The sequence below is a fragment of the Chinchilla lanigera genome, unplaced genomic scaffold (assembly GCF_000276665.1).
Source record: "Chinchilla lanigera isolate Chin_1 unplaced genomic scaffold, ChiLan1.0 scaffold00048, whole genome shotgun sequence".
Classification (NCBI taxonomy): Eukaryota; Metazoa; Chordata; class Mammalia; order Rodentia; family Chinchillidae; genus Chinchilla; species Chinchilla lanigera.
In genome coordinates this window covers 11,617,325-11,761,503 of record NW_004955449.1, presented here as the reverse complement: position 1 = coordinate 11,761,503, position 144,179 = coordinate 11,617,325, and the positions used below count along the sequence as shown (strand labels likewise).

The window sequence follows — 144,179 nt, the reverse complement described above, 5'->3', positions numbered from 1 at the left end:
CCATGTCATGAAAGATCTTGTGGATCACTTGCTCTGGGGAAAACAGCTGCCATGCCATAAAGCCATTCAAGAAGCCCTGTGGAGATATTCATGTAGAAACTTAGGCTTCCTGCTGAAAGCCAGCACCATCTTGGGCACTGTGTTAATTGTCCATTGCTTCTGTAATAAGTTACTGTACCACCAACTTGGTGGCTTAGAGTAATAAAAATGTATTCTCTTAGCATTTCGAAGCTCAGAAGTTCAATTTCACTCTTAGGCGCTCCAGTGGTGCCATGGGTGAGCACACAGTGCTTACACAAAATCATTCTTAATAGGCCATTAAATATGTTGACAGGACTGTTTCCTTTTTGCAGGCTCTGCAATTCTAAACTTTGCTACCATTTGCATTCTTTTGTTCATGAGCTCTTCCTTGCATTACTACAACTTCCTGCTTCTGTCTTTGAATCATCTGTCAATCATTCTATCCTCTTGCTTCCCTTTTGTATGAATTCTTATAATTCTTGTAATTACATTGGATCCTTGTGGATTATTCATGCATGACAACAGTCTCTCCTCTCAAAGCCATTATTCTCAAAAGTGGGCTTCAAGAACCATGAAGGACTTGAAATTGTATCCTGTAGGAACCTCACAACTTAGCCTGCTATGGAGTCATGAGTGCTGGTAGAAGGTATGAGACACTTAGGTCAGAAACAAAAAACCCCAGTCTATCCTCATAACTATAGTAGTAGCCAAACTGCCATCCATTCTGCATTAAATGCACCAAACCTTAATTCCCACATGGCAGCATGACTTGTATCAAGTGACATCTGCATATGCACTGGACTGTATTATAAGGAGAAAACCTAAGCTTAGGGAACCTGTATCTTTTATATCATTAAAGTCATTTATAATGAATTTTGCTCAAGAAAGAGACATTATTTTTACTTATATTTGAAAGTAATAGAAAAAACTTTCTTTTGTTCTGTCTTTTTGTCTTTTTTTCCAAGATTGTTCACTATACATACATCCTTGATAAGAGAGTCTTGATCAAAGGCATGCTTGCAAAGCATGCGGAAACTTGAACGAATCATGGAGAATTACCTTCCAGCAGTTGATGGGGACTCTGAAATTCCCAGCGAACTTTACATGGGGACACAATGAAGCCAAAACTCTATAATTATACTAAGACATTATTTGCTATTTACACTCTCATTCCCTCATAAATGTCAGTGGAGATTTCCAGAGTCTACATGAAATGAGATATTGTCATTTCTCTGATTGCTCAGAGTATGTGTCCTTTTGTGTTCTAAAAGCTTTGATATTTCCTTTCTACTTTTTATTTTTCTCAAGACAGACTCTCACTATGTAATCCTGGATGCCCTTGAACTAACTATATAACCCAGGTTGATATCAAACTCACGATTCTCCTGTCCCAGCTTCCCCAATATGAGATGGCAGGCCTGTGCCACCATGTTCAGATTCTATTCATTTTAATGCAGCAAATATCAGTAGCTATAGCCCAAATAAACAAAACTCTTTGGACGCCTCAGAAATTGTAAAGAGGAGGAACACTTCTATACTGTTGGTGGGAATGTAAATTATGATAACCTCTATGGATACCAGTATGGATGCTCCTCAAAAAACACAAAGGGGAACTACCATCTGACCCAGCTCTACCACTCCTTGGTATATGTGCAAAGGAATCAAAATCAATATACTATAAGGGTACCTACATATCCATGTTTATTGCAGCATAATTCACAATAGCCAACATATGGAACCAGCCTAAGTACCCATCAATAAATGAACAGATAAAGAAAATATGGTATATATACACAATGGAGTGTTATTCAGTGATTTAAAAAGGGCAAAATTTGTCACTTGTAGGAAAATAGATGGAAATGGAGATCACCACATTATGAGAAATAAAATAGACTCAAAAAGACAAGTATTGCTTGTTTTCTTTAATGTGTGGAATCTAAAAAATGGCATGAAAGAAGAAAGAAGACTACTATTAGACAAAAGGAAGGGAACAAAGGAGATTAGGGAAGGAGGTATAAGGTACAGCAATGGGAAATTAAAAAGTTATTCATTATATCATTAGGAGATCATGATGTTGATATGAATTTATTCAGGTGAAAAGTATTCTCTATACTCTGCTAATTGAAACAGTAGGCTATAAAACAGGACATATAACATTGCCAATTATTTTTTATTTTCCAAAAGGGACTAATATACAGATATCAAGAAACTGTCTAGAATGGTGTTCACTTACCTGTTATAGTCTGTCTCTGGGAGTGAGATGCTGAGCATATTTTTCTTTTTGTTTAAGAGTATTTTTTGATGTGTGAGATTATGAAATGTTTCTAAGTGTAGTAAATTAAGAATTGCAGTAAGTATGTGAGGTGATGTATATGTTATTTAGCTTAATTGTAGTAATCATTTCACAACATATATGTATCTCAAAAGATGGTGTTGTATACCTTAAATATACATGAGTATATCAATTATACTCAAAACACATACATACATATATATATGCCAAAAAGCACTTTACAAATAAAAATGTTCAGCTTTTAAAAAGTATTTTTAAAGAAGATAAAAGAATCCTGAAACCAAAATGTTTGAAAATTGATGCCCCAGGTTAATCATCAGAGAGACAAGATCTTGAGAGGGTTGCTTGTAGGGAAAGGACTCCAAGAGAACTGCTTCCAGAGATTGAAGGTGCCCTATGGGAAGAGAAGATCAGCATTTCTTTCCTGAGTTCTGAGGCAGTTGATTATTGGTTGTTTTTTTTTCCCTGTACCAGGAATGGAACTCAAGACATTGTGCTTGCCAGGCAGGCGCTGTATTGCTGAGCTAAATCCCCAGCCCCTGAGGCAGTTGATTATGGATCTACCACTCTCCTAATTTGAACAGAAAAATCAAAAATTTAGAGAAAGATAATAGGGGAGAGTGAAGAAGTAACAGTGCTCTTTTCCATACCGGCACTTTTGACGTGGGAAGGGTGCATGACTGTTCTCTAAGTCAAGTGAGCATTTTGTGCAATAGTCAGGCTTCACCATGTTGTCAGCACCCTACCTAAAATGGCTGGCCACTGGCTGATGAGAAAATGAAAGCTAGTACACTTGAACAAATACTAGTTTCTGTGTCATCCTAGTGTATCTCCCCACTGGAGAGGGCAGATGAAAACAATAACCTATGTTTGACAATTGACAACCTGAAAGGAAAAAAAAAATGATAAGAAGTGTAACTTTTGTGACAATTTCTATAATGTAAATCCTCCCAGTATGGCTGATTTCAAGATACCAATGGGTTAACAACCTCCTTATGAACTTTCTGAAAATTTTACCATAGGTTGGTATGAGTCAGCTTTATCATTCAATCAGATGAAGGAACTGGAGTAAATCAAGCTGAAGCAGATTTCCTACACCCAGAACTACATGGTGGATAGGTCTTTCCACAAGAACATTGTGCCCAAACTAAACAGACTGTGTTCCTCAAAAGAGCTAGCCTCTGGATTCCTGCCACCTCCAGGGAATAGGTAAAAATGACAGAACCATAACAGCACCCATTAAATAAGGCTCCTTAGTGCCTCTCTGGAATCCTTCTTCCTCCATCCACACTACTCACTTAAAAAGTCAAGATACTAAAAGAAATGTGAAGACCATATTTCTGTCCCACAGATTTCAGGCCATTGATCAAGTAGCCTGAACTGTGGACAACAGAAGGAACACTATGAGAATGATGTGGAAGCTTGAATCAAACCGACTGGACTAGAAATAATCTCAAAGTAACAAGAAAGAAAGGTTTATCCTGGTGCAACTAAGGGAAATAATTGGAGAAAGGAAAGAAAAAGTTTAGAGGTTTCAACTGCTACAGTTTGCATTGTTTGATAAATTAATTGGAATTTGAAACATTAAATTTATTTGAAGTTCATCTTTGAAATATACCTCAAAGCAAAATTCTCCTAGATAAGGTAGAAAAATATATGCTATGAATAGACTAAAATGAGTTAAGAAACTATAAAATGTCCAGAACTCAAAACAAAAATCCTGATATAAAGAAGTGACAGGTGGACTGGGGCCAGACTCGAGAAGCACATTCAAAGGCCAAGTTACCTGATTGGATGACCAGATTTATACAGTGGGCAAGCAACAAAGGATGTTAAAATTTAGTCTTATTTTCTGACTTGAAAGGCTTAATATAGTTTCATATTTTTGGAACTACGAATTTTTTAAATTGGTCTGAATTTAGAAGACATTATTTATATGTATGTTGAAGTTGGAAGAGTCCTATCTGCACAATAAAATAAGATAAAACCAATGAGTATGTTTCAGTGTGAAAAGTTGTTAAGCTTAACGCTAATAGCATTGTTTTGTTTAAAGCTTTATATAAATGATATCATATCTAGTTCATTTTATGGGACTTAATTATTGCACTGATTAAGTTTCTAAGTTTTATTCATGCTCAGTTGTGCATACCGTAGTTCACTCATTTCCACCAATGGATGCTGTAGTGGTAAATATATTTTAATTCAATTCTTTGGCTGATGGATATTTATATTGTCTTCAGTTTTGTTGTAATTATGTATATCACCATGAACATTCTACTGATACACATGGGAGGCATACTATGAAGAAGAATAAAGGTTTTAAAAATTTTTAAACTACAATTTTTCAGTACATAATCTCTACATTCTTTGTATGGAGTTGGTTTGTGTACATAAGCCACTTTAATTCTTTTTCTCATCTCCTATCCATTTCATCTCTCTCCCTTCCCCTATCTCCGGATCTCCTTCCATCTGAGAAATATCTAGCTCCCTACTCTTATTATCTATCTTTTATTTTGCTTTTGATTTATAATTTTTGGCTTCTCATTTAAGAAAAATGATGCAATATTTAAGTTTGTATGTCTGATTTACTTCACTTAATGTTATGCTCTCCCTAGGCATGGTGGCACATGCCTGTAATCCCAGCACTCGGGAGGCTGAGGCAGGAGGATTGTTGCAAGTTTGAGGCCAGCATGGGCTACAAAATGAGCTCAAGGCCAGCCTGAACTGCATAGAGGACCCTGTCTCAAAAAGACAAAAAAAAATAAAAATAAAAAAGAAGATGTTAATATTATGGTCTCAATGTACATCCATTTTCCTACAAATGATGCAAGTTTATCTCTCTTTATGGTGGAGTAGTGCTCCATTGTGTGTAAATACCACATTTTCTTCATCTGTTCCTCTGTTGATGGACATACAGGCTGCTTCTATGATTGAACTATTACCAGTTGTGCTGCTAGAAGCATGGGTGTGCATGTGTCACTGTAAGATGGTCTTTAACTCTTCTGGGAAGACATCTAGAAAGAGAATATCTGGGTCCGATGGAAGTTTTAGTCATAGTTTTTTGAAGAATCTCCATACTGAAAAGATATTTTAAAATATTTTAATTCTCAAGTTGGTAGTAGAATTCATAGATGATATTTTATTCATATGCTTTATAATTAATAGGATTTTGTACATTCTCTAGTAAGCGTCAGCTATTACATTTCTAAAGATAATAAAATAATTGTGAGAGGAAAATAAATGAAAAAAGAGGGTAGGAAATTCCAGTTTAGAAAAGCAATACGTATTGTTTTAGAAGAGTAAGATCGGGAAGAGCCCAATGGAAACATGACGTTTGGGCAAATGAGGAGGTGGCTAGGTAGAGATCTGGGGCAGAATGTTCAGATACAGGCAGCATGGGACAGTGTGAAAGGGAAGACTTCAACATCTCCTAAGAGAAATCTGCAGGAGGAAGGCGGGGGCAGGGCCAGTTAAAATGTCTGTTCCTGTCTTGTCTTCCTGAGCTTTGTTTCTGGCTGACCAGCCCACCATGAAACCAGCCCACTTGAAGCAGGCCTGCTGATCTTTCTTCAATAAAATAAAGGGCCCTTTTTTTTCTTTGCTTTTAAGAAACACCATACACACACACGTACATACACATGTGTTCTTGTGTATATGGATACATGGGACTTTAACAGAATAAAGAAATGTAGAAATGAAGTCACTTCAAGGAACATTTAATGTATTCTAAAGAGAGTAAGGCATAGCTCTGCCTGGCCTCCTTATCATCTCTGTTCAACAAGTCCAGCCTGTTTGGAAAACTGCAGCCTGATACTCTTCTTTGCATCTGAGAGTAGTCCTCTGTTCTAATCTCTCTTCCTCCCCATTTCCAGGATTCACTCCCCTCATGTAGTGATGGACTGGAGAGAAGCTGGAGACCCTGTGCTTATATAAAGAGGTGCTTTATGAGTTTACAGACATCCTATAAAATATCCTGGCTTTTCCTGCCTCTCCTCACACTAACTGCCTTCTGGTATAAACACCTTTCCCAGACTGTTCGCTCTTAAAATTTTGATTATAAGACATACAAAAAATATGATTTCAATGTGCTTTAAATAGGCTTATTAAAACAATAATGAAGCCAATAAAAAGCCAAAAGACAGGTAGTTTTCTTTAAAAACTAAATCACTGGAATTAGCACAGGTTTTCCTCCTTGTAGATGTTGAAAACTCCCCCATTACTCCTTTATAGCAACTACAGTTCTTGTACTGACACTGAGATATGGAGAAATTCAGTTGGTACAAAGTCATCATGAGTGACTTAGGCATTTGTTGGTGGGGGAAGATACTTGTGGCAAGAAACACCTGCTGTGACAAATACAATCAGTGCAGTGTGCAGATGCAGTGTAAGCTGTCAGGTCACATCTGCTTTTGGAGAAGGTGGCCAGTAGCATTTGTAAGTCATCCATGTCTCTGCCTCCAGTTTCTGCGATGAGCCTTACTCTTGCAGTAAAATCTGGGTTTTTCAGGCCCTCCTCATGTCATGGTGGCCACTGTTGTCCTGGTATAGCTTTGACATAGGCCTTGGCTTTCTTTGTGATGGCTCAGTCTTGCTTGGAGTTTGATAAGGTTTGTGTTGATATCCTATCTTTAACTCAGCTGAGGTTTGGGTGTTTTTGTCCTTGAGGACTGCCTAACAATTTCTGGCTTAGAACAACAATATACTTCATTCCAAACTAGGGCTGCCTTGCACAGGTGTCTTGGTTACTTTTCTCTCGCTGCTGGGACAAACTACTTGATGCCCAAAATTCAGGAAGGAAAGGTTTATTTCACTTACAGTTTGTGGAGGTTTCAGCCCATACTTGGCAGGTTACAAGGCAGAGTGGCACATGGCAGAGGGCTACAGCTCATGGCAGCAGAACACAGCAAAAGCAACAAGCACAAAAGGGAGTAATGGCGGCAAACATTCCTCTCCCTTACATATGCAAACTATCCACCCCAGGGCTGTGTAGTTCTCACACCTATAATCAATCAAACTCTAAAAGCCTGCCCCATGACCGCATGAGGCTTTGGGGGGGACACACAGACACAAAGCATAACAACAGGTGAGGAACTGGGTATGAGGAGAGAAGCAAAGCCTCCCGTGAAGCTCTTCTAGCCTTTGGTGGAGTCAGAAGTGCAGCTTTGGTGACACAGAGAGTGAGAGCACTGGCAGATGGAGTCACTTTGTCACACTAAGGCCTGCAGCACTGCGGGCAATCGCAGGCACTGGGCGCTGATCAAGAATGGAGCGGTGTGCTGAGCTGCAGCTGGAGTGACCCACCAACAGGCTCTCTGGAAAAACCTCAGCACCTGTGCTGGTCTGAAATGGCATGCTGCTGGGTCCAAGTAGATTCAAGAGCTTCCACCCCGGGAGGAGGCAAAGGTTGGAAGCCACAGGCACCAAAAACTCCTTCAGCTCTATGAGTCAACTGACGTACCAGAGGACTCAAGGAATGGTGCACTGAACAGGGTGAAATTTTAACCCTGTGCTTTCCACTCACACATATAATGCCTCAATCACCTTAATTTAAATTATATGATGGGACTAAATGTCCCGGAAGGAAACCCGGAGTTACTTCTTTCTCAGATTATGTGTCCTTCGTACATGGACTGTGACTCAATTTCCTGTATTTTTAAAAATGATTCAGCTTCTACCTACAACATGCAGATCTCATGGCAAGGAAAAAAGGTGGAAAAATATTCCTAAAGCTCATGCGAGTAATTGGTGGCCAGCCCTATACTCTCATTTCATTGGCCCAAGCAAGCCACATCATCTGGTGTCAGGGTGCACAACGTCTAATCTTCTCATGCTGCAGGGGATCCAGTGTTAGAGAACAATAATACAGCCCGGTGTACAGCGTGAACTTGAGCGAGGCACTTGACCTTGCCCAGCCTCAGCTTCCTCCTGGGTACGAGGAAGGCAGTAATGATGTACAGCTCTCATGGTTGTTTAGAAGATGAACTGAAGTCATGCCTTCAAATATCATTTACATTTAAGAGATAAGAGAATTAAAAAGCTGCCCCAGGATTGTTCCTTCTCAAATATTTTCATTTTCAAACACTGTGAAATTTTTCCACCTAATTCTTCATTCAATAAAGGAAGCAATCATAAGACAAAACCCAAGCATTTTCAGTAAAGCTATTTGCACATTTAAAAAGTCAAAACTGAAATTTTTCATTGTTTCACTTCCAAAAAATTCTGCGTGATAGAAATGTATGAATATTCCTGCTGTTTTTCTGCTCCTAAAGAGAAATTTAGCCATGATTGCTTGGTTTCTTCCCCAAAGAGGCCATGCCATAGCCCACCAGGCATGTGGAGCATGTGATGTTTGAATTTGGAAAATGACAAGTAGCTATAGCCTAAGGGTAGGGAGGAAAAAGACAGAAGAATGACGGGAAGCCTTTCCTGGGGAGAGAAGTTGTTTTTCTCTTGCAAACGGAAGAAAATCCTGTGTGGAGCAGCATTCCTGGAGGCTGCAAAGAAGGTAGATCTAGAGACAAGGAATGTGAAAGGTTTGGCTTTGCCACAGGTGTGATGATGTTTGGCTGCAAGCTAGAGAATAACTTCCAAGTAATAGTATCTGACAAAAGACAGGAGATTTTTCTGGATTACATCTCATCGTCAAGGAAGCGCCATGATCACCAAGGAAAGGGGATCTTTGTCTGTTCTTGTTCCATCACTGTTAGCTCTCTTTCCCATGGTCCAAACTCCGCATTTTAGTTCCAGCCAAACGATCGAAGTTGTTACTACACAGAAAAAAACAAAAATAAAAACAAAAAAAAGCAGACTGACCCCTTCATGAGATTGCCTTGCTCCATTACTACCACTTACACTCATTGCCCAGAATGTGGTCACACGGCCCCGCCTGGGAAGTGTTTTATTTTATTCCAGGTGTCCAGCTGAATCAGGGTGATACTTCTGAGAAAGAAAAAGGACATAGATATCAGATGAATGACTAACAGATATCCCAAAGAAGGGAAGGGATTTGGTACTGTGAACTATGTGCTTTAATACACATAACACTCTGAGAGGAAAATAACTGGAGTTGAACTCTCGTTTTCTGTATATGTTCAGAGGCCTCTGAGATAGAGTTGAGGCTAAGCCACATGAGCAGTGCCTCACTGTCTAGCTATGACGGTGGACAGCAAGATCTGCTTTTCTGTTTATCATCCATGGGCTGCTCCCACAGAAACACTTTCCTGTTCCTATCTGTATAGCCATGTGTGGGACAGGAAAGAACTCCCCCTGCGCTGTTCCAGTTTACTGGGTTTCCCAGCCTTGATCTCTTGTCCTCAGATACTGTGGAGATATACATATTTAATTATATTTGCTCTTTCACCATTTTACTTTTGTATCCTTTATTTTACGACTAGAACTAAATCAGAACTAATCATATAAGTATTGTGCAAAAAGCATTTCTGTTAAAACATCAGTATTCCAGCGTGATGCTCAGATACATTGGGTTCTCTTGTGTCTGTAGGTATGGTTTCTGCCCGTAGGATAATTTAGAAAATACCCTATTGTCTTAATAAGATTGCATGTTGAAGTTCTGAGAACTTCACTCTAGACATATGAAAGCATGCATTTTCATTCTTATAGAGTATCTTATTAGAATTCCATGCTTATTTATAACCTTTTTATGATGGTTTTAGCAAGCCTGCCAGGAAATAAGTATAAAGATTACATCTTCATTTCCCTTTCCTCTCAGGATGTTACTTATGTATGTTCCTTATTGCTTTTGTTATAAAAGCAATACATGTTCATTGTAAGAAATTTGGAAAAATACAAAGAAGGAAAAAAATCACCAGCTACTTTAACCATATTTTGTGGTTTTCTAGTCTTGTTTTCATGAGTTATATAACACATGTGTGTGTATATTCATGTGAATTTTAAGCAAAATTGAGAATATTGGGAATAGTTTAAAAACTGCTTATGTGTTCTGCTTTCCATTTGAGTATTTTCCATTTTCAAAATTATTTGAAAGTCTACTTAGCTGATACAGTTCAAGGGAAGTGAGGTTGTATGACTTCCAGAGCTAGGTCATCAAAGGCCTTGCAGCTTTGCTCTGTTCTCTTGTGTTCTATAGACATCCAGAAGACATCTGATTACCTAGGGTGGATCGGATATAAGGAATAACACCAAGTTGACTATGTCAGGGAGTGAGTAAGGAGGAGAGAGGAGAGGGGAGAGAAGAGATTGAACAGGCCCACTGATTCTAGCCATTCTGTTAAGAACAAGCAAGCCAGTTTGGACATCCAGACCAGTTAATTAGTCAAGCTTTCATGGGAGTCTAGGGCTGACCTTTATTTGACTGTAACTACATGAACAACTCCAAGTGAGTACTGCTCAGCTACGTGCAGGCAGCTCACTGATCTCTTAAGGATCACGGCAAACTGTAGTATTAAAGAATTAAGTTTTGGGGTGGTTTGTGATTCTATATTAAATAATTAAAACAGTTTTAATGCCAGTCAAGACACACTTGCAATCTCAGCACTCTAGAAGGCCAAGGCAGGAGGTAAAACCCCGTCTTAAAAAAAAATAAAAGAGTAAGGCTGGGCATGACACTCAGACTGAAAGATCTGGGTTCAGTTCTCACTCAGTACCATACACACACACACACACACACACATCAAAAAGAGAATAGAAACTACCACTGTTGTATTCACTCCTTGCTATATTCACTATCTTCATACCTAGAATCAGCCTGGGATTCTTCATATACTGGCGATGATTACCTGTATGCACAATTTTGAAACTGTGTATAATTGCAAAATTTCCTTAAAGTTAACATGCAGTAATGAGTCACTTTTTGTTTTTTCTTAGTTTTTTTCTTGTTTCTCATTGAAATGAGTGAAGGTTGTGTTGGTATTAGTAAAGATAGTATGATAGACAGCTAAAATATTTCCTTTCATTATTTGAGTTGTAAAATGTGTTTATCAAAATGAGTGTAATTTGGTTTTAATATGAAACTCCAGAATTAAAAAGAAAAGATTTGCATTGCGCATCTATAAAATGTGAGAAAGGTGTTGCTTCCCTGCTCGTGTCTCCTCTCAGCACAGGGAGGGCGGCGAGCTGTGACATGAGAGTCATGGAAGCAGAGTCTCCGTGGCAAATGCTCATGCAGTGAGTTGACTATGGAAAAAGTATGTTTTTATACGGTTTCTGGGGCTTGGAGAAAAGAAAAAAACCTGGAAATTTTTCCAAACATGTTTTGCCCAAGCCTATTCTTTACCCACCCTCTTGTGGAAAAAAAAGGCATGTTCCAGAAAAACATCCAGGAAAATAAAGGTGGAGACAAAGAGATGAAGGAACAGGGAAACAGAACACACTTCTGCAGGTTGTGTTTTTCCAAGGGAAAAACGTTACAGCCACCACAGGAGAACCGGGGCGCTATTTTCTCTGTTCCTTCTTTGCTACCCGCCTTCCCGTCCCTTCATAACCAAATACGGAGTGTGTCAAATGTGCAGTTTAGCACAGTAGAAGAAAGGATGCGCCCCCTTCCCGGGAGCTGTAGCTGAGACACAGCAGTGTGTTCCTCTGTCCTGAGTCAGGCGTTGTGGGGTCACATTTTCAGGCACAGCCATCGAGGCTTTGGCACTTGAGGACCAGCGTCCCACTGCTCCTCCGAGACAGCCAGTAAGTTACATGGAGAGGCCAGCATGGGGTGGAGCCTCAATAACTATTTATCTGTCTTGTTCAGACTCCCTGTTGCAGTGGCCTTGCTGTTAGTACAGTCAAGTTGCTCAGTGCTTCTAAAAGCAGAAGTGTTCTATACTCTCTAATATCTAAGTCCCTTTCGATGCTACAGCAGGCTCTGGCACAGGCCTGTCATGTGGGCGAGGGCCCCCTTCACTCTGAACGTGCGCTATCTTGCACCAAACATTTAAAACTGTGCCGAGTATAAACAACCCTGGAACTCCCACGAAGTGCTTCCACGGCCAGCAATTTTATCCTAAGGCAAAATTGTAGGAGAAATCACAAGCATCAGTTTGGGACTTCTATAAAAATGACATGAAACACATTGAAGAAGGTGGGTCCGTGTAGGTTGCTGCCAAGTTCCTAATTCTCTAAGAGGTGTGCTTTGCTTGAGGTTGCTCTCCAGGCTTAGCTCCGCCGTGCACCGTAGGCGGTACCTGAGGAGACTCCTTCTCGCTGCAGTGCTTTTTAAACTAATCTGATTCTGATTTTAGCTTTCAACACTTCTCTGCTGAGATTATCTGCTTTAAACAGACAACCCACTGACTCCTCTCTCTGTTCTTCCAGACTCTGTAGGAGCCCAGGGGCTTTCCATGAGTCTGCTACTTACCCTCACCCTTTGCAACTTCAAAAGGCCTTTGATAAGCTGGTTTTGGTTTCTAACTTTAATGTGGAACAGTCCATCTTAATATTTCTTCTAGTTTGTTGTTTAAATGAATTCTTTTTAAAATCACCTGTACTATACTCACCCAAAGAATGTTGCATTTCTACTAGAACAATTAAAAAAAGAAAAACATCTGAAGTATTTGCTGCAAGGGTGAGATTTGTGGTGTGACAGCCTGTCTGATGGTTCTTTCCTTGTCTCCAGAGTCGTACTCTTTAGTCCTATGGGCCGCATGTGCAGCTATCGAAACAACTATAAGGCCTTCCTGCAAACAGGAGCCAAATCAAGGCTAATTCAGAGTAGCCCAACTCAGCAGGCTCACTGGAGAAACAGGAGGCCAGCTTACATAACCAACAGTCAGTGATGCGCTAAGGCAAGCCCTAGAGCACGGCTGCCCTTTACAATACCCTTCCACCTAGAGAAATGTTTTTTGGTAGGAATACACACATATTAATGTTCCTCCAAAAGTATTTTGAAAAATACTAGACAAAATAGACTGAAACAATTTCACTAGGTAATCTCTAGATTAAGGATCCAAATAAGTACTGTATCAGTTGCACCAGAGAAACTTGTCTGATTCCATAGCAGATTCCTCCTGTTATACCACTTATCTTGCAGTGGAAAGAGCTCCCTGTCTCCTAAGGAACTGCTTTATTTTAATGCAGTTATAATAAATTTGGTTTTGAAGAACTTGTGAATGAATGAATGAATCAGTGAATAAATACCATATCAGATGTGCAATAGTGGAAGAATTTTGGACATGCTGGTAGTTGTAGAACTAGAGTTTCTCATGAGTAATTGCCCATCCTGAAGGCTGTTAAGGAGAAAAGAATGAGATGAATTATGTTCTTTCATTTAGCAAACACATAATTAGGTGACTACTTGGAGCTAAGTATTCTGAAAGCATTCCAAAGTGCTTTAAAAAATGTTTCCACTTGTTTCATAGTAGAATTTTGTTGGTCAGTATCTCTGTACACTACTAAGGAAGGCGGCTTTCTGTTGTTTTCTGACATCCCATATTTTGTAATTTCTAGCTAGGAATTCTCTTCTCCGTATAACTCATTGCTATTCCTACTTTGTAGTAGGACAGCAGTATGAATTGTCCCTTAGGGAAGCTGGACTCTATTTTGATGACCTTTCTTTATGATGATGCTTAGTTTAATTTGGATATGTTTCAGGCAAAACAAAAGAAAAATGCAAAGACCTTTCAAATTAAAAAAAAAATAATTCACCATGACCATTTGAAAATATAGTGTGATTTCATTGTAATTTTTAATTTTAATTTTATGTTTTGTGTATTTCAGTGTGGCTTGGATATGGAAAACAAGTTTGACAAAAGTCTGAAATTAACTTTGTTTGACAACTGGATACCAAAGAGAAATTAAGAGATATTTTCCAGATTTGAGGATGTTTAGGTTCTTTTAAGGTATTTGTTGCTGGGAGGGGGTTGGTACACGCCTGTCATTCCAGCCCTGGGACAGACTGAGACAGGAGGATTGCCACAATTTTGAGGCTGGCCTGGGCTATTAAGTGTGTGCATGGCCAGCCTTAACTACAGAATAACAGAGCAAGATCATGTCTTAAAAAGAAAAAAAGAAAAAAGTATGTAAGTTAATGTTTACATGGCTCTAAAATGGTACATGCACTAATACATGACTGAAAGGAGAAAGCAGGGGAAAAGCTGAATTCATTTAGGAACAGCTGACCTTAAGAACTCACAAGAGCCCAGCAGATAATTCAGGAGTTGCTACGTGGAATAAATTCACTATGGTAAGAGCACCGTTTCATCTGAGAACATTCCTGCATTTTTCAAAATAACTCATAACATCATTTTGTATAATGGATGAGTTTCTTTCAGTGGTCATGGTTTCATAATGTAAAACCTTAAAATAATGCCTAACCTTCTAGTTAGAGTTTTTATTTTTATACTTCTTTTCTAGAGTGCTATGGTATATTAAATTGCTTTGGGTTGAGTGTTTTAAATTCTAAGAGAATGGCTCCCAAAGGAGCTCAAATAAGCAAGATGGAAGGACGGAGTAAGAGACTTCCAAGGGCTATTTAATCCTATATGAATGGATTGGATGAGATCCCAAATTGGATTGTGCTTCTTAACTAATAAAAAGGTGTGGTTTTAAAATTTTTAGCTTTGGATCAGATTCTCATTTTCATAGATACCCTAATGTAGATGAGGCATAAACTGAATCTATTTCATTGGGATAATTTTAATGGATGTGGGTTTTGGAAGGGTCACCCAGATCTGAGTTTGAGGACCTGTTTCACTGGGAAGGGCCTCTGACGGATTTCCTGTGGTTTCAGGGCTGGATGGTCTCTGTGATCCTCATATCCTGATGCCCCAGCTCTGTAAAAGAAGCTGCAGAGCTTTATGTTGATGTCTGGTAACTTGAGTCAAAGGCATCAGCTGCTTTAGGAGAAGGGTGCGCAGGGGTAGTTTCCCGTTGGACTCTTGCTGCTAGTTACTGTGGTAGTTGGAGTCCCAAAACTTGGAACCTTCTCAGCAGCACCGTGGAGGACTCAGATGTCACTGGAGAATACACAGTGCTGGGGAGATGCTCTTGTAGCAGAGAGAGGGCGGGTGTGTCTGAAGAATGTTATTCTAGTTACTATGGCTGTCTTACAACCTCCAAAATACAGCAGGAAAAAACAGCTTTTTATTGTGTCCATGGATTCTGTGGACAGGGCACAGTGAAGGCAGTTTGTGAGGTTTGCAGGCTGGCGTCATCTGAACATTCACTCACTTGCATTTCTAGGGGTTGATGCTGGTGACTGGGTATCCCTGGAGCTGTTGCTGTGGACTGAATGTTCTTATTTCCCACACTGAAACTGAGTCCCCAGTGTGGTAACGTTGGGGTGGGACCTTTGGAGAGAGGTCATAAAAGTGGAAGACTCAAGAATGGGATTAATGTCCTTATGAGAAGTGATCCAAGAATTAGCTCACCCTTTATGTCTACAGGAACAAAGCAAGAAGATGGCTCTCTGTAAACACAAATGGTGTTTTTCTAGAACCTCCCCTTACTGGTACCTTGATTTTGTACTTTTGGCCTCCAGAACCGTGAGGAGGAAATGTTTGTTGTGTGAGCCACTCAGTTAATGATATTTTGCTCCTGGGCTTTTTCTCAGCCTGGTGGCTGGTTTTCAAGGGCTACATGTTATGCAGGGCAAGTTTCAGGACCTTGTGACTGGTGCAGGTTCACAGGCTCGCCTGCAGAAGGTATTGGCTTGTCACTGACTGGAAAGTCTCAATTTTGAGTGAAGGGATGCTCATCTCATTTTTATTTTGTACTGCATCCACAAAAGTATGGAGAGAGGGAGCAAGAGAAAGGGAGAGAAAGAAAGAGAAAGAGTGAGATTCAGGGGAAGGTATCTTGACATTTTTCATCTTTTTAAACCTCATCTATGAAGTCAGGCAGCATTACTTCTACTATGCTGCAGTTTGTTAGAAGTGAGTAACTGAGGTGTTCCATATTCAGGAGGAAGAGAATAGATTCCACCACTTGATGGAAGGATGTCAAGGTTCTGGGAGAGTATGTGGGAACATAAATATTGCTATGGCCATTTTTGGAAAATACAATCTGCCACACATGCTCTGCATATATTTCTGCAGGTGCCACCTACTGGGTTAGTTTTTATTTTGTTTCTTGTGTAATAGAGTGTTAAAATTAAAGTTAAAAACTGAGACATCGAGAAAGAATTGATATGCTACCCCATAACCAGATTATGGTATGCAAAATTTTCTTTCTGTGACTTAACCCCTTTGGCCACTTTCAGAATGGGGAAGATTGATGGAGAAGACAAGGTTTGTGGGGGATCAACTAATGGTCAACTTGGAACACACAGCCGAACTGAGTCAGCATGGGTCTAGGTGGGGAAGGCCCACCTGAGAATTGTTGCCAACAGCATTAAGGGAGAGCTGGAGGGGAAGATGGTGCTGTTGATTCTCCTGGAGAATTTTATCACACTGGCTCTCCTGATATGAACTTGGCTGTTCTCATCATTGGAGGAGCTCATGTCAGGTCCTCGCTGTCACTAGGATGGCTGAGGTTCTCTTTGGGGGAGCTCTGGTCCTTATCTTGAGCTTCACTTGCTGGCTCCAATGCAGATCCCTCAGCCTGCTGGCATAGACTTTCTAGCTTCCACCATTGATTGTTGGGCTTTCTCAGAGCAGATCCTTTATACAGACTTGTATGAGACATTGTCATGGGCCTTAGGCCTCCAGTTAGACACATGGAGTATATTACCATGTGCTGACTCATGCAGGACATTGCTATGGGATCCAGGCCCTAGGCTGAATTGTTTGGGTCTCTAGATGGACAGATGTCCTATGTTCTTCTGCACTTGACTTTTTAGGTGAATATTATAAAATAATCCTATAAATACAATAATGTTGAAATAATTTCTTTGGAAAGAGGAGTTGTTCCTTCCTACTTTGCCCTTAGTTTAGTAAAAGGAGATTCCATGGATCCACTTTGTGAGTCTTAAGTCATGTTTATAGCAGTTGGGGTTTTCATAGGACTAGGACCCAATTTATATGTTAACAATTCAATGAAGATAATAAAAGCAGGGTGCACTGCTATCTTTACTTTTTATTAAAATATTATTTTATTAAAATTTACTGTTTAGGGTTGGGGATATAGTTCAGAGGCACAGTGCCTGCCTGGCAAGTATAAGGCCAGGAGTTCAATTCTTGGTACCAAAATAAATAAATAAATAAATAAATAAATTTTACTGTTTGTAATTTTATTTAAATTAAGTTTTGTTTTATTGAAAGTATTTGTTTCTAAAAGGTCATTTCATCAGTAAGGTCTTTATTGTCAGGTAATGTAGAACAGACCAAGCAGGGTAAGTAACTTCATGACCACGGAAGTGTGCAGGTTCACCAGATAAATCATAAAGCTTTCAATAGACTTGAACAAATTCATGAGGAATGTGCATTTTCTCAAGAAGTTCAGTCGAGCATGGTGGTGTACACTTGTAATCCCAGCACTTGGAAGGCTGAAGGATTGCTGTGAGCTTGAGGCCAGCATGGACTATAGAGAAAGACCCTGTCTCAAAAAATTTCAGACTGGATACACTTCAAGGCCCTTTGGCCATTGCTGAACCTTCTCAGAGGTGAGGGAAAGAGTGTGTTCTAATGGGCCCAGAACAATCTGAGTCTGTTGAGGAGGAAGGAGAGAGGGAAGCCAGAGAGCTGCTTTTCTTGTGCACATGGAGATGATCACATTAAATGTTAGATGCAGGTAGGTAGAGATTTTCTGTGGACCAGATAGTGTATGTAGGACAACTGAGTGAGTGGATCAGTGTTTATCCTGAGTCTATCCAGTAGGGCCTTAAAGGGACAAAGGACTAGAAACCAGAAAGGGGACTTGATACCAAGTAATGAAGAGCTATGGAAGGATACACAGGTGGCCCCTGGCTAGGTTGACCTGGTATCTTAGTGTGTCAGAACTGAGATTTCCCAGGATGGGGATTTCTAATGCTTAGATGGGAATATTACTGGACACACTGGGAGGGTTGGTCCCTTACCCCTGATCATTCATGGCACAGCAAAGTGTCAGAGACTAGAGGACTCTGGGGAGAGGCTCAGCAGAGGGTGCACAGGATAGCTGTGGAGTGCCAGGAGACAGACTCATTCGTGAACCATTATCTAGGCCAGAAAGCTCAAAACCAGTCCAAGAAGTTCATCTCTTAGCTCCTCACCCTGTCTGCTACTCTGGATCCAACCCAGAAACTGGCTGGTGAGTAGAACAAGGTGGGGAGCACGCACGATGAGAGGGGAGGTGAACACACGGAGAAATACAGAATAAGTCATCCACAGGGAAGCAGCCTGAGCAAGGCAGCAGGAGAAGGTTTGGTGCTAAGTCAGCTCCAGTTCTGGTGACATAAGACATTCTAATTGCTGAGCTCAGCTCCATTGATTACTACATGAACTGACATTGGTTGCTAAAGAGGCTAAAACATCCTGGGACCTGACCAATGTTCAGTCAGAGCAAGGGAATATTATATCCACTGAATGCATGTGAAAGAAAGGTGGGTCCTAACAACAGCGATTGCGTTCTGGGCTATCTTGTTCAATGTACCTGCTACAAGTAGAACTGAGAATATACTTCAACAAGAAATCATGAATAATTGTTGATTTTTTACTTGCTTAAAAAAATTGCCCTCTTTCCATGAGCTGTTTAAAATCCTTTAAATGATGATCTAGGAAAATATAGGAAAGAATTTTATTTTTCCCATACTTCTCTCAGCCCCAGTGGCCATCCCATTCAATGTCAAATATTTGCCTCTTCCCCAACTGAGGCCAAAGCACGCTAGGAGGTAAATGTCAAGTCACAGAGAACTGTAAGTTCATTTATTCTCTGACATGGTTGTCAGCAGTCTTTAGCTTTCCCCACTCCGCAGTACCCCTCAGCTGCGGGAAGCCATCTGCTCCCTCCACCAGCAAGGAGCCCAGCTCCTGAAGTGCCTCCTCCTCTTCCTCCCATCCAGCCTACACCCACCCGTCCCCGGCCCACAGTCTCAAGATCCCACGTTGGTTCCTTAGTCTTTCTGGACCAAGCCATTTGCTGCTTTTGACTCTGTGGAGCGGAATTTCCATACCAGGGCCCTGATTGCTCCAGCCTAGACTCAGCTTCTTGGTTTTCTTAGATCTGGGATCAAGTTTCAACTCGCTAAAACCTTCCATATAGCCTTAGGTGGTTGTCTTAATCTCTGGGAGTCTCAGTTTCCTCATCTATGCCTTGGGATGAATATAGCTATGTTGTCCAGGGATACTATAAAAAGTAATTAATGGATGTGAAAGCACTTTATAAACATTGCGTAATAAATAGAGGTGTGGTATTACTATTAGCACACCATGGTTGCCACATTGAGGTTGAGATTTCTAATGTTTCTAACTACTTTTCTCCCTGACCTAATTTCCTAAGGACTCCAAAGACTTGTAAAATTCCAGTTCAACCAACACTCTCCTCCTTTGTTCCCCCAGAGCTATCACAGAGGAAAACCAGAACAGCAAGTGTTCTGCAAGCCAGGTGAAGTGTTTTAAGAACTGTGTCAAATGCTACCAATAATTTAAAGATGTGGCCTGAGAATTGATCATTGATCATGATCAACAATCATGTTGCGTTTAGCAACATGAAAATTACTGTTGAACTTGCTAAGAATAAATTTAGGGGAACAAAATTAGAACAAAAGTGTGATTAGAGTAGGTTCAATAGAGAGCAGGAAGAGCTAAATTAGAGACAGTCAAATATAGATAGCTCTTTCAAGGAGTTCTTTTGTTTTTTCTTTTAGGAAAGAAAAGAATGGCCAACAGCTGGAGAAAGAGATAGAATAAAGAGAGTTTTTATCAGAAAATAGAGAAATAGAAGAGAAGAATAAGTAGAGAGGGAGAATCTCTGAGGCATGGTTCGAATAGGTCAGAGCAGATGGGCTATAGTGTGTCACGGCAGGAGCTGGCCTTTAGACACACGGATCGATGGCTCTGCTGTGTGTACGAAGGGAAGAGGGACGCAAGCACACATGCAGGCAGTGGGTGCGTGTGCGGGATGCTTCTGATTGCTGTGATTTTCTTAGTTACATATGAAGCAAAACTGAGAATGAGGTGTTGGAATTTCAGGAAAAAAAAAGATAAGAAATATTACATAGGAGAGTGGAATAGTAAATGATCTGAGGAATGCAAAGTAATTGCTGGGCAGTGTCAGTCGCCCTTGTAGTGTTCATGATCATGCAGCTAAATTGATAGCTCCTATGGATTTTTCTTTAGATATGTTCCTCAGTGTGTGAAGAAGGCAGAATAAGCAGAATGTTGAATTACTTTCTGAGTCAGGATCCATGTTGCCCAGTTTGATCTCAGAAGAATTTAACCATTAAAGCATTAAGCTTTAATCCAAGAGAGGTCAGTAAGACAAGAGCCAGGCAAAGAATATAAGGGCATGTTTAAGCTGGGTAATAGGCAAAGTGGGTGCAGCTGCCCAGTGAACAGTGAAAACCGGCAGGATTAATAGGTTGAAGGTATTTGTGGGGCGGAGGGAATGTTGGGATTGAGGTACATAGAAAGTGGGCTGAAAAATGAGTTGTTACGGGTCAGAGAAGGAAATGCTAGCGTTGAGATTATGGAAGGCTTGCATTTATGGTGAAATCCCAAGGGTACATTCATTTGTGGATATAAGGGAGAAAGTAAAGGGAAGGATGAAATCATTGCAAAGATATTTTGCAAGGGTTGAAAAAGCAGACACTAGAAAGCATAATCTTTAGGGATACAGAAGTCAGCAGGAAGTAAGAAAGAGTAGAGTTGGAAAGAGCAGATCTTGGGTTAATTACCTTCAAAGGCAACAAGTGACCAAGTCATGCTGGTGGCAGGGGTGGGGTGGAAGGACAGATGCCTTTGACAAGCCCAGTCTTCTCCAGAATGAACACGGGAACAGCCTAACATGTCCCGGTTGTTCTGTGCTGGCCAGTGGATAATGAGGGGCCATGCTTCTGTACGTGTTCTTGTTCTCATCATCAGAAAGGAAAGAGAAGAAGAAGCATTTTGTGAGTTTAATCCAGGTAGGGAATTAATTTCAAAGGCTGGTCTAAGAACCCTAGCTTCCCCCAAGATATTTTTCTGGTCTTAACTATTTTCATAATAATAAGATACCATTTGTCATTTTGCTCCTTTTCTTCTGTGAATATATTGTGGAATTTTCCAGAAGCTACATAATCTATGATAGTACAAACGCAGAAGCTGTCTTCTATTAAGACAGAAACTGGAGATTGCAAAAACGGTAAAATGGTGCCATTTATCTTGCTATTTTTCTTTTTCCTGTTTTGGAAAAGATAGTCTTTTGCATAAAAAGTTGTTGTTTATGTTAACTTGTGGTGGAACTGGTCTTTTCACTTAAATTAATTAAATAAATATCTAGGAATTTCTGTTTTAATTTTGGATGTGCTAACAATTATTAGATATAACCTATACACACAAAATATTTAGGGAGGGAGTCAGTTCTTCGGAAAGCAAATGGGCTTTGACACCAGAAAGTTTAAGGATTTCTGGTTTCTGCTGCTTACTGAGAGGGAAGAATTTTCACAGGGAGTGACCAGAGGTTAGACCCCCTCAGGCAAAGGGGGGCGGAGATCCTTACGTGAGCACTTTTGACTACTGCGACCCACAACATAATTCATATCATCCCGCAGGGCAACAGCAGGCAGCATGGGTAGAAAAAGAATTAGGAAGGCTCTCTTTGAGCTATGAAAGATTTCCTGACTTTGAACATAATGAGGAATATTTATGTAATAAGTATTTGTTCTAAAAAGTCTTGAGAACAGGCTAACATGCTCTGGTTGTTCTGTTCAGGCTAATGGATAATGAGGTTTGTCCTTTCGATCTCTATTAAGCCAAGTAGATTTAAAAAATTGAGAAATGTGTTTTTCTTCCTCAATTATGAAAGCAAACTATATCCCTATAGAAGATGTATAAAATTGTGAAAAATATTAAGAACATATAAATTATATTCATACTTCCTAGAGAGACTAAATTAGTGTGTTTTTCTATGTCCTTCTGTCCCTATTTTTTAAAACAAAATTGTCATGCTGTTTAACCTCACATCTACTGTACTTAACCTTTTATTATGAGTATTTTCTCATTTGTTCACCATTTTAAATCATGCTTAATAGAGCATTTGGACTATACACTTAATCGGCAATCGCTAGACATGAAGAGGCAACAGCCATTTTCCTCTGCTACAAAGATGTTCCAGTATGCCTGTCCTTTTATTCTACACACACACACACACACCCCACACACACATACTCATGCACACCCCTCTCAAGAACTCTGCATGGATATATTACCAGTTCAAAAGTGTGCATTCTCCTGAAGGAAATAAATGTTATAAAATGTAACTTTATTCACAATTAACTTCCAAATTTATTATTCGTGTTAATGTTAAATTTATTGACAGTTCCAACAAAAGTGACAGTGTGCCAGTGTGTGATTTTCTTTTCCTTTTAACCTAATTAAATAAACTTGAATTTTACCTGGGTAAATTAATAGATAAGAAAGATTTTAAATAGAAAGATGTAATTGAGGGGAACAGTGATGGTAGAAGGTATTAAAATGCATTGTAAAACAAGAAAAATTAAAACAGCATGGTTTTTTAAAAACAAGGATTGATTGATAAAGGAATCATTTTTGGAAAATATAGTCTAACGTCAAATTTTAGTGCACGATTAAAGGCAGCATCACAAATAAGTAATGACATTAATAAATATTCATTAAATGGCACAAAAAGCCATGAATTCTTTGGAAAACAGTAAATAAAGAACAAAACTACATATCCTAGTTCTAAGAAGCTGCAGTAGTTTGAGATAAAATTGGAAGAAAAGATATATGGTGCCATCTAGTGGCTAAATGGATAAATGTATACATCTTGTTCACCGAAGCATCTACTGGCAAAAATAAAACCCATCGAAAGCTGAGAGAGGTAAATTATTCACTAATAAAAAGATTTATACCTCATATCTAAGTATTAATTTAAGGTAAGTTTTGTTAACGCTTAGAGAAGATTTCCTCTTTCAGAGTGTATTATAAATGGTAACCTATATAGTGATCCAAACTAAAGTACAAGAAATTACAATTCCAGACATTCTCAGGCACGCCAACCTGTCATACTTTTTTTAGTAACACAATGAAACAAAAGGACAATTTGAATAAAAGCTTACTGATTGAAAATTCATATATGAGCACGGAACCTGCCAGCAGCTATAGTTTTGAATAAAGAACACAATTGGAGAAACCTGTTCTCTGGACTGTGGAGCGTGCGGGAGGCAGAGCCCTTGCCCTGGGCGAGTGGGGCTGCGTAGTTCTTGGGCTCCGTGGAGACCGAACTCTGCACCCACATGGTAACCCCTGAACCCTGTAACCCTTGCACGCTACCTCACCTGCTCCAGGCTCCTGCTGGCGCGAACCTGGGCTGCCCGGGGAGGTGTGCAAGGCCCCCGGGCCTTCCCTCTGCACCGCAGCAGCAGCGCCCGTGTTCTAATGCGCTCTGCTTCCTAGTCCAGAAATCAGGTCCTAGACTAGTGCTGGCCCTACCGGTCCTTTGTGTTAGAATTTTGGATTTGGCAGCAAGAGAACTGGACTAGTCTGTCTGCATCTCTGTCTCTGTGTCTGTGTCTCTGTATGTGTCTCTGTCTCTCTCTCTTATCTACTATCAAGACTGACAGCTTAAAATGCAGAAGCTTTAGGTGGCCATTACTGTAAACTAGGGAAACAGAAAGACCGGGAAGATGGTGCAAAGCCTGAAAGAGCTGCCACGGGGGCCGATGGATGCAGAAGCAGCCCAAGGTCCTCTCCTAGGCTCTGTTGCTGCGCTCCCCGGACGTTGGAATCCTTGGATTCCCACTAAATTTCTTCCAAGCCCTGTCTTTTGCTGAAGCATGTGTAAATGTTTTTCTACCCATTGAATTAAAAATGTACTAATAAATCTTTTGAAAGGCAGAAACTTGCTCTGCATTGTTCAGTGGCTGCTTATGCTTTCACACCAAGCCCTCCTTCTTCAGCGTGGCTTTTGCCAACTCTCCCAACTTGTGAAGCTGCGTCCCTGGCTTTTCCTTTTCAGGTCCTCCCTCCCGCCTAAGCTTCTCCTCCCTCTTCACTCCCCGTGCTCCAGTCGTTTGCACTGGTTCCACTTCGTAGGTCAGGACATTTCAGCAGCAAATATTTTCCCCAGTAACATACTTTCCTACGTTTCCTCCTGGGCCAGCGGCTGCTTTTCATCCTTTAGATCCTGGCTGAGGCACCCCTTCCTCCAGAAATCCCACTAAGTACCCTAAAGCTGGCTTCGCTGCTCCTTCTGTGCTAGCCCATCTCACCATCCCCAACCTGGTGCTTTTACGGCTCTGCACTGCATTTCCTGTCCATTCGGAGGAGACCGAAACTCTGAGAGGCCAGGGCAATGTTTTCCTCACTGCTGCAACCTCAGTGCTTTGTGCTGAACATAAAATACAGTCAGCACTTAAATAGCTGTTCAGTGAGCTAATGAAAACACACAGGGAACGGGATCTGTTATCAAAGTGAAAAACATCCAGGCCCAAGGGAGCGATAAACCTTCTCCCAGCAAGGTATCCAATCAGGTTCATTTCTGCTCAAACCAGGATTTGTAAATCTTTGATAACATTTTCGAGAGCTGCTGCCTCAGGTTTCAAAGTGAGAGAAATACTTTAAGCGTATGCAACTTTCTTTCAAACCTAAGTCAGAGCTAAATGCCTGTGAATTGATATAAAGATGATCTATATTTTGTGGACATGGGTGGTCCAGACACCCATGAGGAGATAAATAAATGTTTGAGGTGGGTCCCTCAGTGATTTTTACAATGGATGCCAATTTGGCAAGCTTGACTAGGCCCTACCAGTGTGAGGAACCATGATTTTGGTATGATGTTGGGGAATTTGTGGCTTCCATCTGCTGGTTATCTCACAAAATGTAGAGCTGAGAAAAATCACATACTGATTAAATCATAGAATCCCACACTTGGAAGGGACTTCATGAGATGATCGGGCCCGCCTCCTGAAGGTCAATGCATAAATCATCTTGTGCAGATGGCTGTTTATACTATTTTTAAAGCTCTTTAAGGATGGAGATTACACAGCTTCCCTTGGTAGTCTGATCTTCATGGTCAAGAACTTCCTTTTTTAAAAACCCAGCATTTCACTGTAGTTTGGCTCATTTCCCCTATTTTTCAGCTCTCTCTGAACGTGGTGAGTACACGATCAACCTTCCCTGCTAATTATCTCTGGCCCACACCTCACACCCTTGTGACTGGTTATTAAGATCTATGCTGCTTCCCCCTCCTAAGTGACACAGTTGCAATTCCTTTATTTTTCAGAAGGCTTATTTCCCCTTTTCTATTATTTTTGTAATTTAAATATTTTCTCTGGAGAACTGATTGTGTGGTTTACTATATAAAACTGGCAACTGCATTTCTGCTCAAGTCCTCATCAGCTGTAAATAAACAAACAGTGGAGCTTACTCCTTATCTTATTCCAGTATCATATTTGCTGTTTAAATCACAGCATTTCCTTTTTGTTTCTCATGTAGATTATGTTCTACAATAAATCTAAGCCTTTTACTGTCAAACTGCTACTTTTTCCATGTCCTAACTGCATAATTTGTCCTGGCTTTTTTGGTGGACCGAGCCACGGCCCCTTCCAAAGATTTCCATGTCCTGACATTTAGAACCATTTGATTAAGAACCTTGCATCAGGATGATTGTACTGGAAAACACAAATGTCCTGATAAAATGGATACAGAGAAAGGGGAGGAGGCAGGGTCAAAAAGAAAAGAGAGGAGCAGAGATGGGAGTGTTAGGCTTTCAGGATAGAGGAAGGGGCCGCAGACCAAGCCATGCAGTCTCTAAAATCTGGAAAATCTTCTGCATGAATTCTGCCTTGGAAACTCCCACAGGGAGCACGGCCCTGCTAACACCTTGATTTTGGTGCAGGGAAACCCAGATTGGACTTCTGATCTGCAGAAATTTAAGGTAATAAATCTGCATGCTTTTAAACAACTGATTTTGTAGAAATTAATTATATCAGCGGTAAGAAGCAGATACCATTTATTACTGAAAATACCTGTGCTCATCCTGAATTTACAGGTTTTATCTCACAGGGTACTTTTGGATTTATGAAGATTTCTTGGTCACACACTTCTATCATCAAAACCACAGAAAAATTAACAGGTATTTCCTAGATGATTGCAAACCTTATGATTTCTGATCAATTATGTTAATATAATTTATGTGCTAGAGGGTTTTCCTTCTTGAGAGGATTCTGTGTGCCAGATGCCATGCTGTGAATCTAGAAAGTCGAGCTGACTGAGAGCGTGACTATAAGTGTAAGGTAGGGAATGTTATGTCCTCTTCCCCGGGCTTGGAGTTGTAAAACAGCACAGTTAGCTGCTGGCATGGTGAACCTCCAACTCCAGTCAGCCTGACCTTGTAGCTCATCTCCTTTCTATGATTTTGACCTGCCACTGTACTACCCTCTCTTTTTCTGGGTGGAACACTCACTTGTAAAAAATCTAAAGCATCATGCATTTTCAAGGGAAATATGTTACTATAAATGTAACTTTCTTGGGGAAAAAAATGTTACTTTCCTAGAAATGACATGTATTTGCTCCAGATGTCAGGTGAAAATGATTTCAAGCATCAACAGCAAGATCATAATTGTTGAAAAGAGAGAAGCATCACTCAAAAGCATTGTGTATATGTGCTGGGTGGGGGAGCAAAAGCTCTGTCTTGGCAGGAACCTGCAGTTTCCCTGGAGAAAATCATTTCCAAAGAAGAAAACTTCTACATTAGTTTTCGGCAAAGTATGGTTCAAACTCTTACACTGCCCTATGAAGATTTCTGATGCTGGGTTGTTTTTCAGTGGAATGCTATCACCTGCATTATTTGGGAAGTGAGACAAGGAGGGCCGATGCTGTGCTTCTGTGCTCCTCTTCTTTCTTAGTTGTCTCTATTTGGAAGAGAGAAGAGTGTAATTTTATTTTTAAAACTCATCTTTCCCAACTAATGCTCTCCATGTGGTTTGCCAAAGCTGAGTGGAAATATAAATTTCTTCTCTTCATCTCATCTAAAACCACCCAACAGAGCTGGGGATATAGCTCAGCAGCACAGCGCCTGCCTGGCTAGAGCAAGGTGGTGAGTTCGAACCCCAGTACCACAAAATAAATAAATAAATAAGATAAAATATAATAAAATCACCCACCAATTACTCAGTCAACCAATAACCATTACTTGATTATTTTCGCCAGCCTCTCTTCACAGTTACTTTTATCTGAACAATTAGTAAATTTTCTCAACATCATATACAGCACTACACAAATATAACTTCATGTTCTTCCAATCTAACTCCTATTCCTATGTCTCTCTAATAAACTATCTTATAATTGTACTCATTTTTTTCTTCCAGTCAAATCATGAACCATCATAGCAATCTACACTTGTTCTATGAAAATCAATCTCTGTCCCTGTCCCTGTCGCTGTCCCTGTCTCTGTCTCTGTCTCTCTCTGTCTCTCTCTGTCTCTCTCTGTCTCTCTCTGTCTCTGTCTCTCTCTGTCTCTGTCTGTCTCTCTCTCTGCAGTACCGGAGTTTGAACATAGAGGACTGATGAGATACTTTCTCAGCCCTTTTATAATTTTCTAGAATTTTGAGACAGGTTCTCACTAAATTGCCCAGATTGGTTTCCAACTTGTAATCCTCCTGCCTCAGCCTCTGTAGTCACTGGAATAAAACAGTCACCTGTATAACAGGTAGGTGCCACTACACCCAGCTTCTTGTCTCTTCTTAATCCACTATAATTTAGTTTGTCTCACCCTTAATTTATAAGACAACAAATGTTATTATAAAAGACTTGCATTCTTGTGGCTTGGGAGTGGGAGTGGGTGTGGTAGTAGATGCAATCCACATATCTTTTGTTTTTGTGTGTCCCAAGCTAATTTGACTTTCTCTTGAGCCTTTAAACACTTGTTCTGGACATCATATATATAATTAATGGAGACTGAACCCAGGGGCTTCTCACTGAGCTATATCCATAGCCCTTTTCAATTTTTTTTCTGAGACAGGTTGCTGCTAAACTGCTAAGTTGCCCAGGCTGTGTTTGAACTTGTGATCTTCCTGCCCCACCCTCTCTCAAAGTGCTGGGATTGCAGGTATGTGCCACCATCCCGGGCTCTGTATTCATTCTTTAGTGCACTGACATCATTAAAATACTTGGCCAGAGAACTAAGAGGTAACTGATTGTCATGGCTTGTGTCTAAATGCTCCCTTCAAGGTTCATGCCGTCATGGGTGGGTTTTTCAGAGGTGGCTGGATCTAAAGTGTGGGATACTGGGATTACATGTGTGATGCTAGGATCAAGGGTGTGTGGTTTTACTAAATTAGTCCACTGATGGTATTTGAGCATAGTTTTGGGTGTGGATAATAGAAAGGTCCACTCTGGGTGTGAGTGCTAACTGTTTTAAGGGTGTGTAGCCTGGAGAGAATATAAGGGACAGAAAGAGGGCTGTTGTTGTCATTGGTGCTGCTGCTTCTTTACTACTTTGCTGCCTTCTACCCACCATGAACTATTTCTCCTTGATGCCCCTCTACACACTACCTTGGAGCCAACCAACTATGGACTGAAACCTCTATAAACTGCAAGCCAAATAAACCTTTCCTCCTTTACCTTTGGATATTGGTTGTTTTTTCGCAGCAACAAGAAAGGTAACCAAGACACATCTAAACTGCTTGCTTGTATCCATGGCATATCTTAGCATTTTGCCTCTCCCTTCCTGTGCATTTTTGTTTTCTTAATTCAAGTCTTCATTCTTCAGCTGAATTACTGAAATATTTCCTACACTGCGTCTTTCCTTCAATGCTTAAAATTTCACATCATTAAGCTCCTGTGATGATTGTTAATTGTCACTAAATGAGGAATTACATATAGTAGGTACATAACAATGTTCAGAAAAAAGAAATGGTCAAAGGAAACTTCAACGCCAGGACTTTTGCTTTTATTTCTGCAAGTTTTACATGCATTACTATAATATATAACAGAACATAAAACTACAGTACTATATTATTCAGTATAATCAGCAAAATTTACAGTGCTGCATAAACAAGGTATACTGTACAAAAAGATATTGACGCTTTATAAACAAGATGCACAGAACTGTACAAAAAAGATAGCTCTTCAGTCCAGTCATTAAACAAGTAGGTCTTTCAATGCAAAATATCTGCAGTTTGTTCCAGCAAAAGAAGAAGAAAGGAGAGGGAACTGCTCAGGTGGAGGAGTACAGACATTTGTGTCCAAACCAAAAGCTACCTAGGGAATTTTTAGAAATGGTAAGAAAAGTTGAAATGTAATTGAAGACATAGGCTAAAATATAAAGGTAGTAGTACCCATGTATAATATCAGTACTCTGGATGCTGAGGTGGGTGGATTGCCTGATATTCAAGGCCAGCCTGAAATACATAGTGAGTCTCCGTCTCAAAGAACCAATAAAAAATGAAGTTTAAAATTATTTTGTGCAAACATTAACTATGATTTAAATTTCAAAAGTAATAAGGTTTATATATCAAACAAATACGAAAGTGCTCTGTATTGAGTTCACAGCTCAGGACTACTGGACAATGGGGTTCTCTGGTCTTGAAAGCAATAGAGCTCATTTAGAAAGAAAAACGAAGCAAGGCCTAATTAAATACACATCCACCTGTTCATGGCCAAACTTAAAAAGTAGAAGTGTAAATACCTTCATAACTGGAGTCCTGTGCCCTGTCCCTCCTCCTTCTCGTGACTCCCTCCAGAGGTAACTCACCACTCTGAAATTTGTGCTCTGTCATTTCCTTGGACATTTATTTTAATGCCCACATCACAATTGTCCTCACTTATCTAGTGTGGAATCTCAGCTACTCTACCCAGCTGATAAGACAGAAACTTCAGGAGTAAGGCCTGACCCACTACTTTTTCTCTCCTCTGGTGTGCTGGTGCAGGTGCCGCGGGGAGGAGAGGCAAATGTACATTTCTCTCCCCAAATCCAGGTTCAGACTGAGACCTGCCAACTGCCAACTGGTGCTGCTGCACCATAAAAACCGGCGAATGTTACAGGTCAGGCGGCGTCCCCTGGCCTCCCAGGAGAACAAGCTGGGGACGGTTTCCGGTGCCCCACTGTTCAGCTTCCATTTCCTATTAATTCTGTTAGTTCTCCCACTACAGTGCACTTCAGATCTGCCCAACGATCTCAGATCTATCGCAGCGCCGTTAGCCAAGACTGCTGTCTTTTTCCATTTTATTATTCAAATTTTCAAATACACACAATAGAAAAAATAGCATGTTTGACTCCCACGTGTGAATCGCTTGATCCAACTTCAATACACATTGACATTTTGCCAATTTTGTCCTAACTATTCTCCATCCCTGTTTACTTTGGAGGGAAGGTGGTCTTAGGAATTGAAAGCAAGCCCTTATCATTTCACAAGTAAGCTATTTTTAAAACAACTTTATTAGTACGTGTGTGTTTATCGGTGCTTTCCTTCTGCCTCCATCTCTTGATCCTCTTCCGTTTGAGAAGGATCTCTTTCTACTTTCTACCTATCTCCTATTTCTCAATCTACTTATATATCTCTATTTTTATCCCTAAACCAGCTCATTATTACACTTTAAACTATTAACAATTACTCTTAACATTATTGAACAACAAAGTTGTTTTCTTTTCTTTTCTTTTTTTCTTTGTCTTTTTGAGACAGGGTCTCACTATGCAGTTCAGGCTGGCCTTGAGCTCACTTTGTAGCCCAGGCTGGTCTTGAACTCGCAACGATCCTCCTGCCTCAGCCTCCCCAGTGCTGGGATTACAGGCCACCAGGCCTGGCTTAAAGTTGTTTGCAAATTTCTCCAAATATAAAAAATACTTTTATAAAAGTAGAAATAGTTTCCTAATGAAGTCCATAGTTGCCTTTGATTGCTGTCTTTACTGTGTTTCTTTTATTCCATAACAGATTTGTTCCTTTTAAAAAAAGACTATTTTATTTAAAAACTATTTATAGACTATTTCATATTTTGCATGGGGTTCTTAGCTTTTCCTCTTGATTCTTATTAACTTATATTTTGATTAAGATTTTTCTTGAGACTTATGTTCAAATCTTTGTGCAGGACTAGTTTGACATAGTGCACTGTATCACCTACCGTCATGATCAATAGGCTCACATGGTTAGTAGTTTCCCATTCAGTTTTCACCTAGCGGTTTTTAGTATATTCTGATAACTGTCTGGATCTATTATTTTATTAATGATTGCAAAATGGTGATTTTTCTAATTCTATTTTATTACTCATCTGGAACTGTAAAAAATCTTTTCTCATAAACCATTTAGTTACTCTGTTATGGTTTACATTTAGATGTCCCCCCAGTGTCTCATGCACTCATGGGGGGCGTTGGGGAGGTGATTAGGTCATGGGCTGCGACAGTAATGGTGTATTCACCACTGCTGAGTTCATAGCTGACCTGCTGTTAGGAATTGGGATCTTGTTGGAAGAGGTGGGTCCTTGTGGGTAAGGCCTAGCAGGGTGTATCTCCCACTCCTGCCTGCCTGCCTGCCTGCAAAGTTATGAAGGCACCTTTCCTCCGCCATGCCCCTTAGCCATGCTGCCTCACCTTGGAGCCAGAAGACTAGGGACTGAAACCTTTCCTAACTGTGACCCAAAATAAACCTTTCTCCTTTAAATCACGGGTGTTGGGTATTGGATCTCAGTGAAGAGAAAGTAACTAAGACACTCGGAATAATAATTAGTATAGAAAAAGTACAACAAATACTTGCTTCTTTCCCAACACATCACATTTTTAGAGTGAGTTGATGTCCCAGCAATTACCAAAGGTTATCAGCATTGTTAAAAGCTTGTATACAAAAGCCTGAACCTGCAGAAAACTTGAAGGAGTGGTACAGTGAATACTCCTGTTTCTAGTTGGGTCCACCAATTGGCATCATCTCATTTGTACCCTTTCTCCCATCAGCTTGCTTTCTGGTACCTAACAATGTTCTAAGTTCACCTCATACTTTATATATTTCAGAGGAATTGAGTTTTCTCCAAGGAGCTCCTAACTTTTTAGTGGGAAGTGTCATTAAAACCAAGATATTAAGCTGAATGTGATGTCACATACCTGCAATACCTGCTGCTCTAGAGGCTGAGACAAAAGGGTCAGAAGTTGGAGGCCATCATAGCAGTTTAGTGAGTGTATAATTCGATACTTATATAGACACATGTAAAACATATATACCCACATACTATATGTGTATATTTATATATACAAAACACATATACCTATGTACACAGAGTGCATGCTAATATCTGCAATTGATGTGGATATTACTTCTTCACTTTTTCTATTCTGTACCTGATTTTCCCTTCTCGAACAGTTACAACCTTAATTTCTAACAAAGACATTGTATTTACTAATTTGTTCTTTCCACGAATACACATAAAGGAGTTTCTGAATTACTACATCAGTAGTACTATTGAAAACCATCCTGTCTTTATGAGCGATTAAAAACAATCCTGTCTTTATGAACTAATATGCATTTTTAAAATAAATGGTTACATAGTTCTCCATTTTGTAGATGTACCCTGATTAATTCAGCCAGTATCTATGGATAGACACTTAGATTGTTTGATTTTTCACAATAAATTATCAAAGTCTGCAAAGAATTACCTTGTGCATATGTAATTTTAAATTTCTAGATTTATACATTTAGGGTAAATTTCTATAACTGGGACTTTTGATTAGTTTTGTAAGTACTATCAAATTCCTTTTCATAACAACAATTACACACTCATCTGCCATCTTTGAAGGGTTCTGTGGACACATATCCTTGTCAACAGAAGGTATTTTCAAGTTGGTGTATGTATGTATGTATGTATATATTTTGTGGTACTGAAGATTGAATTCAGGGCCTTTGCACTGAGCTATATTCTCAGCCTTTTTTAAAAATAATTTTTTTTAAATTTTGAGATAAGTTTCTCTAAGTCACTAAGTTGCCCAGACTTGATTCATATTTTGATCCTCTGCCTTAGGCTATCAGAATGCTAGGATTCCAGGGGTACGCCACCATGCTTGGCCAGTATTTTCTTTTAATTAGAAATGACATCTTAGTATGGTTTTCTTTTGTTTCAGTCATACATTTTGCATATTTAAATGTATTTACTAACGCATACCTTATATGTAGCAAAATGCATGATCTTAAGTGTTCATTTGGATGATTTTTAGAAATGTATCCCCTTATATCCTAATGAAGAAATACAAGATTTCTATCACTTTAGGAATTTCTCTTGTTCCCATTTCTATTCAAATTTCACACTTCCTTCCCCAGAGCCCACCACTAAGCTATTCTATAAGGTCTGCTTAGTTTGTATTGTTCTCTAAACTTTGTATAAATAAAATCAAGCAGTATGCTATATTTTGTGGTTGTCATCTTTTCCACCACACATTATTTGTGAACTTTATCCATGCTGCTGTATTTATTTTATTGATAATATTACACTGTGTGACTCTACCAGCTTTCTGTCCATGCTGTGGTTGATGGACATTGGATTGTTTCCAGTTTGCTTTTTTTTAGCTTGATGAAAGCCACTAAGAAAATCCTTGTTCATCTTTTAAAGACTGAGCAATTCTCCATTTTCTTTGTGTAACTTAAATCATTCAGTCGGTATCCTATAGATGGTGGTTTAGGTTGTTTATGTATTTCTATTTTATTTATGTAGATATTAAAATAAATATGGTAGGTAATTTTATAAGAAATTCATGTGGTTGTCCTAATTCAGTCTATCACTAAACTATATGAGACTTCCAATTGTTTATATTCTTGCTGCCAGTTTTTGACTTTGCAGACTTATATAGATATATAATGCATCAATCCTACTTTACTCAGTTTTTATGAGGGCAGATATTGATTTTTATCAAAGGCCTATGCAATATGGGTGGAGGTAATGATGAAAATCTTCTCTTTAGATTTCTCAATACATTACATTAAGAGAGTTCCTGTTACTGAAGCATGCTTGATGATTTTGAAATAAATTACATTTGATTGTAGTATATTATTAATGTTTTCAACATAGTGATGCAGTCTACTTTCTGATTATCTTGCAATTTTAAAATCAGTATGTCAAAGTAAAAGTAGCCTACAAAATTTTCTCTTTTACAGTATTTTCTTTTATCTCTATGATGTTGATAGGTCAAAGTTATGCTCACTTTATAAGCACACAGTATGTAGGATATCCTTTCTTCTTTTCCTAGCCCCTGAGACATTTCACACAGCACCAAAATTATTCACTCTTTGAAAATATGGTAGAAGTTCGTAAGAAAACACCTGCACCTGTAACCTTTTCATGGAATAGTTCTTGGTACTCTCATTTCTTCTATGTAAATTGGTTTATGCACGTTTTTGCTAATTTTTACTTGCATCAATTTTTAAAATATTACATTTTCTTAAAAATTTCTCATTCTATTAGATTTTCAAGTAAATTTGTTCAGCATTTTCAATAGCCTTTATTTGCTTTAATTTCAGTGTTGTTTCCTAGAGTGTTTACTTTCTTCTTTTTTGTTTAGGTTAGCTAGTGGTTTCTATTTTGTTTTTTCTTTTTAGAGAGCCATAATTTTATTATCCCATTGTTTCAGTTTTCTTCATTTTCTACCTAAATTGCTTCTGTTTTTACTTTTATTATTTACTTCTGAAAGCTTAAAAATTATAAATGGATTTCAGATGTCAGCAAATATATTTGCTCCATTTACTTAGACAATCAAAAACATATGACTTTTCTCCACTTTATTTCTGTGAATCATATCAATTATTTTGCAACTATTAAAGCACCCCCGAATTGCTGGATTTCATTTGCTGATGACTCGAGTAGGATTTTCCATTTATATTGATGAATTAGATAGGTCTGTTGTTTTACATGTGAAATCCTTTTATGTATTTTCGTATCAAAGTTTCTTAATATTAACTGGGAAAAATTCCTTCTTTTTCCCTTCTAATATTGATATTGTTTTTTCTGAGTACTTAGTAGTAGAATTCACCAATGAAGGCATCTTGGTCTGAAGATTTTTTTGGAAGTTTTTTTTTTTTTAGTAATAGACCCAATTCCTATTATATGATAGTACATCTATCAAGACTATTAAATTTTTTTTTGTATTTTGTGTGTATATATCAGTAGCATTTTTAAAGGAATTGATCTAGTTCATCAAACTGACAAGTTTATTGGGTATACAATCTTACATAGTATGTGTGTGTGTGTGTGTTTGTGTGTGTGTATGTGTGTGTGTGTATGCGTGCTTGTGTGTGTTTGATAGTAAGGACTGAACTCAGGGCCTTGCTTGGTGGTACTTGCTTGACAAGAATTCTATCACTGAGCTAGACCCCCCCCACCTCCACAGTATATTTTTATTATTCTTTTATTATCTGTAAGCTCTTTAGATGTCCACCTATATTTCTCTAGTCTCCCTCTTCTCTACTCTTGCTAAGAACTTACTAAGTTTGTTATTCTACTCAAAGAACCAATTTTCAACTTGATTCTTAGTATAATTTTTTTCCAATTTTGTTATCTTTCAACTCATTTTACTTTGTGAGGTTTGCTCTGTCTTCCATTTTTTTGAGGTAAAATTTTGACCACTGATTTTGAAACTTTTTCTGAGTTAAACTTTCCCCTTAAACACTGCTTTAGCTGGATGGTGAGTTGTATTATTATGGAGTTTTAAAGTATTTTTCACTAAGGGGACAGAATGGCGCATTCCTGTGATCGCAGCTGTTCTGGAGGTTGAGGAAGGAGGATCACGTGAGCCCATGATGTGGGTGGGAACTTCCTGTCTGTGCTGCACAATGGGCACATGTTCCAGGGCAGCAGAGCGGCAGCTCAAGGAGGTGGAGTGTGGTAGGCCTGGGGGTAGGGGCTAAATGGACTTTCAGCCCTCAAAACTCTGGTTCCTCCTTCCCAGCTTCCCTCTGCCTCTCGAGTTCTAGGTCTTCCTTGAGTTGCCTTTGACAATCCCTAGATCAGAGCCCTGCTCCTCTGGTGTGATAGGTGAACTGCAGGAAAAGTTGTACCAGACGTTTAGGACAGAGTATCCTGGATATGCTAATGTCCCAACTCTGAACCAGCTAATTCATGAACTGATGCACCCTTTATGAGTGGAGAATAGCAGGCTCAGCCCCTGATAGTGGGTGTGCCCCCTTAATAAGTGCCTCTAACTTTCTGCTCCAGATCACTTACAAAGATGTGGCTGTGAATATTTACTTTCTGTTTTCCTTCCAGAAAACTGTTCTGTAAAAGACAAGGTTTTTACAAAGTATATCAGGATCTATTACAACCATTAATATCTACCCTGCATCCAGTTTCTACAAATCACTGATTGCAGATTTGATAAAGAAAACTAGAAAGGTTTTCTTATGCATTTCTTAAAAGAAATTGGCGGAATATTATCAAGCTAAAGAGAACTGTGATATGGAGTCTCAGAAAACTTAGACATTTTTTAGCAAGGACTCTTTGTTGAGAAGGTCCAGCTTATCTGTGATTAATTTGCTGCTGCTTATCCTGTGTCCAAAGCTGGAGTCTGTGGAGATACATGAATATAAGAGAAAACTAGAACAGCACCATCCAACAGAAATGTGTTAAAAAGTGAAGTGTTTAAAAACTATAGAAATAGGAAAAATTAAAATGGAAGAGGAAAGAAATTATGAGTATTAGTTGAGTTCCAGAACAAATTTAAGTGAACTTGTCAGACAAAAATGGAAGTTCTCATTTCTTAGGAAGAAGATATCCCTGAAAGAATTCAGGAGCATCAAGAGACTGAAACAAAAGAAATGTATGCGCAAAGGTACCTTCTACTAAAAGGTACAGATTTGTGACGAGAAAACAAGTAGAGGTGAAGCAAATTATTGAAGCTTTTGAGTTGACCTACAGGCTCCAAAAAGAAAATATTTAAGGAACGTATTTGAGGCACTTCCGAGATCAGAGCAGGATACAGAATATGGAAGAGACCTATACCCAAAAGCTCAACAATGAACTTCTAAAATATCATCTTGGACTAGGGAACAACAGCCTCACTAGCACTAATAGGCTGAGTGAAGATAAATGAGTAAAGAAAAAATCATTCAATTGCAAGAGCTCATAGCTCTTAATTCAAAACAGAAAGAAGCCAGTCAGTCTGCAAATCATACGAGAGACTGTGGGCCTACCAGACCCAGTTTCTGACAGTGATAAAACAAACCACATGCTGAATGAAAAGGTTAAAGAGATGAGTGATTATTTACAACTGAAAAAAGAGAAACTGCAGCTTCTGGCACAAAATAAATTACTTCAATAATAGAAAAAGTAGGAAAACTTACATCTTCTAAATCTTATAGCTAGCCCAGCTCCTGAGCTTTTGATCTTCTGGAAAGAATTAAAGAGTAGAATACACTGCAGTGTTTGAGCCTAAAGAGTTTGAAGCTCCCAGGCAAGTTCTGCAAACACAGGTGCAAAGTGAGACTGAACAACTAAAGGCTCACATATTCAGTGATGATACTTTTCTAAAGAGGTTAACTATTCAGGTTGCTGCTTTAAAATTGCAACTGAAACAAACTCAGACTGCTAGAGAATGCAGTGCACCACAGTTTCTAGCAGTGTCAGCCATTGTGTGAGTGGGTTAGTAAGTGGCAGGATGGTGCCTCACAGTGATATGATCAGGGAGGTTCTCGAACAGGAAAAGGTTATAGCAGCTGTTGTTACACAAATGATCACAAGTTATCTAAATGAAGGGAAAGAGAGTAGTTCCTTGGTTCTGACCTTGAGTTTGTAGTAAATAGGCCCCGGGCAAAAGGGCAAGATCAAGAGGCTAAACACTTGGAAAAAGCTTTCAGAAATTACCGTGAAAGTCCTTGGAAACCCTACTAAAAGATCACCCTCGGTGAAGACAGCTGTCTCTGCATTTTCCAGACTTTCAAAAACATCCACTCCAGTTCCCTGGAAAGACATGTTTTCACAGACCAAGCTGTCTCTGAGACATCTCAGAGTGTGCATTTAACGTGGAAAATAGTGATACCGCCCAAGTCCTCTCAGGCAGCCGTGCGGGTACACTTCCTCCAAGTGCCTCTCCTCCTGCCCCTCCCCAAAGCTAGAAGCCTTGATAAGGAAATTGATCAGCAACCCTAGGCAGGTCATAGACATGAATGAATGCCCCAGCAATCACTGGCTGGATCAAGGCATCATCTTTCTGTCTGTCCCTTCTCCAGTGCTTCACAGGAGGAGGCCATTCTTTATCACAAACTGAAGCTGAAGAGAAATGTGAATTTTCAAATTTGGATAAGCTAGCTTTTTAGGATAATGAGGAATTTGAACTATCTTTTCCATGTGTAGGGAATGGGCCCAAAAAGTATGAAGCAGATGGGCTCCATCCTGTGGGCAACATGCCTCACATGGACGTTGCCTCAGCTGCTGAGCCCGCCAGTCCCATCTCATATCACTACCCAAGTGCCCATCAGAAACAAACTGGAGAACAAAAGGAAGAAAACATGTGGGCACAGCACAGGGAAGAACTAAGGCAAAGAGAAAAACAAAAGCAGTGACCAGCAAGGAACTCTGGAAAGGGAACAAAGAGAACTAGAAACACTGGAGCAGGAATGATTGAAGAATGAAATGGAAAAGGAATTAAAAGTGAGTGTGCAAAACATGAAAGACAAATCAGTGTGAAAACCCCCTAGAAAAATATGAGGAAATCATCCAGCCCCTGCTGCAGTGGGAGAGTCTGCACGTAAGAGCGCGTAAAGGTCAGAAAATGCTCCCAAGTGGATGTACTGCCATCTAGTGACGAGGATGAAAGTTTCCCGGGCCTTTCTCCTGAAGAACCAGCTGACATTTGGTAGTCATATTAGCTGCCCAGCTTTTTACATACAAGGAGAATTTACGTGAGGTTTCTAAATGATGCTTTGTAATCAGACAAAAGAGTTGTAGTGAAGTGAGTGCTCAGACTCAAGAAGTTTTGAATTTTAAATTATTTTTTATCAAAAGATAACCTAGTACCTCTGTGGTCAGAGAAAGTGCTCTAAATTTAGTGTTATGAGTTTTGGCGAAATTTTCAATCCAGCATAGGGCCAACCTCTGTAGATACTTTATGTGAAACTTGGGAAGAATGTTGATTCCCTTGTTTGGTGTGACATTTTATGCATGTTAATTTTATTTTGTTGATTGTGTTTATCAGATCTTCTTTCTCTGGGTCTTTGTTAGCCATTCAACAAGTCATCCACTTTTATTTTTTGTCACTTGAAACCTCATCTCTTTTTGCAAGTATGCTATTTTCTGTGAAGATTTAGAATTATTATATATCTGTAGACAATTATTTAATAGTTTTATCACTTTTAAATGCCCCTCTATTTCTAGCTTATTTAGAGCCTATTTTTCAAAATAATTATCTCCGCACAACCTTTCTTGTGTTAATGTTTGCATGTTATAAATGTAATGTCTATATATACTCTTAAATCTTTACCTGTAAAGTGTCTTTTGTAATAGTTTGCTGAATTTTTATGTTCATTTGAATGATATTAATCTTCAATTTTAATGTTTAGTTCATTTATATTTAGTGTAAAACTGGCATTCTTAGGATAATATCTGTTTACTCTGCTTGCTATCTAAAACACAGTTGAGCCTCATTATTTACAGATTCCATGTTTGCAAATTCACCTACTAAAATTTGTGTACTACCTTCAAATCAATATCCATAGCACTTTTCTGGTTATTCATAGGCATGGAAATTTGATAAATAATTTGAATCATCCAATGCACACATTGCAACTAAGATTTACTGTTTATGGTGATTTTATAGGTCTTAACTCCTACATATAACAATAATTGTACCTTTCTCTATATCCTTCCAATATTTTCTTATTGTTTTCCAAACATCTGCTTTTTTCACTGGTTCTTTTTTGTTCTTCAGTTATACAAGCATATGCTCAAATAGATATAGTTTTACTATAGTCTTCTTTGTTCATTTGTTTGTTTTATTTTTTCAGTACTGGGAATTGAACTCATGACCTCACTTTTGCGAGGCAGGTGCTTGCACCACTGAGCTATATCCCCAGCCCCTAGTCTTCTTGATTATGTATGTTGTCTTACCTATATTTCTTAATACCTCTAAAATAGTGTTACATACTGCAGACATCCCTTGTTTAATGACAGTCTTGTTCCTTCAACTAGATTACTAACTGAATTGTTCACTAAATGAGGAATTTATATAGTATGTACATTGCAATATATGATGTACTTTATCATATTAAAAATTATCCATCAATTGCCATTTCTCCCTGGATGAGGATTTAACATTTTCTAGGGCCTTTAGGTGTTTTAAGAGATGATATTGTGGTTTTCTTGTGATTATTAATACCATGAATTAAAGAATTTTTATATCAGATCATTTTACATCATACCATAATTCTCCTTGGTCATATTATTTTTAATACATATATCCTTTTTTAACATTTTAAGTTATTGCATCTATCTTCATAACTGGCATTTACCTGTAAAATTTGACATAACTTATTTTCATATTTTGTTATCAATGTAATATTTATGTCAGAAAAAAGAATTATGAGTTTTTATTTCCAGGTTAAGTAGTACTTTCAGGTTAATCTACTGTGAAAACATTTGGTCAAGAAACTTCTGTGTAAGATCTTTTAAACTCTATGTTTTTCTTTAGTGAAAATGATCTCTTTAGTTTATTCTTACATGTTAGGGACAATTTTGGTAAATTATACTTTCCTATAAAGTTTCTTATCCTAAGTTTTCAAATGTAGTAACATTTAGTTGTTCAAACTAACCTCATAATTTAAAAACTCCTTTACCTTGATAATTATTTTCTGTTTGTTACTTTTCATTTTAAAATTTATACTTTACCTCTTTCTTTAAAAACATTTTAGTAATTTATTTTGCTGAATTTTCTCTTTAAAAGACCTGCAATTTTATTTAATCATGAGTTGTACTATTCATATTTTTTCTTTTCTTTTCTTTTCTTTTTTTTTTTTTGATACTAGGAATTGAACTCAGAACCTTGCGCTTGCCAGGCAAGTGCTGTACCACTGAGCTGTATCCCTGGCCATATTTATATTTTCTATCTGCGTATTTTTTCCTTTTTCTTTATTACTTTATCTAATTTATTTTTATTTATGATTACTTTTAGTCTTTCCATAGCTTGTGGGATTCATGTTTTATGTATTTATTTTTATTGGTGTTTCTTTGCATTTTCCCAGTGTTTCATAGTAAGAATTTCTCTGGCAGCCATGCTCTAGCAATGTCATTTAGATGCATTTTCATTTATTTTCACATTCTAGAATTTTTTATTGTAATTTGGCTTTGACCCAAGGGTTAATCTCATGTATTTTAATGTCCAGGTGAAAAGAATGCTTTTAAAACATGAGTTTTAAATTCATTTTTCATTGCATTGTCACCAGTGAGCATTGTAAATTTTATTTATGCTTTGGTGTATGACTGACTTTTGTGCATGTTCCATGTACTCTGGAAAAACATGTATCTTATTTCATCACAATTCATAGTTTGATTTGTAACTATAAAAGCAACCATATTGATTAGGGTACAGATGGCCTGTATCCTAAATTTTGCTTCACTGACACCATATTGGACTAAGAGAGGAGTGTTCAAAGTTTTCTGTTATTACTGTATCTCTATTTCTCCCTGAATTTCATATAGTTTCAGCATTGTAAAATTGATTGATATGTGACTGGATAGCAACCATTATGTGACCCTTCATTATAATGATAGTGTTTAGCATATTAAAGTGTCCTATTCCTTATCTAACTTTTTTGTGAAGTTCTATCTTTTCTGGTGTCAAGAATACAGTCCCTGCTTTCTTTTCTATTTACATTTGCCTGGCTACTTTTTGCTTTTATTTTTAATTCTTTTAATATTCCTGTGTATTTTAAGTGTACCTTTTCCATACAGCGTATAGTTGAATTTTGCATTATTGCTTAATCTGATAATTTTTTCTTTTAATAAGTAAATTCATTTGTTTCATTTAGCCTCACTTTTATAATATTGTTTTATGTAAATATGAGTAGCGATTTTGTGTTTTATATCTTAGTACCACTGTTAAAGGGGTAAGGCATCTGTGCCAGTCTTCTGCTGAATGGTGTCCAATATGTTTTTGTTGGGTGTTTCATCCACTGTGTTCATAATGAGTCCAGCATTCTGTAAAAAAAAATTAACCTTAAATTATATCAACAGAGCTTCATTGTACAAAAGTGTGGATAAAAGGAGTCTTGGGTGTTTCAACTCTGACTGTGGTAATATGCCTTTTCATTTTAGTAGCCAACATAATCTTGACCTTTCTCTTTGCTTTATTAATAGAGTTTTGTTTGAAATGCAATATGTCCACTTGAAAAACAGCATTTCTCATCCTCTCTTGTAGTTAAAATGGGTCACAAGATTCATTTCTGGACAAAACTGCACAATTGATAATCTGGGGATCCCTAGCAATGTTCACTTTTTCTAAATTGGTGCATTCCCTCCCTGATTGTCAGTTCTTCTTTCCTAGTCCTCTTTTTGCTTTCCTCTTTCACTTTTTTCTCTTTCCTTTCCCTGTCGTCCATCTCCCTCTTATTCTTTGTCTTCTGTAGAAAGTAGATAGGAGCTGGGAATAGACTACCCATCTTTCAGTTTTGTGGTAGTCATGGGCGGGAAGCCGTTAATGATGGTAGAGCAGAAAAAGAAAGACCTTGGGCTATCCTTGGCATATTTGCCCTGAAACTTTTTCTGGACCTCTTGTTTTGTATAAAAACCATATATTTGGTTTAGTTCCTATCACTGGGTTTGTTTTACACATAGTGGAGCATTATGTCTAATAAATTTAACTTCAGTGCTTACATGGCTTCTTCATTCATTTTCCATTTTCATACTTCTGTTTGCCCCTAGATCTTAAGGGTAGATTCATCTTTTCTAGTTTTGACCTTTTGCAGCTTTTTAGCCTGGCTCACACTCATGATTTTTATGTTCTTCTCTTCCATACACCCCTGCCAGGTGCCAGCTTTCTCAGCTATCCACTTTGTTCCCTATGAGAATATTCTGTGGTTCTGAAGATGGTTTTCTAATTACATTATGCACAGGGATATCCTCAAAACCCTGGCATCATGAGAAAACACATACACACATTCAGCTTTCAAATCATGTTTCAGTTCTAGAGGTGCTTGTTAGTTCCCTTGTGGGAACAGTGTTGTGCAAGATAATTTGCGTGAAAGGAAGCATAGTAAGCATTAGTGAATTGCCTTGAGCTCCTTCAGCCATAGCTTTGAAAAAAGGCAGTTCTTTGACCTTATTGGTGAATGGTTTAACAGTCAACACTACTACCTTCTACAGGAAAAAGAAGGCTGATAAACAAAGAGAAACTTCTTTGAGAGTAGTTATGTAACCTGTGAAGATTCTTCTTTGAGATACTTTTGTGGAAGACATGATGGTTTGTGTTCTAGAGAGGCTGACAGATGTAATCTTGTTATATACAGAGGTAATTTCTGCTCTGACATGTCCCATGACTATTTTAGAGGGAGTACTTCAGGAAGCCATTATTACTGATAACTCATTATAAAACATTATAAAACCCAGAATTATAAATACTGATGATTGTAATATCTGATATTGCTTACATGATTTTAAGCTTATCTTTTCACATTAAGAATCAAGCCCAAAGAATGTAAATGACCTGCTCAAGATCCTTCAGCTAACGCTAGCCTGACTTAAGTAACTCTCCTCTTAAATTTGTAAATGAATGAGAGTGAATTAAAGGTATCAAATTTATTACTGATTAAAGTAAAGAATTTACTAATTTTGTAATCTTGTTTGTAGGCAAGTCTACCTTATAAGAGTGCTGTAGAGATAGAGAAATAGAAGTGGTAATCTATATCCATCAGAGAAAAATCTTGGGTATGCTAATAAGCATCAGTCTGGCTCAAAGATATTGACCACCAGAGATCAGGGATACCAAAGTACTGGGCATTTTTAAACAAATTCAAATGTCTACTGGTGCTAGACTGGTGAGAGTATAAGTAAACTGAGCCAGAGATCAGTATCTAGATGTGTACGTAGGTACATAGATAGGGTCTTTGGGTGTAGGAAGGTTGTGTTGTGTGCATGTGTGTGTGTGAGTAGGAGGCATGACAGGGACAGCGTAACCCTTTAGAAGGTGGAAGCTGCTACCTAGCTTCCAGGGAGACTTTCTAAAGACACCCAAAACCAGCACTTTTATAAAAAAGCACTGATTTTTCAATATTAGTTCGAAATGTTAAAGTGCTATGTAGCAGCTCAAAACATGGAGACGTATTTGTGCTTTAGACGAGTAGCAGCCTACTAGTTTAGGAAGAACGCATGCTTAGAAGGCAACATATAAAGAGAAAGCAGACAAAATACTAAAGAAGCTTGAAAATTTTATTAGTTCTCTGTTCGATACATTGAAAGCTGAGCACTTTTATGATAAAGGCTGTAAGAAGCGCTCTTTTCCGTTTCACTACCGTGGCTACCAGTTCTTCGTTTCTCCTGGTATTGCATGCAGGTATGCTCAGATTGGAATAATTTACATTTACAAATTATGTAATAGAAAAATAATTTCATTGCTAAATGTAAACAAGTTGGGGTACTTCAACCAAAATAAGACTAAAGCAAGATAATTTAGGACTTTTATAATATAAAGTTGATATTTTAGCAATATTCTGACAGTAGTTTATTCCACTTGTAATCATTTGGCTGCACAATGCTAAAAGCAAATTTATTAGCATGCAAAGTAATATTCAGAATACATCTCTTAAAATTACAAAACTTAAAATTTCAAACATCCTAAGTGGATGGCAGGCGATGTGAAGATGGTCTTGAATAATGACCCACTTATTTCCTATGGATAAAAAATAAAAAGCAATGATTTAACACAATTATAATATCCAGATAATATAGTTAACTCATCCAGGAATCATTTCAGTGATTTTTGATACAAGTTGCTTACCAACCCCTTGATTTGTAAATCCTTCAGTCTTTTGGACTATTCATGTATTTTTCATTTAAAAATGACTTATCTAAACTTTGTCCATCAAAAATTATAAAGATTTGTATGATTTTTAAAAACATCAGTAGTAATTGGTTATATTTTGTCTCATTTTTACTACTCTGCTTAGTAAATTGAGTAAATTATGTAACATACAATGATATTTCACCCTGTGTTAAAATTTCAGCATATATAGCAATTTCAAAATGACATTAATAAGTGAGTGACTCTTAATGGATTTAGGCATACATACTTTTTGCTGTATAAAAACAGAGTCTAGACTCTCTCCTTCATATGGGGGATAACTTGTAGCAGTTGACAAAAATTATGAAAGTTTGAACAGTTTTTACAATTAACTGAAAATGCAATCACCTGTCAGTGATTTTGGTCTGAATCAGCCAGTTGATAAAGTCCCTGGTGGCAAGATTGTCAAGAACGGTGTTCATCTCATCTGAGAAAGAACCATCAGCATGTCTGCGGCGGAGTTCTTCAACAATGGTGACTTCTTCTGGAAAGCTAAGAAAATGAGGGTTAAAGCTGTCATTGGTTAGACATTACGAGTAAATGCTATGGATTTCTACCATTGGTAACATGCAAGGGTTATTGAGTATTCAGGTCAGGATTTTGTGTACAAAGAGCCTAAGAGAAAACCCTTCATAAATACCCACGTGAACTAGGGACCATTGTAAAGGTAGAAGGTTGCAGAGCTGGGATCAGAGACCAAATCTGTTTAACTTCACATCCCTTGTAATATTCCAGGTTGCTTCAAAGATTTTAGTATCTTCTATATACAGAAGCTACTATTGAGACTATTAATTTAGCTATAATTTTGTAAAATGTATCATATCATAATCACACTATTATCAATAAAGCTTTGCAAAATGCAATATTAAGAGATTGAGACTTATCTGTATTAGATTTTCTCTTTCCCTGATTTGCCTTAGCAGACTTTTGGGTATCCTTTATAGTACTGTAGAAATCCTCAAGTGGAAGCAACTATTTTACCACTGATTCTATGAGTTTGGTTAACAATTTAAAGTCAGCCACAATGCAAATTTCTTTTTATTTTGAGATCTTTTTAAATCTGCATAAGTATGTTTTCATTCTGATTTAATGATGGAGTTCCCTGATCACATATTTCTTGCCGCTTACTTACCAAATGCTGATGGAAATGGTTATTGGAAAATGGGATGGTTCAAGGGTCTGTGTGACGATCCAAGCAAGTTACTAATCATCTCAGTCTCATTTTCAGCTTTGATTGCTTATATCTATCTGACATCACCATCCAGGTACTGAGTATGTAGCTCAATATATGACTGTTTCTCCACATCTTTACTCTGAGTGTTCTTAACATCTTATGTTTGGTCATTTTTGTCTTCACCACATGTTTATACAAATATTTATTAACATGACTATATGTTAATCACACATGACACTATATCAAGCCAAGTACGAAAAATTTTATTTAAATATTGAAATGTTTGAAGTTTTTGGCATGATTCATTCTTTTTCCTTATATCTAGCTTTCTTGGGACTGTCGAAATTTGTTGGCCCAGTGCGGTTATCAAAAGGATAGTATTTACTTTCAAATATGCCTCACCTGGATGAGTCAGTATCTAATTATAACACAGCTACAGTGGGAGATAGAATTTCATTGTTTTACTTCTAAAATAAATCTTAAAAAAGAAATGTACTGTGATAGACTCTATTAGTACCTGCTAGCAAAATTTATGTATTATTTCTCATCAGTAGGAGCTATTTCCTTACTTGGTGAGAATATACTAATTGCTTTTATAATCCCACTCTCTCTCTCTCTCTATATATATATATATATACATATATATAAATTTTTTGGCATCAAAGGGAAGAAATATCAGGTAAGAATGTACAGACTTACTCTCGTCTTCCTCGGCCTTTCACCAGCCAAGCAATGAATTCTTTTGCAGCTTGGCCTTCCAAATAAGAACTGACATCGCTAGTAAAGGTCCCTTCAGCATGTCTCTCAAATTCATCATGACGTTTGGCAATGTTATTCCTGGAAGAAATGTGAAAGTGAAGTTGAGGCTCTGCATCTTTGGCTTTCAGTTCTCACTGATAGCCACTGGCAACCTGGAATTTAGATTACAGTGTAACGGGGGCTTAGGAAACTTGGGAGAGGAGGGTAGTCAGGGGATTCATTTTGAAGTTACACTAATAATTGGGATTAAAGAATGGTGGGAGAGGGCTAATAATGAATACTTAGGAATTTAGAAAGACACCCCTTCCCTTCCCAGCATTCCTGTTTTCTCCTGTCCTGCTTACCTGTGCCATTAGTTTTTAAAGCTGCATTACTTTTTAGTTTGTCTCACTAGATGAAAATGTAGACTTCTATTTTCCTCTGCTATTCAAAAGTCAGGTAGGTGTTTCTTACTAGGACATGTAAGTATGGGGTCACAGTTAACTGATACAAGGAAAAGCAAAGGACAATCTGGAAATGTCATCAAAAATCCCACATGATAACGTATAAATGAAATTGTCTGATTTTCTAGGAGAAAGCGAAGAAGATCATCCCATCTCAGCTCCAAGTGGATGCAGAGCACTCTGTAGAGGTTGCGTTCTATCTGTCTCCCTGGCAAGTGTTACCCTGGAGGTTTCACCTTAAACATACAATAAATACCTGAGTGGGGGAATGCTTATATTAAGTTACCAAGTTGCAGCATTCCGGTACTAAAAAAATGGGAAGAGTTGTTTTTATTTTTATAAATTTGTGATTTCTTACATTTCTCAGAAGGCCTAACTGTCACCCTTGACAAAGATCTCTACCTATGTCTGGTCTGACCCTCACACCGTCTGTCTTGTAGTGGGACCCTCAGCTTTCATATAACTTTGGTTGGCTGCTCTGTTCCTGATATTTCTCCTGACTGCTCCAGACTCTCTTAGGCTTGCATTTCCTCTTTCTCCCTCTCCATTCTATCTAGACAAATCTATGTCCTTTTCCTGATTTTCAGATTCCTTCAGCTACTTTGTATGCATAACTCCTTTCTCCTTGTGGGCCACCCTCCAAAGAAATTGTGAATTTCCACCATCTCTGTGAAACCCTTGTGGATAATTTTCTCTGTACCCTAGAAGCAGCAAAAACCCCAACACTAGTCAAAGAAAATCCAGCCTTAAAATGTATATGTTATGATAGGTTTGTGCTCTTATTTGCTGCCTTCTCTTTATGCTGTGCAGCTAGCTAGGCTGCAATTTTAAATGCATATCTTAGATTTCATTCTACAAGACATGGAATGCATCTATTTCTATTCCTTACCTTGATGAACTTGGCTAGGGGATAATTTTAATATCATCACAGTTGTAGATTTGAACCCCACATAGGAATGTTGAATTTGCTGTGTGTTTTAGTTAGAAATTTGATTCCTAACCTTGAGGTTCCACAAAACCTTGAGTCTCAGTTTTAAGGAAAAATGGATAAAAATAAATATTCCAAAGACCATATTTGGGAATATAGTTTGGAACATAAAATCTGTGTCACATTGGCATGTGGGTATGGTGTTCGGGGGGCTGAAAGGTAATGCACATAGAGAAATGATATGAAAGGCCACACCTCTAACCCTGGAAGTCATCAAAGACCTTATGTGCATTACTTAGTGAGCATGGTAACTTAAGAAAGGCAAAATTTAAATACATTTAATAAACCTTTGCTCACTTTTCAGACCATGTTGAAGTTCTTACCTGTTCCTCTTGGTGTTCATCAGCCACTGCACAAACTCTTGAGCATACCTGGAGTCCAGGTGCTTGCTATAGTCACTGGTGAATGTGCCCTGTGAATGACGCTTGTCTTCATTCATCTGGTCTGGATCATCCAGCACGTCTGCTCGGGAAGCTGAGAAAGATCTGTGGAAAACAATGATTGGTGCAATGTAAATCTCTCCAAGAGCAGACTTACTTAAGAGGACTCACTACAAGATACAGGATCCTTTGGAGCAATAGAACAGGCATTTCAGTTCATAGTTTAGAAAGACCTTAGCTTCTCATGGAAATCTCAAGGTTTTAGTATAGTTGAATACATCATACCCTGAATTCTAGTAATAGGTTTCTCACTTGGCTTCATTTTTTCCTGAAATAAGATTAAATATTCCTCAACTAATTAATGTACTCATGAATATGCCAATAATGACAGAAGAGAGCAGTGACTTGAATATTTTAAAAGAGTAATGAATGTCAAACTATTTGACATGGTAATTCTACTGTTAGAAACCTACACACAGATAACTGAAAAATGCAGAGAGTAGTATATACAAAATGTTATTTTATATAGGAAAATTTGAAGGCCTCTTAAATATTCTATAGAAGAGGAATATCTAGATAAGTGTTGTACATTTATGAGATGAAATAGTGTACAACCACTAAATACACATTTAATATATATTCTAATGATATAAGATAAAGCTAACAGTATTGCATTAGGAGAAAAAACATAATACAAGGCCATATCATAAGCTGAGAAATTTTATACATTAACGTAAAATTCAGGAAGGCAATACTTTCTTTTAAAACTTTGAATAGTTTTTGTTAGATAGTAGAATTTTGAAGTTACTTATTTGTATACTTTTCATATTTTACATCACGAATGTGTACAAATTTTACAACTAACAAGGAACAATGTTATTTTTAAAAAGGAATGAAAAGGAGAAAATAGAATAATTAAAGTCATTTCACAGCCTGTGTTATGAATGGATAAGTAGGATACTCTACAGAGCAACAATTTTCTGTGTATATGTTTTTCAGCATTGCCCACCACTTGTTTGATTCTGAAATGACACGTACTCTGGTTTACACTCCTGAAAAGCTTGACTTTATCACAAGGATGCTTTAAACATATGAAAATTGTGCAGAGTATTCATTCCATATTACTGAGATATAATCAGTGATTATAGTTCTCATAGACTTTATTCTAATCAGAGTACTCTTAATTTAAGTCTAGGTTTAATACCTGGGATTCTCCTCTGTGTCTTGAAGGGAACGTTGCCAGCTGCCTTGTACCAGCATTATAAACAATCCAGCCACAAAGTAAATGCTCTTCATTTTTGCTGCCTGTCAGAACACAGTAGGGGTGTGTGGGGGGGACAAATAGCTATATTTAAACTTATCAGAGTGAGTTTAATTTTGCTTAGGTAAATATTATAAAAAGAAAGAAACAATCATCCTTTCAATTCTATTCTGATTGTATTTTCAACTTCATTTCAAACAGTACTTGATATTTTCCCTAGATTTTTTGGAGGCAAAAAAGACTACAAAAGATGCCTTGCACCTTTAAGCTTTTTCATGAATGTAGAACACTTCTGTTAATGATTAGAAGGCACATTTCCAGACTTGAAATAAAAAATGTCCACAATCAACATTTAAAATATCCACTGTAGATGATACGCTACATATGGTTAGCCTGAATGGCACCTTATCTATAATGCCACCCCTTTCGCTATCAGTCTGGCTTTCAATTAATAGTCCTTCACTTCCAAGCATTTACATTATACTGCATTTCAACCATCTTAAAGCAGCCTCAGGCTACAACTTGGCATACCAGCTGTCGGTTCAGATGTATTATTCATTTATATTTTAAATAGTGTAACTTGGTCTAGACTTTGTAATTATAAAGCGGCCAACAGATTTGAGGTATTTTAGGGTGCTTTGACCTGTTCTAAATTAAAGGGAAAAATCATTTTAAAGACAAGCAATTTGCAACAAGAACTAATGCTTCTGGTAACTTGAACAATCACAACTAGGAATTAAGAGATTAATATCATAAAGAAAATTAGTGCTTGCTTCTGAAGTCTTGGAAGTCCCTAGTTTTTTTTTTTTTTTTTTTTTAATTTGGATTTAGTCCAGGACACGACACTTTCAGTTAGTGATAACATAGACCTGGTTTTAGGATATATCTGATTTCTTGTCTTTGTGTCAAAAGCAAATGCCCCATGAAGCCAAAAAATGCCAAAGACTTGATGGTGCTGTGTGGTTGGGTTAGGGACCGACACCACTGTGGGCAGAGCATCCCCATAGAGTAAGTGTCTCTGTACTGAATAAAAACCACAAGTTCAGCATTTGTCCTGGACACCTCTCTGCTACTTTTAAACCCAACCATGCCTTTTTTTCTTTTTGTTTTTCTTTTTTTTTTCTTTTTGAGAAATGGGGATTTCCACCCAAGTTTCCTTATGTTTATCCATAAATAATTTGAAGGAGTATTTTTAGCAAATGACATTTGGCTTGAAATAAGGATTTTACAAATATTATCATTTTAAACTATCAGTCTTTTCTTTAACATCCCAGTCATATTTACTCTTTCTTAGCACCAAAACACAGAAACTATATACATAGTAATACCTGCAGTGGTAACTTTACTTTGAAATTTTAAGGGCTTGCAGATTAACTAGCCAATTAGACAAAGCAACATAAAGGGAATTATAAATTCACCCTTTTTGTTCATCCATGTTAAATGAGTGGGCATTTTTTTATGCTTCTGTTTAACCAGTTGACAAGTTTTAGAAGGTGCATATTTGGGTAATATTTTCTGATTGTAATTTTCAATCATAATCTTTTAAGATTATTTAAAAATTAAACCAAGCACTACCTTTTGGAATTATACTTTTGGAAAGTTTCTTGTAAAAGACTGAGAACTATGAATTTATTTCTAAATTATTTTTTTTACCCAAAGTTCAGAAAACTTTTGCAATATCTTGGGTTCTATTGGGACAGTTGTATGGGTATTCTACTTGGGAGACAATGGGGGAATAAACAACCAAAATGAAGAAAATTTTCTAAGTCTTCTACTAGAATCAAATGAGTTCTACTGAAAGAACTGACTTTTTATTAATCTCACATATTCATTTTTGTGTAAATTCACTGTTTGAGTCTCACTGCTGGTGAAGTAAATAATTTCTGTTAGTTTATGTTGGTTTAGTATCATGATTTTATTCAATAAGAAAATAATTTCCTATTACTTTTCCCCTCGTTTAGTAACCTAAGGAAACAGTATGTTGTTTTGGAAGAATTACACATTTTTATTCATATTTTTAAAAAAATATGGTAATGGTAGTAATTGTTGGCGTAAGAAGTCTTTTAGAAAGATTAATCTTAGATCTAGAAAAGAAGACCTTATATCCCAAAATACATTGGTGCTGTAGGCTACTTTAAAAATTGGTCAGCTCATTTCATAACAGGTTTGTTGTATTGAAAGGCACACCACTTAGGCCCTTACCTTGTGGGGGATCTTTGTAAATGTGTTCTTTGTCTTTAGGAGCTTAAATAAGTACTTTAAAACCTCTAACACTTTTCTTGAGAGATGTACTAAAATTTCATTCCAGAGTATAGCTATTTAGTTATTTATTACTACTGGTCTTCAATGCATAGTAATTAATTATTAATTTCTGGCATTAGATCTATCTAAAGAAATCCCTGGTAACAAATGATATTTCTTCTCTATACCAAATATGCGATGGCTTATTTACAAACAGCTGATTTTGTGGACATTGATTTTTGGTCAGACTTTTCAGAAATTACCGTATGTGAAGGATGGTAACAATCTTTTTTTTTGAATAACTAGAGGTTTTAATTGATGAGGACAAATTATTGTTATATCTTCTATAATGGAAACATTTCTGCTGAATATAAAAGGCACCTTCTGTTCAGAGTAGTATACACATCTATCAAATCCAAGAAAAAATGTTCATTGTTCACAATATTTCTAATTATTTAAACAGACAGCTCTCATAATGGTTAAGTCTTGTAACAAATCCATAGATGTAAATCTTTCTTTTTCCTTCTATTTTAAATCTTTGCATTGAATTATTGCAGTAAATTACTTTGTCGCTTTATTATGTTAAAGTAGTGTAAGTATATTTGGTAGTTTTTCATCTCAATTCTGTCCTTATTAATAAAGAAAAGAATGAAAGAGAAACCCCTTAATTGATAATCCTTAAAAATACTTCGCCGTTCTCCAAACAGGCTTTACAGTTCTAATCTCCCAGCCTTAATCTTACCTTCTGCTGGTAGGGTGTGGTGCGGAATAGGTGGAGCGCTTAGCGGGCCAGCCCACTGTGAACCTGTGGATGTCCTCTGTGCCCCGAGCTCTGCACTTCTGTGCCGAAGCGCTCTGCTTTTATATGCCCTCCAGCTCCGTTTAGCCTCACAGATATTATGCTGACAATATAAATTTCTCATCTGTAAATAATGGGTTTTTGTTACAAATGATTTCACTCGCCCACTCACTTTGCTCATCTACATTCTATGCTTGTATTAGATGGGACTTCAGAGACCCGGAAACTTTTTATTTACTCTTGTGTCTTTTTTTTGGTGGTGTTGAGACTTGAAAGGGCAATTTGAAAATTCACCGTCTAACCTCTGTCTGCCTGATAATAACTTACGTTTCTCTAAAGCGAATTTTGACTTTGAAGAGCACGGCGTCATCTGAGGATCTTAGACACCCTTTGCTTTGCTGTTTATCCATGATGAGTTTACGTGAGTGCACTCGTTCTTCCAGCCAAATAACAAATCATTTATTAAATACATACTTATTAGGACTCCTCTCCCCACTCCTATTTGGACTTAACTTGTGTTATTTTTGAGGGAAATTTTAAAGAACAATTAAGACCTAATATATCTTGTTTTAATTAATTGAAAGTAGAGAGGATAAAACTAATGAGTCCAAACATCCAAGACAGGTGATGCTAACAAGACAAGGTCTAGTTATTCTTTTTCTTTCTACTGGACATTAAAAATCCAATTCATCTAATAGGAGGGTAGGGTGCTACATTACAAAGAATAAGATGTGAGGGACTGTTGAGGTAAGATGCATAATCATACTTCTTACTGTTTGTGACTTATTGTATCAGATCCTTAATGATCTGTAGAATGTAGCAGATATGATTCTGTTACTTTGCAAAAATATACAAATTGGAAAATAATTTGGACTGACAGTATGAGAACTCTTGTCGGTCTAATTAAATTTACTTCTGCTACTATGTACAAGCTATGTGACCTCGGACAAGGCACATAGTCTCTTTGGGCCTGTGTTACTGATTATAAAACTACAGGGGTGGTTCAATGTTCCGTTTAAAATACAATCTCATTCATCACAACATTTCCTATCTAGATTCCAGTATTCTAATGTAGTCAACTGCATGGTTAGGACATATGTGGAAATAGATCATTGGTGTAACTACAGAAATATTCCAAGTGAAGTTAAACACTTTACTTTGTGAGTTACAGCAACTACTAGATATACAGCTTCATAAAAGCTGCAGATATCAGATTACTGTCAGACTAGAAGGTTTCACTGAGAGATTTTTGTGCTAGTTATTTTTGATGGTATGGAAGTATTCAAAGTGTAGTAGAAGGTCCAGCATGGCCTGGGAGCTTGCTACAATTGCAAAATCTCATGTCACAGCTCAGACTTACTGAAATAGAACCTAGATATTAACAAGATCTCCAGAAATGAGTTTTCATATTAAAGTCTGAAAATCACAGCTTCTTGAAGCACCCGCCTCTCTTCACCTCTTCACCGGTGCTACTAGTGTCTTGGTCCGAGGATTGCTTCTTGGCATTACCAGCAGAGGGGGTGGAAGAGCAACGAAAGGTGTCAAGCCTGAGGTCCCTCTCGAGTAACATCAAAGCAGTGAAGGCTTGAAAGTGTGGATTGGTTTAACATGATTGTCCTTCTCTGCTTTTCATAAGCATAGTAACTATATTTTATTAAATGTTTTGGCAGAGTCAATTCTAGGCCTATCCCTGGACAGACCTCAGGTCTGTTAAGGAAACTGAGGAGGAGACCAATCAAGCTTTTGCTATGAATTTATGTTTTTTTAAATTCTTGGAGGTAATCTCAATGTGCTGTGCTCTTTATAGGTTAGGACACTCTCCTCCAAAATAAGGCCTTCCTGAAAATAGTTGTAAACCTTCCAAGGATTAACAACTATGAAAAAATAAAAGCAGAGTTTGAGAGAAATGCTTATATCAATTGAGATTTTTATTTAGCTTTAAAGATAAGGAGGTCATCACTTAAACACTAACTTTTGAAAATTCAAAAATGGAGTACATAAAATATAATAATTGGATGTCCTTTGCATCTCTGTGAGTGAATTGATGGGCTCAGGGAGACAGGGGCAATAAAAGAAAAACTTCCAGGGGAAGTTCTGAGTTTGCCAGAGGATGTGAGAAATACCCTTCCTGAGAGATACTAAGGATCAGTTCACGACCCATCCATCTGGAATGATTCTGAGGGAGCCCGCAGGGGGAGGGGAGACTTCATAATAAGATCAATGGACAGTCTTCCTGCCCTGAGGCTCTGAGACCCTGCAGACAGCTCGCTTACAAGTCTGTGCAGGGGACCGTGTGGCAACATGGCTTTGCATTCGTTGATTTTATCTTTTGCAAGATCCTCGGTATAATGAGATGTTTAAAATTGTTCTAAGTTTCAGTTGTTATTTTTATTCTTAAAGGGAACAAGAAAGAGAAAGAAAACAAAATTATATTTGTACAAAAGAATCTTATCTCATAATTTATAAGCAGAATATATATTTGTATGTATAAATACATATATATCATTGAATACATGTGTTATGCTACTATTTTTCGCATATTGTAGCTATAAAAAACAAACCATATGTCATTACATTTATCCAACCTCTTGCTCATCTGGAAAGACGTTTTCTTTAGGCTTCTAAGAGTCTTTAATGTGAACCAATTAAATCATTGCAATTTTCAAAATCTTCTGTTAAAGGAAGTTACTTTAGCCATTAGAAAATTTAAAATTTGAAATCTAGATACTAAAAGGAATGTAGAAAATGCAAAATGGAGCTATAAACGTGTTTTTCTATTCATTATGCCTTGTAATCAGATTTGCCCCCTGCCTGAAACTTGTTCAGTGTTCCCAGTTCTTACTCAATCAGATGTATGGTGGCGATATGCCAGTTCTGGGTGATACTGAAATGATATAACTATATAGGATGATTTAGAAAGAGTTCTAGGCTATCATCCACTCTGAAGCAGAACTTTGCTTAATTTGTTATAATTTATTGTTTTACAGTTTTATTCTTCAATCCTATTTATTCTACTAGTTCATTTTGTAATAAATTCTCCAAATCATTTATGTCTGTGGTCAGGATCATTCCAGTGGCCAGAAGCTCTCCATGTTGTGTTCTAATTCTGACTCTTTCTTGCTGAAATGTAAATCACTTCTTTGTTGCTATGTGGTGGAGGGCATAAAGATGGACTTTTCACATCCATTTTTAAAAGCCCTTTCCTCTACATGAAGTACAATAGAGTATTAAGCATAAGCTCTTTTGAAGGCTTTCCCCCCCTATATCTGGTCTATGAACACCAGCATAATTTTCTGTAAGTCTGATGAGTAAAATTCTAAAGTCAAAAACCATGGCTATTATATTTTTTTAACACTTCCTTCCCCACAACTACGAGGCACAATGCACAGCAGAAAAAACTTATTGCAATGAATATCTTCACATTTTGCATGAATTATTAAGCATTCACTTGCATAATATTTTATGGGTAATTTGTCCTAAGTAAACATACCACTAGAAACACTGATGAAGATGGAAAGAATTAAATACAAAATATAAGTTTTGAGCCATATTTGGCTAAACACCTACATGAAGGTGCGGTAGTCATTCATTCTATTGGTTAGTTAACATCATCCAGCAGATTCGTTGGTTATTGCTTTCACTTTCACCTGAATTCATGTAGAAGTTTAATTGTAAGCCACAGATTTTAAATATAACAATGAAAGAAATAGAAAATATGTCTATTATTTAAACAAAGGCTTTTTTTGTACAATCCAAGGACAAAATAAGCCCTCTGAAAATAGAAATAGCTACCATTTATTTATTCCAGGCAAACTTTCTAAGCATCTCAGAATCTGCTCTGACTGCTATCTAAATCTGCCAGATAGCTTAGATAGCAAAACAATTGGCAAATGGCGTATTTTGTAGTTTAGTTTTTTAAGTGTATGATTCTGTGATTTCTAGTAAATTCAAGCAGTATCCTTTTGTGCCTGATGTCTTTTACTTGGTATAGTATTTTCAAGGTTCATCCGTGCTGCAACAGGAACCAGCAGTCATGGCTTTTTATGACTGAGCAATATTCCATTATATGCATATATCATTTTGTTTACTCATTAACGAGCTGACGAATGTTTGGGCTGTTTCCACTTTTTGGCTATTGTAAATAATGCTATGTGGACATCTATGTATGAATTTTGTCTGGCCTATATTTTTAATGCCCTAGGTAAACACTTTGGATCAAAATTCCTGGGTTAGATGATAACTCTATGTTTGACTTTCTGAGAAACTGCCAGCTCCTTTCCAAAGTGATAATGAAGATTTCAGTTTTTGAGAATCAGAGCCATGAGTTTGGATACAATGCACAACTGACTTTTCACTCTTTGCAACAGCTGCAGATTTCACAGAGGTCGTTAGAAAAAAATAGGATCAAGAGCCCAGCGACAGGCAAGGCAGCTGTAGACAAAAAGGAGGACTCATCCTTACCGTTTTCTCTAGCCTGATGTGAAAAAAAACTTGGAGAGACAATTAGGAGGCAGGATGAGGTTGGGTAGTTGAGAAAGTACCTTTGGAGGAGCTACTCTGCCAAGTGCAGTGGAGTGAGAAGCTGCAGGAGCAGAAGGCAGAGGCATAGAAGGGAGTTTATGGTCTCTGTGAGATTTGAGCATTTGGAGCATGCATAGGATGTAAGCTGTGAATCCAGAAGTACTGAGGGCTTAAATCCTCTAGGTCTCCTCTCTGCTTTCTATGTAGAGAGGTATGGTGGTGTGAGTGGCAACTGGTAAAATAAGTTTAATTTAAATTTTAATTTTCACTTTAATTGAGAATGAAAACATTCCTTTTATTGGCATGGGAATGGATCAAAATAGAAATTTCTAGAAAATGAAAAAGCTCAATTTCCTGGAATGTACTGTTCTCTTACATCAGAGGTTCAAGTGCAAGATTCCAGAAATGATGCAATCATGGCTATGGATTGATTATACTGAATATTCATATGAAGGAAAATTTTTAAACAAGGTTTTAAAAGAATTACTGACATAACAAAGTCTACCCTTCTAAAGTGAAGAGTTAGGCAACATTTATCACATTCACAGTGTTGTGCAACAGATACCTCTGCCAGGTACCAAGACTGTTCAGTTCATTACAGAGTGAAAGTCTGTATCCATTAAATAGTTTCTCATTTCCCTGTTCCCTATCTTTTGGCCTTGACCAATTTGCAATATATCTTTATTGATTTACCTGTTTTGGACTGTTCAGATTAAGTGAAATATAAAATGTCTGCTTGCTTGGCTTAGCATATATTCAAGGTTCATTATTGCTGTAGTATGTGGCAATATTTCATTCCTTTTTATGGCTGAATAATATTCTGTTGTGTGTATGTTTCACAGTTGGTTCATCCATTCACCCTTTGATGAACATTTGAGGTGTTTACACCTTTTGGCTATTATGCATCCAAAGCATGAATAGTACCTCATTCTGGTTTTGATTTGTGCTTTCCTGATGATAAAGCATATTGAATGTCTTTTCATGTACTTGTTGGGTATTTGCATATCTTCTTTGGAAAAATGCCTATTCACAAACTTGGCCTTTGTTTTAATTATTTAACTTTTTGTTGTTGTTATGGTTTGTGTCTGGGTGTCCCCCCAAAGCCTCATTACAGTCATGGGGCAGGCTTTTAGAGTTTGATTGATTATGGGTGTGAGAGCTACACCCACCCTGGGGTGGATAGTTTGCATATGTAAGGGAGAGCAAGAGGCTGCTTGAGGCCATTCCTGGCTTTTGTGCTTGTTGCTTTGCTGTGTTCTGCCGCCATGAGCTGTAGCCCTCTGCCATGTGCTACTCTACCTTGTAACCTGCCAAGTATGGACTGAAACCTCCACAAACTGTGAGCTAAATAAACCTTTCCTTCCTAAATTTTGAGCGTCAGATATTTTGTCCCAGCAATGAGAGAAAAGTAACCAAGACAGTTGTTGAATTGTAAAAGTCCTTTACATATTCTAGATGCTACACCCCACAAATAATGTTATGCACATGTACATATATATAATTATGTATGTACACATATGTATAAAACATATTATTATATGTATGTAATATACTTTAAAATCTTTTCCAAAACTGAGTACAATTTTATGATAAAATTATCAATTTTGAGAAATTATACATATTAACAGTTACAATCATAATTTCATAGTTTTGTATTTATGGTCTAAAATATATGATAAGGGCTATGAGAATATTGAGTTCTGTTTATAGTGTTTATTACAAATTTTAACAGTTTAATAAATTCTTAATTTTTATTAAAGGGGAGTACCATACAGTTGACCCTACATACATCAAAGCTGATGGTCGGATTTCCTAAAGCACGTTTCATGGGACATGGCTTTTTCACTAAAGATTATGTAAACAATATATTATAGCTCCTCATACTGCTTGTTAAAAAGGAAATAATAAATGTACTCCAGATATTCTGAAGGTGCTTTGTCACCGTGGAGGTGTTCATGTGATTTTGTCAAAGATAAATTTATAGCCACTAACTAAAAATGGGGGAGAGACATGAAAAACTTATTTTGTACAGAATCTTCTAAATTTTACTTTTTATCTTTCTAAAGACTTAATCTGGAGGATTTACACTTCAGGTTTACACATTCATTGTTCTTTATTTCTGGAGCTTTTGCTTTGGCAGCGTGCGTGTTGTTGGCATAACGCACCAGAGCCAATTTGGAGACCATTCTTGTGTGATATCTTGAAAGCTTTTCCCCACCCCGCCCGCATCCACAGCTCCGCGGCCATGGTGTGGGGGCTGGTAAGAGAGCAAGTGTGGGCAGACACGGTGCATGGGCGACGCTGGAGAGAAGACATTAAGAAGGAGCACTGCCGCGTGGAGGAGAGGTGATGGGGAGATTGGAAAGCTAGCAGCATTTTGCGTCCAGTCACGAACTAGATTTACATATTGGATGACTTGCCTGAACATAGATGCATTTTCGCTGAGGCCAGAAACGGCACATAGACCCTACAGAAGTCACTTAAATTATAAAGAGGCACAAAACTCCATTTTCAAAGCAAACCTGCAGATGTTTACTTAGCAGTCACTTAATGAATACTTTTACTGAGTAACTCAGGGAAAACTATCTCTGCTATTTCCTAAATTGTCCCTATAAAGAGAATCTCACAGAGACCAGCTAGAGTTCCACACTGAGAGGGAATAGTGTAACTAACCACTATAATTCAGAAGATGAGTAGATGCAGAGAAAAGAACAGCAAATTTAAACATGAAATTGACACCTGTTACCCAACCACAAGCCTCAGATTTTGAAAGATGATTTAGGGCTTAGGAATTGCCTTGCACTGTCTCCTAAGCAGACATAGAAGAATTCTCAAGGCTTAAAAAGTGTGGTTTGAAAACTGTAGATCTAGCCCAGCCCCTTTAGGACACAAAGGGAATAACTGCATCTTTGTAAGAGAAGAAATCTGTCCATTTTCAGAAGAACTAGAACTTGGTTCCCTTGATTTTGTCTGGCAAATCTGCAGGCACACAAGGCTATGTCCAGCCACAATGGTGGGATCCTAGAGAATTCAACTCACTTGTATTAAATTTCCAACTACAAAACTAGGATTTAAAATGTAAAACTTTTGGCAAGTGTATTGTACAGACTTACTTTCCATGACTTCAAGTTTATAATATGAATTTAAAAGAACAAGCCAACCAAAGTTTCAGGATTTAAATTTAAGGTTTAATATATAGATAAAGACCATATTAAGAATGAATCTCTTTTAAGAATATAAAAATCCTTTAGTATTTAGAATATATTTATTAGGTAAAATATACAGTATTGTATATCATGTTTAAAAACAGGGAAAATATTTACATGATCTGAAGAGAAACCAGAATAAAGTATTTTTAAAAATGAAACCTGTTGGACTATTCAACAGCATTTCAGATATTTATCTGACTTCTTCCAGCCTGAACAGTTTGCACAAAACTTTCTCAGACTGCAATGTCTTTTTGGTGATTCATCTAGAGGTAGCAAGTATCTAAGTTAGGACAACACAGAAGACTGTGTTTCTATTTCCTAATCCAAATTATTTCTGTTTATTTTTAAGACCAACCTCTTTTACATCTCTGGATAAGATTCCTGTCCTCCTTTGCCTTATTCTAATGATTGGGTTACCTGTTTATTGTAGATATTTTTCCCTTCCCTTCCCTCCCCTCCCCTTCCCTTCCCTCCCCTTTCTTTCCCTTCCCTTCTCTTCTCCAGGACAGTGGTAGGCTCCTACTACATACTGAGTTCCAGAAGGGTAAGACATGTTCCTACAGGGAGACTGCCATGAGAAGTAAATTTTCATGGGCTGTCCTGTGCACAAAATGTGGAGATACATTCATCACATATTTATTGAACTTCTCCTACTGAATTTCAGGTCCTGTCTAGGTCTTGAAGGCAGAGTTGAAATGACAGATGAGGTCTTTAACCCTGAGAGCTGGTATTAGAATGGGAGGAACACAGAACATATATGTATATGCATAAATAAAATAATTTCTGTTGCTTCCAAGGTTTTTAAGAAAACAAATTAGATAATATGGTTGGAAGTCTCTGTTTGTAGACTGAACATTAAATCCAGTGACCAGGGGAATCCATCTTGAGGAGAGACACCTAAACAGGGACGTAGACACAAAGGACACAACTAGGAGAAAAGTGGAGAAAACGTGTTTGTTCTAGATCTTAAAGAAGAATCTAGGTTGATGTGCACAAAAACTACAAGGAAGAGTAGAGTGGCTGGAGTTTGGTGAACAGTGTAAAAGCCAATAGAAACAGGGCCAAGAGCATGGCCTTCTGTTGCACAGGCTGCTGAGTGCTACCCGCATCCCTCACACACTGCCCCAGCAGTGTGTTCTCAAAGGTGATTCCACTGTGACTGTAAAATATTAGGCTGCTTCAAAGACACTGCGGTACAAGAATAAATTACTCATTCGGGATAAGTACCAAGGTAGATGAGCTTTCTTGAACTTTCCTAGATTCCATATTAGTTATTCTTAAAAGCCCATGTGGTTTCAGAATTAGAGATTTCTTTAAAAGTGATTGAGGCTTCTGGCACACATTATTTTCTGATATGGGAAAGAAACTTTAGCTGCAGACTCCACTAATTTTTGAGAATAAAAATTTTTAACATAACAGCTAAATAGTGGTTTATATCTCTGACAAGCACCGATAAGGTAGTTGCTACATACCAGGCACAGGTGGCTCTACAAAATAGGTAGCTACTTTAAATCTCCAGTCAACTCCCTGGTATAGGATCTGTTACTATCTCTATTTCACTTATAAGGAAACAGAAACACAGAGAATGTGTGAAAACTGACCAAAGTCAGTGTTCGGTGTGCTACTGAGCTGGACTGAAATCAAGCAGCCTGAGTTTGGTACCCATCCCCTTGCTCACTGCAGTGGTATGCTCTAAAATGAGCTATTTCATGTTATATTTAAGACACTGACACATGGGATATACTGCAATTTATTTTTTCAATAAAAGAACTTTATTAAACCCAAAACCTGCACACAACACAATTTGCAAACTTAGAATGTCAGATTCAGTAGGCCCCAACATGCTGATAAGATTGTACAACCGCAGCTACATTCAAACTCAGGTCATTTTTGCCAAAACACTCTACCACCTAGCTGTCATCTCCCAGCCTTTTCCTGGGTGACCAGGTAGCCACTGAACTATTCTCTACCTTCATAAGTGTTCCTGTTGTAATTTATTTTTACAAAGAAAACTGCAATATTGCAAGGTACTGTCTCAATCTTTTGGAGAAAATGAGGGAGCAACATTGTTCCCTATAGGTATCTGAAGCACTTACATATATTAAATCATTACCAATTTTTAAATACCATTTCTTGAAGTTGGAAATTTATCTTAGTGTCAGCATGATATTGGCACATATTACAACATATCTAAAATTTTTCTATTATGCCCGCTAGTGTCTAAGATAATGTTTCAACAACAACCTAAATAATGTGGCAATGGATGGTATTTTTAACATACCAAACATCTTTCCATTCTATTAAGTGTTTCATTAAGGCTTGTATTTCAAAGTTCATCCTCTATAACAGTGAGAAAAATTCTGCTCCCAAAAATTAATGGCTAGTGAAGACGATCCTATCTCTGTAGGTTAGTGAATGGTAATTACAAAGAAGGGGGATGAGCTGTCAAGCCATTGTGGCATGACCTTGACTTGACGGTGCCTCTCTTATTCACAGCGTGCAGGTTTTCTATAGTTGCAGAGCAAAGAATGGCATGCTATACTAATGAACAGTTGTTAAAACCCATAATGTCAAAGCAAATACTTAAGTAGAATTAGCAGTAATGGAGTATTAATTAGAAGCCAATAGAATGAAATCATACTTCTCTAGCTTGCCAAAGACATTACCTGTGTGTCAAAAAGAAGTGTTTATGGCCAGCCTGTTAGCTTTTCATGCCAATAATCTGAGCAGGTGGTCATTAGAGGCTTTTGCTAGAAGCCAGATCATTTTCCCTGTGAATAGCTTGGTAAGGTCCAGGCACTTATTTTTCCCTGAATTAGAAATTATTCCACCTCAAATTGCCAAGGTACTTGTTCCTAATGCCAAGGAAGTGTTTTAGTAGCTCTCTTTTCACAAGCTTAGAATGATTACTGCATTCAGAATTTTTCAATCTGTTTTATTGGATAAACTCAGAATATCTGCTTTATTGAATAAACTCAAAATCTCTTTTAGATGCCTTCTTTCTTTTTTATAAACAGTGTAATCGAAAGCATTGTTTTGGTAGAATCATCTCAGAAGACCGTGTAATCACCATTTAAATTAGCCCTAATTCATTTTACATTTGCTTATTTTACTGTTAACTTTCCCAGAACTATTTTTTTTACAATTAGAACATCTGAATTTTAATTACATTACCATCAAGAAGCTCATTAAAGTCACTTAATTGGCAACATTTCCAAAAAAACCTTCGCTGGGTTTAATATATTTTAAAGAGTTACTGTCAAAGTATAATTTCACCATTACAAACAGCTTGGCAACAACATTTGCATAAAGATCTGTCAGTTTCTGAAAAGTGCTCAAATGTTGGGAAAATCAGATTCGTTAAGTCGCCTTTCCTGAAACAGCTTAGAAATGGAGGAATTGTCACACATATTCATCCTAGTAACCCCTGCAATACCCAGAACACTGCCAAGCCAGTGTGGAGCTTCAGTAAATGTTTTGTGAAGGAAATTAATAATACCTTGTACACTTTGGGGTAGATTTGAAAACTCCAATGAAAGTTCCCTCATTTGTGTTAAATTTAATCAGATACCCATATGCTTGCTGTTTTTTTTTCATTCTAAGAAATATTATATGGCCATTTAGAATTTTGAAATTTTATAAATAGCTCTAGGACCGGCATTTGGGAACTAACATTTGCAAATATTTTTAGTAATTGTTTCATTGTTCCCTCTTATATATAGCAGGATTTTCTTGTCATCCACGGTATCTAAAATAGCGACTTGCAGTTGCATTTGTTGTATGAATGAATAAATTAAAATCTCAAATTTGTGGCAGCTGAAGAATTAATATACTTTATAGCATTAATTGGGGTATTGAAACACCACTCTCCAATTTTATATCTAAATAAAATGAGGTTAAAGATAACTATTATTATAGGGTAGCTTTTGAAAAATAGAAAAATTAAGATGTTCTTAAATAATCCCTTTTAATTTGATACTTTTACTTAAATGCTCTCCCCTTTGTACTTTGCATACCTTTTCCAACCCCAGAGAAAAATCTAGTAAGTCTAAAAAATGTATGTAAACATTTACAAAAACTGCCAAGCACATTGCTGCCTACTTTCCACAAAGTGTTGTCCAAAGTCTAGTCCATAGTCAGACTCAGCAAATGCCTGCTGAGTGAATAAATGAATAAATATACCGTGAGGGTCTTGAGGAAGACCTGGACAATTCGATCCAAAGGGGTTAAGCTAAACTTCATTAACAATGACACAAAGTCAGTCATTCATTGAAAAACTGGAGAGCTTCTGTGATATGCTACATAGATGGACCATAAAGATTTCTTTGCTGTTCAATAGCACTTTCATTGCTGATGGGAATGTTTTGCATCTACACTGTCCTACATGGTAGCCGCTAATTATATGTAGCCAGTATTACCAGACTGCTAAATTTTATTTCATTTCAACTCATTTAAATTAAAATACCCTGTGCAGTTAGTGACTACCACAGCAGGCAGTCCCAGTAGGATTTCACAATATGTAGAGTTGTGGAAGAACACAGTACATATGAAGAAATACAGGGCTTTTAGCCACTGAGGACAGAAGTAGGGTTTGGAAAATCTGCATGGGGACAAACTGTCAAAAACTCCATGTATCATGTAGCTGAGTCCACATATTATTTTGTAGACAATGGATAATCACTGGAGGTTTTTAAATAGGCAATGATGTGATTAGATCTGTCTCCTAGAAGTTACTTCTGTGGCCATGGGAGCAAAGGTCTAAGGCTGGAGACTACTTATTACACATTCATACTAGAATTCAGTTTTCCAAATTCCACAAAGACAGAAAACAAACTGGTACAACAAGACTTTTGTTCTTTAACTTGTAATTACCCTGTGGTCTCTCTAGATAGAGTATTGGGAAATGACTGTTGGTTATTTTTCTCTCTCAGTGGGAGGGAATAAATGATGAGAAAAATACAAGGCTGTCTCTTGGGCTTGCCTCAGAGGTTGCTCTGTGCAGAACAGACAGAATAGGTAATAGGTTTCTCGGGTCCTCAGGGCATCAACCATTGTGTCAAGATAGAGAAGAGGGGCTCTGGGCAGTTCTGAACCTGTGAAGGTAGGGTCCAGGGTCCCTGAGCAGCACAAAGCACCCCTGTCTCCTGTGTGAGGTGAAGCCATGTGATCTCCGTGGAAAACATAGTTTCAAAAAGCAGTGGTGGACTGAGAAATACCTGAAAGTTCTAGAGAAGGCTATGGTCTATGATCTGTAAAGCTCTTTCTTGCTATAACTAATGTACCATGTCTGGATGGGCTCTTTTGGCTATAGGATCGTAGAGCAGGCAGAAGGGCGCTCTGCAGCTGCAAAGAAAATTAATCTAGTGATGGAGGAATTCTCCAGGGTGGTCCAGTATCGGCAAACATATCAGTGAAAAGTCCCTCAGAAGGTGGCTTGGTGATACTTCCAACATTCCTTCCAGAACATCTTCAGGTTACCTGGTGTGGATCTTTTTAATTCTGTGGCAGTTGCCGAGACAGTAACCCACTCATAGTTTCTAATTAATGGTGACAGTCAGTAGCAGGACATTGCTTTTGGGATTACAGGTATGGTAGATTTTATTTTAAATGAACTTTATAACACAGCACGAAAGCTCCGAAAAATTTCACGGATATAAAAATTGCTCTTCTAACCATGATGGCTGTTTACTTATTTATTTACACTTAGTTATGGTCTAGTAATCTGAAGGTAGTTACTATTTCTGAAAAATTGGATGTAGCATAGGAACATTTCCAAATGTGTAGCATTTCTTAAAAGGAGCCTGAATTCAAAAATCTGACTTTATCTTAACCAAATGCTTTTGGCAGTGCTGAAGAAATTTTCTGGGAGAAATTTAATAAACATTTCTTGGAGGGACAGTGTAGAGTGCAAACATCTCAAACTTGACTCATTGCATTTTCTGAACTATGCTTTTGCCTACTCTGAACTATTCATTTCAGCATTTGGAGTTCTCATTACAAAAATCTAAAACTGCTTCTAGATTCTTCTGCCTCATCACTACCATAACATTATTCACGTGCTTGCCCAGGACAAGAATCCTTTCTACTTAGAATTTGAACCTGAAATCAAGGAACACATTAACACGATAGCACTTGAAATTCTGACTTTATTTTTTCCCCATACAAACAATTGATAAAGCACCACTGAAAAAGAAAATATCTCCTTTTTTCTCTTCTTTCACATAGTGCTTGAAAATGTAAACAACATTGAGCTTGAACTTCTCAGACCTCCTAAATTTTTATTAGCCTTCAGACCAATATTCATTTGTTTGCTTATACCACTATTTAACAGTATAAAAGCAAACAGTCTGAGGACAAAGTTTTCAGCTTGAGATACTGGCTTGTAACCACACTGCTTTTATTCTGAGGAAAAGAAACATTGCTTTAGGAAGTGGGTCATATGGGTGTATAAGTGGTTCGTGGAGATCCCCGGTATGCCATGATTCTGGTCCGAGTACCACTGAAATAAAAAAAAGAGAAGCCTGGTGTATTTCTGCAAACATAAAATGCATGTAGATTTGACATTTTTTTGTGCTTTCAGCACCTGATTTTTTTTAATAGTCTTGGAAAATTCTTCCTAAGAACACTTGAATAAATTAAATAGTGCCCATACAAACATTTAAAGCAAGAATATTTAAAGACCTTTTGTTAACCTGCACGACTGCTTGATAGTCTTCAAACTTATATTTTAGACCTATGCTTTCACAGCAGTCAGCACCCCAGCACCTGAGAGAATCAGGGTCAGGAGCCATGGGTTCCAGGACTGGTATGTTGGTTCTGGCACTTTGAGTCCCTGGAGCTTGATTTCTTCATTTGAAAACAAAGGCTGTGGATTTGTTTTTCCCTAAGACAAACAGCTCAAATATTCTATGAGGCTTTTAGCCTGTGAATCTAATTCCTCTCTGCTGCAGAAAATTCACAATGTAATGTGTCACATGTAACCATAAACACCCTTTATAGGTGTTAAAAATCGCATTGTGAAAAGGGGAGATCATCTAACTTTAAACTTTTTGCTTGGGAGATGCCAGAAGGATTATTGTTTGCAGTGAATAAAGGTGGCAATGGTCATGATGTAATGTTATATATTTACTGAGTAAAGTTTCTTTCAGGGGGTTGCAGTTTAAAAGGTCAGAAAAATCTCAACTGATTCTTTACAAACTATTTAAAAAACACCCACTTCCAAGAGATGGAATTCCTCCCCTGGACTGTCATTTAACACAGGGGCTTCGGAGAGAATTTATGTTTGCGGAAGAGCAGACAATGTGGCTACCAAGCACTAGCCTCCTTTACTTTAGGTTTTCTCTTATTTCCTTCTGTTTCCATTTCTTTCTTCACGAAACCTGAATTTGACACTGAGCTTATTTATTCATTCGTTTATTCCCTCACAAAATGTTTAAGCTTCTGTATTGGGTCAGGCATGTGCTAGGTGCTCAAGAAACATAGATAGAAAGACTGTCTCACTCTGGAAGAACTATTGGAAGTGCTGAGGTTCCTGTGACATTCAGCAATTGCTTCTTACTGAATTAACAAAGTCTTTTAGCTGCTTTGGGACTCTTAGGTTTTATAGGTACTTGAAGCAAATAACTGCACTTGCATGCATAAGACCGCAGGACCATTAAATGTTGGAGCTGGAAGATCATTTAATCTGTGAACTCCCTCTCCTATGACTTAAGGGGAAACTCTAAATGTAACCTGGTTAGCCTAGGGGCTGTCAGGGAGTTTATAAAGGAGTCAGTGTTCATTTGTTAATGTTCTGCTCGCTTTACTCACCAGTCTTTTTGTAAGGTTTTACTAAAAACAATAAAAGACAAGACTCTCCTCCTTTTAGCTTGGAGGTCTAAGTCCATAAACATGAGTAAAACAAAATTATTACCATTGCCTGGAAATCCACTTGTGCATTAACTAGAGCTTTAGCAATCTGTGCTGAGTTTTGGAAGTGCACGTTATCTGCAACAAAGAGAGAGAGAGAGAGAGAGAGAGAGAGAGATAGTTAAAATGTTGCTAAATACCAGAAAGCATAGAGTGACAATGTAGTGCCTGGAAATGAACACCAACAATTATCTAGTCATGCATTTGACATTGTCAGCAGTGAGTAATCACACTCAGATATGGAAATGTCCCTGACTTTTAGGTACTGACCCTGATCATAGGCATAGGAGGATGCTTAATGTTTCTTAAACAAAGTGATGCTGGCTCAGTATTTTTATGTGTAAGAGTCTTGCTTAAACCTCACCATCTGCTGTTCCGTGGATGAGAAGATAGTCTACATTTCTGAAATATTCTGCTCTTGCCATCACAGTTGAATTCTGGAAAAGAGGAAAAATTAACATTTTAGTTGCTGCAACTTCTAATAGAAAACTAGCTAAATCATTGTGCAATGGACTTAGCACCAATACTGAAATTATGTATTGCTTTGGTTGATAAATATTTAAGAGTCAGAGCAACACATTTTCATCATCATTTGCATTACTTCCATCTGATTCTTAGTTTGAAAAACTGAAAGTTTATGTGTCATATGTTACATATGAGTGAGACCTTAGGCATAAATGATGCCCGCTCAAGCTGTGTAGAGGCTGGGGGTGGGGAGGAGGGTTGGAAAAAGGAAGGTTAAGGAAAGGAAGCTGGTAAAAGAAAGAATAAACTCCAAAAGGGGTAAAATCCTTTTTAGTGAGGTGGCTTGCAATTAACAAAAGACCATCCTTATCGCTTGAGAACCCAGAATTGAAAGAATGAACTCTGAATCACTGCATCAAATCATTTGGAACATGTGAAATAAATTAATAACCTAAATAAAATGAAAATGCTTACTTTATAGTGCTCAAGGTTATCATCCTTTGTTGGCAGGCCCATGAATCGCTCTGTGTAGATAGATGCTGCAAAATATATATATGTTATTTGCATGCTTTGTACACCACTTTATTAACCAAAGAGACTTCTTAGTTTAACAATTGCTCCTCAAATATCCTGTGTGCAGGTGTTGAGGTAAATTCTGGCTCGACTTTGTAAAATGGTTGGCCTCTATGAAGGTATGTCATTTCTGCAATTTGCCTCAGTGTGTTAGATAAATAATGTGGGAAACGGGAACACCTGAATATTTCCCTTCTAGGATTCTCCTTAAGCTTTTCCACTACTACTTTCCAAAGGAGAGTACTGCAATGGGAATGACCTGTAGAATAACCTATAGAATGATTTTCAAGGAAATCACAAAAGAAAGCACCTCTAATGCTTTTACTGGTGTTGGATTTTCTCTGAGATGAACATATATTCCCAAGTCTATCCCTGTCAACATCACACACACATACACACACACACACACACCATTCTTTTTATTTTCTGAGTTTTCTCTACAAGTTAAAATTGCCTCATTTTTCCTCCAACACAGGAAAGAGGATCTGATGAAGGCAAATTTTTGAATAATAATTCAAGATACTTTCAAATAATCATTCTGCATTAATGTCAGTCATAGAAACGGGCATGTATAGAAGGGTAATTCCAAAGATATTCTTTCATTTCTCTTGATTTCTGGAGCAAGTGAGTTGCAACTGCAACCTGTAACTCCAGGTGAATTTCTTGGCTCCTGGCCTGCCTTTGCAAAAGATGTGCTTTACAGCCAATTGTGCTATGACTGCATGCCTTCAAAAGCACAGAGTTAGCTGTGATTTTAAAAATTTTGTTCAGTAGAGACTCAAAATTTTTTGAGGGGAAATAACATATATTAGATTGTAGAAGAATCCTGCTTCTGAATATATCTTTGATTGTTACAATGTGAATATAATGAATTTTATGAACAATCTCATTTATAGATTATATTTTTCCTAAAGATACTGGGGTGAATTTTACTGCATAATTTATTCCTAGCAACTTCAAATATAGGAGTAATTATGTGTTAAATGTTTTCACGCCAATATTTATGAAATGTTTCCATACCGTAATATTCCCAGCTGGAGACCGGAGCCACTGCTATTCCACATTTAAAAAGACCAGTTCCAGACGCAAGAGCCAGTGATGAAACATAACCTCCATAGGACTGTGGAGACATTGTTATGTGTCAGTCCCAGAACTACTTTTAGAAGACCCTCCGTATTTTTATAGCAATGCTACTCAGAATCAGGACTAAAGGGAGCAGGGGTATATGCATAAATAAACATTAAATGTCTATCTGACACCTCTGGCAGCAAGCTCCACCTGTATTTTCTTCATCTGTAATAAACTGGATATAATTGCTGTGTTAATCAGAATAGACTCTCCAAAAACAGGATAGGTATTAAGAGTTAGAGGTAATTATAATTCTTCTACTAAAAAAAAAATCTTTTCTTTTCATCTATATCTTTCCAGCTAAGACCTTGCTAAGACAAAAACAGGATTCTACTTGAAAGAGATGCATAGAAAAAGGGAATTATTCCCAAAATGTAAATGTAAGACACTTTCTACAGTTTGCAAAAGTCCTGTGAAGCAGAACTTATATTGATATATTTACTTACTTTCATAACAGAACACAAAAAGAAGGGGATAAGAACCTTTCAAAGATTTTAAGACAGAGCCAGAAATTGTGAATTATGTACTTACATATTCTATTTTGAAGAATTCTGACATAGTAGCTCAAAGGAGAAAAAAATCACTGGGTTTGTAAAAACCTTTATTCCTTCCCACAAATTTAATGGAAAGGCAAAGAAACACAAAAGGGGATTCCTAGCATAGAATCAGTAGTAGGTTTAGCTCTCATGGGGTTCTTTCCTCCAAGGAATCAACTAAAATGGGACTCTTAGAATTTCCATGTCACTTGGATATTTGAACCTTTCCCTAATCATGGAGACATGAACAGGGCATCTCAATGAGGTTGCCTGTCTTCCTGGAAATCAAATTTGGTTGGTACAGTCATACTGGGAGAGGAGTGTTTCTCCTGGGAATATGGCTAATCAATCCTCTGAAACATGAATCAAGAGCAATGTGTGCAGTAGATCATGAAGTAATTTTCAGTGTTTTTTCTTGCTCTGATACGGGGATATCTGTAGAGTAGACCTCATAAGGAAACAGTGTGACTTCCCCACTAAAACTATGCCTGAGTTTTAGGACCTACACCACAAATTTGGGGAACCATTGTCCTCATGTTGTGATACGTTATATTATCTTTTTATCACAGAAAAGACAGTCTTTGGAAAGGGAGAACAGTGAGAGCAAGGGAGAAAGAGAGGAAGACAAAGACAGACAGTGATGACAGCAGATCAGTGGCCAGGGTCTACTCTTAATCTGTGAAATACAGAGAGTGGGAGAATAAGCTGAACAATTGTGTTGAATTCAGCAGTTAAATGAAGAATCCTCTAACTAGATTACAGTTTTATGTTTCCAACTCTGGGAAATTTATTGAAGGCCGTTGGCTGCAAAATACAGAATAAAAGAGGCGGCTCCAATTATACCATGGCCTCTTTTATTATACTTGGAGGAGATGTAAGCCATGTTTTAATAGGGGAGAATTATATTTTAAAAACAGAAGGAACATTTGCGTTTGAAAGTCATTTTAGTAAGTGAAAATTTTCTATCTCATTCAAACTTTCACTTATAAAAATAATTTGTTTTGATTAGTAGGTTAGCAAGAACTATTCCTAAGATGGAAGGGATTTCCTTCCTTTTAATTTTAAATTTAAATAAGTATAAACCTAAGGCCTTTTGACAATTATTACTGTTTGTGACTGGAAAAGAATATTTATCAAAAGTCAAAACACTGGGTCCTGCCTCTTCTCTTCATTGCCCAAGAGCAGAAAATAGCCTGAGGAGTGATTTAATGCAGAAAGACTTTGCACAGAGTAAAACAGTTCTTGAACATTTTTGTTAAAAATCTTAGGAATTATTAATGTATATTAGGGGATAGTGGTGTATTTAAATATAATTTTCTCATTTTCATAATGAATACAATTTTTTCCTAGGAATTTGTAAGGGCAAAAGGTATTGTATTTGTAGCACAACAAAAGAAGGTTATGCTTTACATTTCCAGGCAGCTTGGAAAAGCTGTTCCTATTGTAGAAATGAAAGGGAAGAGAGGCCCATGTTGACCTTTTTTCCTGCTGTCCTGTGAGTGGGGTTCCCAGGCTGAGTGGGGCTCCCAGGCTGGGTGGGTGGCTGCAATAGGAAAAGAACCCATGGAGCAGATTGGCCTTAAGATTTCTAGAATTGTGTCCTTTGCACTTAGATGCCTTGCAATTTTGTTTAAATAAAGGCTGTCTTTAAAAACATTCTTAGAAGGGCATAGAATTTTTAAAGAGGGCTTATGGAAGACTCTTCTATGAGCCATAATGCACACTGGGACATTTTACCTACAGGCAATAATAATAACAACTAGTTAACATTTTTCTGACCAAGCTGATTGCGCTGGTCTTTGGGGCCCACACAATCTGTCTCCCTTCTCCCTCCTCACACCTCCTCCTCCTGTCTTTTCTCATTGCTCATTGGCTCTCTTCATGTTCTTTGAATTCTGCAAGGTTGATCTAGCCTCAGGACGTTTGCAAATGCTGTGACCTTCTGCCTGAATGTTCATTATGCAGAAGTCAGTATGCCTCACTTCCTTTTTTCTAACTGAAATGTCACCTCGAAAGAGCCTTCTCTGATCTTCTAGTTTAAACTTTTGCTCTGTACTTCCCCCACCATTTTATTTCACATTTCTCCATGGCACTTATTGTCATTCCATAATGTGTAGTTTACTTATTTATATTGTTTCTTATCTTTGTCCTCAAAGATCCCAAGCTCTGTAAGAGTAGTTTTGTCTGTCTTGCCAATAAGTGTATCCCCAGCATTGAGGATCTGGCCTAACACAGAATTATTATTTCTTGAATATGTGACTTTGCTATGAACTCACGGGGAGGAAATGATTGCTGCATTTCACAGTGAGGGAACTGAGCTTCAGAATAAACTTACAGTGCCTATTGGGTCAGTAAGCAGCAGAGCTGAGGCTTCAACCCAGGGCAGCTAACTCAGCAACATAGGGCGTTTGTCCTGTATCCCTACACTAGGGCATCTTCTTTGAGGGGAAATAATATAGTCTAATACAGTCTCATTACAAGTGCAGTTGTCCTACTTTTACATTGTTGATCATGCCTAGCAATTCAAATTGCTTATAATTAGTCAGTGGAAAAGAAAGGAACTAAGATTAAATAATTAACTAATGCTTATTCAACACCACCTGGCTAGGTCTATATTCACAAAGCAAAGCACTTAAATGAGGCTGGTTTTCTAATAATTTAAGCAAAACCTCACAGCTCTGCAATTGTCAGAATGATTGCTTTCATTTTTCATTCCATGCAGTGTTTTAACATCTTGATATTTCAGGTTAAGTAATTCTTTATTGTAGGGGCTTTCTGCATCATGTGAGGGGTAACAGCATCTGGGCCCCTCTCCTACATGATGATGACCCTCCCTCAGTGTGGCAACAGGAAAGGGTTCCACACGTAGTCGAATGCTCTGAAGACAAAACCATCCTGGTAAGGAACCACTGTAATGAACAGATCCTTTTGCAACACCATGGTGGTCACATAGCAGATATTTAATAGCCACCTACAAGCTGAGCTACTGGGCTTTGGTTTATGTGAGCCAGAAAAATGAAATGGGAAAGTGGAACTACCTCCTTCCCCTTTGTGTTCTGGATAATGGAGAAAAGTTAGGATTTGTGTCTTACTGACCAACTGACTCTAAAAGAAATTATTAAGTTAAACATGATGGATCATGCAGACCACAAAAATACCCAACATTGTATGAAAACACATGCTTCCTTCCCTAATATGGAATACATTAATAGGCTAAATAACCTTTGTGGCCATTGTCGATGTTTTCCTCTTTTCTGCCTCCAGTTTCTAATAGGTACCTGCTTAATAGTTTGTGAAAGAACAACCAGAGCTGTGGCATTTTTCCAATCTCTACTTCACTTCTTACTTTAGGTGTTTGCTGTCTATATTCAGTACTAAGCCTTACTACTGATTTGCTGTCCCGCCTCCTTCACCTTAGCCATCCTGCACTCTCCTGCTAAGAAGATCTTTCTTAAAACACCAGTACCACTCCTCGTCAGCTTGCACAGCACTTCTCCTATAAGTGTCCATGTCAGTGTATTTAGGGATGGGTGAGGAATAAAAAGTTGTGGGATTACATATTTCATGTAATATTGTGTTAAGTAAATGCAATAGGTTTCTTTACTTGTCCTGCATTATGCCTCCCTATACTATTGTAAATAATGAATGATTAACTAAATTATTAGAACATCGGATATTCCTGAAAAACCTGGTAGTAATAGGGCACATTTTTGGAGAACACTGACTTGTAGGATTAAATTCAGTTTAAGAAACTCACAGATGTTTGACATGGCCACATACCGGGCCAAACATTTGAAAAATGAAGCCAAGCAAAGATTGTCCATTCCATTGATGAACCTGCATTCCTATACAGAAGACAGAAAAAGCTATGGGGTTGCAAAGTCAAACCTGAGTTGCGTCTTAAAGAGCAAGTAGGAGTTTTCCATTTTGGAGTGAGGAAGAGGTGGGGAATAGAAGAAGCAAGTGGCAGTGGATGGACATCGCAGGTGGAAGAACTGCATGGAAAAGCAATACGGTAAATGTTGTGCTTTGAATGACAATTTTATCTGCAACACTGGAACTTGTGAGGCCAAAACACAGGGACTATTAGGAAACAGTTGCAATATTTGAAATAGGTGCTACCCAACCTATGGTCAATGGATGAAAGCATCAGTACAATGTAAGATCTTGTTAAACAAAGAATGTGAACTTGAGCCCTATCCCACTACATCAGTCTCTGATGGCACGGCCCTGGCAGCGATGTCTTAACAAGCTCTTCACGTGATGTTCAAACATCTAAAGTTTGAGAAGTTCTGGTCTAAATGACACAGGAAGAAACTCTAAAGCTTCGTTAATAGGGATGGCAAGACCTGAGATGTCTCGAGGTAGTAAGGACAGAATTTACTAACCAACAGAATGTTGGAATCCATGAAAGAGGGAGGTTAAAAACAGCTTTGATCTTTCTAATTTGGATGAGTAGGTATGCAGTGAGATCTTTAATGACTTGTTTTAAAGTAAACCATGGTTTAGTTTGAAATCCACATAACTTTTGGGAGTAAACTAAACTTGAAATCCATGTAACTTTTGGGAGGTGACCAGGAAGCATTTGAAATATGAGTTTAAAAGCAGGATTGATGATCATGGCAGGGATCTGGTGATCATGATTATCTTTGATACCACAGGATTTGCCCAGAAAAAATGAGGGGGTTGATGGAGCAAGGCCAGGTGCAGAAACAAACTGACATTTAAAGAACTAATGGAGTATAATGATCACAGAGCACAGAAGAATAGAAAGAGAAAGGTGTCACAGAGCCATGCACAAAGCCCACTTTCTTTCATGTAGCTCAAAAGGTCCTTGCTCTCTGGCCACCCACCTACCTAAACTCATATCCCACATCGACTTCATGATGCTTTGGGCTTATGCAATTTTGCATATTCCTGATCAACCTACACATGCCTTGCTTTTTGTTAGTCAGGACCTCGGGAGCGCGGTCTTCACTCTGCATAGAATGTCCCACTGTAGGTTATCTCTGCCAATCTCAAGTGCTAATTTAATTCTGAATCCTCCTTTAACATTCACAGCTATAATTAGTTACTCTCTGTTGTTTTCCATCTAAGTTACAACTCTCTTAATACTTGAAAAATTGTTGATCCATACTTACTTAACTATTCTTTCATTCTCTAAATACCTCACTAAAAGACCTGCTTGGTAGCCAATGACAACTTAGGCAAATGAGAAAATTAAAGCATCAGTGATAAAACAGATTGATTAATAAATGTGAGCTCCCCTAAAACCTGAAGAACTAATAAAAACAGAATGATATTGAAGTCTTTCCCACCTTCTGTTTGCACTGCTGATTTGGGGTCTACTCAGGGACTGCATCCACTGGCAAATTCCTTACTGTTTTTCTCCCAAATATGCTCTCAAAAATCTGTTGTACAATCGCTGTCATGCTGGAAAGTAAGCTAAAAGGAGTCTAAGATAGTATGGCTTTTAGAGGGATTTGGAAAGTAGATGTGGTGAGAATCCCTTGTTGAAGAATTTTAGCTGAGACAGATACACTTTTGGGTGGTGAGTAGGGTCTTTAAATCATCCCACATAGATGGTTATCTACCAAACTAATACCTAGCATGTTCTATAAACGAAATAAAAAGCCTTACTTTATGGTTATTTCAGTCTATAATAAAAGCAAATGCTAGAGATTCTATGTGCAAGGGCTGATAAAATTATGATGTGTGCTCAAATTTAAGAAACTTATTCCAGTAAAAGACACACTATCATTAATCCCTGTGAGAATATTCACCCTCGTTTTGAGCATACTTACCCCATTATTCTTTTTTGGTGTTGTTGTTGTTTTGAGATGAGCTATGGCTTTGCAGTGCAGGTTGGCCTTGAACTCACTGTGTAGCCTAGGCTGGCTTTGAACTCACAGTGATCCTCCTGCCTCAGCCTCCCAAATCCTGGGATTATAGATACTGCCACCATGCCTGGCTTTTACCCCATTATTCTTGTCACTCTCTGAAGCATTTCTGAAAGTCTTTACTATATGTAATTAAAAATATAGTAAGTGCTGCTGCTGAGTACCATCCAACAGAAAAGTAGGCTCATAAAAATGTGAGAAAGTGTCCTCATCCACCATATTTGTGGATCTGGCACCTTGGGACTTCTGGCTCTTCTCCAAAGGCAAAATGGCCATGAAAAGTGGGCATTTTTAACTGGTTCAGGACATTGAGCCAATCAGGACAGTGCACCTGGACTTGAAAGAGGTCTTCCAGAATTGCTTCAGAAAGTGGCAAGGACGATAGAAAAAGCATGCTTGAAGCACAGGGGAATAGTTTGAGGAGGATTAATGGCAACGTGTCTTACTCTAATAAAAAATTAAACTTTCCCTGTTGTTTTTGATGGCAACTTTGAAGTATGCTGTTTGAAATGAGATGCTTTCAATGATTTACTTTAGGAAGCTTCATTAAAATGGATGGTAGAAAAGGTTTATCTGAAATATTTCACTATAAAAATATTTCATTTATTTCTACCCATTTGAATTCCATTCTGTTTAGATATTTAACATTCAATAGTTTTAAGGAGGACCAAATGGCTTGAAATAACAACTTTCTTCAAATTTGTAACAGCCCTTCATCTGGTCACTGGGCTGAGAATTGAGCTGAATCCTGCAGATTCCCTTCAATACTAGGTTTCATTCCCTCTGTCTTGTTGCAGGCCGCTTTCAGAGAAAACAGCCAAGAAAAACAACCCAAGCACAACCGCCTGCAAATTGACTTGCAAATGTACAAATTCAGACCAAGAAGTGAAGCAGGAAATCTTCTTTGAAGGGTAATTATCATAATTTATAATGGGCAAACCTAAACTCTTTCCAATATTTCTCCAAACTTTCCAGTGACTTCATTGGCTATAACTTACAAGTTTTGCCACTTTTCTGCGTATTTTCAATGCCTACATGGGTCCTTAAACTTAGGAAAGTATCTTCTTGACCAAAAACTAGGAAACCAAATAATATTTCCTTTGATTAGCGCAAATTAGCAATAGGTCTATTAAAATGACTTGATTGTGGGGGGGACATGTGAGAGGGAGAAAGAATAGGTTGGTATGACTCTCTTAGGATAACAAGGAATTCATTCTGAAAGTTCCTTTAGCTCAGTTTTGCATAAAAATGAGATATAGAAGAGAAGATATATTGAAGTTTAAAATGACAAAGGAAATTAAACCTCTGATGAGTGCTGTTTAATTAAGTGTGTTATAATTTGGTACCAAAAATTAAATACAATTCTGCCAATTATGAGTTAATTGACTGCACAAGGGAGAGACGGAACGCTGGAAGTGGGAAACAAATCCTTCCAACCACCACTCTGAAGCCCACATTATCCACAATGACTGTTTCCATTGACAGATTAAATTATGTTTCAACATTAACATTTCATGAGAAACTTTATAAGCGAACACTTAGAAAATGATGATTGCTGAAGTGAATAACAGGCATAAAACATATAAAACAACTCACCCAGCCCCATATGGCTATTCTTTTTTCATCAATGAAACCCATTTCTACGAATTTTCTAAAGTAAAAGAAACAAATTTTTAGAATTTTAAGTGTGTACACATGACATTTACTTCATTACACAAGCATATTTAATCCAAAAACTTAATAGAAATGCTACATTTTCTTTGTTTAAACACATGCATAATAAGGCTGCATTTACAAATAATTAAAATAATATTATCATGCTTTCTGCAAAGGATGAAAGGATCCCCTTCAACTCCATTGTACATTTATTGAGTAGTGATCTCAGCGTTGCAAGGCCTGGTGTCCTAACCTGGTTGGGTGCCTGAGACTCAGGCTGGAAGACTAGCTCATAGTAACGTAAGATATAACAGCTCCACTGGATACAATTATATTTCTAAATTCTTGACTTTTGGGAAGAAATTTTGCTCTGCTGCTGTTTTCAATATTAACTCCTTATCACCTTTTTTGCTTAGTTGGTGATAATCACCATTTCATTTTTAGTCATATTTCATATATAGATACCTTCAATTCACAGTGTGGACAGTTGCACGCATCATTTAAAATATAGAAATGATTCATGTTCGCTCTATCACAGAAAAGCCTCTATCTGAAAACTATTTTGAAAATAAACTTTCTCTTAGAAACAAATGTTCATGAGAAAAATAACCTTTAAGAAGTCGTGGGTAACCTTCCAAGTCCATATAAAACAAATATTCCAGGCTAGTTTACACCATGTCCCCTGATGGCAGGTGATATGGAGGAAACGTGATTTATTTGAGGAATGATTTGATAAATACTAAAGGATGTCTCAGAGACACAGAAGCAGTAGTGAGAAGAAGCAGCCGAAGTGCTGGATGAGCAATTGTAAGGGATGGAGAGGAGGAGGCCGAAGAACTGCACCTGCCTAGAAGAATGCCTACAGGTTTGTTTTCTGACTCAGGTACTATCAGTGTCCTTCCTTATCAGTTCTTCTCCAGAAGTAGAACTGAGTGATTTTCATTAGTTGCCTCTTACAGGGATTTTACAGCAACCATTTCACTCATTGCATTGATTCAACTTGCACGTTTCCGATGCAAGGAGGAGTTGGGCAAATGCCCGGGACAAACAGATGGGAAGAGGCCCCGTTAGTCACAGCTTACCCGACACTGATTCTGAAGGACACCGAGGAGTGTATGGGAAGAAATGCAGTAGCAAATGGAAAGTTGCTACCTGTGTGGATGCAGCTCATGGCAAAGCCAAGCAAATGGGAAGCACATTGTGGCCCTTCAGCCGTTCTCCCACAAACTCCAAAAACCAAGTGAAACAAGAGAAGGTTCAGTTTCATGTTAAAAATAGTCTTGCTGCTAGTGCTTGAAGATAGTTCTGAGCCATAAAACCAGTCGTGATTTTATTATCTCCCAGAAGCTAGCAATCATACTGCCTTGCATCTGGGGTAAAAAGCAAATAACAGGTGATACATGAGAACAGGAAATTCTTTACAGCTCCCTTCCTAGGTTTATTCTAAAAGGATGACATTTACAGGAAATGATAGTGCAATAGTTAACATGGAAATGAAACATTAACACTTAATGTGGCAGGACTAGGTTAAAGGTTAGCTAGATAATCTCAGCACTTTGCGATCATCAAGGCCCTATAAAATTCACTTCCAAATTCTGAAAATCTTCCAGGAAGTTTATAAAAAATTCCATTGATAGCATAGTTAAATCAACACAATAAAAAATCGACATACTATAAATAACAAATGAATTTGATGCTTTCTTAATCTCAGAACCAAATTGTACCTTTATATTTTTCTCCAATAAAGATGATTGTAGGTCAAGGTCAACTGGGCTCCTACTGACCAATTACTATTCAATTTTAGAAATGTGTGTATGGATACTATCTGTAACAGTATGATCAGATATTTCTTCTCATATAATTCTACACCATTAATTCTCAAGTTATACAAAAATTAAAAGCTGTAGGAATGTCAAAAATGTCAAATACACCACAAATGAAGGAATTTGATTTTATAGCCACTGAAATTTTGTGGTTCCCTTACATTGACCATTTTTAGAGACACCTGAAGAAAGCCAGTCCCTTTTTCATTTATGTTTGTGACTTCACAGGTATATCCTTAGATGTATTCTTTTTTGCATGAAGAAAAGTTATGAGGACATATTGCTTGTTTTTTCCCTTATTTACTTCATTTAAATCTATTTGTTGGACTTGACTAGTATTTATCATTGTTTCCAAATACATGTGCATGATTTTCTTTTGATATATAGAAAATTTAGCTAGGTTATATTTCATAAGATGATCCGAGGGACATATTTGATCCTCTGGGAGAAATCTGAGGGTCACAGTGTAATGAAATTCCAATTCCTCAGGTCAGGTATTCAGCATCTGACTCCTAAAACACTTCTTTGGGAGCTAGGTGGTTGAATCATTCTCAGGATCAGCATTGTAACAGTAGCCTTTTAGTTTTTGTTTTCTCAAAGCATTATGTTCTTAGGCATTCTTTTACCATTTTCATAGCAGAGATTTCAAGCAAAGCCAACGCCAGCACTGAAGATATATCTACTGTTGAATGTGCTCTGTGATTAGGCCACGCAGCCACCTCATGCTCCCTGGGGTGTTCACCAAAAGTTCCATGTGACAGCAGTGCTGTTACCTCAGAATGCAGATGGTACATCCCCTTTCACCAGATTGTAAGTGCTTTGAAAGAGGAGACTGTAAATTGTACAGTTTTATAGTAAGTGCAGACATGTATTAATATTTGATATGTTATGGTTGAATTGGGGTCAAATGCGTAAACACACGTGTGCCCTATATCATCAAAACGTCTTCAGGTACCATCTTAGTATGTATCAGAGAAAGTATTACCACCACTGCTGCATCTTCAATGCCAAAGGCATCTTGGTACTACTGTGATAATCAGAAGGAAGTAGAATTTGTGACTTTCTGTCCTATATATTAAACATCAGAAGTAAGAATTTTTATTAAGGTCTACATGTGCTGTTCAGGTTTAAAATTTCACTAAACCCATGGAAGGCATTAAGAAGGTATTTCTTCTTATGTTTGGGTGGCGATTTTGTAGTGGTAAATCACGGCACACATGATGTATTTTGTTGTTTTGGGTGGAGTGATGATGATGATGTTGATGATTATGATGATGATATAAAGATAATTATATTTTAGCCAACTCCGAAACACAACACTTTTAGCTCTACCAACTTTGGAAAGGATCTAACTGCATTACCAATGAGGCAGTTTTATCTTGTGTTGCCATGTAGTCCTGTGTTACATATCCTTGGTGATTACTGCATAGCTTGAATATAAATAAACATGACCCAAAGTGAAAAAATACCCTACGGAATTGAGGCTAGAATGCCGACAATGGTGTTAACATTCTTGTTATGGCATACCCAGTCTTTATATAAAAGACTAATATCTCAGTGGAGGTTTTTGCTTTTAAATTAACTTTTCATTGCACAAATTTCCTGCAAAGAAATTAATAATTCAGAAGCCAAAAACCTGAATCACTGAGGATTATGGAGTTTCTTAAAAATAAAGAGCTAATGATGGCTAAAAATAAAGAGCTAATGATAGATTTTTGTATTGTTTAATAACCTACTTATCAGTTTGCCATGTTTTATTCAAATAGACTTTTTATTTTTTATTTTTTATTTTTTATTTTTTTTGGTTTTTCTCCGGTACCGGGAATCGAACTCACGACCTTGCGCTTGCCAGGCAGGCGCTGTGCCACTGAAATAAATCCCCAGCCCCAGAATAAATATTTTTAAATGTATGAGTCATGATTATTTTCCTACTTCTAAAATAATTCCTTTTTATCTAAACTCTTGTGGTTTGACTAGATACAAAAATACAAAAAGCATCTGTGTCTCATCTGTGTTGTGTATGTTGCCCTGAAATCATTAGCTATTAATGGCTTTAAGGTTGCAAAAGAAATGGATGGGTGAATCTTCTGAATTGCTCCTTTTTTGTGAATTGATGTTTAACATATAGCTGTCACACATACAAATTATCAATGGCCAAAATGCAATTAACCCATAACTTTAGATTTATAAGCAACTATTATCTACCTTCACCTGCTCACACTATTATAACAGAAACTCAACAACTAGAAAAATAGCCAGGAGAATCCTGCAGTGTTCCCAAAGCAGCAGTAATTCTGGTGACAGTATTGTTTCAGGAAGAGATGACTGAACTGTAAGTTGTGGTTGAAAATATAGTTTGGCAGAATCCAATTATAAATTTGTATTTTCTCTAAATATTTTCATAATATTATTTCTATTATGGAAATTAAGTATGTTTTTCTCAAAGGAAAGCTAGCATTTTCATGCTAGTATAACTGAACTTGACAGCTAGGTTAATTACAAATGAATGTCCAACAGCTGAATGTATGGAGTATGGGTGAAATCTTGAGCCATTTCTAAGCTTAAGAGGTAGAATTCACAATGCTTAAGCAAATTCAGATATTTTGTTTTCTGAAGATCATCACTAGAGTCACTCAGATTTTCCTACCAATTATAAGCTGTTGTAATAACTGAATGGGTACTGAAATGACTGACACATTGAACAGGCTATTTGTCACCTAGTGCTATAAATCACCTTTCTACACACTTAGCAGATCTCTTCCACAAATATTTTTTCCATATTTGACAAAGTACCCCTGTAAGGCTAATGATTGGACTAATTGAGGAAAATAGAAAGAATTAAGTTATTAAGGATAGTTAAACAGGGCCGTGGGTTTAGCTCAGTGGTAGAACACATGCCAGTATACACAGTGCCCTGGGGTTCAATCCCCAGCAACACCAAAAAAAAAAAGAGAGAGAGAGAAGAGAGAAGAAAAGATGGAAAAGCACAGAAGGGAATGCATGGAATTTGTTTATGTTGACATCAATGTGGATGAGAAGGCGCTCACCTGACAGCTGTAATTTGATCCTCAACTTCATAAACACCCAGCTTTCGATACACTGCATACAATACTTTATCACCTTGGAAGGCTGTCCCTCGGCCATCCACCAAGGCAATGACTATGTCTTCCTTACTTGCAAGATAGGATATCCAATTAATAGAGAATACGGACTTTACGCTCTGGCTGCAGGGACCACCATACCTAAAAGAAGGGGAGAAAAACAAAACCAAAATGAGAAATTTCAAAATCCTCTATAAAACTCAACTTCCTATACTGGCCTCATATTACCTCTAGTAATCCCCAGTACAATTATGTGATAAAATTTCAATGACAATTGCATTAGAACTGGCTCAAAATCAAGAGAAGATCAGGCTTTTCCCAGAGGTTTGTTACAAGGAAGTTGTTTTGGGACACAGCCTCTCCTATTCCCCAAAACGGATACATCTAGGGTTGGCATTTCAAGGAATATGTGTGGGTTTTTCGTCATTTCTGCCACCTGCCACTTGCTAAAAGCAGACATAAGATATACTAAAAAAATGCATGGTGTTTTAAGCAAATTGTGTGTAGGTCAGCACTGATTTTGGGTGTGATTCCACTAAATGTATTCTATTCCTTTATTTCTTTTCTAACTCAATTACATAAGATGTGAAGATGATTTACAATGTTTTTTTGGCTGCAATTTCTCTATCTCTAAGGTATTCAGACACATTCGGCAATTTGCCACATAAATGAAATTCAACACACCCATATAAGCAAGTCCATCTAAAATCTCAACACTTCCTCAGTCTATTTTAAATAGCCATATTTTATTTACTCTGATTAGTTGAGGAATATATAAAAACAGCATCAATAGGAACTGTTACCAAGGAGAATGGTTCATTCTATCTTATAATTCTGTATTTCATTCAACATATTTTCAGTAAATAGTTTTAGACCAAGGAAAATATTACATACACTTGAATTAGCAAAGGATACTTCTTTGATCTGTCAAATCGAGGAGGAAAAATCATCTTGTACCATAAAGCTTTGGAAGAAAGAAAAAACAAAATGATCTTCATTTCACAACATGCATGGCACATTTAAATTCTCTAATATCCCCCACAAAATTAGTGCATAAGTAGTAAATTATTAAGAATTAAGAATATATTTTAAAATGATTTTTTAACACATACTTTAGGTTCAATTTATGAATGACTAGAAATCTTGAAATACTGCTTCAGAAACACAATTTCTAAAATCGAAATTAGATAAATTCTATTTTTTCAAAAAAGTGTTAAAAGAAAGCTATGGAAAAATATAAGATCAACCATATTCTTAAACATATTAAAAATTTAGCAAAACCCAATACTATTAGAGTAAAATTATTTTTAAACAATTTTTCATAGGGTTTGCAGCATAACATTTACAGTCTAATTTCTTAAAGCAAGATAAGCATTTAGTTTTATAAGTGAGAAATTTTTAGAAGATCTTACTGATGTCATCCACTTCAAGTTTCTTAATTTCTTCTTTAGGCAGCTGGATATTTTTTAATGCACTTTCCAATGCCTTGTTTTCTTCTAGGATTTGAATTTCTTTAAAAATGAAACGTCAATTTTTAATTAGTAATAGCTCCACACTTTTAAAACTAAATTCCTTTGGCTTTAATATGGATGAAACTGAAACTGCATAAGTCTTCTTTGAAGAATTTCATAATGACAAACAGTTCAAATCCAGCTTTTAGAGCTGATGTAAGTTTAGACAGGACATTATGCTTCAATTGCTATTTCCTATACACACCTTTGCTTCCAAAACACATTTTGAGAAGAATCATAAAATCAACAATATTAACTCAAGCACGTTTGTTTTCCCATTTTGAACTTATTTATTTTTTTAACCTAAAGCCACGATCTGACCAAATAGGTGACATTTCACTTATTGTCTATTAAAAATATGTAGTAGATATAAAATATAGATCACTGTCTTTAAATTTAAAATAATTATGTATTTACAGAATTTTTAAATTTTCAATGTGTGAAGCCAAATATTACTTCTGACATTTTATGACTCTCTTTTAAACCTTTTATTATTGTTCTTGATGAGTATAGCAAATTCTCCCTTTGTCCAGTAATTTAATAACTGTGTATAGGATTCCTTCAAGGTTTTTCTCCCAAAGTTGTTACATATTTCAGTAAAACAATATATTTCTGCTCTGCTCTGTTTTATATCTTTACAAACATAAAACTGCAGGTTATACTTGAACTTAGTTTTGTTTTCCCCTCTAATCTTTGAAGCTGAACAAATCCATTGACCTTCTGAATGCTATAGATTGATGATAGATGAAAATAGGCTTTTAGCAATGGTGGGTGTTTTATAACTTTTATTTTGAACTGGAATTGTTAACCAGAATATTTGAGAGAAAAGTTAGTCTTATAATATGTGGATTTTGTATCTTTATTTCATTATAAAATGGACTAGGTAACTTGTGAGATGCTGTAATTACTACAAAAGAAATTCTGAGGACTTCTTGTTTGTACGCCTTTTTGAAAAAGTGAGCCCTGAAAATAGAGAACTGGAGACTTGTAACTGCATTCAGTTTGCCAAACCATTTTTCTTGTGACTCTCAGTTTTCAGATACTCATGGCATTTTGCTCCAACATGTTATATTTAATCTTAGTACAAGGATAGATGTTTTGGGTAGGATTTGTATAAGATGCATAATAATTTTCACATCATCTTTGGGTAATCTATAAGGAAAAAGATACTTGTGACACCTTAAAAGTTAAAACCAAAAAAACACTTCTCAGTACGGTGACCAACTCTTCACTGTCCTTGTGTGTGTACTGTATGGGGAGCTCTGGTGGATAAAGGGAATCCTGTGTGGAGCAAGTGCATAGAATGGTTGATGGATTGATTGATTACATTTTTATCATTTTACCATACGCACTGGAAGTAGGAGATGTTACTAAGTTGCTATAACTTTGACCACTTTTCCAGTTGATTTCTAGCCGCTGAACCTTTCTGACCCATGATCTAATGAAACGCCAAATGTAACTAAAAAGCTGACCAAGGCTTCTATCATCAGAGTTCCATGCAGAGTGAGGGGAAAATTTCCCCACTTCTAGAAGCACAAGTGGAATTCCCCAGGGCTGTAGAGTGACAGGTGGCAGCTGGGCTTTTCTATGGAGATTTGCAGTGAAGGCCTATTTAGCCTGCAAGGGATGGGTCAGTCCAGAAAGTAACTTTTACTTTCCTTCACTCATCATTGTACTCAGTACCCAGCCTACTGGGTACCAGGGTGTGGCACTGTAAGGGCTCCCTATATATTTGTAGACTTTTTATTGAGAAAATTAGGTGGTAAGAAATATTATATTTGTTTTTTGTTTAAATCATGTTAAAATGCTATATTATTCATCAATTAAATTATGCAAAGCATCTGTGGAAAAGCTGACAAATGAGGTCATTCAGTCTGTTAATTGTAATGGGAAGTTGGTGTGCACAAAGCAACTAAGCCTCTATTGGGCCCTTAATGCCAAGTGCCACCTCTTCTGAGTTTGCACAGCACCTGGTTCAAGTACTGTCTGCTATTTTCAAAGCACTTTCCTCTGCTGGGAAAATGAAGCCGTCGCACTGTCCTGCATAAAGGCCACAAAATTTTATACATCACACCAACAGTTTCTTCATTCTCTCTCATCATAACACAAGAGACGAAGTCTTCTCCTGTCTGTGAACTCTGTCTTATCCCAACCTCTTAGGGACCTCCTTACTTTTTGTCTCCTAAATTTCTTCCATCAGCATTCAACCGTATTAAAATGCTTATCATCATACAAGAAGAAAATTAAAAGCCCACCAATTGCTTCCAGTCATCATTCCACCTGCTCTTTCCTTTCATTGCAGTCAGACCCGTGGAAAATACTGTTAATTCTAATTTGTCTCTTGGTCAGATCTAACCTTACTTCAGTTTGGCTCCAGTGAAGCAGCTCTAACAGAGGTAGTGTCTCCCTCTTGCTAAATCCACTGATGTGGAGCAGGTCTTCCTTCACTTTCTTGCCTGTGCACCTCCACAATCTTCAGCTCTTGTCCTCCCTCTCTGCATTCCAGGACACCAGACCCTTGGGCTTGTTCCTTTCCTGCTGTTCCCTCTTACTCTCCTTCATAGGCTCACCTTTCTTTCTCATTACTGGAGTGTTTGTGATCCATACAATATTGTTCTAGGCCTGTGGTGGCAAAGATTTTAGAATTCAAGTGCCCAAACTACAACCCAGAGCTTACTTATCTTCTGCAAATTGCCAACACTGCAATTAAACTTGAATACTAAGGTTTTAGAGAAATAACTCATATACTTGGCTTGTGTGCTGACAGAGAGGCACTTGTGTCATAGGTTCACCACTTTCCAATTACCCTGTCCATCCTCATTTTTCCACTCCAACAGCTCCATCTATTTCCAAGGTCTTAGTGACGGTGTATTCCCTAACCCTCTTGATTGTTAGCTGTAGTACACTCTAATACTTTGACATCCACATCCAAAGCTATGCTGCTGCAGGACAGTTTTCCTTGGACATCCCATCAATACCTTAAATTCAACATTTGAAACAAAATTCATCATTTACTGAAAGATCTGCTATACACAGTGAGTCCAGTCTTTCAGTAAAAAAGAGTAGATTTTAATCCACGTGACCAAGCCAACCATCCAAATGGTATGGATCCCTCTTTAATAGTCATGACTCTCAGGTTTGATGGCTTAGCAAGAAACATTTCCTTGCTGTGTCAACAATAAGAACACTCAGATGAGGTACTCTATGTGCTCTCATGTTTCTATCTTTTCCCTGTCTTAGAAATTTATCATATTCTCTTGTAACTGCCTGTTCACACATTTTCATCTCCCAAGGATCTATAATCTTCTGGAAGACAGGGAAATGTCTAACATAGCCTCTATCATTTTATAGATCCAGTACTGAGTACGATGCCTGGTTTAATTTGGTAAGTGCCCAATAAATATCTATTGATTTTAAAGATTGCTGGCACAAACTTTAATGGCATGGGGGTAAAAAACTACAAATAAATAGAAGACACAGTATCTACTGTGAAATAGCAGCTGGACATTCAAGCAAATAATGATTCCCATGCATAATCCAAGATTTACTGGATAGGAATCTCAGGGGAAGACTTGAGATTCTGTATTTATGATAAACATATCAGAAGAATTGTATCATTAGGCAAGTTTGTGAAATGGTGCTCTAAAAGAACTTGAACTTTGATTTGTGAATTAAAAAGTATAAAGAAACATACAGCGAATATGAGAGTGGCTTGAGCATTTGCTTCAAAAGCAGCACAGAGGAATTTGCCAGGAACATAACAAAGATATTAGGAAAAAAAAATGTTATGATGTAGAAATTCATGCTATAGGAAGAGGGAAGCTGGATTTTATGTGAGTCATTATAAGACTGAATTATACATCTATGGTAATTTCAATTAAAACTAAAGCATAAGGACTTGAAAGTAAATCGCTTTAAAATTTTCTCTCACTGAAGGTTGAAATGAGTCAAATTAAGAAATATAAACTACTATTTTAAAGAATGTTTCATCATCAGACACAAGGTTAAAACAAGTTCAAAATGAAACTAAATTCACTGTTCCATATCACAATGCCTGTCCTGTCCAGGGAGCCTGAAATGACTGTTTTTACTTATGACTTTATTTTCACCTATACTTGAACCATTGTGCTGATAGCCAAACTAATCCCAAAGCTGTGTCCTGACTTGTCAGCAGAGCTATCCAGGGACAATTGTGGGCATGAGCACTGAATGAAGTGTCATCTGCTTGTTCCTTACTGTAGCCTCCTCTCCCACAACTCCAACCCTATAATGATGCTTAATAGTAAATCAGACGGTAATGAAGAGCCTACAGGAAGAATATCAGAGCAATTATACACTCAGATAGCTCTCCTGAGAGCAAAAATGGTCACCTCTGAGCTGTGAACTATTTTGAAGCAATATCACAAATTCAGGAAGAAGGAGGACCGCCTTGATAGCAGTTGAAAATGGAAAGAGCTTCCGAATTTCAGGGCGTTCGTATGTGGTAACAATGTGATGTAGCTGCTAACAAAAAAAAAATAGCATGATAGTCCCCTTCTGCTCTGAACCGAGCAGAACTAGACAGAACTGGAGCAGTTACATCTAGAATTTGTCTTCAGTTTGGGATGCTACAAAACAACAAGAGAAAAAAAATATTCAAAGAAACAAAAGCCTCCCCAAACAGCAGAAATTCTTTTTTGAGGAGAGTATACTGCATATGCTAAATTTCTTTCCATTTCTAATCTGTGCTTTTCATGAGGCCAGTTGGAGAAGAGAGAATTAATCCCTGTGATAGAACTCACTTGTGTTATGCCAGCTTCTTGCTGCAAATCATCATTACATTTCATATGATCGGGTTTGACCTGGTATCCAAATCTATGTAATCAAAAGCTGCATAATAACAGGGTTCCATCCCCACTCCTTGTGTGTGTGCAGCAACAGCCTGCTTTCTCACTGGGAATATCACAGAGAATAGATAGAGACAGCAGCTTTAGATAAGACAGTAGCTTGAAGGAGAAGAGTACCTTCATCCGTATGGCCATCATGGAGGGTGGAAATGGGAAGGCCAGGGCCTGCATACAAGATGAAAATAAAACACGGTTTAGTTTCAAAGTAACTATTCCACAAGGACTTCAGGTAGTGTTTCTGATTAGTGTCAAGTTCTCTGCAGTGATTTTTTTTCTCATAGAGACAATATTTTTAAAGTTATGTTTAAACAACACATGACATCAGAGCCCAGTCAGAGAACAGATCCAAGGGAAGCATTACCTGTGCGCTGTCCCTAAAATGATCCTGAATAGCTAAAATTTAATTACACAAAAGGGCCTCAGAAGCTTCAGTGGCAAATGACCTTCTGGGAAGATGTCACACTGTATCAGGCCATTTTTAGCTGTGTCATTGTCGAATAACTTTCACCAGTTCCCAGATTATATGTTCAAGCTGTCCTTTTGTTTCAATGGTCAGTTTGTTTTGGTGAATAAAATCCAGTATTCTTCATGTAATTAACACAGGCAGAAAGAAATTGATATGAAATATATTTTCTTTTCAAATAGACTATGTAAATCCATGTTCCCTGGGAAATACATGGAAGAATGTTTGCGGGCCAGATGTTTATGGAGGGGAGGTAGAAATGGTATTGAGAGGCACCCTAAGCTACGGGGCTAGAGGAGGAAGGACAGGACAAAAATGGAAGGCGAGCTTTAGGATTGTCTCAGAGACCTAGCCAAGCCCTGGGGAGCGCTACAGGGCAGGCTTTTATCCCCCAGGGTGGAACATAGTCACCGGATGAGGCTTGGGAATACAGCAGTCTTCAGAGGAGAGCTCAGCTATAAACTGTCAGCCACCAACACTCTCAGGAGTTGTAGAAAGTAATGAATTAGTCCTAAAGATGGAGGGGTTAATGGGTGGCATATCAATGCCTACTACATATACCAGCATGGAATTAGCTTGTCTAATACAAAAACTGGCTATTTTATCAAGGTCTACAAATAATTAAACACCAATTTTCTATCACTCACTTGGATTATAGAATTGAACAACAGCCAGAAAAACACCTCTAAAGAATGTGCTTGCTCAGGAAGCCAGTGGTTAAAACGTGGCCCAAACGGAAGCTAAAGGTAGATGCTCTTGTCACCTTGACTTTTTCTGCCACATTGCAGGGAAACCAGTAATGCTCTCGGCTGCACGCATTCCCAAGGAGGGATATTCTTCTGATAAGTTCTGAAGACCTGTGCATGAACATTTCCTTCTGTCTTGCTCCTGGCATTTTTCTGCACCCACAGAACATGCTGTTTACCTATTCCTCAGGAGTTCTAGGTATAACCATGCCAAGCACTGTGGCAGAAACTTGTAGCCATACAATTTTACCTGTAATTGTGTAATTGTAATTGTGGGGTGCAATATTACAAAACCACATATTTCAGCTGCATTTTCAACTGACCTTTACAAATAATAAAGCTAATATCTTAAAATCTTGCCTGACCCCTCAGTCTAACTTGGGAACGGAGAAAAAGGGTATTATTAGATTCTCTAAATCTCAACAGTTCTTGTGTGATATTTCAAAGTTTCATACAATGTAATTGTAGAGATTTTCATTTGGGTCAGTTTTCTTCAAGGTTGTCAGGGACAATCATGCATTTTGGCCCAAAGAGTAAGGAAATGGGACATGAATCTAAATTTGTAGACTTTAATCAATCTACATCTATCCTGTGGGATATTCGTGGGTGTTCAGTTCTAGTGGAGCAAATTTCTCTTTTTTTTTGCCAAAAATATGAGACAAATTAATGATTGACTATTCTTGACACAGTAGATCAAGGATATAGTCCTAGAAGCCTAAGCATCAGTTATCTAGAATTCCTACTTTGCATTGCTTTTTTTCGATCAGCATCGTCAATGTGACTTCATCTGCTTTAATCCTGTCATCTGGAACTTATCATCCCTTTGGAGAGTTTGAAGTTACATAAATGAGGCTTTACTCTTGGTCCTAAAGGGAAAAATTTCAAGGTTTTTCCTATGATGGCGCAGTGACTCATTTTACTGGAGCTTCAAAAACACCAGACGATGTGATGCTGCCCACACAGTGTATTTTTTGCTAAATGGGAAATTACCATACTGCTGAGGAAGAGTGAGTGGTAGAAAAGTCAGGCGATTCAAGTTCTAGAAAAGACTCTTCCACCAACTTTTGATGAGAGCTTAGTCTTGATTCTGTATCCCCTCTTCAGTGCTCAAATAGATATTAGAAAGGCAAAGTGGAACAAACTATGGTAGATTGCTTTACCTAACCGTTATAGTATTACCCGATAACAATGTAAATATATGTCTATCAGTATAGTATCACTGTGTCATTGATGCTTTTATCAGCAAATAAATCAGCACAGAAAAAGTTTCTTGGTAGACTTTATAAAAGGTAGCAATGCTGTAATATTTCCTAACATTTATGTTTATTCTGTGAGCATTGAAATCTATTACATATTAGGTATTCTCCTTAATTTCATGAATACAAAGATTAAATAAAGCAGACTCAGGCTTTTGGGAGAGAAGGAGAGATTGACAGATGACTGGGTATGGTCAGTTCAGTGATGCTATGTGCCTGGCATGTAAGCTTTCAATACATGTTGCATAAATACAGAGTTTGGGTTAAAAATGTTGCATACAACTTGAGAGGGACATTTAATGTATACCTTTAAATGCCATAACCACAATCAGCACATATGGTCATGAACGACAATCTCTTGACATTTCAAAGATGCCACTGACCAAACATTTTATGGAAGTGTTATTTCAAACTGACATCTTGTGCCATCTTGAAGGGAGCATTTGGGTTACAAGGCTTATTCATGTCCACATAGTCAAATGAGCTGTGGATGAGAGTCTAGGTCAGGTGGCAGAGTGGCCTTCATTCTGGTTCTTATGGGAAGCACATACAGGACTTCTGCAACTGAGCAGGAATCTCAAACAGTCAGATTCCGTTTGTTCTCTAGGCTGATCACCCCAACGTAGGGAGTTGATACCAAAAGCAGGAGGGTGGCATGCATTTTGGGCTTCCACTTGCCGGGTGCCCCATCCCAAACCATAATGGGGGATTCATTAGAAGGAGGAGACGGACATAGGATAGTTAGAGATTGTCCAATTTAGTTTTCCAAATCTCCACAAACATTAATAAGAACCCAATAAATTTCATTAATCTATAGTGTTTAACCTGTTTTATTGCTTGCCACTTCTTCAAGATAAAATTTTGTAAAGTAAATTTATTTGGAAAGACATTACTCATGAAATGTACAAAAGGCCTCAACAACCAGGAAATGTTTCGTGTATTTTATTACCTATGACTTATGTCTGAATGAACTACGTAAGATATTTTCCAGATTTTGAAAGGATGTACTGAGTGACAGAGGTTCATTTTCTATCCCTATTGAAACTGCAGTTCAAATAAAGATAGGCCTCCCAGAGAAGGCGTAAAGCCTCTAAGCCAGGGTTCTTTCCACTGGCTGTAGGAGTTTGGTACTTCTCTGGGAGATGAGGCCAAAGTCCAGCAACCATTTTATCAGAGAACACTTCTTTTTATGATATTGCTCCTGCTATAGATAGCTGGTAGATTGCGTCTGCATGCAACGTCATGGTGCTGTGGAACTTGCTGGTTAAAAGCATGAGATTTAGTGGCAACAGACTCTTACCCCAATCCTGGCTGATGCTTATCAGCAGTGTACACCTTTGGCAAGTTACTCTGTTTCCTCAAATGCAAGAAAGTGAGGATAATAATACTTTCCTGCTTTCCTTTCCATTTTCCCTTATGTGTTAGATAAAGCCTCACATATAAAAAGTGCTCAGTAACTGGTAGCTAAGAACTGATCAAAGTGGTGGTGACAGGATGATTACCATTATAGTTGGGATGGGAGTGCTTATGTTAGGTCCATCACCTACCGTAGCAGATGAGTGCATAGTACTTGGCATAGTAGCTGAAACTTGCTGTGTAATATTGGCACCTTTCTTTCCTTAGATGGCAAGTAACACACTTCTTGCTTGGAGGATAGCTTCCAATGCTAATTCTAGAGGGAAATGAAAATAAAACTAAGCTGAAATTTTGAGATTGTATTTATCAAAATGTACTACTCCATGTAAAGTGACTAATTTACATATTGACATCAAACCCACTCTATTTTTCTGTTGCCAATATCATTTAAAGTAAAGGGGAATCACAGTGTTTTGATATAGCTTGATTTTTGATCCATTTTTGCCTGAAGAGGCACAAAATTTGAGGGAGAAGCCCTCTGTGGTTTTCCTGAAGTGGGAGAAATAACACTCTTCCAGTGGGAGTGAAGTCACTTCCTACAACCATTAACCTGTTACACTTTGCAAAGTGGTTGGAAACCCACAACTCTTCCTCTTCCCATATCGCTTGTTCTACCCCACAGCATAATGTCCATGGAGAATCTGGCAGGGTAGACTCCCAGATCTTTCTGAACCCCTCAGACTCAGAATCCCCCTTGGTAGAGGCCAAATGGTGTAATACCAGGCTGTGTCAGGGTCCAACTCCACTGTGGATGTCAGGGTGACTTGCACCAACTTAGAGATTTTCTGCTGCTCCCCCTGGCCTTACCCTGGGCGTTGCAGAGAGTGGGTAGTTCTAGAGTAGGCTGCTTCCTAAACAAGTAAGATAAGGGCACGATCCTGAAGGAGATCGAGACTATGGTGGAGAAAAAATGTCTTATTTTTTTGTTACGTCTAGTTTTCATGTTCATGATTTGTTGCAATTTTGCAACTGTAAGGGAGGAAGCTAACAGGTCAGCATGTCCACATACAGAACCTGGCCTCAGCAATACCATCTGTCTCATAGTATTGTAGGAATTATTTAAAGTTATGAATATAAATCAGGTAAAAAAGTACATGGCATGTAATAGAGTACCAGTATGTGGTAAATATTGTTTCTATGTTCACATCTGCAAAGGAATATTGAGAGAATCATTCCAATTGACGAAAGGACAACTCAACCAACTTAAACACTAATATATAGTAGGACTAAAAATGGTTTCAAATGAGTGACAGTAAAGGAAATCACACATTTATTATGAAAATAAAAACAGCACCTCCACATAGTAGGTATTCAATTAATAAATTAAATGAATAAATTCAACACATTAAATAAATAAATGTCCTCAATGTTAAATAAATCTCCTCAATGACCACTAGATTTTGTTGAAGTACTAATAATGCTGATAGCAACATTAGAATTTCCTGCTTTTTTCCTTTTGAAAACAAACATGTTGAGCTGCCTAACATTTGGGGGGCTTATGCCTATATGCTTATGTAACAGTATGCATTATTCTCTGAATGATTTATCTTAATTTATAAATAATCCCAGCATGAAAGGACGCTGAGGCAAAAGGATCATAAGATCAAGTGCCCCCTGGACAGTTTAGCAAGACCCCATTTCAAAAATAAAATAAATAGGTTGAAAATATAGCTCATAGTAGAGATCTTCAGCACCATATACAAAATAAGATTTTCATTACATTTCACACTTTAAATATTTTCCACATTTCTTGAGGGCTATGATGTGTTTTTATTTAAGTATCTGTATATGTAAATAACAGAATTACCTGTAGATATTTCTTCGTCCAGGGTAACCTTCAAATTCATTGCTGGAATAAAACCTGAAAATATAATCAGAAATTACTTAGTATTGTTGATTCAATAATTATAATTTGTTACAAATGTTAGGTAAACAATACAGGCAAATATTAATCTAATGAAACTATTAATTGGCCTTTACATACACAAACCACTGCTGCTCATAACTGAATTTTGGGTTTTTATTCTGATCTCCAAATTATCTGAGAAAGGTTAAATTGTGCTGAGTACTCTTTTTATCACAAACATGTTCTATTTCATTATGAGTCATGTAAGATAAAATGATTTCTGATTATTATTATACCTTTTCTTTTCCACAATTAGTAGCAGTTTATTGGCTTCGCTATATTATATTATTTTTGTCCATGATTGTAAATACACTTTGAAATTATTTTACAGAAGCCCTGAGAGTAGATGAGTTTTCCCCAAATCAGGGACATGCATCCAAATTGAGATTCCACACACCTTAGGTCCTGCTAATTCACCCAGATGCAACACAAATCCTAAGAGAACACATTTGCTCCGTAAGTGTCTAAGTAGCTTTCTAACCTTTCTGAATATAGATATGAAATGGGAAATTCAGTCTAGTGAAAGGATTTTCATTCCTCTTTAAGTATATCTGAATATAACAAAGTGTCACATTTTTTTCAGTTTCTTGCTAGTCTCAAGAAGAATGAGCAGAATTCAACTCTTTCCTAGTACCAAATTTACATTCTAAGCATGCATATTCCGGTTTATGTCTTCACTAAAGTCACATGACTCCAATCAGCTTCCACTTGCCATTCCCACACCACTTCCAACAACCTGTAAATAAGTTGCTTAGCGCCTTTCCCAAGCGGCTTCCTGCAGCTTTCCTGTGATATTTCTTTCCCCATTGTTCTCATCTCTGACAGTGCAGCACAGTCTATTCTCTGTGTTTTCCCCCTCACAGTCAGTAGTTCACCAATCCCGCTCAGCCTCCATCTGCTTTAATCATCGGCCCTTTCATCTCATTCGTTTATCAAATGTGTGTTGAGCTTCTCTGTGTCAGTCACGGTGCCAAACGGTACAGGTACATAGACAAGGCGGCGTAGTTTCGTCCTCCAGTTCCACACTCCATTGCTGTTATTCTAGTTCAGGGCTTTGTTGTCTCACACCGACATTATGACCTCGGCTGGCTCTTCTTGTCTTCAGTTTTCTCTACCTCCCAAATATATTATGCCTGAAATTAATCTCCTACCTGTGTTTATCCTGTTACTTGCCTTACTTTAGTGCTTTTCATGGCTGCTTCATATACTGTCCAACCTCCTTTGCCCACCATCGTATAACTTCACAAACTGACAATAGGTTTCTGATAGAGTCCCTCTTGTGAACTTGGACTAGTGATCCTCTTCTTTTACTCCCTAAATTCCAGCTAATGGCAGGCAGATCATGACCACTAAGGCGTAGCCCTGGATTTAGACTACATTAGAAGTGAGACACGGGAAGTGTGTCTTCCTGATCAGAAAGTTTTACTATGAAATGAATTCTTGTGTGTCACTAACTGAGTGCCCATGATCAAGTTAATTAAAAGTTCAGATTGTCAGTTTTCTCATCTGTAAAATGGGATAATCATTTTGTACTTTACAGTATTTGGTACACAGTACTTCTTCAATAACTGATAACTCTTGTAGTTTATAATATTAACAGTGAATCATTACAAAAATTTTCCACATTTATAACATGCCCTCCACTGAATTATGAAACTTGCTTATTTTGCTGAAGAATAAAGTTTGTCTTCAAATCCAATTATCTTAAAATTTGTATACCTTTCATATAATTATCTATTAAACATCAGAAGAGAAATAAGTACCTATTAAAGAGTCCAAAAGGAGTTCACTTTAACCAATTATTAAAGAATGTGCAATGGAAACACAGCTGTCTGAACTAAACTAGGAAGTAAAGAAAATGCACCTTTTGTGAACTAAGAGATGCAGCGGTATCATTTGGACGCCCATCAGTCAGTGCTAATTAAAACCTGAATGATGTATCTTGCTTCATGGAATACTTACAGTGAATCCTGTGTTACTCTGAGTATATTTATGGCCTCCCACTTGCCACTTGTAATTTGAATAGCATTTTCCTATAAAAAGACAAACATTATGTTGTGTGAAGCCGAGCGTTATTTGAGCAACCTCAAGTGAATGATCTTTGAGGAGATAAATTTTAGAAGGAACATACCACAGTGTCTTTGATATAGTGAATATGTTTGTAGCCATCCTTGTCACTAAATATTTTGTAGTATGAAATGCTATCATAGTTAAAAACTGGTGTTGAAACAAAGAACTGAAAGAAATTAACAGAGGTTATGTTAAAAAAGACAAACCAAACAAAAACCGTAGATTTTTTTTATAAAAGCAGTGTGTGTCACGTTAATAGGAACCGGCCTGCCTTGCCTCCCTATCACCCGTCACTCCCGCCTGAAATTCCAGCTCTTCAGATGACAATAGTGAAGTGATTCCAGCAGGCGCTTACTCTTGCGGGAGTGGTTGGCTGTTGCTGTGCACACCTGGCTTTGTGACGGTAAAAGTGAGCAATTTTCTATGTTTACAGTTATGTCTTTTGAAAGAGTTAAAAGAATCACAAATGAGTGCCAATATTTAACCAACTGAGACCTTAAAATGAGGTATTTGAGCAAAGTATGGCTTTTATTTGAGCTTATAGTACTTTTAATTCTTGATTTATCTAATGCCAAGCACCTAATGTCAATGATTTAATGAAGAAATTTTAAAGATTAAAATACCTGGAGTGAAGTTTACTTCTTGTGACAGGAAGCCCACGAACATCTACTTGATATGTGATGGGGACCACATAATTACATATGGCAAGGGTCCCTAATCTCCAAGCTGTGAACTGATACTGGTCCATGGGCTATTAGACACTGGGCTACACAGTAGAAGGGCTAGTGGGAGAAAAGAAAAGCTTCATCTGCTTTTACAGCTGCTCCTACCACTTGCAGTGTGCCTGAGCTCAACCTTCTGTCAGGTCAGCGCCAGCATTTGATTCTCATAGGAGTAAGAATTCTTTTATAAACTGAATGTGAGTGTTCTAGGTTTTGCACTTCTTATGAGACTATAATGCCTGATGATCTGAGGTGTAGCTGAGGCAGTGATGCTAGCACTGGGGAATGTAATTATTATATATCGCAAACATATACTAATAAAAAAAAAGAAAAAAATAACACCAGCTTTGGTCTGTGGAAAAATTATCTTCCGTGAAAGTGGACATTGGTGCTAAGAAGGTTGGGGACCACTGCTAGATATTCTGGTGTGGCTTGGAACAGAACAAGACACACCTCAACATCCTAAACACTACAGATAACTGAAATTCTTCAAATGTCCTCAGACCACATGCCCACAAATAATACCATGCTTTTCCCATTAAAAAATAAATTGATTTGTCTTACAGTTGCTAAGTTTTTTAGAATTTGTGAAATAACTATATGAAGAAAGAGCTACTATACATCACGCAGAGAGACATTTCCATGCATAATACGAATCATGTTTCTCTGGTTGGTGTCTCTCTACATGACAGTAAACCAAGATGCTCTGAGTCAGAAAACAAAAACAGTCAAAACCTACCAATCAACCAAACACACTAAAAAAGTATCTTCTAGCTACATATTTAAATCCTGCTGAGACCTAGTCTGAGGCTTATTTTTGAATGAGATTAGGGAATGTCACAGTAAGCTTCTTTAATGGTGGTACCATATTTGATTTGATACTTGATGTTAATTAATAGAATTAATGTTTTCCCTGAAAGGATCATGAACATTTAATATTAAAATTCACTTTGTCTGATGAATCTGTACTGATGTATCTATTACCCCAAATTCATTTCCACCTGGAACATCAGTTTTCGTTTGGAAATAGGGTCTTTATAAATGTAATCAAGATAAGAATTGAAGATATGATCGTACTTGATTAGTGGAGACCTTACATCACTAAGAGACACGGGGAACAAGACTATGTGAAAACAGAAGCAGTAATTAAAACGACAGATCCTATACTCCGGTTTCTCTTCAGAACATCTAAATCTTTCACCTTTTCCTAAAATGACAGAGCTGTAAACCAAGGCAAAACACCAAAGATTAACAGGAACCCTCTGAAGCTGGAAGAGACAAGGAAGAATTAATCCCTGGAGCCTTCAGAGGAAACACAGCTCCATTAATGCCTTGATTTCAGACATCTCTTCTCCAAAAAGATGACAGAAAAAATTTTTGTGGTTTTGAGCCAACATATTTGTGTAATTTATTACAGTACCCCTTTGGCTGTGAAGACCATTAACCTAAGGTTGTCTGCATACTTTATGTTCTATATAATGGACAGCAACCCAACGGCAAAACCTAACTTAGGAGTACCATAAACAGTCAAACTGCAGCCAAATACAGGCAGAAAACTCAGCACGCTACGCCCGAATATGGCAGAACCCTAGCTGTAGCAAATCAAGTGATTTCTCTACTTTGCTCTGTGTTCAGCTTGGTGCTTGCATTCCTAGGTGGAATTCTCTGAAGCTCTTCCAGTTCCGAGGGCTGCCTGATTCATGAATTATCCTTGGCTCGGATAAACTCTACTAAATTTGTCTAAAGTTTTTCTTTTAATAAATCTTTAACAAAACTCAAATAATGAGAAACTGATATCTCCTTATATTATTCTTTCATTAGTTTCATCAACAAGATCAACTTTGTTAGGATTTTTCATAATGAGACCAAAGAATTTAGGTGAAGTTAAGAGGCAAGAGGGCCAGGAATAGGAAACTTATTTGCATTTTGTGGATGCATATTTTTAGTATAGGTCCATGACAAAATCATACTTTCATTTCAGAATAAAGTTTTGCCCAAATGGTGATATAATTACATACTAGACATCTTTGCAATGTCTGGCTCTTAGTCTTTAATGTGAAAGACAAAAATTGGGTCTACATTGTTTTAGTCATTAAAATGAACCTGAGTCACATACCACTTTAAGGTAACAAAGTAAAAAACAAAACAAAACCACAACAAAAAAAAAACCCAAATTATTCATGATATTTGCAGTGAGTTAGTGAAGGGGCTTTAAAAAAAGTGTTGTTCTGAATTAAAATTCATTTTTATTGAAAATAAAAAATTAACTAGGAAGAGTATTATGCTTTAAAATATTAGAATCAGGCAAACAGGAAGAATCCTTTGCTAAGCAAAGACTGTTATCTTTCATTACGCACATCCAAGACAGCTGCTTTTGACGAGCAGGTAACTTGGGAGAGGTAAAGAGAGTGTGAAATATTTCCGCTCTCACCTTGCCAGAGCCGGGCCTGTAATGTGCTTTGAGTTAAGTGCTTCTTGCAGTGTCACACCTGGACCTTAGATAAGCACAGGCAGTGCTTTCCTCAATTTTAACAAGTCACCTACACTAGTCCTTGAATTCGCTGATAAATTGCTCATTTCCAGGTGAAATTCAAAACCATTTAAAATATTTTCCTTGGAAAGTAAGATTATTTACCATCCTGTCCTATGGCATACGGCTGATGCCTAAACTGAGTTCACATTTAGTCAAAAGCTCAGGCTTCCAAACATCAATTAGAAAATTTAATTTTTCAGCCAAGAGCTTTCGTCAACAGTCTAAAGAAAGTGTATGGTTTTTTAAAAGTTATTTTAAAATAGCTTGAGCGTGGCTTTACTGTCTATGCATTATGTTTTCCATGTTTGTTTTCCAAACTGAGAGGATTAAACCCTAAATTCTTTCATTAAAACTTCCTCTTTTGGGGCTTGAGCAAAAAGAAATTTAGTTAAAACAAGATGGTTGTTATCTTTCTGACCAAATACCAAAGATAAACATAGGTTGTTTATCCCAATTATGACAAAGAATGTGTCACTGCTGGAGGAAAGACTTCTCAAGAAAGCAACTTGCTAGCTCTGTGTTATAACTAGCAAGTCAGTTACTTTGGGTAAGTCATTTAATCTCATTTTAAATTTTACCATTTATTGATTTATTTATTTGTTTTGGTGAGAATTAGAAGCCAAGTCCTCGTGTATGTCAGGCAGGTGCTCTGTCATTAGGCAGCTGTCCCCCTAGCCCTACTTTAAATCATAGATGATTTCCAAAATTCTCTCTCAGTTTAAAATTCTGATAAATTCTAAAATAACCACTTGTCCATAATTGCTCTTTAAGTTTATACCAATATCACTAGCCTGTTTGCTTTCTCTAAAGACTCTTTAAATCTTTAAACAAGGGCTGGGGGTATAGCTCCATAGTACATTGCTTGCCTAGCCTATGTGAGGCTCTGGGTTCAAACCCCATCACCACACGTGCACACGAATATTATCTGAGCAAATGTGTAATTAACAGACATTTCTAGTTGTTTTCCAGATTATTTCATTCAGTCATTTGTTTATAAGTTATATCTTATGACTTGTATGTTTGTGCCCTCTTTCAAAGGGAACAGGAGAATTTATAAGGCAGGAGGCTTGAAAGGGTGTGAAAGCTATTGCTGCAAAGTTTTGACAATTCCTCCTTTAGAATTTAGAAGGTTCGCTGACAGGTACATTTTAAGAGATTGAAAGGAGTACACAAGAAAAATATATTGTTCCCAATATAATTCTAAAGCTACAGATATAAGTGATCTGACACAAAATCACATGTCCCAGATAAAGACCTCATTCATTCACTAGATTTAACTGGGCATGATTTTAGACTTAACAAAGGGGCCTCATCTCTTAAATGATGCATATGCTCTTCCACTTGGAGTCTATTTTAAAAAATATTTTACAGCTTTGCAAGGCATTTGTGCATTCATTCATTCATTCATTTTTCCAACTCATGTTTAAGAAAGTAAGGTACAATATGAATCTTAAAAAGTTTTTAGAGACAATTTGTCTCAAGGGACTTATAAGGAGAACTTTCAATGGATAGATTCTAAAATGTTTCAGAGTGTGGTTTGAGCACTGCAGCATTTTCAAAATAAATGTACATGAATGTCCAAGGTAATATCATTGAGAAAGCTGTTGGGTCTATTGTTGATCTGTTTGTAAAATCACATCATCCAATATTTATAGAAAATCTAGCTTCATTTTAATCATGCAGAACACAAATGTCTTCAAGTGCTTCCTTATCATTCTTTCCTAGAAATCTTCAAACTGAAAATGGATCAGTAGATTAACTTTCCTCTTCCCTCAAATTTTCAAATACTGATTTAAGAATAACCCAGTTGAACAACAATGCAGAAAATGTATAGAATATTTTTCTTTCACTGAATACTGCTAATTTTCCAGTAATAATGTAATACAGTAGAAAAGTGAATTTGGATAGGACTTACTTACTTTTGAAAAAATTATTGATCTATGCTTGTTACCTCAGGATGTAGTTGCATTTAAAATAGTAACTACTCCCTAGTTAATGAAAATTAATATCTTTCATTGAAGACTGAGTATACAGACAGTGGCATGTAGGCCCAAAACCAGTGGAACAGGAAATGTACAATAAAACAATGTTAATATCTGAAGACTTCTACTTATCATGTTCCTCTTGCTAGCCATTTTATTCCAATTTTATTAGACTTACCATATTGGAATTGATTTTTGAATTTTTTACTGTTCTTATGTCATGGATTAGTGTATTAAACTAAGTTCTAAAAGTTTCTTTTTAGCATATTGTGTCCAAATCTCAAAAAGCAACCTTCTCCAACTGATATGATGGCTGAATTCAGTAATGTGCTTGTAATAAGTGGCAACATCTACTTCACATTCACTTATTCTATTCCTTATGTTTACGTAGGATAAAGATGCAATCGCTATTTCTCTAAAACATGACTTTATACTAAAAATCTTCAGATAAACCTACACAAAACTTCCAGATAAAAATAATTACATACCATAACTCTACACATATTTTTCATATTTGACACCAAGTTGTTACTTAAAAACTGGTATGAATATGCATCTACTGAAATCAGCTCAGTTTTTATGAAACTTAGTATGAGATAGCTTGCCTTTAAATTAGAAATATTCATAATGTGCTCACTTTTCTTGAATTAAAAGAATTTTCTCTGGTCAGATTGAGATTGTGTCACCTCTTGAAAACTGGCCTTTGTTTTATTGATTTAAGAAGTAATATCTTATAGACACCACAGAGTAAGTTGAAAAACTTAAATTTGGGACATAAAGAATACGATTTGTTCTCACTAGCATTCTAAAAATACAGATACTGAAATTATCTGGCACAAAATCACTTTACAGATCACTACCTCTGTGTTTTTTACCTTGATGCTTTTTGAACAAAACAAGTAGTGCCAGTTTGGATATATTGTAATTAACCTTTGATAGCTGAGAATCTGTCAAGTGTTATTAAAATATAAGGAAAAGAGCAAAATCATACTCCACCAGCCCAGCCAGTTCTGCTTTCTTCTACATGTTCCTGGGTCTAAAAGACAAAAGATCACATCAAACATAGCATCAGTAGATGAACTTTTTTCTTAAATATAATCTGAATATTTGGAACCAATTTTACTGCCTGATCAGAGTCTAGTCACCTAACATTAATCTCAAGTTTAAGATTATAAAAGTACTTCTGTGCACATGGATCATATAAGTGCTGGATTCTTGGTTGTTGTTACAGCAGTCAGCCTACTTTGCAAATACATTAACTTGAAGAATGAAAGTCTTAAAGAGGTTAAAAGAACTAGAAAGGTAAGGAACAGTCAATAAGGCAGAAGGAGACCCAAGAGAAGGTTTACTGTCATAAAAGCCATGGGCATAATACATTTTTAAGTACCTAGTTTGAATTTTCTCCTGTAAGGATAGGCCAGTACCTCAGAGAGAATAAGACAAGACTTTAAAAAAATGAAATTTTTATTACTTATTTTTAGCCATACAAATATAATCAATTTGAATACCCTCTTCAGAAGAAAAATATAGAAGTTTCTCAGACTGCAAATTTGTAATGAAACCTCACCAATATAATTTCCACATAACTACTATTGCCAGTTCCTTTTACCTTTTTATTTTGAGAATGACTCTCAATATGAATAAAATATTGGTAGGTCATTTAACCTTAAGTATGATCGGTTTTCAGAACACAAACACGTCAGTGTGGAAAATTCAACCTTGCTGTTCTCAAATCTGAAAATGTATCCCATGTATTTATCAGACTATTTTGAAATAGAGAAATTCTATGTTGATTCAGATTTCTGCCTAAAGTTTATATTTCAGAAACTTTCATACTATATTGAATATGCATTTTAAGCGCTCTGTCTGTTTAGGTTAAAGATATCTCAAATTTTGATAATGAGAACTTCATATTCTAAAGCAATGAACTTTTAAATGATGACTGAGTAGCTAAGAATTGTGTCTAATTGATGTCTTACAGTTTTCAAATGAATAAAATTAAAGCAGTAGTTTCTGATAGCGAGACTTAGTGAATATGTTAAAGATATATTCAGTATGGTAGAAATTCACCAGTGGTTGTTATATTGCATATTGTCTTTACATCAGTTGCTCAGATTACCAGATATAAGCACGCAAAATTGATCAAAATACAAAAAAAATTAAGCACTAACTGTTCTTTTCAATAAACCACCAGACATCAGCAGTACAGTTATCCCAACTATCCTTCTATGTACATAAAAAAGATACATTCAGCAAAGACTGACTAATTAGACCAATAGTTTCTAACTAAGCACAATTCATATCAGCCTATTCTCCAGTCTCCTCTCTCTCTCCTTTTGAGGGGCTATTGAACTGCATTAAAGACAAATCTTTCTGTTTTCTGTATCAAGCTATAAATAAGATAAAAATCATCTTCTAACGTATTCCTCTAATTATCAGCTTCTAACATTCCATCAGAATTAGTCAAATCATTTTCACAGTAATGACTTAAAAGCTCTTTTTACCTTAGGTAATGTTGACTATTATACTTCTAATATGTGTCCTAAAAGAGGCACCTGACATTTTCCTTGCAAAACACAAGGTCCTAATTTCAAGATGGAATTTAGTGATATACTCTGATTGCTCTCTGTTTTTCTTCTTACTTTATCCAATAGGTTATTGTATAGTTGGTTTAATGAAAGAGTTCTTCATAATTTACAGTCTCATAAAATATACCCATCCAATTTCCTATTTAGAAAACATCTTGGATTTCTTGATGTATAAGATAAGTACTTAAGAAGAAGCATATTTCAGAGCTTTTAGATTCATTAATTTGAATTTGGGATTTTATTTCATTGCTATTTGGTAGTAGGTTTGTCCCTAATTTTTAAGGACCCACTCAAAAAAGAGAAGGTTCTGTCCTGAAATGTCTGGGTAATGGGAAAATCTGATATAATATTCCATGTCATGATCCCTGTCATCCACTTTTGATTTAAAAATGGAAATGCTTGGCTTTCTTTCGGTAATACCTCTTTCCTTTGAAATTTTTATTTCCCAGTTTTGACACTGAATAGAGCATGACCCATTCATGTATCTTCTCTGATCCTCTCATCCTGCCCTTATGTGGGTTGAACACAAGGACTTCGCACTGAGCTGCATCACTAGCCCTTTTAATTAATGAACTGAGACCAGCTCTTGCTAAGTTTTTAAGTTGCCCAGGCTGAATTCAGACTTGCGATTCTGCTGCCTCAGTCTCCCAGAGTGCTAGGATTATAGGCAAGTGCCACTGTGCCGGCAGTCTTCTGTGATTATTTTATGTAAAACATCTATTTCTCTAGCCCACACATTTCATAATTTTGCCTTATTTTTCTTTTTAAACTGTTAATCTTACAATCTCAGAAGATGGATGATCATCCTAAGAACCAGATACCTAATTTTTCCAATGTCATATTGACTCAATTATGTATATTCAATTTCAAGTTAAAGTTATTCAAGAAAACAGCATGTATCTTATTTATTTAATAGAAATGTGGGCTCTATGAACACAGAATGCATTTTCTAAAGTAGTCCCTTGGATGCAGTAATTCTGGCTATTAAATATAAAATGTTAATTATAAATGAGTCTATAATATTGTGCTTACTCTCAGAAGTACATAGCAGTGGGGTTAATATCTCTTACCTCTGGACAGTCCCACGTATTCCAGTCTTCCTTAAAATCACATATAGACAAGACTGAAACATTCTGAACTCTTTTTAGCCACTGCACACATATTCTGTTATCAGTAACCCATGTGATCCAGCTGATATAATAATCACTGCAAACAAATCAAAGCATGCTGTCACAACCATGAACTCATATCCCATTTAAATAATTACATTGTGTATGTTATCTAAAGGCTTTTTTGTTATTATGGGATACATAGTAAATAAGGAATACAAGATTTTTGAGTATTAGCTATGTCTGTTGACTTAAAAATATGAGTATTGATCTAGTATGTCATATTTGAGTTGTTGCTCTATTTTTGTACTTTTAAATCTTAGAAAATAATGTAAAGCATGAGGCTAAAGATACTGGTCCATCTAAAAGGGAGGAAAAACATTAAATTTGCATTTTGCATAGCGAAAGACAAGTTTTTACTTTTTAATATGGTAGAAAGGATCAAGTACAATGAGAACACCAACTCTGCCCCCAAACAAGTTTGTGCTGGAAGTCAGCTTTTGGCTGTGATCATGGTCAGGCATTTAGATTAGGAGAATCGTCAGGTGATGTATATGAGATAATTCAAATAGCATTTGGTACATAGTTTCAATGAAAGGCAGTGATGATTACTTGACTCTGATGATATGTTGATAGAGAAGATCAATGTTAAATGAACCATATAATTTTGGAGATTTCTACAGTGCTAGAAAGAGTCCCAGGCCCAAATCTAGGCACTATGTGTTGGTGGTTATATAACCTCAGGCAAATTATTTAACTATTCTGTGTTTGTTCCTATATAAATTGGAAATAATATTACCAATTTCAATCTGTAAAGACTAGCTGAAAAGGCTTAAGAATTATGCCTGCTATGTAACAAGTATTGTTAAGATATGTTTAATATTTTAGATGTTAAAACCAAGCTCTTGACTCTTAGGATGCTGTTCTTTCTATCAGCCCAATTTCCAACTAAGGAGAATGGTGATTTTTTTAAAGGATGTATTCAATCATGTTTCCATCAATAAGATTTGGTTGGAAGATAAAGTAGTCATTTTTAAGTACCCCAAAGTACCCAGAGAAAGCCTTTAACAAGATTCTTTTCCTTATGAGATTAGATCAACTTTTCAGAACTGGCTGATTCTTCTCCAGGGGGCAGAAGGAGAATATCAACCCTTGATCTGGAAATTTGGAAGAGGTAAGGAGGCTCAGAGGTAGCGGAGACCTCTTTCCCTCACCCATTTCAACCAGAAAGACCACAGAGGACTGACTGGAGTTGGGAAAGTTGCTGTAATCAGGGTTAATCAGATAAGATCTACATAAACCATCATGCTGGTGAGGTGAGAATACATCTCCCTGTTTTGTCACACATATTCCCTAAATATAATTCCACCACGTAATTGAAAAGACACAACTTTCTGCTAAAACAAGCCAATATTTGGAGAGTGCTGGCTTTTCTCTTCCTGTTTACTATGAACATATGATGCACATAGATCTACAACCTTGGTTGAAGGAAAGTATACCAGGCTTGAAAGGAGCTGTGCTGAGGGCATATATCATATAGGAACTGCATTATCTCCCTGGTGAGAAAAGTTTCACTTAGATTGTTTCCAGGGTCACTTTTATTTCTATAAAAGGGCTCCTTTTAAAAAAGCAACTTGTGAGTGTAAACCTTGGTACCACAAACTCTAAAGTGCTAAAATTCAGTTCAAAAATAGAGAAATCTGAGATTACCTTGAGGCTATCATTTCTGGAACTGGCACTTCTCTGGGTCCGGCATACTGAGGGTAGGTGGTATCAATAATAAATACCCGAATGGTCGGATTCTTAGCCCCTGCCTGCCAAGAAATAGAGATATACAAGCTCATATAATTCCACTTCTTACCATGTCATAGATACTTTTGAAATTTAATCATATTTTTTATAACCACACAATGCTAAGTATATTACCTCTGCTACTCTATATGTACACAGGAATTTAATTTTATTTTTACTTGTAGGGCAATTATAAATGTTGTATCAATCAGAGAAAAATACATGTTTTTAAGTACTTGATGAAAGAGTTTTGATTTATAAGGGAAAATACTTGGGACATAAAACTACAGTTCTATAATCGACATTATTTTCTGATTTTCAAGACAGTCCTCTCGTCATTAGAATAAATAACAGTCTCATTGTTTGCTGAGAAGTGTAGGGCTGGAGGAAGATTGGCCTGAGAGGAGAATGGAAAGAAGAAATAAACGAAGCATACTTTTTGCTATTGTCGTATTATTTGGATTACGGCAACTACCAAAAGCTGAGTAAGCTACTCCCTCACTACTGTTAGCATCTCAAAAGATGAGGACGATTTCACTTCTAAATAAAGTACCCATGGGATTTACACTTCTCTTGTTTTGTACTTTCTGTGCTACTGTATGCCTAAGATTTGCATGACAGTATTGTTCATGCCTGGACAGCTTCTTAGGATTCCTGTTATTTTAATACAGAAAGATAGTCTTAGAGTTACAATAAAATTTAAATCCACAAAGTTTAGATACAGGGTGTTCAATGATTCAGTGGTGCTTGAATTCATCTGAAGAAATGTTCAGTCTCTTCTCAACTTTGTTGGTTTAGCTGGGAAATCCTTGTCTGTTTGGAATTTTCCCTTCTTCCTACCCAGCACCAGATGTTTCAGAAATTCTAGTCTTCAAAGAAGCATGAGAATTTGGTCCCAATTCTCCAGTCAGTGTAGATACTCTTTGGTTCTGAGTTTTCTCATCTCATGTTTCTGCAATATACTGTCTCAAAGATTCCAGTTCTTTTTACTTTTTATTTCTTTCGTCTCAAGAATTGGTCCTATCACTACCAAATATCTTCAGTTGTCAGATTTCTATACAGTCCTTGGGAGGTCTCCTGTCTACACATTAATCTCTTACTTATGCCATTCATAAATTAACTGCTTAATTTCTTTATTATGGTTCTTGGGATTGAACCCAGGCTTTGCAATGAGCTATAGCCTGAGGTTTCCACCACCCCCTTTTTAAAGTAAGTTCTTGCTAAGGCTCTAAATTGCCCAAGTTAGGCTTGAACTTGTGGTTCTTTTGTCTCTGTTTCCTCGAGTGTTCAGATTATAAGCACCATGACCAGTTTAAACATGATTGTTAACATAAACATTAGGCTGTGTGCAGTTGTAGTTTTATCTCCGTGGCCTATTTGGCTTGCTTCAGAATTTCCTTGTGCAAATGCCACATCTAGCCATGTTGTGACATATACGGACCTTCTGGATCCATCTGCAACAGTCCTCTGCTTGAGAAGTAAAATTAGGGAGCAAACGACTCAAAGCCATGTTTGAAAATCATATCCAATTCTTTGTACGAGAGGTGAATTAATTTATGCTTAATTTACCTCTTTTAGGTTTGTAATTTAAATTAAAATTAGACAGTATTCTTCACTCTGACTTGGCTCTTCTCCTGCACACTTAGGGCTCTTCTCTGGAAACATAGACTGAGTAAATAGAATGTAGAATACTACCTCCAGAATGATCAACAAGCATGAATTTTCAGCTTATACCAGCTTACTTTCTTTAATTCCTGGAAGAAAGTAACTGATGTTCACAAACTTAACTTTTGTATCCACAAAAGACTGGAACTTATGTCTGCTTCTACCTGACAGAACATCAGACTCAAAATTTTTATTTCCCATTCTAGTTTTCATTTACATGAGAATTCAGGGAACTGCAAAAAAAGAACTTTAGCCTGAATTTGGAACATGAAATATAAAAAAAAAAAAAATTAAAAATAAGCTTGTTTTTCTTCCATGATTTAGACCATATGTTTTTCAAAGATTCTGCAAAGACTACTTCATCCAGCACAACCAGATGCCCAAAGCAACAAATGTTCATATCAACAATAGAGCTCAGTACACTGTTTGCCTTGCAGCGCACAAGGACAAGTGACTCTCCCAACTTGCTGATCCCACGTCTATTCATGGTAATGATTGCTCACTTGGACTCCAAAGAAATGAAGGCTTCTGCTAAAAGTATTCAGCATACCTTTGGGTATGGAATCTTTATCGTTCTAGGATACTGTTCATCACCATAATAAGAATAGGCAATCACTGGTATATCTGTATCATTAAATTCTACATATGCCAAAAAATTCCCATTAGGAGACCACCAGAGAGCATATCTTGAAGCAAGCATTTCCTCTGAAAAATAGATACTTGCATATTAATTACATCTTACTCAAAATCATTGAAAATACTTCTAAATAGCTATTTAACCATTGAAATAATTTATTTGACATAGATGTAACATAAGTCATACTTTGGTTATTAAAAAAATACGTAGTTTGAATTAAGAGAACAGCTTAACCCTACATCTCAATCAAACACCAATTAGTCTTGTTAGCAATTGACATTAATCAGAAATGTAATTTTAAAAATATATAAAAAACACATCAAAAATAATTAATTTTTCCCTCAGGGAAATTTTTTGGTTTCTATAATAAACCAAAGTAGCTAAAACAGGGAGAACTGTAGTTTACTAAATAGTGAGATAACCATTTAAAGTTGAGTTTCTGTCCTGGGAATATCTATCTATCTATCTATCTATCTATCTATCTATCTATCTATCATCTATCTATCTACTGTTCTACCTATCTAATTAGTTGAGACACATTTTTATGTACACATATATGTTTATGAAAACAGATTAGAGATTAGCAGATCTTTTAAAGTACAATGAAATCTTGGATCCTACATGACATACAATGAGGACAAAATTCAAGACAGTATGAAAAACCAAGAACATTTCCCCTTAAAATAATATAATTATGTAGGTTTTTTGGAGAAAAAGATTTCTTCCTCAAAAAAAAAAAAAAATTAACATAGCACCAAAGCACCAAATACATATTGAAATATAAATTATTACTGCCGATTTATAGTGATGTTTATGAAAATAAATGCTACTAATCTTCTGATAACAAAATTTTTTTAGAATGTGCACATCCTGCTTAAGACCTAATAGCAGCTTTTAGAAATGCAAGCACTCATCAAACTAAAATGCCACTCATCTAAATCTTAATGAACATATAAAATTATTTTCAATCAAAAGCCTAAACAGCAGCAGTTGAAAAAGGATATAATTTACCTTCATAAACCCAGTCTGGGATACCATTAAATATTTTATTTTCTTTTCCATTGTATGTTATTTGAAAAGGTGGATCTTCCGGTCTTTGTTTTAAATAGATATTGTTTTGATAGACATATACCTAGAAGCAGTAGAAGTTAGTTAATAAGAGGAAATTGCTTACCAAATACAATGAAAGCTATATTTGTTTTAATTGTTCACTTGAGACCTTCAAAGAGTGGTAAATCAGTTGCAAAAAAGACCTACACTAAAATATTTTAATAGGTTAAAAACCCATATTAACATCAATTATAGTTTAAAAATCTATATGAAAATAAAGTCTAAAATCATTTTAGTTTTATTACCCAAATAAATAATTATGCATATTGACAGAATGTCAAATAAGTCTCTGAATATTAATAGCTAGCCAGATCTAATCTTTATTTAGAGCCCTTAAATAAGAGCTTGGACAAAATTTCATGTTGTCTGAAGCTAGTCTGGGAAACTTGTGAAAACCATATTTTTCCTGAGTTTTCTGGCACAACACATTCTGGCTGAGTATAAGGATAAAGTTTTTGACTGCGATATTTAAAGAAGTCTATCCATGAGCTTGAGATTTTGCGGAATTCTCAGATGGGTTTCAATTTATCCAAACTCTTCCCGTTTTTACCCACGAAAATAGTCATGAATGTATTTTTTTTTCTTTCAGGCAGGGAAATTTAACAAAGGCCAAAATCAAATGGCTCCTTTTTTATTTAAATGATTAAACACTTCCATAATTTAAACACTTACTAGTTTACTCCCAACAGGCGACCAGGATAAATACTGAATTGGACGTGGAAGCTCATATCCCTTTACAAATTCTCTAGAAGAGAAAGAAAAAAGAATTTAAAAAAGGAAGAAAGCAAATCATTCTGTTCAGTGCAAAAAGAAATTGCATAAAAAGGACAAATAAACTATAAAAATTAATGAGAATTATAAGAAATATCTTTGTTTTTATACACCTAATAGAAAGCTGCTAGAAAGACCGCGGGGCCATGGGGCTGGAGGCACGAGTGATCATTGTCATTTTTCCGCTTCTTACTTAAGAGTCACTTAACTTTTTTGAGTCTGTTTTCAGCCCTTTTTAGTGAGGCAAATGAATATATACCATGCTAACATCTTTGGAGACTAATAGAATCTCTTCATTTTATAGAAAATAATTGTTATTTTAGAGAGATGACATAACTTTAAGATTACATTGCTAGTTTTTGGCAGACCCCCAATAAACTCAAGTTTTAACCCCCGAGACTGTAAAATTTGTACACATAAGATTAAGATGGTTGCTGAATTGTCTTCCAGCTCTGAAATTCTATAATTGTGCTGAAGTTTAATGTGTGCTCTTCCACATTCTCATTCACAACCCCCATCTCTGTGAATGCATATGCATTTCAAATTTTTGAAAATACGATGCCATTTGACAATCTCCCCAGGGATCTGACTTGAAATCAGAAAAGGAAAGGAACATCTGATCTCAAGCTAAACTGAAAAACAGATCTTATACTGGGCAGTATGCCTTAAGCTTGCAAAGTTCTCCACCCATGGGCAAATTTCAAATATTCTAGTGGCCAAGAATCTCACTCGGATGTTTAGAATCACTGCAGCTCCGCAAATACTCAAAATGAGGGACTTGCACCGTGGAGCTTCTGCAGCTTTTAGCAAGAATACACTCGGAGTTTTATGTGTTAAAAATCATAGAATTCCATGTATATATTTTGCCTTACCCTCCTGAAGTTTGTATTAATAGTTTCATTAAGACTATGGGACAATGAAACGAGGTCTACCTCCAAAGCCTAATTTGAGGAGCCTCCAGAAAGACTCTCTGCACTCATACCAGTCTCTCCAAACTGGACCTAACATGTGCTTGACATTCACACTTTTCATATTCTTTGAACATTTAGATATCAAAGAAGACTTATAACACATGCTACCTTGATTTAAGTTATTAGATCATGCAGTATGATACCTAGCAATCCAAGAGGGAAGAGAGGGAAATGTTCCTGGAGAAGGATGACCATGGTTGCTGCATTGCGAACTCTGACAAGCAGAGGGCAGCACATGAACACCAGGCCCCCGGAGGTCAGACCAAAAGGGAAGAGATTGGAGGACAGAGTCAAGATAATGGCTCAGAGAGAAGACATTCTTCCATTCTTCACTAGGTTTGTAATTCTGTTTTAAGCCAGTGCTCACGTTACCTTTGCCATTTTAACAAGGCGTTATTTTTCTATATGGGGTGAATTAAGGTATGCAATTTTGTAGACAGTGCCAAGCTGAAAATTTCAGTGAACATCTCTTATGCCTGGCAAGCCAGCACATATGCCATTTTCTGTTTTTCTGTCATCATTGGTAGAAGATATGGAAGAGGAGAATGCTTACAAAAGCAGTTATCTCCTAAGTGTTCTTTACCTAGCTTGAAAACAGAACTATCTCCATTTTCTCTCTGCCAGATTTTTACAGTCTTCAGGGCACAAAAGGCTTAAAATTACAGGCATTCAGTCATGCCTTCAGTCTCAACAAAGGTTTTCATGACTTCAATTGTGCTACATTCCAGACAAACAATTTTCAAAAAAAAAACTCTGGAAAACTAGATAGCTATGCAGAAAGCAGATAAGTTAAAACGTAGTTTAAATTTAAATTTGCTGTAGAGGAGCTAAATATCTAATATGGTTTAGGTTCCAAAGCTTATACAAACCATGATTAAAATACTCATGTTGTCATTTTATTTTAGAGTGCTTTTCAGTTTGGTGAACCTCAACATAGAGAATTTCAAACTGATTAAAAGAAAAACAAGAGTATGATTAAAGTCTGGGAAAATTGTACTCAAAGATTTCCTCCTCACTCATCTAATATTTTCTTGAGAGTACAGTTGGCACCTTATGTTCATTTGTAACTCTTTTATATGTATTTTTCAAATAATAGGTGCTCAGTAAATACCTGTTTGGTTTGATGATGATGATACAGAGAAGAGAAAGATTTAGAATCCATTAGGTGGATTTAGATTCTACATTAAGCAGTAGCTCCTATTTCTTAATTTAACAATTTAAGGAGATCAGTTATTCTTTCTGAACATTTGAAAGAAGCAGATAATTTAAAAAAAAATTGTGCCCTTGCTAGACGGAAGGAAAAATAGACCAGAAGATCTTTTCAAGCCGTATAATTATTTTTACCTATTATGTAACAGCAAAGAAAGTATCATATTAAGATGAGTAATTAAACCAATTCATTGCCCACACTTAGCTGGAGTGATTTTTCTAAAGTGCAAATCTGATCATGTCATTTCCTATTTAAAACCCTTCAGTGATTCCTATTGTCATCAGAAAGAAATCCAAACTCTTTTTAGTGGTTTTCTTGTTATTATTTGACCCGTGCTTCCCAGCCGAAACTCTCTCCCAACCTTACACAACCTCCTTCTGTAAGTAGCCCCTCCTCCGGTTGCAGCCACACTGACATACTTAGCGCTTCCTGAATACCCCTATCCTCTCTCTATTCCAGGCCTTTTATATTCTTGCTTGCTGGGATTCTGTCTCTCAGTCTTGACTGACACGTACATTCATTTAAATTATTTATCTTTGTAAATGATAACAGTTTTAAATAGTTAAAAACCTACAGAAGAATAAAATAATAAATGACAAATTTATATTATGTAAATTTAGGAGTATATTTAACATTTTAAATGTTAAATTAAACATTTTGTCATTTTTGAAATAATTAACTTTAACATTTGGCTATTTTAAATAATCAATGTAAAATCAGTTAATGAAGTATGTGTTCAGACACAGCTAATGTACGTATCTTCTTTCCTTCTGTCTCTCTCCGATGAAGTAGCCATTCTCCTGAAAATAGTATCTTATCCCCATGCATGTTTTTATCCTTTTACTACATATGTTTATTTCCATAAATAGCACAAGTATAATTTTCTTTTTGAAAGTAGGAAAGCCAAAACTGTGTGGTGTACAAAATGCAAACTTGTATTAGTCAAATAAGGAGAGGTGAATATGACATAGAAATATTTCCCCTAATTTCTTAAGGCTTATGGATTCACATACATAATAAAAAATAAGAAACTAAAATATATAAAGAGAAAAGGTAGTCTTCAATTCCAAGATTGAATGGAAAATTTAGGTATCTGATACGTAGTGCTAATAAATAGTTAATAAATAATGGTGATGTTTTACCCCTTCCTGAAGTCATAGATGTGATATGTCGCTGTGTAAGAATATCTCCAAAGCTGTCGTAGAGAAGAAGAGACAAATTATAATATCTTAAAAAGCTCATATTAATAACATACACTCATCGACCATCCCAAGGTTCAGAATTATAAAGGATCTATTTTCACATAATTTCAATTCCAAACCGAGTCTTTCTTTAAATTTTACTGTAGAGTTTTGTGTTAAGTTCCAGACCCAGTCTCAGCAGTGATTCAACTTTCACTATATAAAAAGCATATCTAAAGTCATTTCTGAATAAAAAAACTTTATCTTTGATACATTCTATCCTAGAAATTTTTTCTTTATATTTTACCTGGATTGAGCTAAAAACACTGATTCTCATAGCTCATAAAGATTACCTTGTATCTTGGTAAAGATGATTCCCTTTAAAATTGGATAAATAGAATTTCATTAGACATGTAATTTTATTGCAATATGCCTCTACCACTTCATTGAAGAAGGAGAAATTAAGTAATAGTAAATAGCCTAGTGTGGTGAGAACACTCTCAAACTAGGCTTTCAAAGACCTAGATTGAAAACCTTGTCTACCACTGAGTCTATAGTATTGGGGTTGAGCACATGACAATAATGCTACACTGTAAATTTTCTACTTTCAATTATAATAAACATTCAATGTTAAACTAATTGATGTTCCTGAGGTTAAACTTTGTTAAGAATTACTAATGGTTTGTGAAATGCAATAGCTTTATAAATGCAAGGATATGTCTTACTCTTCTGATCGATAGCAGTGCCTGCAAATGAGACTTTCTTCTCCAGAGCAATTTCCACTACTTGTTAATGAGATGCAAGTAGTGGACACGCAAGAATGCAAAATTCAAAATTATTTTGTATATATTTTAGTTACACTTTTGGGGGGCTCATTCACCTCTCAAATATTTAGAGATGCAAATAGATTCTTATTTTCTTCTTACTTTTATAAAACAATCTTTAGGTTAGTGGAAAATATAATCAAATATACCCAAATTAAATAATGGATACCTTTGAGTAATCACTTTCAAGATATGCAAATTGCCGATCAGATGATAAACCATAACCTGAAGCATTCACACTTTTCTGAAATTATGAAGAAGTTGATTAGAATACAGGAAACAAAGGGCCATATAAATTAGTAGCTCTAAAACTTTAAATCATCAATAAGCTCCTACGTAAAATTTCAGTGGAATTAAACAATGTTTATGTGACACCTGTGTATATAAAAAAACTTGCTATACACTATGAGGGAGATGCAATAAATAAGATAGACTGTGAATGTGAGAAGCTTATAATGGTAGACGTCAATGAGTGATATTACAAATTAAAAATTTCTATCAGAGAGAATGATTATAACACTGTAAAAGCATTAAGGGAAGAAGCGACAGAATCCAAATGAAAGGATAATTGGGTACACAGATGAGGAGAATGTTATCTGAACTTTGGAAAGATAAGCTGGTTTTAAGGGTAGAGGAAGTAGGAGCTCTGAAAGCCCAAGAGCAAAGTTTATCATGTGCCCGTACATCAGGGTCTCCATATATTGAACGTGTATTCTGCATTAGACACTATCTTGACACTTTGAAATGTGATTTTATTTAATTCTTATATTAAACTAAAGAGGTAATACTATTCTCACTTTACAGAGGAGGAAACTGACATAGGAAAGTCTGTGTAGCATAGAAACTTGTCCAAGTTTCCGTAGCTGGCAACTGACAGAACTAGTGTTTGAACTTCAAGTTCCTGACTGTTGTCTTATGCCATTCTATTTCCACAGAGTAGAAAAGGTGCCAGAACCTTTAGAAGCCAGAACAGTAGTCTAAGGCAATCAGAAGAGAAAACTGGAGGAAGATAGGAGAATGGGGCTGGGAAGACAGGTGGAATCTAGGTCCAACGTTAAGATTTGGAACCTGTTCCTTTGTCAGTGAAGACCTGGAAGAGGTTTCTGAGGAGGAAGAGGATGCTGAATACATACCATGGTGCTATTGCTCAAAATTGTATATGATTCTCCTGTTTCAATATTATATAAGATTACATTATTATCTGTAGATTGATGAAGATATTCTTCTCCTTTATATAAGAAAGAAAGCAAAATTTGACATGATCTCTCTTAATAGGAAATGAATTGATAACTAACGAAAGCACACTTATTTCACAGGCTTAGTTTAAGGTGAATAATTCTTTATCAGATTTAGAATAATAAGTTGGTGATGGAAGAGAAAAACTCATATTTTTTTTTATTTCATACAAAAATGCCATATCTGCTATAAGTATCCCAATTCTAACTTGTTCAGTGTTCCAGAATGAAATTTTGCTTTCTGTGGGTTGCAAATAGAATATACTAGTCTAAAATGTTATTTTTCTTTTATAATGGCATTTTCTTTTACAATAAAGATAAATTATATTTGGAATTTGTTTTTAGTACAAAACCTAATTTATATGAATTTTATTTTCTACAGAGAAATTTTAATATACTCACTTTTGTTGGTGGCACTATATATATGCAGTTATACATATCATTAACTATTCAGTTGATCTCATTATATATTTTATTAGATTTCTGGTAATATTCTATAGTGAAGAAGTAAATATCAATTTTATGACCCCGCAAGATTTATTGTTAGAGTGGGATTTGTCTATTTTTCAGATTATATACTTTAACAGTAGAATTTTTTGAGCAAAATTCTTGTGATCTTTCTTATTAGTTTCATATCTCCCATCCTTGAAAATGTACCAGACACTAAAATTATTTCAGTGGTGCACTACCAAATTTTACTTTTCTGTTAAAACTCCTGTTGGCCTTTTAACTGTTAGACAAACCCAACCCAAAAGGTCTTATCAAAAGACTTTGGTGACTTGAGTTGTTCAAGTATTTCCTCTTTTGCTCATTTCAACTGATACAATGTTAGTTACCATAATGACACACTAAATTAAAAACAAAACAAAGTATACAAAAAGCAAACCTCAGAAGATAAAGAAATAATTCACTTACCTGAAATCCAGTTTGGAAAAAATGTCCTATAGGAAAATGTCCCATTCAAAATATCGTTCAGTGTGAGGGTTCTCGTTGTATGTCTTTTAGAGTGATAGACTTTGAAAAACAAAAAAACACACACTATTAATAAAAATACAGTTGATAACTCAAATAGAGTCAAATACAATCCCCTTGTTTTTATTCATTCCTTCTCATACAATAATAAGGATGTGCCATCTTGTAAGTGCTTGCTGCGCTCCTACTTTAAAATTAATATTTTTGTAGACTGGGTAACCAGGGGTAGGAGAGGCAGCTGACTGGATGGGGGAGCTGTTAGGAACATACGAAAAAGGATAAAGGTTATAGACCAGAACCACATAGAATAACTGAGACATTATTCATCAGGTGGTGAAGAGCCGTTAGGGATTTCTGAGGTGGAAGGTGACTCGAGCTTCTACCAAATTGAAGCCTGATAGACATAGGATCTTAGACCATGTGCTTTGATTAAAAACTCAGCTTGTCTGTTTGTCCTCTGCCTATTTGTAAAAGTTCTATCTGCTTGTTTTATATTATCTGTTCTTTATTTTGCTCTTTAATTTATTTATACTTTGCATTTCTCAAAAAATAGAAACCAAGTGAGATTTAGGCTTGTGTATCTAATTTATTTTATTTAATATTATGGTCTCAGGGTATCCATTTTCCTATAAATGACTCAGATTTGAGAGAAGTGAGGAGAAGGGTGGGAAACAGATAAGAAGAAATAGGATGGGTTATGTACATGTACCAGTGTCCCACAGTGCACATAATCACTCTGCACTGCAAACAAGTACTAATAAAAATAATGCAAACTTTAATAAAATGCTCGCCCTCTAGTCTAGGCTTGGATTTCTACTGATTTATCAGTGATATACCTCAGCATTCTGTTCGGATGAATGTGATTAGGCAGAATCTTTACCTTTAGAAATTTCAAGAAAGACAATTAAAATAAGTAATTTTAGACGCCATATATTTTTGCAAAGAGAAATTGGAACAGACATAAGGAAAATCATGTGATTTCTGCAAAGGATCTTGCAAATCCTAAGAGTAATTTGCCATAGAAATGTTAACCTAATGTAGCTCATAAACCCCAAGTAAATTTCAGTTGTATTTGAATGCTTCTAAGTAGCTGTGGTTTTCAAACTTGACTGTATTCTCAGAAAATCTCATTAGAGTGCCCTGACACAATCTAATATCCCGGAGGGATAATAAGGCAAGAAACGCCCATGGCATCTTCATCACCCTACCTCGTCTCTCTATTTCCTCTCTTCTAGTTCCTTCTCCTGGGCACTACTTACAAACTAAAACTGATGGGAACGTCCTACCCCTTGAGTAGCTTTAAGAATCTGGCATTTTCTCTGATGAAAAGAAAACATGTAGCCATGAGAGCCATCACTGTCCTTCTACTGAATCTTCCATAGCTTTCCGCACCTCTTGAGATAAAGACCAAAAATGAGAATCTGTACTGCAGACCTTGCCTGGCCTGGGAGCGTGTAACCACTGAGCCTCTTACTTCCTCCCACATTCTTCTCTAACTTGCGAATGTGCTAGGCTTTCTGTTCCCCAAATATTCTTTTCTCTCTGCAGGGCTTCTTTACCAGTTTCTGTCCTCTCTTTTTGCTTCACAATGTCTGCTTCCTCTGAGAAGCCCTTCCTTATCCTCCAGCTTAAATCAGGTTCCCTTGTTTTATAATTCCCCTAGACCATGCCCCTTTCTTTCAGAGCACTTGCCTTGGTTTGTAATTACACATGTAATTGAGTGATCATCTTACAAACGTGTCTTTAACACCCCCCATATGATCAAAATAGTTTCCAGAAGGCCAGAGACCATGTCTTATTTTGCCGTTATCCTGTGGTGTCTAGCATGTACAGGCAGTGAATATATTCTTGTTGAATGAATGAATGAATAAAATGAAGGATAGATGAATGAATGAGAGGATAAGATATGGGTTCTCTTCTTAGTTTCCAGCATGGCTTTGCTCAATCCCTGGTACCCCACCTTGCTCATATCTATAGAAGAGACTTGGCTAGAAGCTTTCAGTCCCTTCCAGCTATGCTGTACTAGATTTGAAATGTAAACCTCAACTTGTTCTATTTGTTTTGAAGTCACATCATGTAAATGTACTACTGAGAATGGGATAATATCATCTTCTGATATTTTAACCAATTTCCACTGATTCAAGTGTGCTCTACACACTTGATTAGGACCTTGTGTAATGTCTTAATTTTCTAAAACTTACCCTCATGGTCATGTAATAGAAAACAAGCAGCAGGCGAGCCTCTTCACCACTAGATATTGGATAGTTCATACTTTTAAATTATTGTATCTTTTTAATAATCGTCTTTTTCATTCTCTTTCCATTCTAAGTAAGGCTATGCATCCTATACAATCACTTAAATGAAACTTCTATTTAACTGAATGTTTGTTTGCAAAATTCATGCCACCAATTCTCTAACTCCCATTCAATGACTAAACGACCATTTACTACAATAGCATTATAATGACTGTTGAATATTTAATTACTTTTTTCTTTCCTAAGAAAAATAACATCTGTTTTAATGTCAAAGGAAAATTATAACACTGTGTACTGTGGAAATTATTTTCCAATTGAAATATTTATTTTATATCTCCACAATCCTTAATATCCAGATGGAAAATTTAAAAATGTAGCAAATCTATTAGCTGTGGATACCAAAATAACTAGATAGTTATTTAATTGAAACAAAACTTTGATATTAATTGAAAAAACAAATATAACCTTGCAATGCCTTATTTTTAAGTCCTGTGGAAATAATACTTTCATTGGGGGCTGGGGATTTAGCTCAGTGGCAAAGCGCCTGCCTGGCAAGTGCAAGGTCGTGAGTTCGGTTCCCGGTACCGGAGAAAAAAACAAACAAAAAAAAAGAAATAATACTTTCATTAAGGTGAGTGAATGTCTTGTGTCATAGTTTTTCCTATTTAAGAATCTCTGCATATGGTTTTCTTTTCTTTTCTTTTTTTGTCTTTTTTGAGACAGGGTCTCACTATGTAGTTCAGGCTGGCCTTGAGCTCACTTTGTAGCCCAGGCTGGCCTCAAACTTGCATCGATCCTCCTGCTTCAGTCTCTGAGTGCTGGGATTACAGGCATGCACCACCACACCTGGGTTTGGCTTTCTTTATAGTTATGATTAACTGACATATTCATAGCTATAGTTATTCTTCATTTTCACAGAAGTTTGAATTGAGACAATTTAACTAAAGCATGTAGCTCCTGGTATGAAGTCAATAAATATCACCTTCTAGTATTATCATAGTTCATCAATATTCTTCAAATAAGTATTTTAGATCCATGTTTTCCAAGCAAACTAACCACTGGGACTTTCTGTTTTTGTTGTTGCTTTTAAACATCAACCAAAACCACAATATAGGGAATGCAGTTCCAGATTAAAATATTAGTATAGATAGTGAAAGTACACATTTATTCTACTTTAATAAAATTATTTGATTATACTTGGAATATTTTGACAATTGAACAGCTCCATAACTGAACCATTATAATTATAATCATAAACTAGTACTGATGTTGTTCATATGGACAAATGAAATTTATTTAAAAACAAGGGTTTCAAATTATTTGAAAGACATACTTTTCACATCATTAATAATATCCTTATCAGATTTTCAGGTTTATTTAGTTTTTTAAACCTCTAATTTAGATTATTAAGAAAGGCTATACTTGATTTTACATTTCATATTACTTCCTAGTTAGTCATTTATTTATATGGGTGAGTAGTAGTTATAGATGCCAGCAATCTATACAGAGAACTTCGCATATGTCCTATGGTGACTCAAAATATCAATAAAGTAGTTATAAATATGTATTAATTGTATGAGGATAACCCTCAGCACCACCTAAGAAGTAGTGAGTAGCTGTACAAAGTGCGTGTCCAGATGACCCACCTGCATTTAAGTGGAAATAAGTTTCCTGCCACAGATTGGGAGGATGACTGCTAACCTGTGTTGTCTTTATAAACCATCTGATATCTGATGGAGTCAGGGCTTAAAACGTGTAATTGTGTTGGTGTTAGGATGAGCACAGTTAAATTCATTTTCAGTTTAATGTGAGGGATTTAAACTTAACATTCTTCTTAAAGTGGCCACATATTCACAACACAGCTGAGTAATGTGTTTGCTTCAGGGTATTGAATTAGGTCACATGTTAGAGTGAGAATAAAACAAAGTTTACTTAGAATTGCTAATCCAACATCCCAGTCTTTTTTACACATAGAGAGACCATTGTTACACTATTGTATCAGTAATGTGTCACTGCATAGTCAATGCTGATCACTATGTCAGACAAGAGTAGAAGTAATCTTTTAATTGGGCACTTTGAAAATGCCACTGGTTTTTTGCTATCTCAATTTTTTTTTATTGCACATGAGTATTTTATCTCTACATTGATGTGGCAAAAATTCTATAAGGAGTAGGTCTCTAACTATGAAGGTAGAAACTATGTTTGATTTTTTTACCCTATTTTATTCCCAACAGCTAGGAGAGCATTTACATAAAATAGAAGCACAGTAAATATTTGTTGGATTAAAAAATGACTTGATGGATAGTGTGTTAGATTGATTTTGATAATTGTCTCTCAAAGACATACCTGTCCTTACTTTCTACCCTTTAGTTCATGTTCTACATTTCACATATCTGTTCCTTTACCTAGATATGACTTCATTTAAATATTTATCTAAATTTGGTGCTTGGAGCACATGGAGTTTCTAGGTTTTTTTTAGTTCTTGCCGAATCCTACTGAATTAGAATCTCTAGGGATGGATCTTGGGTGTTCAAACTTTTACCAAGCTCCCTGAATGATCTTTCTGCAAAAGCTGGAAATCCTATTTACATGATTTCACTGAATCCACTCTTTTCAATGCACTCCTGCATCTATCAGTGGAATTTCTTCTTGAGTATAAATGTCCTGGTAGTGAATAAACTGGCTGAACTAACACTTCAGGGAGAGTAAATTTCTTAGCTAAGTATTGATGACAGCGGTCAAAGAAGGCTAACGGTTTCTTCTTACATGTATCTCAGACTCAGTGACCTTGCTCATCACCCCCAATGGGCTCTACTTTAGACCTCTTCCCTTCCTGATCTTGGAAAAGTAGAGAAAAAGCAAGGGGTTTATTCTGCTCCAGATTAGAGTAAAATAAAATCATGAAGAAAGCATTGGCGTCATTGTTGTTTAGTGTTTTGAGAGTGTGAATTCACGTATAAATCAGTATAAAATATTTCTCGACAGAATTAAACATACTAAACCAGTCCCAATCATTTGGAAAATATTCCATTTGTAATTTGCATTACTGGGTGGATTTTTGTGTCCTTTTCTAAATAATGTTTTAACATTGAAATGTAAGCATTTAATTTTGGAAGGACAGCTTTGACATCTTTAATTTTTAAACTCTTAAAAGCTTAAAAGAATTAGAAAGGAAACCTGAAAGCATATCTTTCTTCTATATGTAACTGATAGTTACTTCATAACACTGAATTCTTGACAGTGCCCTTCAGTGTGATTTAGCCCATCTTTAGCATAGTTCTTCATACATTACTTAAACACTCTAATTAACCATGCTTTAATTAGTTGCATTTTCAACTTATTAAAGCAAAGCTGAAAATTATTTCAATTACATATCCAAGAAATTACGATTCATGAAATGATTCACAAGCAAGTGGTGATTCACTGTTCCAATTCTTTCTTAATACTTTGTTTTTCTTTTAGGGCTATTTCTGGCATTTAATTGTCTAGTTCTAGAAAATTGAGAGTAAGTGCTAGCATGGAAATGTTTTGTATTAGCTCTGATATTTATCATAAATGAAATGAGAAAATATGCTCTATTAAGTGAGCCTACAAATGGCTGACAGGTCTTTTGTTCTGAATTTCGCACTTAATTTAGAATGGATGTTATGAGGCCATTTGGAGAAGGTGACTTGATCCCTGAGGGTGGCCTCAAGCCTACCACATCTATCTTCCTGCTGCCTCTGTATCATCTCCAACCAGCACATCAGGTCATGTTTATGTCTGGGTTGACTGCTATAGGAACAAGCATAGGAAATATTACAGTGGGAGTAACTATCATCAAATTTGTCCAAGACTGACAACTTTGAAAAAATGGATTTTATGCTAGTAATAGAAGTGTTATAATCTATACTTTTTGCTTTGGCTGTATTGGGGATTGAACCCAAGACCTTTATACTCAGATACCTCACTCCCTTATACATTTTTTTTTTTGTTTGTTTGTTTTTCTCCGGTACCGGGAACCGAACTCACGACCTTGTGCTTGCCAGGCAGGCGCTTTTGCCGCTGAGCTAAATTCCCAGCCCCCCCTTATACATTTTTATTTTTAAATTTTGAGACTAGATCTGGCTAAGTCCCTAAATTGTCCAGGCTGGGCTAGAACTTGTGATTCTCCTGCTTCAGCCTTCCAGAGTGCTGGATTATGAGTGTGTACCCAGCTCCATAATTTACTAAATTATTTTAGGTAGCAAGCACTCTACATGCATCTTTCCACTAAATCTTCACAGCATCCATCTGAGATATTATGAACCTTACTATAAACACTATTTTACAGATTTGGAAATGGGAATTAGAGATATACACTAACCTGTCTGATACATGTAAAAGGAACTTTAAATCCAGTTTTGTCTGATTTAAAGCCTGGGTACCTTATCAATATTCTAATTTAAAATGAAAGACCACTTATCATAAAACAAAATAAGAACCAAATGCAAAAAATAGGGACAGAAACCAAGCAATACATAAAGGTATGGAATAATTTTTCCCAAAGCCAAAAATAAGAGAAAATAGTGCAATTTGAGTTTTATCTAAACAAAGAGGCTGTTAGCAATAAACCTCTTGTAGCTAGTTGAATAATGCAGTAAACTCTCATTTCTGAAAGTAGGTTCCGATAGATATTGTAAAATAGGAGGAAAAATGTCCAAATGGGAAGGGGAACTATGGAGGGTGGAAGGGGAAAGGAAAGAAGGGAAAAGGAAAACAAAGAGAACAGAAGGGATAAAACAGAAACAAAGCTTTTGTTGAAGGGAGAGAAGGGAAATAGTAAAAAAAAAGAAGAATAAAGACATATTACATACTGGTTCAAATTCCCTATGGTAAATGTGATCATTAGGCATATCTAAATGTACCAATGTAATTAATTTTGAAAAATGAAAGTGGTTTTCATTGGTTGTTTCTACAGACAATACTGAACGACAAGTTAATCAAAGGAATTTTCAGGCTTTACCAAATACCCCACTTGTGTGTTATAATATTGTTGTTTCGCTACTTTAATCAGGTTTGCTCTAGTGTGACAACTGAAGATTGCAAAGGTCATGGTACAGAATCAACATAATGCGCAAGAACAAGAATGGCAGAGGTCATTTTGGTGACTCTGAATGTGAAGGCAAATCTTGTCTGTTTTTAAAATCCACTCATTTTCCCTTGGCAATCTTCCCCTAGCCTCACTTTGAACTGTGGTGTGCTCTTCACTGTGGTTACTCGGGCCCAAGGAAGAGCCACTTTCCTAAGTCACTTCGTGCTCCTAGGTGTCTGTTACACAGCCCTGAGCTGACTCATCCCTAGCACCACTGCCATACTGAACCCCGTTGGGTTTCTTCTCAGTACTCCAGACCTGTTTACTAAATGTACTTTTTTACATCTTTACTTGCATATGTCACAATGACTTCAAAATAATTATGTCCAAGAAAATGTCCTGCTGCTCCTCCAGATCTACCAGCAGTGCAGTTGCTCTATTCAAGGACTTCAGAGTAGTCTCTGATCTCCCTCTTCCCTTGCCCTCTTTGTCTAACACCTAGGCCTCACAACTCTGTCTACTGAACTCTGTCACTGCCTGCTTTTCTCCATTTTTACTGTATTCCCAGGGTCAAGTCTTGTGACCCATTGGTAGATGCCTCCTTGTTCGCTCTGTAATTCCATTTCTGCTATTTCATTGTGGTTTTGATTTGCATTTTCCTGATCATCAATGATGCTGAGCATCATTCAAGTGCTTATTATTGATTTGTATGTCTTCTTTAATCAAATAATCAGTCTTCAGCCATGGTTTTTAAACTGGGTTATTTGACTTTCTACTTGAATTGTAAGATTTCTTTATATATTCTGGATGGAAGTCCCTTATCAAATATATGACTTGCAAATTTTCTTTCTCATTTGCTGGGTAGCCTTTTCACATTTTTGCTGTTGTCCTTGGCAACACAAAAGTGTTAAAATTTTGAGGAAGTCCAATTTATGTATTTTGTCTTTTGTTGCTTGTGCTTTTGGTCATAGTTAAGAAATCATTGCCTAATCCAAAGAAATGAAGATTTATTCCTAGACTTTAAAGTATTGTCTTTGTATTTAGCTCTTTGATCTATTTTGAGCTAAATTTGTATATGTATTTGGGGAAGATGTCCAACATTCATTTGTCCAAGTTTATCCCATTGTCCCAGCACCATTTGTTAAGATTTTCTCTATGGAATTGTCAGGTCATTTTAATAAAAAAATCAATTAACCATGAGGGTAAGACTTTACTGTTAGTATCACAATTCTATTACATTAATCTATGTATCTAGAAATATGCCAGTACTATACTGTCTTGATTACATAGCCTTGTGGTGAGTTAAAAGTAAGATGTATGATTTTTTTTCCAAGTTTGTTTACTTTTTCAAAATTATTTTAGCCATTCTGGGTTTATTGTATTTTATTATTAATTTAAAGATTAATCTGGAATTTTAATAGAGTTTGCCTTTAATCTGTAGATAAATTTAGGGAATATTGTCATTTTTAAAAAGTAGGTTTTGGGGATGTTTTTCAATTTATTTAGACCTTATTTGGACTGCTCACTGCTAAGGTCAAAAAATACAATTGTCTTCTATATATTAATCTTCTAGTCTATAAGTATGCTGAACTCATTTATTAGTGCTAATAGATTTTTAGTGCATTCCTTAGGGGTTTTTATAAATAAGATTATCATCTACAAATTATGAGTTTTAATCTTCCTTTTCAATCTGAATATCTTTTATATATTTTTTTGGCCTAATTATCTTTTCTGGACTCAGGAATAAAGTGCTGAATAGAAGTGGCGAGGGTAGACATACTGTTCTGTTCCTGATCTTTGAGGAAAATTCTAAGTCTTTCACAATTAAATTGGTTGTTAAATGTGATTTTTTATAGAAAGTTTTTATCAGGTTGAGGAACTTTCTGCCATTTCTAGTGTGCTGAGCATTTTTATCATGAAAAGGTGCTGGATTTTGTCAGATATTTTTTCTGTATCTATTTTCATGATCATGAGGTTTTAGCCCTTCTTTTTGATTGGTAAGTTTTATTACAATAATATCTGAAATGATGAACCCTCCTCATATCTTAGGAAAAAATCCCACTTGGCCGTGTCCTCAATTTGGTTTGCAATTACTTTGTTTAGGACTTTTTCACTTGTACTTATAAAAGATATTGGTCTATAGCTTTTTTTCTATAGCTTTTCTATATTGTATAGAATGAGATGGAAGATGTTCTATCTTTTGAAAAAGTTTATGAAAGTTTGGCAATAAATCTGTAAGTGTTTGTTAGACTTTTTGAACAAAGCCATCTGGACTTCATATTTTATTTCTGGGAAGTTTGTAAATGACTAATTCAATCTCTATGTGTGTTATAGTTCTACTGGGATTTTATTTCTTTTTAAGTAAGTTTTGATACTTAATATTATCTAGAAATGCATCTGTTTTATCTACTTTTTTTGATTTTTTGACATATAGTTGTTTTAACTTGTTGGTTTAAAGAGTTCTAAACATATCATTTTTTCCCAAGTATAAAATGATAATGTGTATAAAAATTCACTTTAGATATTAAACAATATTGTTCTTTTTATACTTAGTAGGAATAAAGGATAATAATGATTATGTTGCTCTGCTTTTTTGCTACATACTTTTAGTCAATTCACAAGGACACCGGAAAAAAGTAAATTTTTCACTTTGAATATAATAGCAAATATATAAGACACTGACTAACTGAGAAGATCATCTCACTTTTTGTCCACTATGTTAGTTGTTTTATTTTAATGCTCATTTGACTTCTCTATGATTTTCACAAACTTTTATATGATTCCATATTCCTAAATTGAGCTTTAAAACATGTTTTTCCAAAAGATATCTGTGACTGGACGTTCATGTACAAGTTCTAACACAGTTTGCTTTGGAATTTTGAGACAGTTAAACACTTCAGCATTATAGGAATTACCCAAACACTGGGATATGTAAAACAGTTATTTCGAATTTGGAAAATCTCACAGAGACTTTGCCAAGATCCATCCTCTGTGATGTTAATTCCCAAAGCCAATTACAGAAATACGATGTAGAAACTTGACTTATTTGCACTCAAAACTTTTCATGACCTTGAATTTTCTGAGCTTTTCCAATCAGGCTTTTAAATTTCTCCAAATTCTCCCCAAGAGAACAATGAATAAATAAGATTAAAGCTCTTACTATGATTGAGGGAGTCTGTTTCACAGTTCTGAATGTTTAATATGCACTGAGATAATTTCAGATCTATAAACATTCATATCTCCTTTGAAAACTGTTGCACTTGATATATATCTTATTTTACCAAAAGTGATTGTTTAGGTTATAATGGAATAATTATAATAATGATTATAATAAGTACAATGGATTTCAAACTAAAATATAGACATCTATATTTCATAGAAAATATTAATCTCTGTTTTATTGAAATAATGTCAGATATCTTCTGAAATATATCATACAATGCATTACTTAAATAAGCAACCACTATCCATTTTATGTGTACATTGTATATATGTAAATATGTGTATGTATGTATGTGTATAGTCATAAAAATATATGTATATACACATTTCCTAGTTAAATTTTTTAAATAGTTTTGATTTCACAGCTATATCAGCCTCTCTTTGGTTTCTAGAACTTCTAAAATACTTCCTGCTTCAAGATCTTTGCACCTGTTTCCCTCTACATTGGTGGCCTGCCCCTCAGTTTTTGTTCTTCTAGTCCTTAAGGTCCTTACTCAATTACCGTCCCTTCACTGAGCATCCTCCTTATGGACTGAATTGCATCCCTCTCCCCAGTTTCACAGGCTCAAGCCCTAACCTTTAGTGCAAGCATATTTGGAAACAGTCTTTAAGGGGTTAAAGTTAAATGGGGTCATAAACCTAGGGCCCTACCCTCATAGGGCCGCTGCCCTTAGAGAAAATGTGACGCTAGAGATGTACATAGACACAGAAAGTGTTGCCTGAGGACACAGTTGTCTGCAGGCCAAGGAGGGAAACCTCTGGAATGACAAATTAGCTGAAATCCTGATTTTGAGCTTCCAGACTGCAGAACTATGAAAAATGCATTCCTGTCACTTAATTCAGCTATGGTATGGTATTGGGTTTTATTAGACTAATACAAAACAGTACCGACAAGTAAGCTGCTGTTGTAATGACATTTAAAAAGAAGCCTAAAATCTAATGTTTTAGGTGAAATATGATTTTTTAAAACTATCAACCAATACAAATTTGTATACTGAAATACTCAGGCCAAAATCAATCAATCAATCAATCAGTCAAAATAAAACAGAAGGAAAGAATATAAAAGTACGCAAGAAGATTTCAGGCTGGTCTGCAGCTAACCCACAGTGGTTAGCCATGGCTCACCTTTCACTGAGAACACAGAGCCACTACCAGAAAGGGAGATTCCTACACGCTGCACAACTGCTTCTCTCTCTCCCTCTCTCCCTCCCTCCCTCCCTCCCTCTCTCTTTCTCTTTCTTCCATTTTCCATCTTTCCTGCAACTTTCTCATGCATCTTTCTTCCTTCTGAGGGTGCCACATAAAAATTTCTAAAGTATGTGTTATTTTTGGTCCAAACAGGAAACAGACTCAAGAATAAAGATGTAAAGGTTTGTGTCTGGATGTCCCCCCAGAGCCTCATGCAGTCATGGAGGTGGGTCCCAGAGTCTGTGATTGACTCATAGCCCAGTGCTGGGATTATGAGTGTGAGCACTGCTCCCACCCTGGGATGGGTAGTCTGCATACAATATAAGGGAGGGAAAGAGGCTTGCTCTTTCTGCTTCTCCCCCCTTTGCTCTTGTTGCTTTTGCTGATTTTCCATTGCCATGAACTGTTGCCCTCTGCCATGTGCCACCCTGCCTTGATGCCAGCTGACTATGGACTGAAACCTCCACAAAGTGTGAGCTAAATAAACCTTTCCTTCCTTAACTCTGGGGTCACGTATTTTGTCCCAGAAACAAGAGAAAAGTAACTAATACAAAAGTTTTCCTACTCTTGAATTAAAGAATCATTTTAAAAACTGAAATACAGCAAACAGAAGGGCTTACTCATCATCTCTGAGAGTATATGTACATATATCTTAGGATACTGCACACAAGAGAAGTCTATACTCCTCATTAAGTATCTATGGCATGTTAAACATTTTAGAAAAATACAATAGCTAACACTGATTGAATGTTTGCTCAATGCCTTGTGCGGAGATCTACCCTCCACAGTACTGAAGGAGAGGTTCTGATAGCTCCTACAATTCCTTTCGCAAAGTTCCAGAAATTCAGAGACTATAAATCAGAAATCAAGGAAAGCGATATAGAATTTACATGAAAAATTCCAGAGCTTCTGTAAATTTCCACTTTTAGATTTTTGATTTTGTTACTTCTGTAAATCTCTTGGAGCAAGAAGGTCTGTGTTTGCCTTTGTGGTCAGGATACATCAAGTAACCCTGAAGAGTTTAGTTTTCACTCTTGGCCTGGTTGTATCTTTACAGAGAAAGGGGGGTGATGCTTGGAAAGAAGAACCTCAAAAATAAAATAAAGGGAGGTAGGCAAGAATAAAGAGAATCAGTCGAAGGGGTGTAGGCTGAAGCCAAGGTTGATGCCTGGGATCAAGGGGTAGAAACCCATCTGTGTTATCTATTTGCCAACAAAAAAATGGAACACTGCAGACATTTGAAAAAAACTTGTTCTTTACATGTTTTATTATGAAATGAGCTAGAAGATCTTCTTCATTTCAGTGCTACACATTCTTATCTATTCCTAAGGTCCAGTATAATTCCTCCAAAGCTCTTCTAACCCTGAGCCTGGTTCTCTGGGGACCCTGTCCCTTCGTGGAAAAACTCCTCTCTCTTTTCTTTTTTCTTTCTCTCAGAACTACAGGGAATTATGGAACTCCTAATCTGGAAACAGTAGTGCTGACCATTCATCTTGGAGTGCACAAAGTGCCCCCCCACCCTTTAGAGGGAAATTTAGACTGCTGAATCTTTGAAACCCCAGCCACTGGCACAGCGATGCGCAAGCACTGGGACTTAGTGCATTGCTATGTAAACAAGTGAATGAATGGAAGTTTTTTTAAGCATGCCTTGAAGTTGCTCAAGACTGCCCTTAAATTGGCACACAAACCCTGGGCTGAGACTATGAGGGCACCTAAGGCAAATGTGAAGTCATGAAGTCTGAGAAGAAGCCGAAGTAGGAACTTATTGGCTTTGAGTTCTTTGCTCCTCTTTTCCTCTCCTGACCCACTTTCCTGCCTTGCCACCTCAAATCCTGTGCTCACCATGCACTGGGTAAGTGTGAGAGTGAGGACTGGACCTGCATCCAGGCTGGGTTGCTTGAGATGTGGAGGGAAGTCGGAAGGAAGGGTTACTGCGGTCTACACCAGGCTGCTTGTGGCACTAATGCCAGGAGAGGAGGACTTCCTCCCAGTCCTCTCAGGAGAGTGGGGAGTGGCCAGTCCCATTCACAAGCTCTTTAGACACTTAAAGAAGTTCTTCAGAAAATTTGGAATAAAAAGGGAGTGACATCATGGACCAAAAACATAGTTCTCAGCTTATTCATGATTTTTCTATTTTTGAATGAGTACTAAAATTTTATGTTGCTTAATTTGATTATTTTACCCTGTGAGGAAATGACCTTGAGAATTATCCTGTTGGTTAAAAACAGCAAACTCTGTTATAAAAGATATAAGACCTTTATACTGTATACAATGCATGATCAAAATATTAAGTTGTTTGAATTTTAAAAAATTATAGTAAGAGACACTGTCATTAACAACCCTTATCCACTCCACCCCACTTTCAATGCATCCTATCACTCTTTGCCCTTTCTGAAGCAGTTCTGGAAGTCCTCTTCTGTGTCTGCCTGAGGTGTATCAAAAACACAGTGAAAGGTGCTGCTGAGTGCCATCTAATGGAAAGGCCGGCCTATAAAAACATGGTTTGTCCTCATCTATCTTATTTACAGGACCTGACACTGTGTAACTTCTGGCTGTTTTCCAAACTCAAACTGACCATGAAAAGAAAATGTTTAGAATCAATTCAGGGTATTGAGTTCGCCATGGGCAAATAAAGAGGACTTCCAGAGCTTCTTCAGAAAGTGATAAGAATGAAGGGATAAAGGTGCCTGAAGGAAGGCGAGGGCATTTGAGGGAAATTGTTTTCTACTACAATAAATTTTCAAAAATGTAAACATTTACCATACTTTCAACCACACACTGCATAGTTTATGCATATTTGTGACATTCTATACATGTGTGAACATTGGAAAAGGGGAAAGGCTAGGATCATATGTGATTATAAATGTCTTTGTGTATGGATACTTATCTAGTATTTTAATGCTTAAATATAGTATATGTATTACAAGAAACTATAGTTCAAATTCTAAATTGTGGAATATCATTCCCTGTGGACAAGAGGGCAAGCTCCCAATAAAATCTACACTTTACTTTAAGAACATTTATTTCTGAGGGTGCACAGCATCAATTTTCAGTCAGTACTGCTAGGTTTCATTCAAGCTGGGAGACTAATTTTTAATAGTTTAACATTCAAAGGGTCAGCTGCTGGTGCAAAGGAAATGTGGCCCCATAACTATTGAGGTGTAAAACTGGTTTAAAAACAATCTTAAACTAAAAATTTACTTAAATTATGGATACACAACACACAGCTCAGCAGCTTGAGAAAAATCTATCAGAACAATGCAGACTGAAAACTAAACTGAAGATCCAAGAACAATGCTTTCATTTTGTTAATGTGTATTCACTTTCTAATTCTGTGAAAATCCCAAGGGCATTTTAAAGTTTTTAATTTTTTTGTATTTTTCATTTTTTAAGTAACACATCATGCAAGACTCATATATTCTTTCTTGGAAAGTTTTCTGTCAGCATTCCTTTATATATCAGTTATCTTTTTACCAAATATATTTTCTGCATTAGCTGTCATGCATTGGTAAAACTTTTCCTCTTTCCCTAGACCTTAAGGCACAAAGCCTGTTGTGATTTTAGAAGATTTTCTCTTCATAAATGCTTTAACAGAAGGAAACAATTTCCTTAGTGTTGCTAGATTAGCTAGAGAATGAGCCGTTAAAATGGTCTCACTATCCATCCTTAGTGTTTTCCAGTTTTCAGCAAAGTGAGATAAAAGTTAATTCATGACTTTTATTTAAAAATTGATCACTTAATCTTTTGTTTATTGAAACTACATCTAGAACAAGAATCTCTCTCTTTTTTTTTTTTAATAAATCTATTCTTGAGATCTCCAATCTCAACTTCTTCTTTAAATTTTAGAAAGATAATTCAGGAAAAAAAGAAAAGAGAAAGAAACCTCCCGTAGATTAGTTAAACTTTTCTATTCTTATTCATTTTTACTTTCCAAAGACACAACTAACAATGAAAAACAATGTTAGTTTGAAATACTGTGTGTAAAATTTAAAGTTCTGTGTCATATCTTGTATTTAGCATATAATTTTAGAGGTGGTGGGAATGATGCAGAATAGTTCCTGGTTTTTCTACTGCTGAAATAAAACTAAATCTCTTCCCACCCTCCTCCTAAATCCCTCAGTATTTCTGGTTTTACACAACAACATATCTGTGGGCTTATATGTCTCCTTACAAATAACTGCCTTACTTTGCAAAGCACTTAGGAAATGTTCAACAACTTGTGATCACACATTAGTGCATTTTCCAATCTATTTCAAGCAGATTGAGCAAATCAGAGAAATTTCTTACCTCTAGAAGGATTTAAGACAATGCATATCACCAATAAAGCGAGCACAGCAGAGGTAGCGACTCCAAATACAATTTTTAACCATGTCTACATAAAATAAAAAAATTAGGCATTTTATAGTTACTGTCAAACAGTAGAAATGGCAAGAATTTTGGTTATACATAACTCCTGCTCCTCCATCCCACAAAGCTTTTAATTGTCTTCTACTCATCTGTTAATAATTGCTGGATTTCTTCCAGCTCTGCAAGGACAAATGTTTCTACAGTATATTTAGATCAATTTCCCAATCCTAACCTGATCCAGGAAGTAAATACTCATGTACAAATCTTTGCCTTCTAACAATAGAAAACTTGGTCACCCTCGATTCAGCCAACTTTCATTCTCTATCAATACCTGAGGCTCTGTTTACTAACCTTCATTTTTCCAGATGTTTTTGGAAGTTAGCTAATTCTTACTGCAGAGCGTGGCTCACTGGATCTGTGAAAACCGTTGAGAAGAAGGAAGTCTGTCTTCATTGGAAGCTGAAGTCAGGACAAGAGGTTTTCTTTTTTTTTTTTTTTTCCTTTTCACGGACTTTTGAATACCATGCCAAATTTCGAAAGATTTCTGTAAAATTAGAAACAGATTTTGGGGGCGTTCTTGGCCTTGAAATGAACTATGAGTGGTTCAAGGGAAGTTTTATAGCCTTCTCATCCTTGTAAATTCTGTATCAACATCTGTTTACATTGACATACAGAGGTTTTTGTTCACTGTTTTAAAAAGTTAGATTTATGTTTCATTTTCTTCTGGAAATCACACATGGATCACTTTGGTAAGTTATTGAGTTTTGTATAACCTTTCTATTTGCAACTAAAAGATGAACTGAAAATAATAAAACTTTCTGATACACATATTATACATTTATATAAATTTTAGAAGAGGAAGAATATTGAAGTCACATGTAATTTTGTGAGAAGTACACCACATAACTGCACTTTTCTTTCTCTGGGAGATTATGAGGTACTGCAGACAGAAATGTTTTTCTTTCAGCACAATTTCTTTGTCCATATAGCACCATATGCACTTTCAGTAAATACAGAAGTTTAAAAATTCAACTGTCTAAATCCATGGCTGCTTTACTTTAAAGAAATAAAATGCCATCTGGTGGAATTTAGTATGGGTTAGGTGTGTTTGCACAGGCTAGAAAGATGGAAAGATCAGTAAGAATAATTTACCAGCAGACCTTTGGAAGAATGGAAAAGGCTCTGCAACAGTGATATTTCTGCATTCCTCTCAGAATATCTTCTCAGAAAGAAGAACATTTAGTAATTATAAAAACTTTAAAATAAATAAAAAAGCATCTGAATTTAACTGTCTTATGTACAAATTCATGTTGGCAAAGTCTACTTAATTCCAAAACAATTGGTCAACTTGACAGATCAGTAAAATGGTTGACTGAATTTTTTTTAAAAAGCACATGTACAACAGTTTCTTAGAATGGTCTTCTAGTTCAATGTAATTCACTTGGACAGCTTCTCTGATTTCCCATGAATATACCTGTTAATCTACTGTGTTTAGTTTATTCTGCTAATGACTTTCTTCTTTGGAAGTTTATAATTTCAATCTCTAAAACAAACTTCTTGGTGATCTTTCATGGATTGTCCATGAAAGGTAATGAAGAAATATTGCTGAAATCTCTTGCTGGTTTGCTTTAGTCAATTGGACTGGTTAGTATGGGGAGCTTTTTCCAGCAAAAATCAGGACAGTGGCTTAAGAATTTCCTTTCAGACATTCTCCAGACATCCCTCCCTAAATCCCAGCCTTGTGAAAATTCTGTTGAGGAAAGTGAGTCATTAAACACTTACTGGCAGAGAAATGTATCCACAGCAGCTCCTGGATAAGCCCCTCTCCCTTGCAGTTGGTGGGGCTCCTTTATAAACTGAAGCAATCATTAAACTTAATGTACAAAGAATGCGGTACTCTTGTAGAAATCTCCATTTGATTGTGAAGATAAAACCAAGATAAAAGCCACCAAACAGGTCCCACATGAACTGCTCCTATGTGTGTCTGTTCAGACTGATTGCCTTTTTTGGAATGTTCAAACAGTGTTCTCAGAAGTTCTGTCCCAGCCTGCCAGAGCCCTGAAGTCCACAAGTGTATTTTAATGAGTGACTTCCAATTCAGGAGAGAAACTAACTGTAATAAATGATTCTGAAGAGAAACTAGCTATAATAATTTATTAGGGTATAATTAAAATGCATGCTATTAGCTTTAGCAATTAAAAATGCATTGACATGTGACTGGCTGACTACCACTTAGGATTCTACAGCTGGATGTGGGTGTCCACAAGAGACTGGTTTGACAGGCTTTAGGGAGAAACTGGGGTGTCTTAAGAGGGACACATTTAAGTCAATACTATTAATAAGGGGGGAAACTACAAGAATGAAACATGTTTATTTATTTTTTTTTCTTTGGAAGTTTGGGTGACTCAAACTCACTTGTGGAAAAATTCTTGATGATTTGAACTGTTACAGGAAAAACAAGACTGAATAGAGAAAGACATCATGAGCTCCTTCATCTGATTTCAAGGGCTACGGATGTATTGTTTACAGTGGAGCTTTATACTCATACGTCCATCCCTTTGAGATAATGAGCATGTGTCCTAGTTTAGAGCCACAAAAAGACACAAAAATTTAGATATATTTAAATAGTTTCACATCTTTATTGGTTTTTCTCCTTTTAGATTCCAAATGAAACTGCTTTTGCTAAGTTTTTTTAATGGGAATTAACTCCTATTCTTCTACTACGCAGTTAACATCCAATCAGCATCTTCGTTGGGAAAACAAAAGTAAACAATTTGTATCCTCAAGAACATGCATTTTTATACAAGCACGGTAGATAATTTCTGACATATTTGTTTTTATTTGTTTCCTGCTGGTGGTCGCTGACAATGAGCCTCAGGCTGGGCAAGAGTGGCTTGCGTGGTTGGTATTTTCTGCAAGCCCCTGCAACAAGGACCAAAAAGGGCGTGTAACACATGTGTGTGATCCTTAACACAAGGCTGGCCAGTGTCAGACTGAAACTTTTCTTACAAGTAACTCCAATCTATTCAAATACTACAAAAGCAAAAAGGATAACTTTGGCCTGTAAAATTTTAACGGCAAGAGTTCGTATATGGGGGCTTACCAAAGGAGGTATTTTCTGTGAGGAAATTTATGAGGCTTAATTCAGAATATGATGACATTTTTGTAAGCAAATTGAGTAAGTGACCTACAACATAAATCCTTTGGTTATAAAGACAGCTTAATAGAGCTATTTACTGATAGCCATTGTATGTTGGCCAAAAATGACTTGATACATGTTTCCCTACAAAACACATTGTTAAAGTTCATATTTTTTTTAGAGTGCAAAGGTAAAACCATGCTGAGCGTGCAAAGAAGGATATTATCTTTTCATTTTGGAATACGAAGCAAAGAATGAATACTGAAACTGTCTTTGTCACTTTACCGTCCCTGGGCACCATTTCTGACACCCACAGCTTACAGGAGGAGAGCTCTACTTTGGCTCACAATTGCAACGCATGGCTGGCAGAGTTCAAGGCAGAAAGGATGTGGTGGATGACAAGCTGCTCAAGTCATGATGGCCGGGAAGCAGAGAGTGGGGAGGGTTGGGGAGGGAGAAATACCCTTCTAGGTACCACCATCAGTGACCTGCCTCTCCCATCCAAGCACCTCCCAAGAGTACATTCAGCTTTGAATCACTGATGGATTAACCCATTGGTGGATACAGGACCCACACGACCCAGTCACCTTCTGAAAGCCCCACTTCTAACTACATGAGTGTTTGGGGGAACATTCTAGATCCAAGCCATGATACATCCATTTATTAACCAAAAGCTGTAACACATTTTTGTAGAACAAGCTCTAAATAAGGGCTATGAGGATACAACTAGAACAAAGCCTTGATTTATATTATTTAAATGGATAATTTGCTCCAGAAGACTCAAGCACTCTGAAAATCCTTCCCATTTGCTTTCTTTGGTTCAGAAAATATTTCTTTTTACTGTTATGTATAAAAATGCTTTAATGTATCATTTCATTTAACCTGTACATAAATTTATTTTACTCATTGGAAAACAGAACCCGGACATATTAGATCACCTGCCGAGATTCTAACAGGAACATTGGTAACATTACATTTCTTCTTCATGATACTTCCTAAAGTAGATTCTTTAATAATAAATACTTTTTAAAAAGTTTAATTGATGTCTCACTGTTATTATAATGAGAGATACCTTAAAAGAGTTATGGTTGCATCATCAGAGTTAAAATATGTACAATTCTCACATCCTCATTGTACATTATTTATGTATATCTCAAAAGAATATAGTCTTACTCTTCAAGGACTGTGTCCAAAATATTAAATTAGGTACAGTTTTGTTAGGATGGAGTCTAGTAATCAGAGAAATATTTATATAATCCCTAGATTTAAGAGGTCTTACTTCAAGGAATTGTTTTAATCAAGAGATTTATCAGCATATCCATCATCAAAGAGATTTCTGAGATCTAAACTAGAGAAGGTCCTGAGATTTTTAAAGGTTTTAATAATTACCAAATAGTTATAGATCTGGAAGGAGTAGAATAACATGTCAGAATGAGAAATGATATAGTTTTAGCTACAGGAGATTGGACTTCAGGCCTTTGTACAGAGCTACATTCACAGTAATTTAAAAAATATTTTTTGAGACATGGTCTTTTCAGTTAAACTACTTTCTGAATTTGATCTAATTTCTAAAACTACAATTGTTACATAAGGAAGAATATGAAATAACGAGCCTCTCTGCTTGTCATTGGTGCCTAGTATCTTAATAAATACCATAGTAGATGTCAGTGCATCATTATCCTATTACCATTAAACATATTCTCCTTGAAGCAAAGAGTTAAGTATCAAAGTTGGATTAGAAAAGAAACAGAGAAATACTGTATCTCCTTATAAATGGTTAATCGATAGGAAGATTGATTAAACAGTACAAACTGAAGGTGTAAACACCTCCCTTACTTTGATATAATTTACTAAACTACTCTATTTCACTAGTATTTTATATTAAAGAATAATGCTACTCATCATCAATGTTTATTAAACACTTTCATTGAGCCTAACATTTTTCTCAACATTTTATATGTACTGTCTCATTTCACCATCAAAACATTGGTACTTTTATTTTCCTCCTTTTATAGTTGAGGGCATAGATGCACAGAAAATTGAAGTAACTTTCCCAAATTCACAGTTTATTGGAGGAAGAGGTAGGACATCAACCCAGGTAGTATTACCTTATAATGCAATTTGCTTGATCTACATTTAGGATCAGGGTCTTTATGGGTACAGTGACTGGGATATACAACCATCTAAAATTAGGAGGAGATGCAGAGAGAAGGAAGAAGTTTGATGAGCTGATAAACTGGTCTTCTTGATTAATCCCAAAGTAGGTGTCCTAGCGTAACTCAGTAATATAGGGGTACATAAAAGAGCCTTGTACCACCATACAGCAGGTTTCAGTTTATTAAGATGTCCTAGATGCTGACAAAGCCCAGGGTGTGATTACAGAGTTGGCAGCCGAGGTAGAGAGAGGAAATGAAGGTTCTTATAGTTAGAGAGCAGTGAGAGGGTAAGAATCATGTGGGATGTGGATGTAGATATAGGAGCACAATTCACTCAAATTTTTGGCAGTAACTGAGCAAGAGGAGAAATATTCTGAATCGTATCTAGAATCCTTTATAAAAGAGTTAATGATGACGTTCAAGATGGGAAACAGAGCACGGGCATTGATCTTTTTGTTTTCTGAATCTCCATTAAACTGACGCTAAGAGAGGAAAAGAATATAGACAAACAACAAAGAACAAAATGGATAAAAGTGAACAGAAGTTCCCCAGGACACACTTAGGAATTAATTTACCTGGCGGAAGGATGGAGTAGCTTTAGACTGGGTATGGTGTTTACCAATGAAGGTAAGAGAAAGAGATGTAGCTGAAAAGAGAAGAGACACCCATATATGGACTTTTTACCTGTGGGTGCACAACAATCTGCACCTGAGGTTCATCCTCAACAAAAATATCTAAATAAAAATAAAAATTTTAAGAAACGAGACTTATTTTTTGTTTGCTTTGTTTTCTTGGCAGTGGAAATTAAACTCATGACCTCACACTTGCCAGGCAGGTGCTGTGCCGATAAGCTACATCCACAGCAAGGAGACTTAATTCTAAGAGATATTTAGCTGTTACTAAAAAGTCCACGCACCAGTCAGTCCAATCCACCAGGTTAGTGGCGTCCTCCTCTTTTATGCGTAAACTGACCAGACACATAACACGGTGTTTTCATTCTTATTCTTATATCTGCCCTCAAAATAAGAATTAGCAGGAAAAATTAATACCTTTCAAAAGAATAAAAATTATTATAAAACATGAAGCAAAAAAATTTAAGGTGAATGAATTCTAAAAAAAAAAAAATCCCCCGCACAGAAAACAGAAAAAATGACCATGAGATACTTATACAAAATAGGCTTTCTATTGCTTTCCTTCATTTCTTAGTACATGTTTGTGGTACATACTGACCACATTTCTGTGGGGAGTTTGTAAATGTATAACACATCTTAATTCTTTTTCTATTCTCTTCCCCTCTCATCCTTCCTTGCACCCTCCAAATCTTGCCCCCTTCCTATTGTAAAAGTTCTATCTCCATTTGTTCAATTCTTTTTTTATCCCTTTTCCCTTCCTTCCCTCTCTCTTCCCCCTGACTTTTGTTCCTTTCCCATGTGCAAAATATCTCTCTACTTCTCGTTATCTTTTATTTTGCTCTCTGTTTATGTTTTGCATTTCTTGTATAAAAGATACCATATGATTTTTAAACTTGTGGGTCTGATTTATCTCATCTAACATTATGGCCTCAAGGTACAACCATTTACCTTCAAATGCCTCAAGCTTATCCTCTTTAAGGCAGAGTAGTACTCCATTTTGTGTAAATAACAGCTTTTATTCATTTATTTGTTGATGTTGAGCATATAGGCTGCTTCCAAAATTTAGCTATTATAAATTGTGTTACTATAAACATGAGTATACCTATATCACTGTAATATGATGACTTGGACACTTTCAGGAAGATACCTTGGAAGGGAACAACTGCATTAAGTGGGATTTCTGTTTTTACATTTTTGAGGAATCTCCATAGTGATTGTACTAGTTTACATTCCCACTGGCAGTATAAAAGAGTTCCGTTTTGCCCACAGCCTCACCACCATTCATTATTATGTGATTTCTTGATGACAGCTAGGCCTTGGGGAGGAAGATGGTATCTTGGTTTCGTTTTTGTTTGCATTTCTCTGACACAGAGAGAGGTTGCACACTCTTTTGTGTATTTATTGGCCATCTCACTTTCTTCTTCTGAGAAATGTTTATTCATTTCAGTCCCTCACTTCTTGCATTGGGTGTTTTATTGGGGGGTTCTCACTTTTTTGAGTCCTTTGTACATTCTAGATGTTAGTCTTCTGTCCAAGGAATAGTTGGGAAATTTTTTCCCCACTCTTGGTTTTCTCTTCACTATATTGGCTGTTTCCTTTGCTGCATGACTTTTTAATTTGGTATGATACCATTTATTGATTCTCAGTATTATTTCTTGTGCCATTGGAGTTCTGTTCAGAAAGTCCTTTTCTAGACCTATGTATTCAAGATTTCTACCTATTTCATCTTCCAGCTGGTCAAATTTTTCAGTTTTAACATTTAGATCTTAATCTTTTTTTAAATTTTAGTTTAATACATGGTGAAATATATGTGTCTAGACTCAGTCTTCAGCATGTGGTTATCCAGTTTCCCCAGTACCATTTATTAAAGAAGTTGTCTTTCCTTCAATGTATGTTTTGGTCCCTTTGTCAAAGATCAAATAGATGAATGCATGAAGTAGATTTTTTTAAAAAGCTTTAAGCTTTTAATAACTTGTGGAATCTTCTTAGTGGGATTCAGACAAATATTGTCATAATATATGGTAGATATCAAGATCATGAAATATAAACAGTAAAAATTTTGATGGATACTTTTATCAATTTGACTATGCTATTTATCAATTTGGCAAAACATTATTTCTCTGTGTATCTGTGAAGGTGTTTCTGGAGGATATTAGTATCTGAATCAACCCTTACCAATATGGGTGGGCAATTTCCTTTCTGTTAGAGGTCTGAATACAACATCAATGCAAAGGATGTGCAACTTGTCACTTTCTTCCTTATCTGGGGCTTCTACCTTCTTCTGTCATAGGATCTAGTTCTCAGACCTGTGGACTCTAGGACTTAGACTAGCAAATGTTCTGGCTCATACCTTTCACATTTGCTTGGGTCAATTTCCATAAATCCCTTCCTCTCTCCCCTCTCCCTTCATTTCTTTTCTGCCCCTCTTCATTCTTTAATTGTTCTTTCTTTACTTTCTTTTTC

At 36.6% G+C, this 144,179-nt stretch overlaps 2 protein-coding genes and 1 pseudogene across 3 annotated transcripts; 1 reads left to right on the top strand and 2 right to left on the bottom strand.

The window, feature by feature from the left end:
• Nucleotides 1-23,981: 23,981 nt before the first annotated feature.
• Nucleotides 23,982-37,198, top strand: LOC102026375 (annotated as a pseudogene).
• Nucleotides 37,199-45,074: 7,876 nt separating this feature from the next.
• On the bottom strand, nucleotides 45,075-53,352 carry Gcg (glucagon). Of its 2 annotated transcripts, XM_005393317.2 has the most exons (6): nucleotides 53,293-53,352; nucleotides 50,253-50,353; nucleotides 48,992-49,153; nucleotides 47,178-47,315; nucleotides 45,653-45,796; nucleotides 45,075-45,133 (listed from the first exon to the last, which is right to left on the bottom strand). In XM_005393317.2, exons 2-6 carry the CDS (start codon nucleotides 50,342-50,344, stop codon nucleotides 45,127-45,129), a joined length of 543 nt encoding a protein of 180 aa, XP_005393374.1. In that variant the 5' UTR covers nucleotides 50,345-50,353; nucleotides 53,293-53,352; the 3' UTR covers nucleotides 45,075-45,126. The 2 variants fall into 2 exon arrangements, with proteins under 2 accessions (XP_005393374.1, XP_013374242.1); XM_013518788.1 differs by lacking the exon at nucleotides 45,075-45,133 and having other exon boundaries at nucleotides 45,649-45,796.
• Nucleotides 53,353-67,247: 13,895 nt separating this feature from the next.
• Fap (fibroblast activation protein, alpha) lies at nucleotides 67,248-137,666 on the bottom strand. The gene is made up of 27 exons (XM_005393316.2): nucleotides 137,572-137,666; nucleotides 136,141-136,333; nucleotides 135,730-135,814; nucleotides 119,668-119,766; nucleotides 118,651-118,745; nucleotides 117,687-117,761; nucleotides 116,655-116,707; nucleotides 113,233-113,305; nucleotides 112,462-112,582; nucleotides 111,364-111,518; nucleotides 109,068-109,171; nucleotides 107,319-107,454; nucleotides 104,652-104,696; nucleotides 98,485-98,589; nucleotides 98,316-98,386; nucleotides 96,255-96,308; nucleotides 94,579-94,703; nucleotides 90,684-90,731; nucleotides 85,582-85,680; nucleotides 85,064-85,133; nucleotides 84,116-84,310; nucleotides 79,186-79,240; nucleotides 71,046-71,145; nucleotides 69,927-69,991; nucleotides 69,352-69,424; nucleotides 68,992-69,065; nucleotides 67,248-67,578 (listed from the first exon to the last, which is right to left on the bottom strand). Exons 2-27 carry the CDS (start codon nucleotides 136,144-136,146, stop codon nucleotides 67,477-67,479), a joined length of 2,283 nt encoding a protein of 760 aa, XP_005393373.2. The 5' UTR covers nucleotides 136,147-136,333; nucleotides 137,572-137,666; the 3' UTR covers nucleotides 67,248-67,476.
• Between the last annotated feature and the right edge of the window lie 6,513 nt (nucleotides 137,667-144,179).

Excerpts from the sequence above, each read along its gene's own strand:
- Gcg (XM_005393317.2), bottom strand. The coding sequence starts at position 50,344 with ATGAAGAGCATTTACTTTGTGGCTGGATTGTTTATAATGCTGGTACAA. Across the intron at positions 49,154-50,252 it reads GACACAGAGGAGAATCCCAG|ATCTTTCTCAGCTTCCCGAG; the intron begins GTATTAAACCTA and ends TGTTTTCCACAG. Across the intron at positions 47,316-48,991 it reads ATGAACACCAAGAGGAACAG|GAATAACATTGCCAAACGTC; the intron begins GTAAGAACTTCA and ends CATTTCTTCCAG.
- Fap (XM_005393316.2), bottom strand. Across the intron at positions 117,762-118,650 it reads TTTTGAGCAATAGCACCATG|AAAAGTGTGAATGCTTCAGG; the intron begins GTATGTATTCAG and ends TCATAATTTCAG. Across the intron at positions 109,172-111,363 it reads TAAAGATTCCATACCCAAAG|GCAGGGGCTAAGAATCCGAC; the intron begins GTATGCTGAATA and ends ATTTCTTGGCAG.